General features: G+C 48.5%; 2 protein-coding genes across 2 annotated transcripts; one reads left to right on the top strand and one right to left on the bottom strand.

Annotated features, from left to right (window-relative positions):
• Positions 1-33,052: 33,052 nt before the first annotated feature.
• TOP3A (DNA topoisomerase III alpha) lies at positions 33,053-120,806 on the bottom strand. The gene is made up of 21 exons (XM_063934946.1): positions 120,682-120,806; positions 113,639-113,792; positions 111,698-111,996; positions 111,466-111,525; positions 110,363-110,436; positions 109,809-109,884; positions 103,285-103,393; positions 103,061-103,204; positions 102,612-102,782; positions 101,826-101,926; positions 101,035-101,109; positions 93,208-93,290; positions 92,347-92,554; positions 92,002-92,187; positions 75,947-76,076; positions 63,547-63,660; positions 62,263-62,428; positions 62,034-62,177; positions 59,053-59,175; positions 38,859-39,565; positions 33,053-34,409 (listed from the first exon to the last, which is right to left on the bottom strand). Exons 3-21 carry the CDS (start codon positions 111,887-111,889, stop codon positions 34,222-34,224), a joined length of 3,051 nt encoding a protein of 1,016 aa, XP_063791016.1. The 5' UTR covers positions 111,890-111,996; positions 113,639-113,792; positions 120,682-120,806; the 3' UTR covers positions 33,053-34,221.
• A 96-nt stretch (positions 120,807-120,902) lies between these two features.
• SMCR8 (SMCR8-C9orf72 complex subunit) lies at positions 120,903-135,012 on the top strand. The gene is made up of 2 exons (XM_063934947.1): positions 120,903-123,482; positions 131,069-135,012. Exons 1-2 carry the CDS (start codon positions 121,030-121,032, stop codon positions 131,520-131,522), a joined length of 2,907 nt encoding a protein of 968 aa, XP_063791017.1. The 5' UTR covers positions 120,903-121,029; the 3' UTR covers positions 131,523-135,012.
• Positions 135,013-144,179: the final 9,167 nt, after the last annotated feature.

Here is a 144,179-nt window from a genome sequence, read left to right as displayed (position 1 = left end):
CACACCACCTGATCCTAAAGCTTTACTTTTTGTGCCCTGTCTCCTGCGGAGCCGCTATTCCCCATGGTCCTTTCAGGAACCCCAGCATCCACTAGGACGATAGAGAAATTATGGTGATGGGGCCTAAATCTAAGCACAGAATGCATTTATGTTTCATATACACCTTATACACACAGCCTGAAGGTCATTATAGACAATATTTTTTATAACTTTGTGCATTAAACAAAGTGTGTGTACATTCACACAAATCATTTATGTTTCATATACACCTTATACACACAGCCTGAAGGTCATTTAATACAATATTTTTAATAACTGTGTATTAAACAAAGTTTGTGTACATTGAGCCATCAGAAAACAAAGGTTTCACTATCTCAGTCTCACTCAAAAAAGTCCGTATTTCGGAATATTCCGTATTTCGGAATATTTGGATATGGGATACTCAACCTGTATATACATCAATGAGCTTTGGAACTCAGATAATGTGTGGGTGTATTGTTTTCTCTTATGGGATGCAGTGTTTTGCGATGCATAGCGCACATTCATGGCACATGGTAATAAGATGTGCAGGCGTCTTCAATATATATTAGAGCGGGCATTTTAAATATTTGTTAGAAAGCAATTTGGTATTTACAGATGAGGGCTCGTCCGCGATATAACGGTCTTAATGATGCACTGTACATTACAAATGCGACACTGTGGTCGATCAGCTTATGATGGACGCATCGTGACGCTGAGAAATCATATCCGTGTGTTATCAGTAAGCCGATGATATGAAAATTCAAGCGACAATGTGTTTCTCATAATATTTAAAATACTAAAATTTATTTTTATTGTTGCAAAACAAAGTTCAAATAAGTCATATTGTGTTTGATTCAGATTGGGTTGTTTATCTGTTAAGTAGATTTAAAAGTACATTTAAAAGTTGCTGCATAGCCTTGATAGTTTTTTGTTTGTTTTTTTAAACTCAGGCCTAAAATAACTTCTGGTGCTTGTATAATTTGTGATTTATTTGTGACCAAGGAAGCCGCATGGTCTGTCCTCCATTTTGGACTAACCACATCGCCTGTCCACCATCTTGTATAAACCTCATGGATGTGGAAGGGGGAGGAGCAGTGGACATTTTAGGAAGGTCATTTTCTAAATAGCTGATTCTCAGTGTGCTCAGAACAATCAGTTTCCTTTGTCACATCAAGCACCATTTATGAGTTACCAATGCATTTATTTAACCCATGCCATAGTCAATTACAAATAGTTTCAATTGGGCCTAGTGAGAGTAAATGGTGAGATGTTTTTTTTTTCCTTCTTGTCTGTGCGTAATTACTTTACATAAAGCGGGGGGTTGCACACAGATAGAAAAAGGAAAGAAAGAGTTTTGGTTTTGTTTTTTTTCTTCCAAGACTTGTAGAATCTGCTTACTAGGGAGGATAGCCATTGAAATGCAAATTAACCTGTGTAACTGCTTTTTTTTTTAGCAGTGAAAAGCACATATCGTTAAGGTGTCTCATAGAAGGCCAGTGAATGATACATATATATAATATCATTAAAATTATAGATTATTGCAGTCATTATAGATCTGTGTGAAATGGAATTCATTTGTTGCTATATAGGTAAATTTGAAATAATAAGAATTTACTCACCGGTAATTCTATTTCTCGTAGTCCGTAGTGGATGCTGGGAACTCCGTAAGGACCATGGGGAATAGAGGGCTCTGAAGGAGACTGGGCACTCTAAGACAGAATTAGGACTACCTGGTGTGCACTGGCTCCTCCCTCTATGCCCCTCCTCCAGACCTCAGTTAGGGAAACTGTGCCCGGAAGAGCTGACACAATAAGGAAGGGATTTGGAATCCCAGGTAAAACTCATACCAGCCACACCAATCACACCGTACAACTCGTGATACTATATCCAGTTAACAGTATGAACAACAACTGAGCCTCACGAACAGATGGCTCATAACAATAACCCTTTAGCTAGGCAATAACTATATACAAGTATTGCAGACAATCCGCACTTGGGACGGGCGCCCAGCATCCACTACGGACTACGAGAAATAGAATTACCGGTGAGTAAATTCTTATTTTCTCTGACGTCCTAGTGGATGCTGGGAACTCCGTAAGGACCATGGGGATTATACCAAAGCTCCCAAACGGGCGGGAGAGTGCGGATGACTCTGCAGCACCGAATGAGCAAACTCAAGGTCCTCCTCAGCCAGGGTATCAAACTTGTAGAATTTTGCAAATGTGTTTGAACCCGACCAAGTAGCAGCTCGGCAAAGTTGTAAAGCCGAGACTCCTCGGGCAGCCGCCCAAGAAGAGCCCACTTTCCTTGTGGAATGGGCTTTTACAGATTTAGGATGCGGCAGTCCAGCCGCAGAATGTGCAAGTTGAATCGTGCTACAGATCCAGCGAGCAATAGTCTGCTTAGAAGCAGGAGCACCCAGCTTGTTGGGTGCATACAGGATAAATAGCGAGTCAGTTTTCCTGGCTCCAGCCGTCCTGGAAACCTATATTTTCAGGGCCCTGACTACGTCCATTAACTTGGAATCCTTCAAGTCCCGAGTAGCTGCAGGCACCACAATAGGTTGGTTCACATGAAAAGCTGAAACCACCTTAGGAAGGAATTGGGAACGAGTCCTCAATTCCGCCCTATCCATATGAAAAATCAGATAAGGGCTTTTACATGACAAAGCCGCCAATTCTGATACACGCCTGGCCGACGCCAAGGCCAACAGCATGACCACTTTCCACGTGAGGTATTTTAGCTCCACGGTTTTAAGTGGCTCAAACCAATGCGACTTTAGGAAATCCAACACCACGTTGAGATCCCACGGTGCCACTGGAGGCACAAAGGGGGCTGAATATGCAGCACTCCTTTAACAAAAGTCTGAACTTCAGGCAGTGAAGCCAGTTCTTTTTGGAAGAAAATCGACAGAGCCGAGATCTGGACCTTAATGGAACCCAATTTTAGGCCCATAGTCACTCCTGACTGTAGGAAGTGCAGAAATCGACCGAGCTGAAATTCCTCCGTTGGGGCCTTCCTGGCCTCACACCAAGCAACATATTTTCACCATATGCGGTGATAATGTCTTACGGTCACATCTTTCCTAGCTTTAATCAGCGTAGGAATGACTTCCTCCGGAATGCCCTTTTCTTTTAGGATCCGGTGTTCAACCGCCATGCCGTCAAACGCAGCCACGGTAAGTCTTGGAACAGACAGGGCCCCTGCTGCAGCAGGTCCTGTCTGAGCGGCAGAGGCCATGGGTCCTCTGAGATCATTTCTTGAAGTTCTGGGTACCAAGCTCTTCTTGGCCAATCCGGAACCACAAGTATAGTTCTTACTCCTCTCCTTCTTATTATTCTCAGTACCTTGGGTATGAGAGGCAGAGGAGGGAACACATAAACCGACTGGTACACCCACGGTGTCACTAGAGCGTCCACAGCTATCGCCTGAGGGTCCCTTGACCTGGCGCAATATCTTTTTAGCTTTTTGTTGAGGCGGGACGCCATCATGTCCACCTGTGGCCTTTCCCAACGGTGTACAATCATTTGGAAGACTTCTGGATGAAGTCCCCACTCTCCCGGGTGGAGGTCGTGCCTGCTGAGGAAGTCTGCTTCCCAGTTGTCCACTCCCGGAATGAACACTGCTGACAGTGCTAACACATGATTTTCCGCCCATCGGAGAATCCTTGTGGCTTCTGCCATCGCCATCCTGCTTCTTGTGCCGCCCTGACGGTTTACATGGGCGACCGCCGTGATGTTGTCTGACTGGATCAGCACCGGCTGGTGTTGAAGCAGGGGTCTTGCCTGACTTAGGGCATTGTAAATGGCCCTTAGTTCCAGAATATTTATGTGTAGGGAAGTCTCCTGACTCGTCCATAGTCCTTGGAAGTTTCTTCTCTGTGTGACTGCCCCCCAACCTCGAAGGCTGGCATCCGTGGTCACCAGGACCCAGTCCTGTATGCCGAATCTGCGGCCCTCTAGAAGATGAGCACTCTGCAGCCACCACAACAGCGACACCCTGGTCCTTGGAGACAGGGTTATCAGCCGATGCATCTGAAGATGCGATCCGGACCACTTGTCCAACAGATCCCACTGAAAGATCCTTGCATGGAACCTTCCGAATGGAATTGCTTCGTAAGAAGCTACCATCTTTCCCAGGACTCGCGTGCAGTGGTGCACCGACACCTGTTTTGGTTTTAGGAGGTCTCTGACTAGAGATGACAACTCCTTGGCCTTCTCCTCCGGGAGAAACACCTTTTTCTGTTCTGTGTCCAGAACCATCCCCAGGAACAGTAGACGCGTTGTAGGAACCAGCTGCGACTTTGGAATATTCAGGATCCAGCCGTGCTGTTGTAGCACTTCCCGAGCTAGTGCTACTCCGATCAACAACTGTTCCCTGGACCTCGCCTTTATAAGGAGATCGTCCAAGTACGGGATAATTATAACTCCCTTTTTTCGAAGGAGTATCATCATTTCGGCCATTACCTTGGTAAATACCCTCGGTGCCGTGGACAGACCAAACGGCAACGTCTGGAATTGGTAATGACAGTCCTGTACCACAAATCTGAGTTACTCCTGGTGAGGAGGGTAAATGGGGACATGCATGTAAGCATCCTTGATGTCCAGTGATACCATGTAATCCCCTTCATCCAGGCTTGCAATAACCGCCCTGAGCGATTCCATTTTGAACTTGAACCTTCTTATATAAGTGTTCAAGGATTTCAAATTTAAAATGGGTCTCACCGAACCGTCCGGTTTCGGTACCACAAACATTGTGGAATAGTAACCCCGTCCCTGTTGAAGGAGGGGTACTTTGGTTATCACCTGCTGGGAGTACAGCTTGTGAATCGCCTCCAGCACCGCCTCCCCGTCTGGGGGAGTAGTTGGCAAGGCTGATTTGAGGAAACGGCGAGGGGGAGATGTCTCGAATTCCAGCTTGTAGCCCTGAGATACCACTTGTAGAATCCAGGGATCCACCCGTGAGCGAACCCACTGGTCGCTGAAGTTCCGGAGACGGGCCCCCACCGCACCTGGCTCCACCTGTGGAGCCCCAGCGTCATGCGGTGGACTTAGTGGAAGCAGGGGAGGATTTTTGTTCCTGGGAACTGGCTGACTGGTGAAGCTTTTTCCCCCTACCTCTGCCTCTGGGCAGAAAGGACGCGCCTTTAACCCGCTTGCCTTTCTGGGGCCGAAAGGACTGTACCTGATAATACAGTGCTTTCTTTGGCTGTGAGGGAACATGGGGTAAAAATGTCGACTTCCCAGCCGTCGCTGTGGAAACGAGGTCCGAGAGACCATCCCCAAACAATTCCTCACCCTTGTAAGGCAAAACCTCCATGTGCCTTTTAGAATCCGCATCACCTGTCCACTGCCGAGTCCATAATACTCTCCTGGCAGAAATGGACATTGCATTTATTCTAGATGCCAGTTGGCAAATATCCCTCTGTGCATCTCTCATGTATAAGACTACGTCTTTTATATGCTCTACAGTTAGCAATATAGTGTCCCTGTCAAGGGTATCAATGTTATCAGACAGGGAATCTGACCACGCAGCTGCAGCACTGCACATCCATGCTGAAGCAATAGCCGGTCTCAGTATAATACCTGAGTGTGTATATACAGACTTCAGGATAGCCTCCTGCTTTCTATCCGCAGGCTCCTTTAGGGCGGCCGTATCCGGAGACGGTAGTGCCACCTTCTTTGACAAGCGTGTGAGCGCTTTATCCACCCTAGGGGATGTCTCCCAACGTATCCTATCCTCTGGCGGGAAAGGGTACGCCCTTAGTAACTTTTTCGAAATTACCAGTTTCTTATCGGGGGAAACCCACGCTTCATCACACACTTCATTTAACTCTTCAGAAGGGGGAAAAACCACAGGTTGCTTTTTCTCCCCAAACATAATACCCTTTTTTGTGGTACCAGGGTTAATGTCAGAAATGTGCAACACATTTTTCATTGCCATAATCATGTAACGGAAGGCCCTATTGGAATATACACTAGTCTCATCGTCGTCGACACTGGAGTCAGTATCCGTGTCGACATCTGTGTCTGCCATCTGAGGTAGCGGGCGTTTTTGAGCCCCTGATGGCTTTTGAGACGCCTGGGCAGGCCACGGACTGAGAAGCCGGCTGTCCCACATCTGACGTCATCAAACCTCTTATGTAAAGAGTTGACACTGTCACGTAATTCCTTCCACATATCCATCCACTCAGGTGTCGACCCCGCAGGGGGTGACATCACATTTATCGGCACCTGCTCCGCCTCCACATAAGCCTCCTCATCAAACATGTCGACACAGCCGTACCGACACTCCGCACACACACAGGGAATGCTCTGACTGAGGACAGGACCCCACAAAGTCCTTTGGGGAGACAGAGAGAGAGTATGCCAGCACACACCACAGCGCTATAAATCACAGGGATGTACACTATGAGTGATTTTACCCTATAGCAGCTATATATATATATATATATATATATATATATATATATATAGTATTTGCGCCTAAATTTAGTGCCCCCCCTCTCTTTTTTACCCTATTGAGCCTGGAAACTGCAGGGGAGAGCCTGGGGAGCGTCCTTCCAGCGAAGCTGTGAGAGGAAATGGTGCCAGTGTGCTGAGGGAGATAGCCCCGCCCCCTACACGGCGGACTTCTCCCGCCTTTTTTATGGATATATGGCAGGGGATTTTACACATATATAGTCTTAATGACTATATTATGTGTATTTTTTGCCAATGTAAGGTAATCTTATTGCAGCCCAGGGCGCCCCCCCCCCCCAGCGCCCTGCACCCATCAGTGACCGGAGTGTGAGGTGTGCATGGGGAGCAATGGCGCACAGCTGCAGTGCTGTGCGCTACCTTAATGAAGACCGGAGTCTTCAGCCGCCGATTTCCTGGACGTTCTTCTTGCTTCTGGCTCTGCAAGGGGGACGGCGGCGCGGCTCCGGGACCGGACGACCGAGGCTGGGCCTGTGTTCGATCCCTCTGGAGCTAATGGTGTCCAGTAGCCTAGAAGGCCAAGCTAGCTGCAAGCAGGTAGGTTCGCTTCTCTCCCCTAAGTCCCTCGTAGCAGTGAGTCTGTTGCCAGCAGATCTCACTGAAAATAAAAAACCTAAATATACTTTCTTTTCTAGAAGCTCAGGAGAGACTTCCGGTTCCGGCGCCCATGTGAGGAGAAGCTGATTGCTGCAGCTCTCCTGCACCCTCGGCAACCGGAGCACACAGCGCCTCCAATTTGCGGCTTTTCTCCGCGCCGGTCGCACAATACCAGTGGGAAGGTGTAGAGAACTGGATGGAGAGGTTTCTGTCCTCCCCTATGCCCCCTAAAGTCCAAAGATCGAGGTCTGAAAAACGGCCGGGAGAATCCAAGATGGCCGCCGCATCTAACTCACAATCGAGTCTGCAGGCTGCTGGCAGCACCAAACAGGCTTCTGCAAAACACACTTCTCCCTCAGGTGAGCCTGACTGTACCCCTGTCTCTCCAGTGACTTATGCTGATGTAGTAAGAGCTGTTAGGGATGCCATGGAGCCTATCATGGATGCACATGCTGTTAAAATGCAGCAGGCAGTAAAAGATCTAAAATCCCAAATCAAGCAGCTCACCAAGACTGTTCTTACAAATGAACAAAGGCTGGGGGAGACTTTTCAGGATGTTGGGGATCTTAAGCACAGATATGATGAGCTCCAGAAATCTCACTTTCAACTGCTGAACAAGGTTGATGATCTTGAAAATAGATCGAGGAGATTGAATCTTCGGGTACTGGGGCTCCCTGAATCATTGAAAGGTCCTGATTTGACTCTGTTTTTGCAAACGTCCCTCCTTGATTTACTGCATATCCAAGATGAATGCACCGGCTTAGTTATTGAGAGAGTACACAGACTGGGTCCCCCACATTCTGCACCTAATAGCAGACCACGTGTGGTCATATTTAAATGTCTGAACTTTCTCCATAAGGAGGCAATATGGTCGGCATCCAGGAAGCATAGAAATTTACAATGGGAGGGAGCTCGTTTGGCCATTTTCCAGGACTACTCCGCGGAAGTATCCCGGGCCCGTCGAGAATTTACTCCCCTATGCTCTCGTTTGGTAAAGGCGAATAAAAAATTTGCTCTGCTCTTCCCGGCAAGACTACGTCTGTTTGATGGAAATTCTTTTCGAGACTTTACAAACCTTGCAGATGCAGAGGCTTATGTTTCCGAGGCCTCCCAGGCAGATGACGACTCCTCTCAGGCGGACGACACCCTGGAGAGGGATGGCTGAGTATTGCTCCTGGACTTCTCTGTTTCTGGCGATGCCCGCCAATCTAATATAATTTAATTATTGCGGTAGAAGCTGCTGCAGGTGTTTTTTCCCCACAAAAGAGCATTTGGTCTTATACAACGGGCCGAACCATTTTACTTTGTTTTATGTTTTAGATTTTTCTTATACATCTGCTGTTTTCTCCTGGAAATGCAATCTTTCTAGAATGTTTACATATGTTTAGAGGAGATATTTCCATCCTTTTATTTATGTGACAGGCTGCATTTTTCTTTTTCTGTAACATGCTCTGTGTGCTCCGATATTTTCTGGTTAATTTTCTTAGATATATTTTCATATATGTTGCCGAGGGTGGGTAAGGGCGCCCCCTCCCTCACTTTTTTTTCTCAGGTATCAAATTCTGGCTGGCTCAGTGGTGGTCTATGACGGCCTCTGTGCTTGCTCGAACCGGTTGTTCTTGTTTTCTGAAGTTATGATCGTCCTTAGCAGGACTTTCTTTCACAATTTTAATGTTATATTCTGTGTGTTTTCTATGGTTTTTGTTCTTCTTTTCTTCTCCCCCTCCCCTTCTTTTCCTTATGTGTCCACCCCGGTATGTTTGGTATTTGTTTCTCGACGGCTGTAGATATTATGGTTACTGTGCATGTTTTCAGGTTCTCCCAGGTCATTTGATGCATGGCTAGTCTGAGTGTAGGCACGTGGAATGTGGGAGGGATCAACTCCCCAGCTAAACGCAGAAAGATTTTGCTCTATCTTCGGAAGGTGGGCATGGATGTTGTTTTCATTCAGGAATCTCACCTTATGCCAAATGAGGTGGTAAAACTGAACACTATGGGTTGGTCTGTGGTAGCCTCTTCCTCCTTCTCTTCTAAGGCTAGAGGAGTGATTATATTAGCACGACACACGGTCCCTATCTCTGTCCAAGCTATTATAGATGACACTCAGGGTAGGTATGTATTGGCAGATGTCACTTTGTATGCATCCAGGTTCCTACTTTGTAATATTTATGCCCCTAATCAGTACTCTAGGCAATTCTATACGAACATGGTCACTAAGCTACTAAGTTACTCTGAAATTCCCATAATACTGGGTGGAGATTTTAATATATATATTCTTCTTCAACCATGGATAAATCCCCTCCCCCCCGCACTCCCCCCTCGTTACCGCGTATTGGTATCCCCTATATTTGCTCGCAGCTGTCCTTAGTGGATGTGTGGCGCGCATGCTATCCATTAGAAAGGGAGTTTACATGTCTCTCAGCTGCGCACCACACGTTCTCGAGGATTGATTATCTGCTGTTATCTGAATCCCTTTTCTCAAAAGTGGCTGACTCAAAAATTGAGAATATCTGTATTTCAGATCATGCTCTCTGCTGGATGAAATTGATGCTCCTCTCAGAAAAATCCCCATTCCGCTCCTGGCACTTCCCCTCTCATTTAAGTGGCTCTCTAAAATTCTGCTCCTCATTAGATGCAGCGTGGCTGGATTATCATATGCACAATGGAGAAACTCTGAGCGACGATCCTGCTCTTTTCTGGCAGGCGTCAAAATCAGTTATCCGGGGACACATTATTTCCTATAGTAAAAAAAGGGATTTAGATTTAAATTCACAATATTTGGAAGCCCAGGCGGCTCTCACTCTCGCTTTCCAGGAATTTAAGTCCTCCCCCTCCCCTTCTACTAGAGAACGGTACCTTACACAAAAAACACTGTTCGATACCCTCCTTTCTCAATTGGAAGCGAAATATTCATTTTCAAGAGACTGTAGCATTTACAGATATGGCAACAAGTCTGGCAAACTGTTATCACGTTTATTAAAGGGCAGACACCCTAAAGTGGTCATTCACTCTCTGCTCACCCAAGGTGGAGACAGAGTACGGACCTCGGCCGAGATTGCTGAGATGCTACAGTCTTTTTATTCCACTCTGTATGCACGTCCTATTATCAACCAGACACACAAGTCTAGCTTTTGGTCTTCTACTGATCTGCCTCAAATGTCAGAGTCGCACTGTACCTCTCTTCTTGCACCTATCACCACTGAGGAAGTTTCTCTAGCAATAGGTGGACTGAAGACTGGGAAGACTCCGGGTCCTGACGGTTTCGCCAATGACTACTATAAAATTCTATCTACTAGACTGAGCGAACCTCTTTCTGTCTTATTTAATTCTTTTATGCAGGGTGCTTCCTTGCCCCAATATTTTAATTCAGCCAGCATAAAGGTTATCCCGAAGCCTGGCCGGGATCCTGAGTCTCCCAGCTCTTATCGTCCGATATCCCTTTTAAACACGGATTACAAATTATTCACTAAAATCCTCTCAAATAGACTCAAATTCATAGTCCCTGACATAGTGCATACGGACCAGACTGGATTTGTCTGGGGTCGGCAATCAGTGAGCAATATCCGAAAGGTCTTGACTGTTATGCAGGCCTTTCAGCTTTCCAAACCCACGGATACTAATGTATTATTATCCATTGATGCCGAAAAGGCATTTGACCTGGTCACCTGGGACCATCTGTATGAAACGCTCCATCGCTTTGGTGCACCTGAGGACTTTGTCTCTCTTATTTCCCGTCTATATGAATCTCCCTCCACTCAAGTTTTGGGGAATAGTATTCTCTCTTCCCCTTTCCTTATCCAGAGTGGCACACGACAGGGCTGCCCCTTGTCACCTTTATTATTTGCCTTAGCTTTAGAACCCTTAGCTGTTTCCCTGAGAAACTCTCCCGAATTTGCAGGCATAAAAATCATGGACACCACGGTAAAATTATCACTGTATGCCGACGACATGCTGCTATTTATTTCCCATCCTGATACGTCCATCCCTGCGATTGTCTCCATGATTGAACAATTTGGTTCTTTTGCGGGATACAAGATTAATATATCCAAATCTGAGCTCCTCCTCCTTTCAGGGGACTCCTCCCTCTTTCCATCACACCCGGTCCTGTCCCGATTCCCAGTTACCCGAGATAGTCTTAAATATTTAGGAGTTCAGATCCCTACTTCTCTCCCGGATCTATATGCGATTAATTTTGGTCCTATTTTGTCCAAGGTGTCTAAAATACTTACTGACTGGGCGTCCCTGCCCTTATCTCTTATGGGTCGTGCAGAGGTTATTAAATCTGTGATATTTCCCAAAATTGCTTATTTCCTGCTTATGCTCCCTATTGCCCTCGTTGAGAAAGATGTCCTTTTCCTTAAGCAATGTTTCACTAGATTTCTATGGGCCGGAAAACGACCAAGAGTCCCCTACGCTAGATTGCAGCTATTACGTGAAGAGGGAGGTATGGGAATCCCGGATCCAGTCCTATTTAGTAGAGCAGCAATGTACAGGTATATCACAGACTGGCTTTGGGGCAGATCAGTATTTACGAACCTGACACTTGAACTGGCCGTATTTCACCCTTTCTCCCCTGCTGCACTCTTACACACCCCAAACTCCCGCCTCCCATCTGGGATAAAACAGAATATTTTGTTTTGGCATACATATCGAGCATGGCAGGTCACACACACCAACGCACAGAGAAAACCTGACACCTCTCTTCACACTACGTTCTGGGGTAACCCATGTTTCCTTCCTGGCCTTGATAACACACATTTTTTGAGTTGGAGAGAAAAGGGGATCGCAGCTATTAGAGACATATATGACCCAGGAGGCAACGCAGTGCTCTCTTTCTCTGATATCCAGATAAAGTTTGGTATATCCCACCGGGAATTTTTTATGTACCTACAGGCTAGGCATTTTGCTCAATCCCAGTCTCATCCTATGATTTCTGAGGCTACCACAGACCCGCTGCGCACCCTAATGGTGCTCACTAAAGATTGTCCTTACCATCTCAATTATTTCAGAAACACCTTTAGGATCTCATATAGAGACCGGCTCTGGGAACCCGCGCTGTCCTCATGGTCCAGAGATATCCCCAATATGGGATCGAGCGCTGAATTATTAGATAACATTTTACCCATTTTCAGGTCCTTATATTCTGCCTCTTTGCAAGAGGTACACTTGAAAACGCTCCAAAGGCCATATATAGCACCTAATCAGAGGGCACACATGGTCCCAGACGACACTGGCTGTTGCATCAAATGTACTGCGCAGAATGCCACCTTGTACCACAATATGTGGTCTTGCCGGAAAATATCTAAGTTTTGGTATAAGGTGGTCGCTTATCTCAACACAGTATTTAACTTACAGTTAATAAAACGTCCTAAGGCTTGCTTGTTACTTGATTTTAGGGAATGGTCTCTTGGGCCTGAAGATAGAGATATTGCTCCGGTAATCTCTGTCATTTTTACAATTGCCAAGAAACAAATTCTTAATAATTGGATCAAACCGTCTACCCCTTCTGTGATGGCTGTAAAACACATGACCCTCCGAATTATTTATTTTGAGAGGCGTGCTACTCTTCCTGACATAGAAATGGGGGTCAGGCGGTTTGCCAAGAAGTGGGAGAGGTACATTGATACTCTAGATCCGGACATACAATCTTTCATATATAAATTATTTGAGACCACAAAGTGGTACCTATATAGACAAATCGATAGGGCCTAGTGATAATTTAGGCCTATGTACTGTTCCTTTGAGACCTCCTGTTCTTTTCCTAGGAAATGTAATCATACTAATCTTAATACCCCACGCTGTATGTTTAGTCCGAGGCCAATTAGATACTGAACCTTCTCTTTGGTTAGAATGGCTAACCATGCCGGAAATGCCTTTTTATTATTCTTAACTAAGATGTCTTTGGCCGTTACTCATTCAGGAACTGATCATACTTGTATTGTCTTCCCCATTTGTTCCCCCCCCCCCCACCTCCTCCTGTCTGTCTTCTTCATTGACCTCTCCGGTATATTGATGTTCTGTGAACTCTCATGTAAAACTAGGTGCTTGACCGTGGGTATATGATGATTTCGTATGCTGAGATGCAAACGGGTACTGTTTTCATCATTTCTTAGACCTCAAGTAGATTAAGATTGTTCATCCTTTGCCTTTTACCCAAGCCCACAGCTACCGACCATATAGGTATTTGTTGATTTCACTGATGTGATTTAAAAGCACTTTACGTTGGAACACTGTAACTATACCGGTTTCTCTCCGGTCTTTGGTTTGTCTGTACCATGAAGGTCTTCCCTGTTTTTTGTATTTCTATATAAAAATCTAATAAAAATTGTTGAATTAAAAAAAAGAAGCTCAGGAGAGCCCCTAGTGTGCATCCAGCTCGAGCCGGGCACAGATTCTAACTGAGGTCTGGAGGAGGGGCATAGAGGGAGGAGCCAGTGCACACCAGGTAGTCCTAATTCTTTCTTAGAGTGCCCAGTCTCCTTCGGAGCCCGCTATTCCCCATGGTCCTTACGGAGTTCCCAGCATCCACTAGGACGTCAGAGAAAACAGTGTTTAAGGAAATAAATATAAAGCATAACACGCAGGTCTGGCCCTGTCGTTAAAGGTTACACAGAACAAGCGGTTGTGCTTGTGAGCGAGTATAGTTAGCAGTGCTCACATTTGTTTTATTGCGTACACACATTGGTACAGCGTACAAAAAAAAAGTGCACGTGGCGCAAGGCCGCACACGTGGCATAGAGGTACGCACGGTTGCGTATTTACGAAATTGGAAAGGGGCCACAATAGCTAATCTTAGAGAGTGTGCTATTGAACATCACAAGAATAGTGCTAGGCGCAGAGAACAACAGGTGGAAAGGTTGAGGACGGTAAGTATACTAGCACATACAGGAAAGACCCATCAGTCCAAACCCCAGATCCCTAATGGTCAATAATATGTTACACTTGTAGGAAGGAAGGGCATTTTGCCAGAGATTGTAGGAGTAGTAGGACACATAGTCAATATAGACCCCCCTAGACAGAAAACACAAGCCACATTATTAAACACATAGACGGGACCAAGGGACATATAGTAAGGTATCACAAGCCATATAGAAAACACAGATTCATCTAATGGGAAGAACAAAATAAACGCAACATTACCCTTTGACAAAACTTGCTGGGGTTAAGATGGGGCCTCTAAACTTTTGCTTCTTTTTTTTCCTAGCAGAAATGGTTTGATTAACTTAACAGGAGCTTTGTTAGATATGATATACATATAATGTGCTCCTGCTCAGGAAGTACAAAGTATGTTAGACACCCACGAAGACTAATGTTACATTTCACTGTTCTAGATGCATCTCCATCACAGGTAGAGGAAATCATCTCACAGATACCGGGTTCCCTATGAACTTAGGATGGGCAGGAGACTGGACTGATGGCTGGGATAGTCCCAATAGCGATACGACAAACACATAATTTTTTTAAGGGGAGTAGACCAAGTAGAGAATCACTTCCCCGTAGTGCCCAATCCAGTTGTCAAATTTTTTTAAAATCTTCTCCACCTCTACAAACTCCTCTGTCACCAAACTCTATTCTGTTTCTCTACAGTTTCCTCTTCATCTTTTGCGTTCACACAGGGTGGTACAATACAATTACAGTTCAAACTCCACATGCCTAGGTCCTTCAGTGTTCTGCCCGAACCCAGTATATCTCACCAGCACGATAACACTAGTATTACTGCAGTGTGCCTTGTCATGCACAAAGGGTGGAGGAAGGATGAGAATACTGGTGAAGGGAAATTTTGTATAGACACTGATATATCTGTTGGTGAATGGCAAACCTGACATTTTCTTTTCCTTTCTCTCCTCTAGAGATGTTGGTTTTTTTTTGAGTTATGCTCATGGTACTCTACACTGCAAACACACAATGACTTCGTACAGTTAACACCCTTTAGGAATTATTGTTATGTATTGGTGTGCACTGCTGTTTTCTCAAACTGGGTAGAGGCATTTCCTGCCGCCACGGATGCTGCTGTGTTTACTGCAAAGAAAAAAATTGCACAGAAATTTGTGTGTAGATAATGGTACCCCTAGAAGTAGGAGCAAAGCTTGAAATTGTACTATTGTGATCATAGATACTGCCACTAGTATTATGTAGCATCGGAACCACTCCCATATCTTCACTTAACGAATCACCCTCTTCGAAATTTGTTTTTGTTTTGGTATTTGTCTTTTTTGTTGTTTTTGGAAGACAACCTCATGTCATGATTGATCCGCACAATGATCAGAAATACACCAATGAGGTGACAGTACAGTAATTTATCGAGATGAGCCAGCATTTGAGAACTTGACAAAAGAACTTGAAACTGTTGATTGCTGGTATGCCAAATACTAACTGTCTTGATTGTGAACCAAGAGACTGTGTGATTGTTCTTACGCTCAGGTTGCCTAATAGACAGGTGGGAAGGACCGTACCAAGTTTTGTTGACAGCACTATCCCAGTGAAAGTAGCCGAGAGAGACTTAGGTCCACGATTTCCATTGCAGGAAAGTCGGTAGTTCGGAAGGAACTCGTAAATGGAGTGAGATCGCAAAAGTATCACCAGAGACTCTGTTCCGTGAAGACTGAGAGGCGACACTGTTGAACACTACCTGAGCGTACTAAAGGATTGCAGAAAGACCAGTCATTGTAATTGATTTGTTATGAACAAGAGTTGTTTTGTTCTATTTCTCTCTTTCCCGCTGACAAACATTTTTTTTCAGGACATTCTATTTTTGCGAGGGTTTTTTTTTTTTATGAGGAGTCGAGTGTGGGACTGGAACTGGTTCTGGAGGAAGAAGTAATTTCCATATAGGATCCCAGGATTAGCCGATCAGTTTGTTAAAGCCAGAGAAAAATCAAAGGGCTAGTAGTTATGGAGTTCGGAGGTAATCAGGAACAATCAGACAATGGCTATTCACACATTGCAGATAAAGAGCTCATTAATATATGTGGAAGAAAGGTTTATGAGTGGCTCTCCCCGAACTCCGAAGGTTTATGTTATTTAGGAAGGACACTACTTATAACCCTTGTTCAATTATTAAACAGACCTAGCATACGTTCCAGAAATGGAAACAATGTTCATAAAAAGATAGGAATATGTAGATCATGAAAATTTTATATGTCACTTTCACGATTTGTTTGTGTCTTCTTCATCTACCCAGCAGAACCTCAATCGAATCCAAACATCAGTGTACAAAGACGTAGGTACATGTATGTGTGAAATGTTCGTCGCAAATCAGACATTATAGGCCAAAGCACTGTCCCAGCATACTCTATAGGTTAAATGTTGTCCCACACCCAACCAGTGGTCCCGTGACCGCCGAGTGCATATAGAGGATGTCTCGTCCTCCTCCGTCTTCCCCAAATATAGTCAAGTGTCTGATTTGCAAAACTAATACATACTTGTGTCTAGGTCACCGATTATTGTCTGAAATATTTTTTTATGTTAATAATTGATGGCAGTTATTGTTTAATGCCAAAGGGTGGACTGTCGAAGTCAAAAATATTACATAGAAAGAACATACAGACTCCACACATATGTCGCTATGCTTGCAAATACGCGCAGTGAGCACAGCAATATATGGTAACACACTCATTTACACGGACATGCCACAGAGATGGATTCGACACTTATTTCATACAGCACATAATTATAATAATATCAAGCGCCAGACATCATAATGATTTAAAATTATATAATGGAGTAATGTCATGTATGTGTATTATTGGAACGAAGCAAGATAGACCTGTCATATTTGGTATTAAAGCAAGCAGATTAATGTGTAGATTCATTTGATACTTGTTATTAAGTTGTAGGACATTGCAACAAGGAGTTATGATTAAATGTATGAAAGCTAAAATCACTCTTATTAGGACAATAGACATTTCCAAACAGGTGGTGGACAGGAAACTCAGGCCAGCCCCTTTTGATGTCTTCAAGGCTGAACCTGTTTAGCATACGAACAAACCAGTGACTCATCATGAATGAGAAAGTTCCCTCCCCCCAAACTAGATAACACATTACAGACACACAGGAGAGAGTTGCTGTTTTGTCCCAGACAGTGATGGAGTTGCTGCCAGACCAGTTCCTGTATTTATTTACAGAGAAAGAGTGATATGGAGGGACAAATTTACATGAGAAAGATATGGTAATTGTATCGCTGGCCTGTAACTGTATGTATTAACTGCTTACTGTATAAATTGTAACCATGTAACTATATGTATACCGTACATTGTGATATATTGAATACATATCCTTTTAATAACAAATATATACATCAATGAGCTTTGGAACTCAGATGTGTGGGTGTATTGCTTTCTCTTATGGGATGCAGTGTTTTGCGATGCATAGCGCACATTCATGGCACATGGTAATAAGATCTGCAGGCGTTTACAATATATATTAGAGCGGGCATTTTAAAATAAGATTTTACTTACCGATAAATCTATTTCTCGTAGTCCGTAGTGGATGCTGGGGACTCCGTTAGGACCATGGGGATTAGCGGCTCCGCAGGAGACAGGGCACAAAAATAAAGCTTTAGGATCAGGTGGTGTGCACTGGCTCCTCCCCCTATGACCCTCCTCCAAGCCTCAGTTAGGATACTGTGCCCGGGCGAGCGTACACAATAAGGAAGGATTTTGAATCCCGGGTAAGACTCATACCAGCCACACCAATCACACCGTACAACTTGTGATCTGAACCCAGTTAACAGTATGACAAACGTAGGAGCCTCTGAACAGACGGCTCACAACAATAACAACCCGATTTTTTTGTAACAATAACTATGTACAAGTATTGCAGACAATCCGCACTTGGGATGGGCGCCCAGCATCCACTACGGACTACGAGAAATAGATTTATCGGTAAGTAAAATCTTATTTTCTCTGACGTCCTAGTGGATGCTGGGGACTCCGTCAGGACCATGGGGATTATACCAAAGCTCCCAAACGGGCGGGAGAGTGCGGATGACTCTGCAGCACCGAATGAGAGAACTCCAGGTCCTCTTTAGCCAGGGTATCAAATTTGTAGAATTTTACAAACGTGTTCTCCCCCGACCACGTAGCTGCTCGGCAGAGTTGTAATGCCGAGACCCCTCGGGCAGCCGCCCAGGATGAGCCCACCTTCCTTGTGGAATGGGCCTTGACAGATTTAGGCTGTGGCAGGCCTGCCACAGAATGTGCAAGTTGAAATGTGCTACAAATCCAACGAGCAATCGTCTGCTTAGAAGCAAGAGCACCCAGTTTGTTGGGTGCATACAGGATAACAGCAAGTCAGTTTTCCTGACTCCAGCCGTCCTGGAAACCTATATTTTCAGGGCCCTGACAACATCTAGCAACTTGGAGTCCTCCAAGTCCCTAGTAGCCGCAGGTACCACAATAAGCTGGTTCAGGTGAAACGCTGACACCACCTTAGGAAGAAACTGGGGACGAGTCCGCAGCTCTGCCCTGTCCGAATGGACAATCAGATATGGCTTTTGTGAGACAAAGCCGCCAATTCTGACACTCGCCTGGCCGAGGCCAGGGCCAACAGCATGGTCACTTTTCATGTGAGATATTTAAAATCCACAGATTTGAGCGGTTTAAAATGTGATTTGAGGAATCCCAGAACTACGTTGAGATCCCACAGTGCCACTGGAGGCACAAAAAGGGGGTTGTATATGCAATACTCCCTTGACAAACTTCTGGACTTCAGGAACTGAAGCCAATTCTTTCTGGAAGAAAATCGACAGGGCCGAAATTTGAACCTTAATGGACCCCAATTTGAGGCCCATAGACACTCCTGTTTGCAGGAAATGCAGGAATCGACCGAGTTGAAATTTCTTCGCGGGGCCTTCCTGGCCTCACACCACGCAACATATTTTCGCCACATGTGGTGATAATGTTGTGCGGTCACCTCCTTCCTGGCTTTGACCAGGGTAGGAATGACCTCTTCCGGAATGCCTTTTTCCCTTAGGATCCGGCGTTCCACCGCCATGCCGTCAAACGCAGCCGCGGTAAGTCTTGGAACAGACCTGGTACTTGCTAAAGACAGTCCCTTCTTAGCGGCAGAGGCCATGAGTCCTCTGTGAGCATTTCTTGAAGTTCCGGGTGCCACGTCCTTCTTGGCCAATCCGGAGCCACGAGTATAGTTCTTACTCCTCTACGTCTTATAATTCTCAGTACCTTGGGTATGAGAAGCAGAGGAGGGAACACATACACCGACTGGTACACCCACGGTGTTACCAGAACGTCCACAGCTATTGCTTGAGGGTCTCTTGACCTGGCGCAATACCTGTCCAGTTTTTGTTCAGGCGGGACGCCATCATGTCCACCTTTGGTCTTTCCCAACGGTTCACAATCATGTGGAATACTTCCCGATGAAGTCCCCACTCTCCCGGGTGGAGGTCGTGCCTGCTGAGGAAGTCTGCTTCCCAGTTGTCCACTCCCGGAATGAACACTGCTGACAGTGCTATCACATGATTTTTCGCCCAGCGAAGAATCCTTGCAGTTTCTGCCATTGCCCTCCTGCTTCTTGTGCCGCCCTGTCTGTTTACGTGGGCGACTGCCGTGATGTTGTCCCACTGGATCAATACCGGCTGACCTTGAAGCAGAGGTCTTGCTAAGCTTAGAACATTGTAAATTGCCCTTAGCTCCAGTATATTTATGTGGAGAGAAGTCTCCAGACTTGATCACACTCCCTGGAAATTTTTTCCCTGTGTGACTGCTCCCCAGCCTCTCAGGCTGGCATCCGTGGTCACCAGGACCCAGTCCTGAATGCCGAATCTGCGGCCCTTTAGTAGATGAGCACTCTGCAGCCACCGCAGAAGAAACACCCTTGTCCTTGGAGACAGGGTTATCCGCTGATGCATCTGAAGATGCGATCCGGACCATTTTTCCAGCAGATCCCACTGAAAAGTTCTTGCGTGAAATCTGCCGAATGGAATCGCTTCGTAAGAAGCCATCATTTTTCCCAGGACCCTTGTGCAATGATGCACTGACACTTTTCCTGGTTTTAGGAGGTTCCTGACTAGCTCGGATAATTCCCTGGCTTTCTTCTCCGGGAGAAACACCTTTTTCTGGACTGTGTCCAGAATCATCCCTAGGAACAGCAGACGTGTCGTCGGAAACAGCTGCGGTTTTGGAATATTTAGAATCCACCCGTGCTGTCGTAGAACTACTTGAGATAGTGCTACTCCGACCTCCAACTGTTCTCTGGACCTTGCCCTTATCAGGAGATCGTCCATTTTCTTTGAAGAAGAATCATCATTTCGGCCATTACCTTGGTAAGGACCCGGGGTGCCGTGGACAATCCAACCGGCAGCGTCTGAAACTGATAGTGACAGTTCTGTACCACGAACCTGAGGTACCCTTGGTGAGAAGGGCAAATTGGGACATGGAGGTAAGCATCCCTGATGTCCCGGGACACCATATAGTCCCCTTCTTCCTGGTTCGCTATCACTGCTCTGAGTGACTCCATCTTGATTTGAACCTTTGTATGTAAGTGTTCAAATATTTCAGATTTAGAATAGGTCTCACCGAGCCGTCTGGCTTCAGTACCACAATATAGTGTGGAATAATACCCCTTTCCTTGTTGTAGGAGGGGTACTTTGATTATCACCTGCTGGGAATACAGCTTGTGAATTGTTTCCACTACTGCCTCCCTGTCGGAGGGAGACGTTGGTAAAGCAGACTTCAGGAACCTGCGAGGGGGAGACGTCTCGAATTTCCAATCTGTACCCCTGGGATACTACTTGTAGGATCCAGGGGTCCACTTGCGAGTGAGCCCACTGCGTGCTGAAACTCTTGAGACGACCCCCCACCGCACCTGAGTCCGCTTGTACGGCCCCAGCGTCATGCTGAGGACTTGGCAGAAGCGGTGGAGGGCTTCTGTTCCTGGGAATGGGCTGCCTGCTGCAGTCTTCTTCCCTTTCCTCTATCCCATGGCAGATATGACTGGCCTTTTGCCCGCTTGCCCTTATGGGGACGAAAGGACTGAGGCTGAAAAGACGTTGTCTTTTTCTCCTTTATACGGCAATACTTCCATGTGCCGTTTGGAATCTGCATCACCTGACCACTGTCGTGTCCATAAACAACTTCTGGCAGATATGGACATCGCACTTACTCTTGATGCCAGAGTGCAAATATCCCTCTGTGCATCTCGCATATATAGAAATGCATCCTTTAAATGCTCTATAGTCAATAAAATACTGTCCCTGTCAAGGGTATCAATATTTTCAGTCAGGGAATCCGACCAAGCCACCCCAGCGCTGCACATCCAGGCTGAGACGATCGCTGGTCGCAGTATAACACCAGTATGTGTGTATATACTTTTTAGGATATTTTCCAGCCTCCTATCAGCTGGCTCCTTGAGGGCGGCCCTATCTGGAGACGGTACCGCCACTTGTTTTGATAAGCGTGTGAGCGCCTTATCCACCCTAAGGGGTGTTTCTCAACGCGCCCTAACTTCTGGCGGGAAAGGGTATACCGCCAATAATTTTCTATCGGGGGAAACCCACGCATCATCACACACTTCATTTAATTTATCTGATTCAGGAAAAACTACAGGTAGTTTTTTCACACTCCACATAATACCCTTTTTTGTGGTACTTGTAGTATCAGAAATATGTAACACCTCCTTCATTGCCCTTAACAACAAGTAATGTGTGGCCCTAAAGGAAAATACGTTTGTTTCTTCACCGTCGACACTGGAGTCAGTGTCCGTGTCTGTGTCGACCGACTGAGGTAAAAGGACGTTTTAACGCCCCTGACGGTGTTTGAGACGCCTGGACAGGTACTAATTGGTTTGCCGGCCGTCTCATGTCGTCAACCGACCTTGCAGCGTGTTGACATTATCACGTAATTCCTTAAATAAGCCATCCATTCCGGTGTCGACTCCCTAGAGAGTGACATCACCATTACAGGCAATTGCTCCGCCTCCTCACCAACATCGTCCTCATACATGTCGACACACACGTACCGACACACAGCACACACACAGGGAATGCTCTGATAGAGGACAGGACCCCACTAGCCCTTTGGAGAGACAGAGGGAGAGTTTGCCAGCACACACCAAAACGCTATAATTATACAGGGACAACCTTTATATAAGTGTTTTTCCCTTATAGCATCTTAATATATATAATCATATCGCCAAATAAGTGCCCCCCCTCTCTGTTTTAACCCTGTTTCTGTAGTGCAGTGCAGGGGAGAGCCTGGGAGCCTTCCCACCAGCATTTCTGTGAGGGAAAATGGCGCTGTGTGCTGAGGAGAATAGGCCCCGCCCCCTTTTCGGCGGGCTTCTTCTCCCGTTTTTCTGACAGGGGTTAAATACATCCATATAGCCCCAGGGGCTATATGTGATGTATTTTTTAGCCAGAACAAGGTATTCTCATTGCTGCCCAGGGCGCCCCCTGCAGCGCCCTGCACCCTCCGTGACCGCTGGTGTGAAGTGTGTGACAACAATGGCGCACAGCTGCAGTGCTGTGCGCTACCTCATGAAGACTGAAAAGTCTTCTGCCGCCGGTTTCTGGACCTCTTCACTTTTCGGCATCTGCAAGGGGGTCGGCGGCGCGGCTCCGGGACCGGACTCCATGGCTGGGCCTGTGTTCGATCCCTCTGGAGCTAATGGTGTCCAGTAGCCTAAGAAGCCAATCCATCCTGCACGCAGGTGAGTTCACTTCTTCTCCCCTAAGTCCCTCGTTGCAGTGAGCCTGTTGCCAGCAGGACTCACTGTAAAATAAAAAACCTAAAAACTTTTTCTAAGCAGCTCTTTAGGAGAGCCACCTAGATTGCACCCTGCTCGGACGGGCACAAAAACCTAACTGAGGCTTGGAGGAGGGTCATAGGGGGAGGAGCCAGTGCACACCACCTGATCCTAAAGCTTTATTTTTGTGCCCTGTCTCCTGCGGAGCCGCTAATCCCCATGGTCCTGACGGAGTCCCCAGCATCCACTAGGACGTCAGAGAAATATTTGTTAGAAAGCAATTTGGTATTTACAATTGGACAGCTTGTCACCACGTTTTTAGTTATGTGGTAATAGGAGTTCCTCCTCAAGTACCCCCATACATCTGTGTGATGGCCACTTCTGTCAGATGTGTGTAGTTTGTATGTTCTCACTGGGCTGCTGAAGGGGTAATTTCATCATAAGCCAAATCACCTTTGTGTTTACCGAGGTGATAAGTAATATACAGGGTTATTCAAGTTTGTTAGCAAACAAAGTTAGAGGTTGGGCAAAACCATGCTGCACTGCAGGGTAAATACTGGCTGCTTTATTCTTACACTGCAATTTAGATTTCAGTTTGAACTCACCCCACGCAAATCTAACTCTGCACATGTTACATCTGCCCCACCTGCAGTGCAACATGGTTTTGCCCAATTGCTAACTTCGGTTTGCTAACAAACCTGAATAAGGCCCAGTGTGTAAGCTTTACTGGTTCAGACACTGATAAAATATTCTCTATAAAGCTGTGTGTGATATGTAGGTGCAAGTGGGCGGTACGGCGTACTCTTAAGAATTTAGCCGTACCCACCACCGACGGGCCAACGCTCCCTCCTCCCTCCCTCTGCTGCCCATCGCCGCTGCTGCGAGGGGAGGAGAGCGAAGCGTGCGCCTCTCCTGCCCCTTAGTGTCTACCTTCAATTTAGCGCCGGCCCGTGAGCCAATCAGAGCTCGTAGACCGGCAGCTAAGGCTCCTGATTGGCTGTCGGACCACGAGCTTTGATTGGCTCACAGATCGGTGCTGAATTGAAGGTAAACACCCGCACCGCCGCCGGAGACTGAGGGGCAGGAGAGGCCAACGCTGCGCTCTCCTCCCCTCACACACAGGATCAAGACAGCGGGGAGGGGTGGCATGTGTATCTGGCACTGGGGGCATATCTTGCACTGGGGCATTTGTGTATCTGGCACTGTGGGGCAACGTGCATCTGGCACTATTGGGGTCATATGTGTATCTGCCCCTCACCCCCATATGTGTGTTATGCCCCCATTTTCATTGGCCACGCCCCATGTGGCATTTGGCGACATCCATTTTTTGGCGCGCGCACACAGTACCTATAAGACATTTTTTCTACTTGAACCACTGGTAGGTGCCCTATAATCTTTGTTATAATAATTCTCAAGCATACATACAGTAGGGTCACTTTACCAATATAAACACATGGTGTCCCAATCTACCGTACTGCTGTACGTATAACAGATGATTAGATGCACAATTCTGTCTGTATCAGGGATGTGGACACTTTGGGGGATATTCCATTGTTTGAAAAGTCAGTTGGTTGTCTGTTTTTTTCCTATCTAATAGACAGGAAAAAACAGACACCCAACCGACTTTTCTAACATTTGAATTCCCCCCTTTGTATCCTAATATACATAGTCGTACGGATGCTGTAATGGTTAGCATTACTGCCTCACAGCACTGAGGTCATGGGTTCAATTCCCACCATGACCCTGTGTGGAGTTTATATATTCTCCCCGTACTTGCGTGGGTTTCCTCTGGGTACTCCGGTTTCGTCCCACAATCCAAAAATATACAGGTAGGTGAATTGGCTCCCAACAAAAACGAGATTTATGGTAAGAACTTACCGTTGTTAAATCTCTTTCTGCGAGGTACACTAGGATCCACAAGGAATAACATTGGGGTGTAGAGTAGAATCTTGATCCGAGGCACCAACAGGCTCAAAGCTTTGACTGTTCCCAAGATGCACAGCCCCGCCGCCTCCTCTATAACCCCGCCTCCGTGCACAGGAGCTCAGTTTCGTTAACCAGCCCAATGCAGTAGCAGGTACCAGAGACGACAATCGCTCGTAGCAAATTACACCACACACTCACCACAGGAGAGGGTGTCAGCGGCTATGCCATACCAACCCAAAGAAGCTAAGTGCGTCAGGGTGGGCGCCTTGTGGAGCCCAGTGTACCTCGCAGAAAGAGATTTCACAACGGTAAGTTCTTACCATAAATCTAATTTTCTGCTGCGGGGTACACTGGGCTCCACAAGGAATAACATCGGGGATGTCCTAAAGCAGTTCCTTATGGGAGGGGACGCACTGTAGCGGGCACAAGAACCCGGTGTCCAAAGGAAGTATCTTGGGAGGCGGAAGTATCAAAGGCATAGAACCTTATAAACGTGTTCCCTGAGGACCACGTAACCGCCCTGCACAATTGTTCAAGGGTCGCACCACGGTGGCCCACCCAAGAAGGTCCAACCGACCGAGTAGAATGGGCTTTGATGGTAGCAGGAGCTGGACGACCAGCCTGTACATAAGCATATGCAATCACCATTCTAATCCATCTGGCCGGGGTCTGCTTGGAAGCAGGCCAGCCACGTTTGTGAAAACCAAACAGTACAAACAGAGAATCAGATTTCCTAATGGAGGATGTTCTCTTCACATAGATGCGGAGAGCCCGTTCCACATCCACAGACCGCTCTTTGGAAGACAACTCAGGAGAATTAAAGGCTGGAACCACAATATCCTGGTTAAGGTGGAAGGAAGATACCACCTTGGGTAAATAACCCGGTCGCGTTCTAAGAACCGCCAAGTCACGATGAAAAATAAAATGGGGGGATTTACAGAATAAGGCACCCAAGTCCAATATCCTTCTAGCTGAAGCAATAGCCAGCAAATATAGCACCTTAAGGGAAAGCCACTTAAGGTCAGCAGAGGCTCAAATGGAGGCTCTTGCAAGGCCTCCAGCACCACCGACAGATCCCAAGGGGCCACAGGAGGTATATAAGGAGGCTGAATCCGCAACACACCCTGAGTGAATGTATGAACATCAGGTAGGGCAGCAATCTTTCTCTGAAACCAAACCGACAAGGCAGAAATGTGAACCTTGAGGGAGGCCAGACGAAGGCCTAAGTCCAGGCCCTGTTGTAGGAAGGCCAACAGTTTGGCCGTGCTAAACTTGAAAACGTCATGATTGTGAGACGAACACCAAGTAAAGTAAGCGTTCCAGACCCTATGGTAAATCCAAGCAGAAGCCGGCTTACGGGTCTTCAACATAGTTTGAACGACCATCTCAGAAAAACCCTTGGCCCTCGGGACGGAAGCTTCAAGAGCCATGCCGTCAAAGCCAGCCGGATCAAGTCCTGGTAAATACAAGGGCCCTGAACGAGGAGGTCTGGTCATTGTGGAAGTAGAAGGGGACGATCTAGCGAGAGGCCCTGTAGATTGGAGAACTAGTGCCGTCTGGGCCACGCTGGAGCGATCAGAAGTAGGTTTCCTCCTTCTTGCTTGAACTTCCGTATTACTCTGGGCAGGAGTGACACCGGAGGGAACACATATGGCAGCCGAAAGTTCCATGGGACTGACAGAGCATCCACGAACGCTGCTTGAGGATCCCTTGTTCTTGCTCCAAAGACCGGAACCTCGTGATTGTGTCGAGACGCCATCAGGTGCACATCTGGAAGGCCCCACTTGTCCACGAGAAGTTGAAACACCTCTGGATGGAGGCTCCATTCTCCGGCGTGTACGTCCTGACGACTGAGAAAGTCCGCTTACCAGTTTAGGACCACCGAAATGAACACTGCGGATATGGCCGGCAGATGGCATTCTGCCCACTAAAGAATCCGTGATACTTCCCTCATTGCCATGCGGCTTCCAGTGCCGCCTTGATGATTTATGTACGCCACCGTGGTGGCGTTGTCCGATTGTAGTTGAACAGGTCTGTTCTGTATTAGATGCTGGGCCATTGTCAATGCATTGAACACTGCCCGCAGTTCCAGAATATTTATCGGGATTAGAGACTCCTTGGTCCACCGACCCTGAAGAAAGTGTTGTTCCAGCAACCCCAACCTCTCAGACTGGCATCCATCGTCAGCAGGACCCAGTTGGATATCCAGAAGGGACGGCCCCTGCGCAATCGTTGGTCCTGAAGCCACCAGCTCAGTGACAGGCGGACCTCCGGAGACAAGGAGATCATGTGAGATCTGATCCGGTGAGGCAGGCCGTCCCACTTAGTCAGAATTAACTTCTGCAGAGGGCGAGAATGGAATTGAGCGTACTCTACTATGTCGAAAGCCGACACCATGAGACCTAGCACTTGCATTGCCGAATGTTTCGACACTTGCGGATGAGATAGGAAGCATCGAATCCTGTCCTGAAGCTTCAGGACTTTCTCCTGAGACAAGAACAACCGTTGCTTGGGAGTGTCCAATAACGCTCCCAGGTGTAATATGGTCCGAGCAGGAACCAGGGAGGATTTCTTCCAGTTGATCAGCCACCCGTGGGCTGTCATGAACTGGACCGTCAGATCTAGATGACACAGGAGAAGTTCTGGGGAATTTGTGAGGATCAACAGATCGTCCAAGTACTGTAGGATCCTGACCCCTTGACGGCGGAGTGTAGCCGTCATGACCGCCATTACTTTGGTGAAAACTCGGGGAGCCGTTGTCAAACCAAAGGGTAATGCCCGAAATTGGTAATGAAGATTGCCCACCACAAACCCGAGGTACTGCTGATGAGACACTGCAATAGGAATATGCAGGTAGGCATCCTGTATGTCCAGGGAGATCATATAGTCCCCAGGCTCCAAGGCCAGAACAATAGAGCGCGGAGTTTCCATACGAAACTTGGAGACCCACACATACTTGTTCAAGGACTTCCGATTGAGAATGGGCCGCGAGGACCCGTTCAGCTTCGGGACTTGAAACAGCAGTGAATAGTACCCCTTGCCTCTCTGAGCCAGAGGCACCTGTACTACCACTCCTGTGGTCAGGAGGGAATGTACCGTTGAATGCAGAGTGTTTGCCTTTGTCGGGTCCAGAGGAATATCTGTCAGGCAAAATTGATGAGGGGGACGGTTCTTGAAGGGTACGGCGTAACCTTGAGTGACGAATTCCCTTACCCAGGCATCGGAAGTGGTCTTCAACCATTCCTGGGCAAAACCTAGACGTCGGCCCCCCCACCCTGAGATCCCCCAGAGGGAGGCCCGCCCCGTCATGCTTGTCAGTTTTGGAAGCAGGCTGACGGGCAGCCCAGGCTCGCTTCGGTCTGGGCTTTGCAGGTCTGGAAGCATGAGTTTGCTTTGGGTACGCCTGACCTTTTGCTTTACCTGGAGGACGAAAGGGCCGAAGGAAAGTACTTTTAGCCTTCTGTGCGGAAGGAGCCGTACTAGGTAGGCAAGCTGTTTTAGCAGTAGCCAGATCAGCCACAATCTTATTGAGGTCTTCTCCAAAGAGAATGTCTCCCTTGAAAGGGAGCACCTCCAGGGTTTTCTTGGAATCCATATCCGACCACGATCTCAAACAAAGGATACGTCTGGCCAAGACGGACGTAGTAGCAGCCTTGGCCGCCAGCGCCCCGGCATCGGAGGCCGCCTCCTTAAGGTATAGAGAAGCCGTGGTAATATATGAGAGACATTGTTGAGCATGCTCAGAAGCATTGGAAGCCAGCTCCACCTCTAGCTCCTGAGCCCACGCCTCAACAGCTTCAGCAGCCCATGTTGCTGCAATGGTTGGCCTATGCACAGCCTCTGTTATGGTGTAAATCGCTTTCAAACAACCCTCCACACATCTATCCGTCGGTTCCTTCAAAGAGGTAACGGTAGTTACTGGCAGAGAAGAGGAAACTACCATGCGCGCCACATGAGAATCTACAGGCGGAGGGGTTTCCTAATTTTTACATAGCTCCGCAGAGAGAGGATAGCGAGCCAACAGCCTCTTGTTTGGTGTGAATTTTGTCCCCGGATTTTCACAGGATTCCTGACGAATGTAAGCCAGGTGTTGAGAATGAGGTAAAACTTGTTTAACCACCTTCTTGCGTTTAAATCTGTCCGGCTTTTTAGAGACAGCCTCAGGCTCAGGATCATCAGAAACCTGAACAATGAGCCTAATTGCCTCAATCAAATCAGGGACATCCACCATTGACTTCCCTTCCCCATCAGAAGCATCTGAGTCAGTGTCTGTGGGATCAGTATATGCACCATCCTCCTCAGAGGACGTGTCTGGGATAGCAGTGGATTGTGAGGAGGTAATAGTCCGTTTAAAAGACGGCTTAGTCTTAGGTGGGCGAGAGTGACACTTGGATTTAGTCAGTGACCGGTTCAATTGCTGTAACTGAGTGGAGATTTAATCTGCCCATGGCGGATTAATAGTAGGGACCATAAACTGCTGCATTGGCACAGGTGGTCCCACAGGAGGCGCCAATTTAGTTACCAGCGTGTTTAACAGCGTGGAAAAGGTAGCCCAAGGTGGGTCATTTGTTGCCCCCGGTGCTACAGACCCACTGGGGGGTAAGGAACCCCTGAACCTGAACTCTCTGCTGCCAAATTTTCCTCCAAAATGTCTGCAGCATCACCACCACACAATGTGGGAGAAGCCCCAGTTCCGTTGCCTCGTGTAGCCGACATAACAGTGAGAACAATATTGGGCAACCTGGTACAATTCTTAGCAGCGATATACCTAGCAAGAACTGCCAGTGAAATGTGACTGTGTCAGCACAAACCGGGAATCCAAGAGATATATAGGGACTATAAATCACAAGAAAAAATACACAGCAAGTATAACTTGTGAAAAAAAGCCTATATTATACAGAAAACCTGATACACTTAGCCCCCCTCAAGTTATGGAATATAGGAGTAGCACGCTGAGTGAAATACCCAACAAGGCAGCCATGCAGCAGCTACATGCACACACACTATATAGTCACAAGCGTACCATGCAGAAATGATGCACCATAAAACTGCACTGGACTAGCAATGCAAAGTAATACTCAGTATAGCTATCTATGTTAACAATAGATATAACAAAGCACAGTAAATACTGGATGTATATCACAGGGTGTTTGTACCACACAGCCCTGAATGTATGCACTCTTTCTTAACTAACACTGTCCCAGTGACAGGAAGAATACTCAAGTGTCCTGTAAAATGCACAGCGCTGGCGAGCAGGCGGCTTTACAGAGGAGGATTTGCCCCAGCAATCCCAGGAACAGCGTAGCACTGTCTGTGATGGCTGCTGACAGGGAGTGAGGGAGAGATATGCAGCTCCAGGGCAGGAACATTCACTGAAATGGCGCCCTGGGGCTGGGGGAGGGGCTACAGGTTAGGCCTTCTCCCCCTGCTGGCTTCCCCACCGGGCGCTACGGGCTATTAAAAACGGGGTTTTAGGAGAGGAAATCCCCCCCTACATGTGCCCAGTGTCCCGGCGGCTAGTGGAGCGGCTACCCAGTAACAGTGTCCACGCCAGCACGCGCAGCCCGCCTCCCACAGCCGCGCCGGATTGCGGTTAACAGCGGCCAAAGAGACACCTTACCTCCCCTTGTATCTGTGGCCACGCAATCCTGGAGGACAACGGCGTGTGTGTGTGACTAACGAGAAGGACACAGGAGCCTCCGCTGTAGTGACCCGGCAACCAGGGCGCGGGAGTATACAGCGCTGCTGGGGGTGATGGAGCTGCAGCAAAGTATGTCTAATGACATTAAAAGCTGCAGTCCTTGAAGTCTTGAAAGTTTTCTCTTCTTCTTTCTTCAATTTAAGATAAAACATGGGCTGCAAAGGCAGCCCCCCCTGTTGATTGCCTGCTTACTGCATGGCACCAACTTACAAACTGAGCTCCTGTGCACAGAGGCGGGGTTATAGAGGAGGCGGCGCTGTGCATCTTGGGAACAGTCAAAGCTTTGAGCCTGTTGGTGCCTCGGATCAAGATCCTACTCTACACCCCGATGTTATTCCTTGTGGAGCCCAGTGTACCCCGTAGCAGAAAGTAACTCTAACATGAATGTGTGTGTGTGTACATGTGGTAGGGAATATAGATTGTAAGCTCCACTGGCGCAGGGACTGATGTGAATAGCCAAATATTCTCTGTAAAGCACTGCGGAATATGTGTGCGCTATATAAATAACTTATAATAATAATACAAAACAGGGAGAGCATGATGGGACTTCACCACGGCAGGTTTCCAAACTTCTAGTCATTTTAGCCACTGGCAGAGACCGGAATGTCCCATAGTTCTACAAACTGCACTCAGTCTGCTGCAGGAGAAATATTTTAGTAGTCTGTGAAGGTCCAATGCACAATCTCATCACAAACTTACCAACATAGGTGACTGAGATGCCTCACTGCCGGGTACGTCAATCAAAGAGACATTTGTGTTTAGAGAATGCACAAAACCGGCGATTAAAAAAAACAAAATCATGTTTGCATGAAAACAAATGCCTGATTCCGATTTACATGATGTTCGCATCACTGTTGCGTCCTTGCACCCAGCAGCGATGCTAACATACGTTATTGCAGCAGGAGGCGCCTGTAGACAGACACAGCATCAGATCACTCTGCAGAGGACGCAGCATCAGATCACTCTGCAGCGGACGCAGCATCAGATCACTCTGCAGCGGACGCAGCATCAGACCACTCTGCAGCGGACGCAGCATCAGATCACTCTGCAGAGGATGCAGCATCAGATCACTCTGCAGAGGATGCAGCATCAGATCATCACTCTGCAGAGGATGCAGCATCAGATCATCACTCTGCAGAGGATGCAGCATCAGATCACTCTGCAGAGGATGCAGCATCAGATCACTCTGCAGAGGATGCAGCATCAGATCACTCTGCAGCGGATGCAGCATCAGACCACTCTGCAGAGGATGCAGCATCAGATCATCCCTCTGCAGAGGATGCAGCATCAGATCACTCTGCAGAGGATGCAGCATCAGATCACTCTGCAGAGGATGCAGCATCAGATCACTCTGCAGCGGATGCAGCATCAGACCACTCTGCAGCGGATGCAGCATCAGATCACTCTGCAGAGGATGCAGCATCAGATGACTCTGCAGCGGATAAAGCATCAGATCACTCTGCAGAAGATGCAGCATCAGATTACTCTGCAGCGGATGCAGCATCAGATCACTCTGCAGAGGATGCAGCATCAGATCACTCTGCAGAGCCTTCAGGTTATGCAGACTGGCCGCTGCAGCTCTGTAAATCGGCAGATGCAGACCCTGACTTTAGAACTCCCCAAAACCGGGGGGACATGCAGTTTTCAGAAACGTTGGCTGGCTCCACCCCCTCTGCGACTGTCACGCTGCGGCGGTCCGGGCACTGCGATCGCAGAACGGGTCCTGGTCATGTACAGATTGCCCACCATTGGATTAGCATGTAAACCTTCAAATTTCTGTCATAAAAGAGTCACAGTTCTAAGTAGCAATAGAAACAGGATTGGGTATACCAAATCTTATCTGGAATCAAAAGTGAAGAACAAGGGGAAGGGGGGTCACAAGGAATAGAACACTATGACAGATCCAACAAAGACATGCCCCCACTCTTAAATGAATTGCTAGCCCCAGCGTTACATGTGGGTTATCCCTGTCATGTGGAGCAGCCGCTGAAACCTGGGCCTTCCAAAGACTTGCAGCCAATCCAGCCATGTTCTGGGGCTTTTCCTGACACCATGGAGCAAGTGGGTGCCAGGTACTGGTAATACAAAATCATGTGCAACTACAAGTCACAGAAAACCCTGGCAGCCCCAGAATGCAATGCAAAAATACAGATCCCATTGTTATTCAAATAAACAAAACCTCAAATTTGTTTTATCATGCTCCTATACCCAGACAGTCACAGCTGGCTCATAGTGGAGATACGACCATGAATGAGTGGTCAGTACGTTTTAATATTTCTAATACCCTGGCACTCAAGGTGTTAAAAAGAGCCTCCGTGCTAGGTGGCACAAGGCTGGTCCGCCATAGAAGGGGGTCTGCTATTTGTCCGAATTCCCCTAGGGCCTTCATCAGATCATTGCACTGATCGCTCACACCGCCTCTGGGTTACCAAGACAATGGTCTGTCACAGGTTGGAGACCCACTGTCATGGGCAACTTTCTATTGTGACTATCACAGACTGGGAGAAGGAGCCGAGGCCCTGCGTTACAGGAGGCAGAACTGGGAATCATCTGGCACTTGGTGAGATAAAGTCTTGTTTGGTTGGACATGGGTTAATTGCTTCCTCCCATCAAACTCACAAAATCATTGTTCCTTTTAACAAAGTTTTATTTTGCTAATAAAAAATATATGCAGAGGTGTCAACAGACGATAGACAAGAGCCGCACAAAAAGCGGGTCATAATAATGAACAATGTCTGCACCATCTGTAAGAGGCATTATTATTATGTCAGGACTGCAGGATTCAAAAGATAAGATATAAATATTATAGCTAGTGTCCTCTGGTACCAGTCAGTGTAGATCCAGCCGTGTTCCAGACACTGGGGGGGATTTCATTTGTGGTCAAACTGCCATTGAAGCAACCTTTAAACTTCAGCAATGGCAGTTCAATTCGCACCCGGCCCGATTTGCACCTCTTTCGCTTAAAAGTGCTTGCTACCCTCTGCCATAAAGTGCGGCAGATGGCGTGGAAATTCAGGCAGGCAGACAAGTCATCAGCAATTGAATCCCCCCCCCTCCCTGTCTCTAAATGGGTAAAAGACAGGGGACTGTTCCCCTCACATTCAGAGCATTATCTCACGTGTCTCCAGTTCTGATAAACCACTGCAGACATTACTAGTAGCCGTTCCACGGTAACGACCTGAGCGAATGTTCTTTAAAAACAGAGGTGCAGATAAATGGGACACGAGATTTATAAAACTACAGTGAATGTTTTGTTTCCTCATGGAAACACTTAAAATATCTCTTCGTTTCAAAGTTTGATAACATTTAAACAGACTGGGGCTCACTTAGTAACGAATGTGCTGTAGCCCACGGCAACTAATCAGTATTTCATTATATTATCAAACCTGTGCTAGAAACAAAGTTGGAATCTGATAAGTTGCTGTGACTTACAAAGGTGCTGGGTGCACTGGAGCACTGCATCATAGAAAGCCCAGTGCAACTATATCCACAGGCAACAGTGATTCTGATCAAACACTTCTGTCCCTGCAAAACTACAAAGGAAAAAAAATAATTCAAAACACAAATGCAACTGATGGGCGGCTGTGGAACTACAAGTCCCAGCATATATGCCAGATTATGGGGTAAGCAGCACTGTTTTCTGTCCCTGGACTAGGAAGGGACATACTACAGTAGTACTAAGTAAGGAATTGATTAAAAAATAAAACAAAGAAAAAATAAAATCCAAAAACAACCAGGAAAGGCTTTGGGTAGAGTGAGATGGTTGCAGGAAATGGAGGAAAGCTAGTGCGCTTCTCATCTGTTCTGGGGGCAGCTGGTCCTGTTGTGCCCCGGCTGGTGGCAGATACCACAAGTCCGTTGTTTCTTTGCTGTCGGACCTCTGTCTGATGAGCTGTAATCAGAACGTTTGTTTTTTGTGCCGAATCCTCGCTGCTCTCCGGAGCCCCCTCCAAAGGTGCTGGGATAGTCGCCGCCAGAGCCCCCTAAGGGAAGAGAAAAAAAGAGGATTTTAATTACCTACCGGTAAATCCTTTTCTCGTAGTCCATAAGGGATACTGGGAACACTGATTACGATGGGGTATAGATGGGGTCCAAAGGAGCTGGTGCACTTTAAATTTCTTCAACAGGGTGTGCTGGTTCCTCCCCTCTATGCCCCCTCCCACAGCTCAGTCTAGGAAAACTGTGCAAGCGGGATCCCCGGTTATCACTCACCACTCAGACGACCTTCAGGCTCTGTACTGGGGGTGTGCGGCGTGCTGCGGGTGTGTGCGCGAGAGTGCAATGCCTGCGGTACACGAACCCTCAGGACCGTTGTCCTGTCAGCGGGATCCGACTCAGCACCTCCAGGAGGCCGGTGTCGGTTCCCCTTCCCAGTGTCCCTCGGTGCAGGTAAGATGTTGCCCAACAACTTACCTGAAAATAACAAAAAGAAAATAAACTGAAGAAAAACTCTCTCTCTGGAGCTCCAGGGTGTGCATCCTCTCCAGAGGGCACATTTTTCTAAACTGAGCTGTGAGGGAGGGCATAGAGGGGAGGAGCCAGAACACCCTGTTGAAGAAATTTAAAGTGCACCGGCTCCTTTGGACCTCATCTGTACCCCATCTTACTAAGTGACCCCAGTATCCCATATGGATGACAGAGAAACAGAGTTAATGTACTATCCAGAAAAGGCTGGGAAAGGAAAGCCAGCCTGAAACATGACTGCAGGACATAAATATCATCGGAATCTTGTAACCATCCCGGTGGTAAGCAAACCAACGCCGGGATCCCATCTGCCTGAATGTCGGCAGGGGGCCGAGGACTATTTCCACTCATGGGTGTCCACGACACACAGAGTGGTAACAGAACCTGTAGCAAGCGCAGCAAGCCACCAAGCCTGCAAGGGGCTTTGCCGCTCGCCCCCCTGCCGGCATTGGTATGCTGACCGCCGGGATCCCGGCCACCCATACCCAACGCATGTCATCTAATGTCAGGAAATAGCATCATGGGAGACACAGGTAAACTGAAATGAAGACGCTTGTCGCTCTGTTAGAGGCAGAGAGAGAGAGAGCTCGTACCCAATTCTAACTCTTACCTGCAAGACTTCTCCTGTGGAACTACCTACATATGGCATACCCTATCATGCTTACATAGGCTCCCATAGCCCCAAATTCTAAATGCTCTCCCACCTATACTACTCCCACTAATACCCCCTCACACCTACCCTACTCCCACTAATACCCCCTCACACCTACCCTACTCCCACTAATACCCCCTCATACCTACCCTACTCCCACTAATACCCCCTCACACCTACCCTACTCCCACTAATACCCCCTCACACCTACCCTACTCCCACTAATACCCCCTCACACCTACCCTACTTCCATTAATTCTATTCCAACTAATACCCCCTCACCTCTACCCTACTCCCACTAATACTCCCTCATATCTACCCAACTCCCACCTATACTACACCCACTAATACCCCCTCACACCTACCCTACTCCCACCAATACCCCCTCATACCTACCCTACTCCCACTAATACCACCTCACACCTATCCTACTCCCACTAATACCCCCTCACATCTACCCTACTCCCACTAATACTCCCTCATTTCTACCCTACTCCCACCTATACTATGCCCACTAATACCCCCTCACACCTAGCCTACTCCCACTAATACCACCTCACACCTACCCTACTCCCACTAATACCCCCTCACACCTATCCTACTCCCACTAATACTACTCCAACTAATACCCCCTCACATCTACCCTACTCCCACTAATACTCCCTCATATCTACCCTACTCCCACTAATACTCCCTCATATCTACCCTACTCCCACTAATACTCCCTCATATCTACCCTACTCTCACTAATACTACTGCCACTAATACTCCCTCATATCTACCCTACTCCCACAAATACTCCCTCATATCTACCCTACTCTCACTAATATTACTACCACATATCTACCTTACTCCCACTAATACTCCCTCATATCTACCCTACTCCCACTAATACTCCCTCATATCTACCCTACTCCCACTAATACTCCCTCATATCTACCCTACTCTCACTAATATTACTACCACATATCTACCCTACTCTCACTAATACCCCCTCACATCTACCCTACTCCCACTAATACTCGCTCATATCTACCCTACGCCCACTAATACACCCTCACACCTACCCTACTCCCGCTAATACCCGCTCACACCTACCCTGCTCCTGCTAATATCCGCTCACACCTACCCTACTCCCACTATTACCCCCTCACACCTATCCTGCTCCCACTAATACTACTCCAACTAATAACCCCTCACATCTACCCTACTCCCACTAATACTACGCCCACTAATACCCCCTCACACCTACCCTACTCCCACTAATACCCCCTCACACCTACCCTACACCCACTAATAATCCCATACATCTACCCTACTCCCACTAATACCTCCTCACACCTATCCTACACCCAGTAATACTACTCCAACTAATACCCCCTCACATCTACCCTACTCCCACTAATACTCCCTCATATCTACCCTACTCCCACCTATACTACGCCCACTAATACTCCCTCACACCTACCCTACTCCCACCTATACTACGCACGCTAATGCACCCTCACACCTTCCCTACTCCCACCTATACTACCCACAATACCCCCTCACACCTACCCTACCCACGCTAATGCACCATCACACCGACCCTACTTCCATCACACCCACACTACGCCCACTAATACCCCATCACACCTACCTTACTCCCACCTATACTACCCACACTAATACCCCCTCACACCTACCCTACTCCCACTAATACCTCCTCACATCTACCCTACTCCCACTAATACTCCCTCATATCAACCCTACTCTCACTAATACTACTCACACTAACACACACTTACATCTACCCTACTCCCACTAATACTCCCTTTCACTAATACTCCCTCATATCTACCCTACTCTCACTAATACTACTCCCACTAATACCCCCTCACATCTACCGTACTCCCACTAATATCCTCACATCTACCTTACTCCCACTAATACTCCCTCATATCTACCCTACTCTCACTAACACTACTCTTAATACCCACTCACATTTACCCTGCTTCCACTAATACTACTCCCACTAATAACCTCATATCTACCCTACTCCCAGTAATACTCCCTTATATCTACCATACTCTCACTAATTCTACTCTTACTAACATACCCTCCCATCTACCCTACTCCTACTAATAACCCATCACATCTATCCTACTCCGACTAATACTACCCCCCTCACATCTACCCTACTCCCACTAATACGCCCTCATATCTACCCTACTCCCACCAATACTCCCTCATATCTACCATACTCTCACTACTACCTCCTCATATCTACCCTACTCCCACTAATACTCCCTCATATCTACCCTACTCTCACTAATACTACCTCATATCTACCCTACTCCCACTAATACTCCCTCATATCTACCCTACTCTCACTAATATTACTACCACATATCTACCCTACTCCCACTAATACTCCCTCATATCTACCCTACTCCCACTAATACTCCATTATATCTACCCCACTCTCACTAATATTACTACCACATATCTACCCTACTCCCACTAATACTCCCTCATATCTACCCTACTCCCACTAATACTCCCTCATATCTACCCTACTCTCACTAATACTACTGCCACTAATACTCCCACAAATACTCCCTCATATCTACCCTACTCTCACTAATATTACTACCACATATCTACCTTACTCCCACTAATACTCCCTCATATCTACCCTACTCCCACTAATACTCCCTCATATCTACCCTACTCCCACTAATACTCCCTCATATCTACCCTACTCTCACTAATATTACTACCACATATCTACCCTACTCCCACTAATACTCCCTCATATCTACCCTACTCCCACTAATACTCCCCCATATCTATCCTACTCCCATTAATACTACTCCCACTAATACTCCCTCATAGCTATCCTACTCCCACTAATACTACTCCCACTTATACTCCCTCACATCTACCCTTCACCCACTAATACCACTCACAATCCCCTACTCCCACCTATACTACCCACACTAACACCCCGTCACACCTACCCTACTCTCACTATTACTCCAACCTCTAATACTCACACTAATACACCCTCACTCCTACCCTGCACCCACTAATACCGCCTCACAACTTCCCTACAACCAAATCAACAACAATAACTACTGAAGAGGACAATAGCTTAACACATTATTTCCGCCCCCTTTAACCCACACATCTATCCTGGTGCTGCCTGTAACTTCCATTAAATCAGGGCAGCAAATCACAATTTTAACAGTAAGTTTAATTATGTCATTGTCCCACACAGGTCGCCAGGAAATGTGGCCACATGACCCACAGCGCCCTTTCCCCAAAGTCTCACCTGGAGGAACATTCTCGTCCGCCCACTGGAAGAATCCGCACTGCTGCTCTCTGGGTTTAGCACACGTGTGGAACTGTCGGCCCTTGTTGGCCCCGTCCTTCTGCACAGTACGCGTGACAGCTGGCTGGTTGCACATACAAGTGGCCTGCCCCCCAGATTCCATGTTCCAGGATTCTCCTCCTGCCCTGAACCCTCCTGATACCCGTGGACTATTGAATGCATTCGAGGGCCGCCCTCCAGGTGGCTGAAATTCCGAATTGCTACTGCCAGACCCACTGTCCTGATCTGCCCACAGGAAGAAGCTGCAGTTTCCTCCATTACACTTATAGAATGGGCGTCCTTGGTTGGGCCCCTCCTTGCGCACAGTCAGCTGCACGGCGCTAACCCCACAGTTACAGACCACCTCATTGCCCTCAGTGCTGGCTGTGGATGGTGGCACACTTCTCGGGACAGCTGGAGTCACCAGCTTGGGATTCCTCTCCTTCCTGGCAGTTGGCTGACGGCTGTGCCCGCCTCTGGCGTTTCCCGTATGGGTATTTGCCCGGTTTTCCTGCACGTGATTCCTCTCCTGTGCGCCTCTGTTGCCGCCCTGAAGGTATTTGAGGTCTAAGACTTCTCTAAGTGTTTCATCACAGCCACCAATACACCCCACAAACTCCAGTGGCATCAGTGGGGGCACACTACCCCGCTTAAACTTCAGCTTCAGCCTGCGGGAGGAGGAGTAGACAGGATGAGTCACAGCAACAGGAATTAAATGTCTATGAGGCTCATTCAGTTGCGGGGAGTGGCCGGGTAATGTCATGGCCGTTCAGATGGCGTTTTCTTGGCGTGCATAAATTAGCAGTTGCGATCTTACTTGCTGCTGGAGAGCCCTCTGCATCCCGGGAGAGCAGCTCAGCCTGCGCGTCTTCAGAGGCACTCCGACTCTGCGACATTACCCGATTTGCAGCGACGGTACCGAGGTATCAGCAATTATACACTGTCGGACGGGAATTAGGAGATAGCATTGGCTTCCCTATGCCCAGGTTAGCTTCTGCCCATATTAGCATATATTTGTAATTGCATACGGCAACAGATAGCAACAGCAGCAGCAAGTTCTTGCTGTTGCTATCTGTTGCCGTATGCAATTACAAATATATGCTAATATGGGCAGAAGCTAACCTGGGCATAGGGAAGCCAATGCTATCTCCTAATTCCCGTCCGACAGTGTATAATTGCTGATACCTCGGTACCGTCGCTGCAAATCGGGTAATGTCGCAGAGTCGGAGTGCCTCTGAAGACGCGCAGGCTGAGCTGCTCTCCCGGGATGCAGAGGGCTCTCCAGCAGCAAGTAAGATCGCAACTGCTAATTTATGCACGCCAAGAAAACGCCATCTGAACGGCCATGACATTACCCGGCCACTCCCCGTTCCCACACCCAAATGCTGTCTTCCTGTCACTCTGCGTCTAATTTCTCGGTGCGACCGCAATCACATTTCACTCGCTGTGCATGCGCACTGTGGCTGAGACGCATGCGCAGTATAATAGCCGCTCTGTATGTAATGTGTATGCAATATCAGTCACAGACAGCGGTGGCGGGAGGGCAGAATGGGAAGCAGAAAGTAAACGAAAGAGCCAGGTTAAGTCGGGAAAAGCAGGATTATAGCCTATAATGCAATTGTATCATGGAAAATGCTAAACTGTAATAGATGAAAAAAATAATAAGAATTTACTTACCGATAATTCTATTTCTCGTAGTCCGTAGTGGATGCTGGGGACTCCGTCAGGACCATGGGGAATAGCGGCTCCGCAGGAGACAGGGCACAAAATTAAAAGTTTGACCACTAGGTGGTGTGCACTGGCTCCTCCCCCTATGACCCTCCTCCAAGCCTCAGTTAGGATACTGTACCCGGACGAGCGTACACAATAAGGAAGGATTTTGAATCCCGGGTAAGACTCATACCAGCCACACCAATCACACTGTACAACTTGAGATCTGAACCCAGCTAACAGCATGATAACAGAGGAGCCTCTGAAAAGATGGCTTCCAACAATAATAACCCGATTTTTGTAACAATAACTATGTACAAGTATTGCAGACAATCCGCACTTGGGATGGGCGCCCAGCATCCACTACGGACTACGAGAAATAGAATTATCGGTAAGTAAATTCTTATTTTCTCTGACGTCCTAAGTGGATGCTGGGGACTCCGTCAGGACCATGGGGATTATACCAAAGCTCCCAAACGGGCGGGAGAGTGCGGATGACTCTGCAGCACCGAATGAGAGAACTCCAGGTCCTCCTTAGCCAGGGTATCAAATTTGTAGAATTTTACAAACGTGTTCTCCCCTGACCACGTAACTGCTCGGCAGCGTTGTAATGCCGAGACCCCTCGGGCAGCCGCCCAAGGTGAGCCCACCTTCCTTGTGGAGTGGGCATTTACAGATTTTGGCTGTGGCAGGCCCTGCCACAGAATGCGCAAGTTGAATTGTGCTACAAATCCAACGAGCAATCGTCTGCTTAGACGCAGGAACACCCAGCTTGTTGGGTGCATATAGTATAAACAGCGAGTCAGACTTTCTGACTCCAGCCGTCCTTGAAATATATATATATATATATATATATATATATATATATATATATATTTTTTTTTTTTTATTTTTTTTTTTAAGGCTCTGACAACGTCGAACAACTTGAAGTCCTCCAAGTCGCTAGAAGCCGCAGGCACTACAATAGGTTGGTTCAGGTGAAACGCTGATACCACCTTAGGGAGAAACTGAGGACGCGTCCGCAGTTCTGCCCTGTCCCAATGGAAAATCAGATATGGCTTTTGTACGAAAAAGCCGCCAATTCTGACACTCTCCTGGCCGAAGCCAGGGCCAGTAGCACGGTCACTTTCCATGTAAGATATTTCAAATCCACCGATTTGAGTGGCTCAACCAATGGGATTTGAGGAATCCCAAAACTACATTGAGATCCCACGGTGCCACTGGAGGCACAACCGGGGCTGTATATGTAGTACTCCTTTGACAAAAGCTTGGACTTCAGGAACTGAAGCCAATTCTTTCTGGAAGAAAATCGACAGGGCCGAAATTTGAACCTTAATGGACCCCAATTTGAGGCCCATAGACAATCCTGTTTGCAGGAAATGTAGGAATCGACCCAGTTGAACTTCCTCCGTCGGAGCCCTCTCCTTCAGGATCCGGCGTTCAACCGCCATGCCGTCAAACGCAGCCGCGGTAAGTCTAGAGGTAGAGTGCACGGATCCTCCGTGCGCATCTCTTGAAGTTCCGGGTACCAAGTCTTTCTTGGCAATCCGGAACCACGAGTATCGTTCTTACTCCCCTTCGCCTTATAATTCTCAGTACCTTGGGTATGAGAGGCAGAGGGGGGAACACATACATTGACTGGTACACCCATGGTGTTACCAACGCGTCCACAGCTATTGCCTGAGGGTCTCTTGACCTGGCGCAATACCTGTCCAGTTTTTTGTTGAGGCGGGACGCCATCCTGTCCACCTTTGGTTTTTCCCAACGGTTCACAATCATGTGGAAGACTTCTGGATGAAGTCCCCACTCTCCCGGGTGGTGATCGTGTCTGCTGAGGAAGTCTGCTTCCCAGTTTTCCACTCCCGGAATGAACACTGCTGACAGTGCTATCACATGATTTTCTGCCCAGTGAAAAATCCTTGCAGCTTCTGCCATTGCCCTCCTGCTTCTTGTGTCGCCCTGTCTGTTTACGTGGGCGACTGCCGTGGTGTTGCCCTACTGGTTCAACACCGGCTGACCCTGAAGCAGAGGTCTTGCCAGGCTTAGAGCATTGTAAATTGCCCTTAGCTCCAGTATATTTATGTGAAGTGAAGTCTCCAGGCTTGACCACACTCCCTGGAAATTTCTTCCCTGTGTGACTGCTCCCCAGCCTCTCAGGCTGGCATTCGTGGTCACCAGGACCCAGTCCTGAATGCCGAATCTGCGGCCCTCCAAAAAGGTGAGCACTCTGCAACCACCATAGAAGAGACCCCCTTGTCCATGGAGACGGGGCTATCCGCTGATGCATCTGAAGATGCGATCCGGACCATTTGTCCAGCAGATCCCACTGAAAGGTTCTTGCGTGGAATCTGCCGAATGGAATCGCTTCGTAAGAAGCCATCATTTACCCAGGACTCTTGTGCATTGATGCACTGACACTTTTCCTGGTTTTAGGAGGTTCCTGACTAGCTCGGATAACTCCCTGGCTTTCTCCTCCGGGAGAAAAACCTTTTTCTGAACTGTGTCCAGAATCATCCCTAGGAACAGCAGACGTGTCGTCGGGCTCAGCTGGGATTTTGGAAAATTTAGAATCCACCCGTGCTGTTGTAGCACTACTTGGGTTAGTGCTACACCGGCCTCTAACTGTTCTCTGGATCTTGCCCTTATCAGGATATCGTCCAAGTAAGGGATAATTAATACGCCTTTTCTTCGAAGAAGAATCATCATTTCGGCCATTACCTTGGTAAAGACCCGGGGTGCCGTGGACAATCCAAACGGCAACGTCTGAAACTGATAGTGACAGTTTTGTACCACGAACCTGAGGTACCCTTGGTTTGAAGGGCAAATTGGGACATGGAGGTAAGCATCCTTGATGTCCAAGGACACCATAAAGTCCCCTTCTTCCAGATTCGCTATCACTGCTCTGAGTGATTTCATCTTGAACTTGAACCTTTGTATGTAAGTGTTCAAAAGATTTCAGACTTAGAATAGTTCTCACCGAGCCGTCCGGCTTCGGTACCACAAACAGCGTGGAATAATACCCCTTTCCTTGTTGTAGTAGGGGTACCTTGACTATTACTTGCTGGGAATACAGCTTGTGAATAGCTTCCAACACCGTCTCCCTGTCGGAGGGAGATGTTGGTAAAGCAGACTTCAGGAATCTGCGAGGAAGAGACGTCTCGAATTCCAATCTGTACCCCTGTGATACTACCTGCAGGATCCAGGGGTCGACTTGCGAGTGAGCCCACTGCGCGCTGAAATTCTTGAGACGACCCCCCCACCGGACCTGAGTCCGCTTGTAAGGCCCCAGCGACATGCTGAGGACTTTTCAGAAGCGGGGGAGTGCTTCTGCTCCTGGGAAGGAGCTGCTTGCTGAGGTCTCTTACCCTTTCCTTTGCCTCGGGCAGATATGAATGGCCTTTTGCCCGCTTGTTCTTATGAGAACGAAAGGACTGAGGCTGAAAAGACGGTGTCTTTTTCTGTTGGGAGGTGACCTGAGGTAAAAAAGGTGGATTTTCCGGCTGTTGCCGTGGCCACCAAGTCCGATAGACCGACCACAAATAATTCCTCCCCTTTATACGGCAAACTTCCATATGCCGCTTGGAATCCGCATCACCTGACCACTGTCGCGTCCATAAACTTCTTCTGGCAGAAATGGACAGCGCACTTACCCTTGATGCCAGAGTGCAAATATCCCTCTGTGCATCTCGCATATAAAGAAAATGCATCCTTTAAATGCTCTATAGTCAATAAAATATTGTCGCTATTCAGGGTATCAATATTTCCAGTCAGAGATTCCGACCAAACCCCCCCAGCACTGCACATCCATGCTGGGGCGATTGCTGGTCGCAGTATAACATCAGTATGTGTGTATATACTTTTTAGAGTATTTTCCAGCCTCCTATCAGCTGGATCTTTGAGGGCGGCCGTATCAGGAGACGGTAACGCCACTTGTTTTGATAAGCGTGTGAGCGCTTTATCTACCCTAGAGGGTGTTTCCCAGCGCGCCCTAACCTCTGGCGGGAAAGGGTATAATGCCAATAACTTCTCTGAAATTAGCAACTTCCTATCGGGGGTAACCCACGCTTCATCACACACTTCAATCAATTCATCTGATTCAGGAAAAACTACAGGTAGTTTTTTCACACCCCACATAATACCCATTTTTGTGGTACTTGTAGTATCAGAAATATGTAACGCCTCCTTCATTGCCGTGATCATGTAACGTGTGGCCCTACTGGAAAATACGTTTGTTTCTTCACCGTCGACACTGGAGTCAGTGTCCGTGTCTGTGTCTGTCGACCGACTGAGGTAATGGGCGTTTTAAAGCCCCTGACGGTGTTTGAGACGCCTGGACAGGTACTAATTGGTTTGCCGGCCGTCTCATATCGTCAACCGACCTTGTAGCGTGTTGACACTATCACGTAATTCCATAAATAAAGCCATCCATTCCGGTGTCGACTCCCTAGGGGGTGACATCCCATTACAGGCAATTGCTCCGCCTCCACACCAACATCGTCCTCATACCTGTCGACACACACGTACCGACACACAGCACACACACAGGGAATGCTCTGATAGAGGACAGGACCCCACTAGCCCTTTGGGGAGACAGAGGGAGAGTTTGCCAGCACACACCAAAGCGCTATAATTATACAGGGACAACCTTATAGTAAGTGTTTTCCCTTATAGCAGCTTAATATATATTAATATCGCCAAAATATGCCCCCCCTCTCTGTTTTAACCCTGTTTCTGTAGTGCAGTGCAGGGGAGAGCCTGGGAGCCTTCCCACCAGCGGATCTGTGTGGGAAAAATGGCGCTGTGTGCTGAGGAGATAGGCCCCGCCCCCTTCACGGCGGGCTCTTCTCCCGGTTTTTTCTGTAATCCTGGCAGGGGTTAAATACATCCATATAGCCCAGGGGCTATATGTGATGTATTTTTAGCCAGTAAAGGTAATTACATTGCTGCCCAGGGCGCCCCCCCCCAGCGCCCTGCACCCTCAGTGACCGCGGTGTGAAGTGTGCTGAGAGCAATGGCGCACAGCTGCAGTGCTGTGCGCTACCTTAAGAAGACTGGGAAGTCTTCAGCCGCCGATTTCTGGACCTCTTCTCTCTTCAGCATCTGTAAGGGGGCCGGCGGCGCGGCTCCGGTGACCCATCCAGGCTGTACCTGTGATCGTCCCTCTGGAGCTAGTGTCCAGTAGCCTAAGAAGCCAATCCATCCTGCACGCAGGTGAGTTCGCTTCTTCTCCCCTTAGTCCCGCGTTGCAGTGAGCCTGTTGCCAGCAGGACTCACTGAAAATAAAAAACCTAACAAACTTTTATTCTAAGCAGCTCTTTAGGAGAGCCACCTAGATTGCACCCTTCTCGGCCGGGCACAAAAACCTAACTGAGGCTTGGAGGAGGGTCATAGGGGGAGGAGCCAGTGCACACCACCTAGTGGTCAAACTTTTAATTTTGTGCCCTGTCTCCTGCGGAGCCGCTATACCCCATGGTCCTGACGGAGTCCCCAGCATCCACTTAGGACGTCAGAGAAAAGAATTTACTCACCGGTAATTCTATTTCTCGTAGTCCGTAGTGGATGCTGGGAACTCCGTAAGGACCATGGGGAATAGCGGGCTCCGAAGGAGGCTGGGCACTCTAGAAAGATTTATGACTACCTGGTGTGCACTGGCTCCTCCCACTATGACCCTCCTCCAAGCCTCAGTTAGGACACTGTGCCCGGACGAGCAGACATAATAAGGAAGGATTTAGAATCCCGGGTAAGACTCTTACCAGCCACACCAATCACACCGTACAACTCGTGATACTATATCCAGTTTGACAGTATGAAAACAACTGAGCCTCTCAACAGATGGCTCAACAATAACCCTTTAGTTAACAATAACTATTTACAAGTATTGCAGACAATCCGCACTTGGGATGGGCGCCCAGCATCCACTACGGACTACGAGAAATAGAATTACCGGTGAGTAAATTCTTATTTTCTCTAACGTCCTAGTGGATGCTGGGAACTCCGTAAGGACCATGGGGATTATACCAAAGCTCCCAAACGGGCGGGAGAGTGCGGATGACTCTGCAGCACCGAATGAGAGAACTCCAGGTCCTCCTCAGCCAGGGTATCAAATTTGTAGAATTTTGCAAACGTGTTTGCCCCTGACCAAGTAGCTGCTCGGCAAAGTTGTAAAGCCGAGACCCCTCGGGCAGCCGCCCAAGATGAGCCCACCTTCCTTGTGGAATGGGCATTTACAGATTTTGGCTGTGGTATGCCTGCCACAGAATGTGCAAGCTGAATTGTACTACAAATCCAGCGAGCAATAGACTGCTTAGAAGCAGGAGCACCCAGCTTGTTGGGTGCATACAGGATAAACAGCGAGTCAGAGTTTCTGACTCCAGCCGTCCTGGAAACATATATTTTCAGGGCCCTGACAACGTCTAGCAACTTGGAGTCCTCCAATTCACTAGTAGCCGTCGGCACCACAATAGGCTGGTTCAGGTGAAACGCTAACACCACCTTAGGAAGAAATTGGGGACGAGTCCTCAATTCTGCCCTATCCATATGGAAAATCAGATAAGGGCTTTTACTTGATAAAGCCGCCAATTCTGACACTCGCCTGGCTGAAGCCAAGGCCAATAACATGACCACTTTCCACGTGAGATATTTTAGATCCACGGTTTTTAGTGGCTCAAACCAATGTGATTTTAAGAAAACTCAACACCACGTTGAGATCCCAAGGTGCCACAGGGGGCACAAACGGGGGCTGAATATGCAGCACTCCTTTCACAATGCCTGAACTTCAGGTACTGAAGCTAATTCTTTTTGAAAGAAAATCGACAGAGCCGAGATCTGTACTTTAATGGAGCCTAGACTTAGGCCCATATTCACTCCTGCTTGCAGGAAATGTAGAAATCGACCTAGTGGAAATTCCTCTGTTGGGGCCTTTTTGGCCTCGCACCATGCAACATATTCCCACCACATGCGGTGATAATGCTTTGCCGTAACATCTTTCCTGGCTTTAATAAGCGCAGGAATGACTTCTTCCGGAATACCCTTTTCCTTCAGGATCCGGCGCTCAATCGCCATGCCGTCAAACGCAGCCGCGGTAAGTCTTGGAACAGACAGGGCCCCTGCTGAAGCAGGTCCTGTCTGAGCGGCAGAGGCCATGGGTCCTCTGATATCATTTCCTGAAGTTCCGGGTACCAAGCCCTTCTTGGCCAATCCGGAACCACGAGTATCGTTCTTACTCCTCGCCATCTTATTATTCTCAGTACCCTTGGTATGAGAGGCAGAGTAGGGAACACATAAACCGACTGGTACACCCACGGTGTCACTAGAGCGTCCACAGCTATCGCCTAAGGGTCCCTTGACCTGGCGCAATATCTCTTTAGCTTTTTGTTGAGGCGGGACGCCATCATGTCCACCTGTGGCCTTTCCCAACGGTTTACCAACAGCAGGAAGACTTCTGGATGAAGTCCCCACTCTCCCGGGTGTAGGTCGTGTCTGCTGAGGAAGTCTGCTTCCCAGTTGTCCACTCCCGGAATGAACACTGCTGACAGTGCTAGTACGTGATTTTCCGCCCATCGGAGAATCCTTGTGGCTTCTGCCATTGCCATCCTGCTTCTTGTGCCGCCCTGTCGGATCACATGGGCGACTGCCGTGATGTTGTCTGACTGTATCAGTACCGGCTGGTTTTGAAGCAGGGGTCTTGACTTAGGGCATTGTAAATGGCCCTCAGTTCCAGAATTTATATGTAGGGAAGTCTCCTGACTTGACCATAGGCCCTGGAAGTTTCTTCCCTGTGTGACTGCTCCCCAGCCTTGAAGGCTGGCATCCGTGGTCACCAGGACCCAGTCCTGTATGCCGAAACTGCGGCCCTCTAGAAGATGAGCACCCTGCATCCACCACAGTAGAGACACCCTGGTCCTTGGAGACAGGGTTATCATTTGATGCATTTGAAGATGCGATCCCGACCACTTATCTAAGAGGTCTCACGGGAAGGTCCTCGCATGGAACCTGCCGAATGGAATTGCTTCGTATGAAGCCACCATTTTTCCCAGGACTCGTGTGCAACGATGCACCGATACCCTTTTTGGTTTTAGGAGGTCTCTGACTAGAGATGATAGCTCCTTGGCTTTCTCCTGCGGGAGAAACACTTTTTTCTGTTCTGTGTCCAAAATCATCCCCAGGAACAGTAAGCGAGTGGAAGGAACCAGCTGTGACTTTGGAATGTTCAGAATCCAGCCATGCTGTTGTAGCACCTCCTGAGATAGTGCTACTCCGACCAGTAACTGCTCCCTGGACCTTGCCTTTATAAGGAGATCATCCAAGTATGGGATAAATAAAAACTCCCTTTTTTGAAGGAGTATCATCATTTCTGCCATTACCTTGGTAAACACCCTCGGTGCCGTGGACAGTCCAAACGGTAGTGTCTGGAATTGGTAATGGCAATCCTGTACCACAATCTGAGGTACTCCTGGTGAGGAAGGTAAATAGGGACATGCAGGTAAGCATCCTTGATGTCCAGGGATACCATGTAATCCCCCTCGTCCAGGCTTGCAATAACCGCCCTGAGCGATTCCATCTTGAACTTTGTTATGTAAGTGTTCAAGGATTTCCATTTTAAAATGGGTCTCACCGAACCGGCTGGTTTCGGTACCACAAACAGTGTGGAATAGTAACCCCGTCCTTGTTGAAGTAGGGGCACCTTGACTATCACCTGCTGGGAATACAGCTTGTGAATTGCCTCTAGCACAGCCTCCCTGCCTGAGGGAGTTGTCGGCAAGGCAGATTTGAGTAAACGGCGGGGGGGAGACGCCTCGACTTCCAGCTTGTACCCCTGAGATACTACTTGAAGGATCCAGGGATCCACCTGTGAGCGAGCCCACTGATCGCTGAAATTTTTGAGGCGGCCCCCCACCATACCTAGCTACGCCTGTGGAGCCCCCGCGTCATGCGGTGGACTCAGAGGAAGCAGGGGAAGAATTTTGATTCTGGGGACTGGCTGCTGGTGCAGCTTTTTCCCTCTTCCCTCGTTTGACCCGCCTGCTTTTTTGAAGCCGAAAGGACTGTACCTGATAATACAGTGCGTTTCTTAGGCTGTGAGGAAACCTGAGGTAAAATATTTTCATCCCAGCTGTTGCTGTGGATACGAGGTCCCAGAGACCATCCCCAACCAATTCCTCACCCTTATAAGGCTCTATGTGCCTTTTAAAGTCAGCATCACCTGTCCAGTGTCGGGTCTCCAATACCCTCCTGACAGAATGGACATTGCAATAATTCAGGATGCCAGCCGGCAAAATATTCCTCTGTGCATCCCTCATATATAAGACGACGTCTTATGTTCGCAAAATAGTATCCCTGTTTGAAAGGGGTACAGACCACGCTGCAGCAGTCTGCAGGTCTCAGTCTAGTACCTGAGTGTGTAATTACAGACTTCAGGATAGCCTCCTGCTATTTATCAGCAGGTACCTTCAAAGTGGCCGTATCCTAAGACGGCAGTGCTACCTTGACAAACGTGTGAGCGCCTTATCCACCCTAGGGGATATCTCCCAGCGTAACTTATCCTCTGGCGGGAAAGGGTACGCCATCAGTAACTTGTTAGAAATTACCAGTTTCTTATCGGGGAAACCCACGCTTTTTCACACTTCATTCACTCATTTAATGGGGGAACAAAACACTGCCTGCTTTTTCTCCCCACACATAAAACCCTTTGTTTTTAGTGGTACTTGGGTTAATGTCAGAAATGTGTAACACATTTTATATTGCCGGGATCATGTAACGGATGTTCCTAGTGGATTGTGTATATGTCTCAACCTCGTCGACACTGGAGTCAGACTCCGTGTCGACATCTGTGTCTGCCATCTGAGGGAGCGTTGATGGCCTTTGAGACGTCTGGGCAGGCGCGGGCTGAGAAGCCGGCTGTCCCATAGCTGTTACGTCATCCAGCCTTTTATGTAAGGAGTTGACACTGTCGGTTAATACCTTCCACCTATCCATCCACTCTGGTGTCGGCCCACAGGGGCGACATCTCATTTATCGGCATCTGCTCCGCCTCCACATAAGTCTCCTCATCAAACATGTCGACACAGCCGTACCGACACACCGCACACACACAAGGAATGCTCCAATGAGGACAGGACCCACAAAAGCCCTTTGGGGGGACAGAGTGAGAGTATGCCAGCACACACCAGAGCGCTATATAATGCAGGGACTAACTGAGTTATGTCCCCTATAGCTGCTTTTATATGATTTATACTGCGCCTAAATTTAGTGCCCCCCCTCTCTGTTTTAACCCTGTTCTGTAGCTGTAGACTGCAGGGGAGAGCCAGGGAGCTTCCCTCCAACGGAGCTGTGAGGGAAAAATGGCGCCAGTGTGCTGAGGAGATAGGCTCCGCCCCTTTTTCGCTGACTTTTCTCCCGCATTTTTATGGAATCTGGCAGGGGTTAATATACATCCATATAGCCCTGGGGGTTATATGTGATGTATTTTTGCCAGCCAAGGTGTTTATATTGCTGCTCAGGGCGCCCCCCCCCAGCGCCCTGCACCCATCAGTGACCGGAGTGTGTGGTGTGCATGAGGAGCAATGGCGCACAGCTGCAGTGCTGTGCGCTACCTTGGTGAAGACTGATGTCTTCTGCCGCCGTTTTCCCGGACCTCTTCTTGCTTCTGGCTCTGTAAGGGGGGCGGCGGCGCGGCTCCGGGACCGAACACCAAGGACTGGGCCTGCGGTCGATCCCTCTGGAGCTAATGGTGTCCAGTAGCCTAAGAAGCCCAATCCGGCTGCAAGCAGGCGAGTTCGCTTCTTCTCCCCTTAGTCCCTCGCTGCAGTGAGCCTGTTGCCAGCAGGTCTCACTGAAAATAAAAAACCTAAATCTATACTTTCTTTCTAAGGGCTCAGGAGAGCCCCTAGTGTGCATCCAACCTCGGCCGGGCACAAGATCTAACTGAGGCTTGGAGGAGGGTCATAGTGGGAGGAGCCAGTGCACACCAGGTAGTCATAAATCTTTCTAGAGTGCCCAGCCTCCTTCGGAGCCCGCTATTCCCCATGGTCCTTACGGAGTTCCCAGCATCCACTAGGACGTTAGAGAAATAAGATTTTAAACCTACCGGTAAATCTTTTTCTCCTAGTCCGTAGAGGATGCTGGGGACTCCGTAAGGACCATGGGGATAGACGGGCTCCGCAGGAGACATGGGCACTAAGAAAGAACTTTAGGAATGGGTGTGCACTGGCTCCTCCCTCTATGCCCCTCCTCCAGAGCTCTGTTAGAGAAACTGTGCTCAGAGGAGACGGACAGTACGAGGAAAGGATTTTAGTTAATCTAAGGGCAAGATTCATACCAGCCCACACCATCCACACCGAATAACATGGAATATACGAACCAGTTAACAGTATGAAACAACACAGCATCAGTCTGAGACTGAGGAAAACTGTAACATAACCCTTATGTAAGCAAAAACTATATACAAGACTTGCAGAAGTAGTCCGCACTTGGGACGGGGCGCCCAGCATCCTCTACGGACTAGGAGAAAAAGATTTACCGGTAGGTTTAAAATCTTATTTTCTCTTACGTCCTAGAGGATGCTGGGGACTCTGTAAGGACCATGGGGATTATACCAAAGCTCCCAAACGGGCGGGAGAGTGCGGATAACTCTGCAGCACCGATTGAGCAAACATGAGGTCCTCCTCAGCCAGGGTATCAAACTTGTAGAATTTTGCAAAAGTGTTTGAACCCGATCAAGTAGCAGCTCGGCACAGCTGTAGTGCCGAGACCCCTCGGGCAGCCGCCCAAGAAGAGCCCACTTTCCTGGTGGAATGGGCCTTTATTGATTTTGGTAACGGCAATCCAGCCGTAGAATGAGCCTGCTGAATCGTGTTACAGATCCAGCGACATTATCGTCTGCTTGGAAGCAGGAGCGCCAACCTTGTCGGCTGCATACAGGATAAACAGTGCTTCTGTTTTCCTGACCCTAGCCGTTCTGGCCACGTAAATTTTCAAAGCCCTGACCACATCAAGAGACTCGGAATCCTCCAAGTCTCGTGTAGCCACAGGCAGCACAATAGGTTGGTTCATATGAAAAGACAAAACCACCTTTGGCAAGAATTGAGGACGGGTCTGCAATTCCGCTCTATCCATATGGAAAACTAAATAGGGGCTTTTATGAGACAAAGCCGCCAACTCCGACACTCGCCTGGCCGAAGCCAAGGCTAACAACATGACCACTTTCCAAGTGAGATATTTTAACTCCACCGTTTTAAGTGGCTCAAACCAGTGTGACTTAAGGAAACTCAACACCATGTTCAGGTCCCAAGGTGCCACTGGAGGTACAAAAGGAGGCTGAATATGCAGCACTCCCTTCACAAAAGTCTGTACTTCTGGGAGAGAAGTCAATTCCTTCTGAAAGAAAATAGATAGGGCCGAAATCTGAACCTTAATGGATCCTAATTTTAGGCCCAAATTCACTCCAGTCTGTAGGAAGTGAAGAAAACGGCCCAGATGGAATTCTTCCGTAGGAGCATTCCTGGCCTCACACCAAGAAACATACTTCCGCCATATATGGTGATAATGTTTAGCTGTCACGTCCTTCCTAGCCTTTATCAGAGTAGGAATGACCTCATCCGGAATGCCCTTTTCCGTTAGGATCCGGCGTTCAACCGCCATGCTGTCAAACGCAGCCGCGGTAAGTCTTGGAACAGACAGGGCCCCTGTTGTAACAGGTCCTGTCTTAGAGGAAGAGGCCACGGATCTTCTGTGAGCATTTCCTGCAGTCCGGATACCAGGTCCTTCGTGGCCAATCTGGAACAATGAGAATTGTTTGTACTCCTCTTTTTCTTATTATTCTCAACACCTTGGGTATGAGAGGAAGAGGAGGAAACACATAGACCGACTGGAACACCCACGGTGTCACGAGGGCGTCCACTGCCACCGCCTGAGGGTCTCTTGACCTGGCGCAATACCTCTGTAGTTTTTTGTTGAGGCGGGACGCCATCATGTCTATCTGGGGCAGTCCCCACTGACTTGCAATCTGTGCGAAGACTTCCTGATGAAGTCCCCACTCTCCTGGATGTAGATCGTGTCTGCTGAGGAAGTCTGCTTCCCAGTTGTCCACTCCCGGAATGAACACTGCTGACAGTGCGCTTACATGATTCTCCGCCCAGCGAAGAATCCTGGTGGCTTCCGCCATTGCTACTCTGCTCCTTGTGCCGGCTTGGCGGTTTACAGGAGCCACTGCGGTGATGTTGTCTGACTGAATCAGAACCGGTAGGTCGCGAAGCAAAGTCCCCGCTTGACGAAGGGCGTTGTATATGGCCCTCAGCTCCAGGACATTGATGTGAAGATAAGTCTCCTGGCTTGACCAAAGACCTTGGAAATTTCTTCCCTGTGTGACTGCTCCCCAACCTCGGAGGCTCGCGTCCGTTGTTACCAGAAGGTGAGAACTCTGCAGCCACCAAAGGAGAGACACCCTTGCCCTGGGGGACAGGGTGATCAACTGATGAATCTGAAGATGTGACCCGGACCACTTGTCCAGTAGATCCCATTGGAAGGGCCTCGCATGGAACCTGCCGAAGGGAATGGTCACGTAAGATGCCACCATCTTTCCCAGGACTCGAGTTTTGGCTTCAATAGGTCCCTGACTAGAGTCATGAGTTCCTGGGCCTTTTCTATCGGAAGATAAACCCTTTTCTGGTCCGTATCCAGAATCATGCCTAAGAAGGTCAAACGAGTCGTAGGAACCAACTGTGACTTCGGGATATTGAGAATCCAGCCGTGTTGTTGTAACACCTTCAGTGAAAGTGACACGCTGTTCAACAACTGCTCTCGCGATCTCGCTTTTATGAGATCGTCCAATTACGGGATAATTGTGACACCCTGCTTGCGCAGGAGCACCATCATTTCCGCCATTACCTTGGTGAAAATCCTCGGGGCCGTGGAAAGCCCAAACGGCAACGTCTGAAATTGGTAATGACAATCCTGTACTGCAAATCTCAGGTACGCCTGATGAGGTGGATATATGGGAACATGAAGGTATGCATCCTTTATGTCCAGGGATACCATAAAATCCCCCCCCTTACAGGCTGGCGATGACCGCTCTGAGCGATTCCATCTTGCACTTGAACCTTTTCAAGTATAGGTTCAAGGATTTTAAATTTAAAATGGGTCTGACCGAACCGTCCGGTTTCGGGACTACAAATAGAGTTGAGTAATACCCACTCCCTTGTTGAAGCAGGGGAACTTTGACCACCACCTGTTGAAGACACAATTTGTGAATTGCATTTAAAACTATCTTACTTTCTGGGGGAGAAGCTGGTAGGGCCGATTTGAAAAACCGGCGAGGAGGCACCTCTTCGAATTCCAGCTTGTAACCCTGGGAAACAATTTCTATTGGCCAGGGATCCACCTGTGAGTGAACCCAGATGTGGCTGAAAAGTCGAAGACGTGCCCCCACTGGGGCGGACTCCCTCAGCGGATCCCCAGAGGCCGGGGAGGACTTCTGCTCCTGGGAACTTGCTGTGGTTGGCAGCTTTTTCCCTCTGCCCTTACCTCTGGCAAGAAAGGACGATCCTCGTACTCTCTGGTTTTTATTTGACCGAAAGGACTGCATTTGATAATGTGGCGCTTTCTTAGGCTGTGAGGGAATATAAGGCAAAAAATTTGATTTACCTGCCGTAGCTGTGGAGACCAGGTTCGAGAGACCTTCCCCAAACAATTCCTCACCCTTGTAAGGTAAAACCTCTATATGCCTCTTTGAGTCGGCATCACCTGTCCATTGCCGGGTCCATAGGACTCGTCTAGCATCGACATAGCGTTAACTCTAGAACCCAGTAGGCCAATGTCTCTTTGAGCATCCCTCATATATAAGACAGCATCTTTAATATGACCAAGGGTCAATAAAATGGTATCCTTATCCAGGGTATCCAATTCTGCCGATAAGGTACCTGTCCACGCTGCTACAGCGCTACAAACCCAAGCCGACGCTATCGCCGGTCTGAGTAAGGTACCAGAGTGTGTGTAAATGTACTTTAAGGTAGCCTCCTGCTTGCGATCAGCAGGATCCCTGAGGGTAGCCGTATCTTGGGATGGCAGTGCTACCTTTTTGGATAAGCGTGTCAACGCTTTGTCCACCCTTGGGGAGGATTCCCACCGTATCCTGTCCTTAGCCGGGAAAGGATACGCCATAAGAATCCTTTTGGGAATCTGCAGTTTCTTGTCTGGAGATTCCCACGCCTTTTCAAATAACTCGTTCAGCTCATGAGAGGGGGTAAAAGTTACCTCAGGCTTCTTTTCCTTATACATGTGTACCCTCGTGTCAGGGACAGGGGGTTCCTCTGTGATATGCAAAACATCCTTTATTGCAATAATCATATATTGAATACTTTTAGACAATTTTGTCTGTAACTTTGCATCATCGTAGTCGACACTGGAGTCAGAATCCGTGTCGGTATTAGTGTCTACTATTTGGGATAGTGGGCGCTTTTGAGACCCCGAGGGTCCCTGCGACATAGGGGCAGGCAGGGCCTGACTGTGCATAATTCCTGGACTCAGCTTTGTCCAGCCTTTTGTGCAATAAATTCACATTAGCACTTAAAACATTCCACATATCCACCCAGTCAGGTGTCGGTGTTGCCGACGGAGACACCACATTCATTTGCTCCACCTCCTCGCTAGGAAAGCCTTCTACCTCAGACATGCCGACACACGCGTACCGACACACCACACACCACACACCCAGGGAAACCTCTTATCTGAAGACAGTTCCCCCACAAGGCCCTTTGGAGAGACAGAGAGAGTATGCCAGCACACACCCAGCACCAATGACCGAGGAAAAAACACACACTATATGTTTACTCCAGGTAGCGCTGTAATTATCTATTTGCGCCAAATTATGTGCCCCCGCCCCCCGTTTTTAAAACCCTCTTTCACCATGGTAAGCAGGGGAGAGTCCGGGGAGCTTCCTCTCAGCGGTGTGCTGTGGAGAAAATGGCGCTGGTGAGTGCTGAGGAACAAGCTCCGCCCCCTCAGCGGCGGGCTTCGGTCCCCCTGAAAAATTCAAAAACTGGCGGGGGATCTCTTTTATATACAGTGCCCAGCCTGTATATATGCTTGTTGCCAGATTTGGAGGTCCTTATTGCTGCCCATGGCGCCCCCCCCTGCGCCCTGCGCCCTTACAGTGACTGCTGTGTGTGTGAGGTGTATCGGAGCAATGGCGCACACCGCTGTGCGTTACCTCTATGAAGATCTGAAGTCTTCTGCCGCCTCTGTAGTCTTCCTTCTTCACATACTCACCAGGCTTCTATCTTCCGGCTCTGCGAGGAGGACGGCGGCGCGGCTCTGGGACGAACGGCGAGGGTGAGACCTGCGTTCCATTCCCTCTGGAGCGAACGGTGTCCAGTAGCCTAAGAAACAGAGCCTATCACTTAAGTAGGGCTGCTTCTCTCCCCTCAGTCCCACGATGCAGGGAGTCTGTTGCCAGCAGAGCTCCCTGAAAATAAAAAACCTAACAAAATACTTTCTTACAGCAAGCTCAGGAGAGCTCACTGAACAGCACCCAGCTCGCCCGGGCACAGATTCAAACTGAGGTCTGGAGGAGGGACATAGAGGGAGGAGCCAGTGCACACCCATTCCTAAAGTTCTTTTTTTAGTGCCCATGTCTCCTGCGGAGCCCATCTATCCCCATGGTCCTTACGGAGTCCCCAGCATCCTCTAGGACGTAAGAGAAATTACATCAGGCAAAGTAAATCTTGCATAGTTCTTTGGGTTAGAGAGAAGATATCAGGGCAGATGAAACACACTAGTGGGCTAATTCAGACCTGATCGCTGCTGTGCGTGTTCGCACAGCAGCGATCATGGCCTGAACTTCGCATGCGCCGGCGCATGCCAGACAGCCGAGGACTGTCTTAGCCCTGCGATCTCCTCTGCCTGATTGAAAGGCAGAGGTGGTCGCTGGGCGGGCCAGCGGCGTTTGGCCGCCGTTTAGGGGGGCGGGCCGCGGCAGCTGCGTGACGCACACGCAGTCGCTGCGACCCGAGCAGCGACGAGTAGATCCCTGCCAGCACGCAGGAGCTGCACTGGTAGGGAGCTACTCTACCAGCACAAAAGCTTTTGTACTTGTGCAGCGAGGCAGGGCCTGACAAGCGGGTGGACTAGCCCTGTGCTGGGCGTCGCCCCGCACGTCAGGGAAGCTGATCGTAGATGTGCTAAATGGTGCACATCTACGATCAGGTCTGAATTACCCCCTATGAGAACTGTAAGGGCTAGGAGTAATAGCACTAGGGAAATAGTGTCACATATTGCCCCCTGTATAATGGAGGGAAGGTTCCTTCTCACCGGACTGTTCTATAAATGGACAGAAGTTGTTTTGTTCACAGAACGTGATCAGTTACCACGAGCAACAGCACATACACTGATTACACACAGAGCATCATATAATCACCCACAGACTCTAGTGGGCACATGATAGAGGGCTGATACAGAGATGGATGCAAACCCAATGTTTCGCAGCTGAGCAATTAATCATACCTCGCACTGTGCCCCGACTGTCTTGCAATGGCGGTCGCAGGGAGAAATTATTTGCAAAGTGATTTGACAGTCAGGGGCAGTTATGCAGAGTGGAGGCAAAAACGCAGGCAGGTGGCAACCATCGTCTCAGCCTGCATCTACGATCCCATACGCCCTAACAGTGGCTCCGGCGTCTAACTTTCCCGTGGCTGTACTGCATAGGGGTAACCAGAAGTTTAATAACCAACTGATCCGTGACCAACACTACAGATATGTCCTCTTACATCTTTGCTCCGTGTGTTACACAATGCGTGAGTGCTGTGTGACTCGGTAGCGCTGAACGTCTTTTTAGGCGTTTTTTTTATTCTTCTTCTGTTGATTAAAATGATATGCGGCATGCATATAGTCTCTGTGTGATTGCGACTGTATTTGCATACAAAATGCTATGCTACAACGTGGCATTTGTAACGTGGCATTTCGGATGCAGATAGAGCCGCAATTATGTAGAGAATATAGGCATGCCGCATATAATTTTAATCAGCAGAAGCTGCTTGTACGTCTTAGTACATTACTGTGCGTCTAAGTCGCATTTTCGTGGAAAAGAAACACACAAAAAGACACTCGGCGCTATAGAGTCCCACCACGGTATAGCGCAACTTCAAGGACTGTTTAGCGGGACTGCAGCAGGGATGTGAGAGGACACATCCGTAGGTCTTTGTACGCAGCCGCCGGGAATCGCAAAGCTGCCGCTGGGCGTCTCAATACAGATCCGGGGGGCTGCGGCATTTGTATATTTTCGCACAGCTGCGGCAGCATTAGCGCTCATGTCTGAATCAGGCCCAGAGTATGGAAGAACTCTTGTTTAATATTGCAATACCGCATCTCCCAGACACAGGAATATCACTGTGTTCATCAGTAATAAGCAGCGCAGCTCTCTTGTACACGTCACGCGATTCCAGCCTACGCTCACCTGTGCACTGGATGAGGTCGGCACACCTCGCAGACGCTGTCGTCACGTGACGCCTCCAACACGGAGCTGGGGAACCAGATTGACGTTTTACAGCCCGGGTATCCCAAGCATGAAATGTAGAACCTGCAGCGAGAGGAGAAACGGACTGTGTGGGTCGACTGCTTTTAAAGCCACCGTTCACGCATAAAGCTATCCGCAAACTTACCCAACAGTGGTGGTCATTCCGAGTTGTTCGCTCGTTGCCGATATTCGCTATGCTGCGATTTGTTGCTAAATGCGCATGCGCATGGTACGCAGCGCGCATGCGCCAAGTTATTTTACACAAAACTTAGCAGTTTTGCTGTTGTTCGTGCGGCGCTTTTCAGTCGCACTGCTGATCGGTGAATGATTGACAGGAAAGGGGCGTTTCTGGGTGGTAACTGAGCGTTTTCAGGGAGTGTGCTAAAAAACGCTGGCGTGTCAGGGAAAAACGCAGGAGTGGCTGGCCGAACGCAGGGCGTGTTTGTGACGTCAAACCAGGAACTGAACGGACTGAGCTGATCACAATCTAGGAGTAGGTCTGGAGCTACTCAGAAACTGCAAGGAAATATTTAGTAGCAATTCTGCTAATCTTTCTTTCGCTGTTCTGCTATGCTAAGATACACTCCCAGAGGGCGGCGGCTTAGCATGTGCACTGCTGCTAAAAGCAGCTAGCGAGCAAACAACTCGGAATGACCACCAGTGAACAGCAACAGGCATCAAACAAGCTCACACTGTGGAACACATTTTATGTTCACTGATATAATCTGAGACTCGTTAAGCAATCAAATATTATGTAAGAAAACGTTCAGCACAACAGCAGAAGGCAAGCTCTGGTTTCAGGTTGTATTATTGTACAGAAGAGTCCTCACTGACTGGGTATCCTACGCCACATGGAGCGAGACGCCAGGCGGTATTGTGAAGTACTTTGGACGCAGCTCCTTCTAGTACCTAACACTAACGGCACCTAACCCTGTCGGCATCCTCAGGCTGCCGACTTTTCCCATGGCGGCATTTCAGTATGACATTGTGAACCTGTTGACAGTTTGAGGATGTCGACTTGGTGTCTGTTGACAGTTTGAACCACGTTGACGGTCTGACGTCAACATGGTGATGTCGACATTGTAATTGTCGACGTGGTTACTGTTGACCATTTGACTGGATGTACAGTGTATCAGATGATGAGCTGCGGCACGAACACAGTCACACACAGGAAAAGGTATATAAACTGAATGCAGCCCTGCGCTACTAAGATAAGCTTCTGGTTTTTAACAGGCGGGATTCACCCTTCAGAATTCCAAATACATAAACTGATACAAAGTGACAAATAGTTTAAAAAACTAGCGCTGCTTAAAAGTATTAAAATTTAAAAGATAAAAACATCAAAAAAGAAAACTTGAAAACATGAAACTTCATCCAAATCGGCAGTCAGGTGGTTCCACGTAATTGAAAAGACACTCACATCAAAATTCTATCTCGCTTTCCCGTAAAGGTATCTTTAAACCAGTGGAAACCAGATGATCGCTCATCAGAAGAGGTGAACCATAGGAATGACACTTCCATTAGTGTTCTGTCCCAAATGCACTAAAAGGTTTCTTTCTAATTCCCCAAACGCTGCAGACAGGAGGCAGGCAGACCGATGTACATAAAAACACACAATGGTTTATTCATCCAACACAGGCCCTCATTCCGAGTTGATCGCTCGCTAGCTGCTTTTAGCAGCATTGCACACGCTAGGCCGCCGCCCTCTGGGAGTGTATCTTAGCTTAGCAGAAGTGCGAACGAAAGGTTAGCAGAACTGCTCGTAAAATTTTTCCTGCAGTTTCTGAGTAGCTCCAGACTTACTCCTAGCTTGCGATCACCTCAGTCCGTTTAGTTCCTGGTTTGACCTCACAAACACGCCCTGCGTTCGGTAAGCCACTTCCCCGTTTTCCCAGGTACGCCTGCGTTTTTACCTGGCACGCCTGCATTTTTTAGCACACTCCCTGAAAACGGCCAGTTACCACCCAGAAACACCCACTTCCTGTCAATCACTCACCGATCAACAGAGCGACAGAAAAGCGTTGCTCGACCTTGTGTAAAACTGCATAGTTTTGTGTGAAAGTACTTCGCGCGTGCGTACTGCGGCCCATACGCATGCGCAGTTTAGCCATTTTTTTTACCTGATCGCTGCGCTGTGAAAATCGGCAGCGAGCGATCAACTCGGAATGAGGGCCATAGTACACATGAATGCTGCAACAAACGTCCTGCAGTCGGTGGGTGGTCCGTCACAGCAATAACTTCAACGCGTTTCAGGGATTCCCTCCCCTTTGTCAAGAAGTGATCACTTCTTGACAAAGGGGAGGGAATCCCTGAAATGATCACTTCTTGACAAAGGGGAGGGAATCCCTGAAACGTGTCTGCAGCGTTTGGGGAATTAGAAAGAAACCTTTTAGTGCATTCGGGACAGAACATGAGCGATCATCTGGTTTCCACTGGTTTAAAGATACCTTTACGGGAAAGCGAGATAGAATTTTGATGTGAGTGTCTTTTCAATTACGTGGAACCACCTAACCGCCGAATTGGATGAAGTTTCAAGTTTTCTTTTTTGATGTTATTTATCTTTGAAATTTTAATACTTTTAAGCAGTGTTAGTTTTTAAACTATTTGTCACTTTGCAACAGTCACACACAGATGCACAGATTTCGGACACCAAGGTGGTTAAGGCACGCTAGCAAAGCAGTCTTGTCGCTACTGTGTGCTTTAATTATGTGCATAAGACGCACATTTTAAACAAATGCAGGTTTTATTGCAGCATGGATTAGACACAACATGGCCTACAGCATAATACATAATAAAAAGCAAGTAAATACAATGGCTGAAATCATATCAATCTAGCTGAGGCATTCACAAACATTTTACTTTGCTGAGCTCTGTCTCGGAGTATAATTACGAACGTTAACACTCCTGAAGGCTTCACTCACCCTCCGTCTCTCTTGCTCTTCAGAACCATATCCCTACTGCACTGCGGACACTTGCGTATGGGCAGAGGTGTTTCTGCATAGATCTCGTGCTGTTCCACATTTTGCACGGCCTGTCCAAAATACTGGGACAAAGCCTCATCCAGCCTGTTAAGGGAAGAAAATCGTGGTCGTAGCGAGATATAAAACTATTTTCTGAATTAGAGATAAAGAGGAGCATAGCACCACTTACTTGGTGGCTTTGGCTACAGCTTCTATGAAGACCTGCTTGTATTTCTGCACCTGCTGCCTTAGGACGGTGAACTTGTCCTTCTTGCCTTCGCAGATCAGCTTCAAGTCAGCCTCCAGCTCTGCTCGTAGGTCGGGCTTGGACATCTCGAAGCCCATGGAATCGTAACCTAGAGAAACGGCAAATACATTGAGGATCACGGATGACCGTGGAAATCCGCAGTGCAAATGCTCTTTTGTGATGTCGTGTGCACTCAAGTTTATGTATCTCTGCATGGAATGATGGCATCCGCAGAAAGACAAAAGTTGGCAATTGCCAAAGGGAGGAGATGAATGGATGTGGAAAAAGAGGAAGATGCGAGAGGAGCAAGTAATAAGGAAGAGAAAAGGAACGACTGGTGTCTGAGATCTTATCAGGTAGTAGGGATTAGAGGGGGTTTCATAACTAGTGCTTGCTCCTTGCCATCCCCACTAAACTAGAGTCTACCAGTGTTCCCTAGATTGCCATCCCCACTAAACCAGAGTCTACCAGTGTCCCCTAGATTGCCATCCCCACTAAATCAGAGTCTACCAGTGTCCCCTAGATTGGATGGTAGAAGAAAATTGTTTAGGAAAACACTGGTTCAATTCTATCGCACATGGGGGGTCATTCCGAGTTGATCGTAGCTGTGCTAAATTTAGCACAGCTATGATCAGGTACTCAGACATACGGGGGGATGCCCAGCACAGGGCTAGTCCGCCCCACATGTCAGTGCCGCCCCCCCCCCCCCGCAGAAATGCAAAAGCATCGCACAGCGGCGATGCTTTTGCATTTGAGGAGTAACTCCCGGCCAGCGCAGCTCCTGCGGCTGGCCGGGAGAACCTCTTTGCTGCCCGGGTTGCAGCGGCTGCGTGTGACGTCACGCAGCCGCCGCGGCCCACCCCCCCAACGGTCCGGCCACGCCTGCGTTGGCCGGACTGCGCCCCCCTAAATGGCGGCTTAACTTTGCCGTCCAAGCCCCCTCCCGCCCAGCGACCGCCTCTGCCTGTCAATCAGGCAGAGGCGATCGCTAGGCAAAGACGGCCTTCGGCCATCTGGCATGCGCTGGCGCACTGCTGCACGCGCAGTTCCGACCCAATCGCTGCGCTGCGATAAACTGCAGCGAGCGGGTCAGAATTACCCCCATGGAGTCCAGCCCCCAACATGCGCCCTTAACGCAGGCCTCGCAGACATGAAAACTCATGATGCAGGTGTTTTTGGACAACCAAAGGATATGCAAACAGCTCTAAGCTCAGATGGGTTCCTCACCTTCCACCAGCCCCATCCCAAGCTCTCCAGGCAGGAACCTTTGCTCAGGTGTGAGACCCACGTACATACGTGACTTAATAGTCTCAATGTGCTCAGCGTGGGTTGCGTCAGTCCCTGCACGAGAAAAACACACGAGTGTACCAGATATGCAGCACCACAATAACGTTATGGAGACAATACTTATTTTGAATTCCACAGGAATAAATTACTGTCTATGCTGTTTGATAGCTTGGGGCCTTGTACATTCCACAAGAAGCCCCTGGGGAATGATGACAAAGGGCGTTTATTAGGTCGTCGTCTACCGAAGATGCGAGGAAGAGGATTCTCTACAAATTCTTAAAAGGTGCCAAAACATTGCCCCAGTGACCTTAACAGTCACAAATAGCCATGAAGAGACAGGGCACAATTAGCGCAGTCGATGAGTGAATACAAATTCAGATGCCAACCGGATTTTCTTTTCCTTGATTAAATGAATGGTATTTTGGGGACTACAACCCATTTGCAACCAATCAGGTGCAAAGCAGCCTAATTGGTGGTAAGGAATCACAGCATGTATGGGCACCTTCAGGAACGTTTTATTTTTTTTTATTAACAAATTAACTTTACACCCCCGATGTTTCCCTGTGGAAACCTATGTACCCTGCTGCAGAAAAATAAGAATTTACTCACCGGTAATTCTATTTCTCGTAGTCCGTAGTGGATGCTGGGAACTCCGTAAGGACCATGGGGAATAGCGGGCTCCGAAGGAGGCTGGGCACTCTAGAAAGAATTATGACTACCTGGTGTGCACTGGCTCCTCCCACTATGACCCTCCTCCAAGCCTCAGTTAGGACACTGTGCCCGGACGAGCTGACATAATAAAGAAGGATTTTGAATCCCGGGTAAGACTCATACCAGCCACACCCATCACACCGTACAACTCGTGATACTATATCCAGTTTTACAGCATGAAAACAACAGAGCCTCTCAACAGATGGGTCAACAATAACCCTTTAGTTAACAATAACTATTTACAAGTATTGCAGACAATCCGCACTTGGGATGGGCGCCCAGCATCCACTACGGACTACGAGAAATAGAATTACCGGTGAGTAAATTCTTATTTTCTCTGACGTCCTAGTGGATGCTGGGAACTCCGTAAGGACCATGGGGATTATACCAAAGCTCCCAAACGGGCGGGAGAGTGCGGGTGACTCTGCAGCACCGAATGAGAGAACTCCAGGTCCTCCTCAGCCAGGGTATCAAATTTGTAAAATTTTGCAAACGTGTTTGCCCCTGACCAAGTAGCAGCTCGGCAAAGTTGTAAAGCCGAGACCCCTCGGGCAGCCGCCCAAGATGAGCCCACCTTCCTTGTGGAATGGGCATTTACAGATTTTGGCTGTGGCAGGCTTGCCACAGAATGTGCAAGCTGAATTGTACTACAAATCCAACGAGCAATCGTCTGCTTAGAAGCAGGAGCACCCAGCTTGTTGGGTGCATACAGGATAAACAGCGAGTCAGATTTTCTGACTCCAGCCGTCCTGGAAACATATATTTTCAAGGCCCTGACAACGTCTAGCAACTTGGAGTCCTCCAAATCCCTAGTAGCCGCAGGCACCACAATAGGCTGGTTCAGGTGAAACGCTGACACCACCTTAGGGAGAAACTGGGGACGAGTCCTCAATTCTGCCCTATCCATATGGAAAATCAGATAAGGGCTTTTACATGATAAAGCCGCCAATTCTGACACTCGCCTGGCTGAAGCCAAGGCCAATAACATGACCACTTTCCACGTGAGATATTTCAGATCCACGGTTTTTAGTGGCTCAAACCAATGTGATTTTAAGAAACTCAACACCACGTTGAGATCCCAAGGTGCCATATGAGGCACAAACGGGGGCTGAATATGCAGCACTCCTTTCACAAACGTCTGAACTTCAGGTACTGAAGCTAGTTCTTTTTGAAAGAAAATCGACAGAGCCGAGATCTGTACTTTAATGGAGCCTAGTTTTAGGCCCATATTCACTCCTGCTTGCAGGAAATGCAGAAATCGACCTAGTTGAAATTCCTCTGTTGGGGCCTTTTCGGCCTCGCACCATGCAACATATTTCCGCCATATGCGGTGATAATGATTTGCCGTAACATCTTTCCTGACTTTAATAAGCGTAGGAATGACTTCTTCCGGAATACCTTTTTCCTTCAGGATCCGGCGTTCAACCGCCATGCCGTCAAACGCAGCCGCGGTAAGTCTTGGAACAGACAGGGCCCCTGCTGAAGCAGGTCTTGTCTGAGCGGCAGAGGCCACGGGTCCTCTGAGATCATCTCTTGAAGTTCCGGGTACCACGCTCGTCTTGGCCAATCCGGAACCACGAGAATTGTGTTTACTCCTCGCTTTCTTATTATTCTCAATACCTTCGGTATGAGAGGCAGAGGAGGGAACACATAAACCGACTGGTACACCCACGGTGTCACTAGAGCGTCCACAGCTATCGCCTGAGGGTCCCTTGACCTGGCGCAATATCTTTTTAACTTTTTGTTGAGGCGGGACGCCATCATGTCCACCTGTGGTTTTTCCCAACGGTTTACCAGCATCTGGAAGACTTCTGGATGAAGTCCCCACTCTCCCGGGTGGAGGTCGTGTCTGCTGAGGAAGTCTGCTTCCCAGTTGTCCACTCCCGGAATGAACACTGCTGACAGTGCTAGTACATGATTCTCCGCCCATCGGAGAATTCTTGTGGCTTCTACCATTGCCATCCTGCTTCTTGTGCCGCCCTGTCGATTTACATGGGCGACTGCCGTGATGTTGTCTGACTGGATCAGCACCGGCTGGTGTAGGAGCAGGGATTTTGCTTGACTTAGGGCATTGTAAATGGCCCTTAGTTCCAGAATATTTATGTGAAGGGAAGTCTCCTGACTCGACCATAGTCCTTGGAAGTTTCTTCCCCGTGTGACTGCCCCCCAGCCTCGAAGGCTGGCATCCGTGGTCACCAGGACCCAGTCCTGTATGCCGAACCTGCGGCCCTCTAGAAGATGGGCACTCTGCAGCCACCACAGTAGAGACACCCTGGTTCTTGGAGACAGGGTTATTAAGCGATGCATCTGAAGATGCGATCCGGACCATTTGTCCAACAGGTCCCACTGAAAGATTCTGGCATGGAACCTGCCGAAGGGAATTGCTTCGTAAGAAGCTACCATCTTTCCCAGAACCCTCGTGCAGTGATGCACCGATACCGGTTTTGGTTTCAGGAGGTCTCTGACTAGAGATGACAACTCCCTGGATTTCTCCTCCGGGAGAAATACTTTTTTCTGGACTGTATCCAGAATCATACCCAGGAACAGTAGACGTGTCGTCGGAACCAGCTGTGACTTTGGGATATTCAGAATCCAGCCGTGCTGGTGCAGCACTTCCTGAGATAGTGCTACTCCCACCAACAACTGTTCCTTGGACCTCGCCTTTATTAGGAGATCGTCCAAGTATGGGATAATTAAAACTCCCTTTTTTCGAAGGAGTATCATCATTTCCGCCATAACCTTGGTAAATACCCTCGGTGCCGTGGACAGTCCAAACGGCAGCGTCTGGAATTGGTAATGGCAATCCTGTACCACAAATCTGAGGTACTCCTGGTGAGGATGGTAAATGGGGACATGCAAGTAAGCATCCTTGATGTCCAGGGATACCATGTAATCCCCCTCCTCCAGGCTTGCAATAACCGCCCTGAGCGATTCCATCTTGAACTTGAATTTTTTTATGTATGTTTTCAAGGATTTCAAATTTAGAATGGGTCTCACCGAACCGTCCGGTTTCGGCACCACAAATAGTGTGGAATAGTAACCCCGGCCTTGTTGAAGTAGGGGTACCTTGATTATCACCTGCTGGGAATACAGCTTGTGAATTGCCGCTAGCACCGCCTCCCTGTCCGAGGGAGCAATCGGCAAGGCAGATTTTAGGAACCGGTGGGGTGGAGACGCCTCGAATTCCAGTTTGTACTTTTGAGATACTATTTGAAGGATCCAGGGATCCACCTGTGAGTGAGCCCACTGATCGCTGAAATTCTTGAGGCGGCCCCCCACCGTACCTGGCTCCGCCTGTGGAGCCCCACCGTCATGCGGCGGACTTGGAAGAAGAAGCGGGGGAGGACTTTTGCTCCTGGGAACCTGCTGTTTGTTGCAGCCTTTTTCCCCTACCTCTGGACAGAAAAGACCCGCCTTTTCCACGCTTGTTTTTCTGGGTCCGAAAGGACTGAACCTGATAAAACGGCGCCTTCTTAGGCTGTGAGGGGACATGGGGTAAAAATGCTGACTTCCCAGACGTTGCTGTGGAAACTAGGTCCGAGAGACCATCCCCAAATAATTCCTCACCCTTATAAGGCAAAACTTCCATGTGCCTTTTAGAATCTGCATCTCCTGTCCACTGGCGAGTCCATAAGCCTCTCCTAGCAGAAATGGACAATGCACTTACTTTTGATGCCAGCCGGCAGATTTCCCTCTGTGCATCTCTCATATATAAGACTGAGTCTTTGATATGGTCTATGGTTAACAGGATCGTGTCTCTGTCTAGTGTGTCAATATTCTGACAGTTTATCTGACCACGCAGCGGCAGCACTGCACATCCATGCTGACGCAATAGCTGGCCTAAGTATAATGCCTGAGTGTGTATATACAGACTTCAGGATCGCCTCCTGCTTTCTATCAGCAGGTTCCTTGAGGGCGGCCGTATCCGGAGACGGTAGTGCCACCTTTTTAGACAAACGTGTGAGCGCTTTATCCACCCTAGGGGGTGTTTCCCAACGTGACCTATCCTCTGGCGGGAAAGGGAACGCCATTAGTACCTTCTTAGGAATTACCAATTTTTTATCAGGGAAAGCCCACGCTTCTTCACACACTTCATTTAATTCATCTGATGGGGGAAAAACTACGGGTAGTTTTTTCTCCCCAAACATAATACCCTTTTTAGTGGTACCTGTATTTATATCAGAAATGTGTAACACCTCTTTCATTGCCTCAATCATGCAGTGAATGGCCTTAGTGGGCATCAGGTTAGACCATGGGTCTTCAACCTGTGGCCCTCCAGCTGCTGTGGAACTACACATACCAGCATGCCCTGCCTCAGTTTTAGCATACATTAATAGCAAAACTGTGGCAGGGCATGCTGGGATGTGTAGTTTCACAGCAGCTGGAGGGCCACAGGTTGAAGACCCATGGGTTAGACTCATCGTCATCGACACTGGTGTCAGTATCAGTGTCGACATCTGCGTCTGCGGTCTGATGTAGCGGGCGTTTCAGAGCCCCTGATGACCTTTGAGACGCCTGGACAGGCACAAGCTGAGAAGTCGGCTGTCCCACATTTGGCATGTCGTCAAATTTCTTATGTAAAGAGTCTATACGTGCACTCATTTCTTTCCATAAGCACATCCACTCAGGTGTCTGCCCCGCAGGGGGTGACATCCCTCCTAAAGGCATCTGCTCCGTCTCCACCTCATTATCCTCATCAAACATGTCGACACAGCCGTACCGACACACCGCACACACACAGGGAATGCTCTAACAGAGGACAGGACCCACAAAATAAGAATTTACTTACCGATAATTCTATTTCTCATAGTCCGTAGTGGATGCTGGGGACTCCGAAAGGACCATGGGGAATAGCGGCTCCGCAGGAGACTGGGCACAAAGTAAAAGCTTTAGGACTAGCTGGTGTGCACTGGCTCCTCCCCCTATGACCCTCCTCCAAGCCTCAGTTAGGATACTGTGCCCGGACGAGCGTACACAATAAGGAAGGATTTTGAATCCCGGGTAAGACTCATTACCAGCCACACCAATCACACCGTACAACTTGTGATCTGAACCCAGTCAACAGCATGATAACAGAAGGAGCCTCTGAAAAGATGGCTCACAACAACAATAACCCGATTTTTGTAACAATAACTATGTACAAGTAATGCAGACAATCCGCACTTGGGATGGGCGCCCAGCATCCACTACGGACTATGAGAAATAGAATTATCGGTAAGTAAATTCTTATTTTCTCTAACGTCCTAGTGGATGCTGGGGACTCCGAAAGGACCATGGGGATTATACCAAAGCTCCCAAACGGGCGGGAGAGTGCGGATGACTCTGCAGCACCGAATGAGAGAACTCCAGGTCCTCCTCAGCCAGGGTATCAAATTTGTAGAATTTAGCAAACGTGTTTGCCCCTGACCAAGTAGCTGCTCGGCAAAGTTGTAAAGCCGAGACCCCTCGGGCAGCCGCCCAAGATGAGCCCACCTTCCGTGTGGAATGGGCTTTTATAGATTTTGGCTGTGGCAGGCCTGCCACAGAATGTGCAAGCTGAATTGTACTACAAATCCAACGAGCAATCGTCTGCTTAGAAGCAGGAGCACCCAGCTTGTTGGGTGCATACAGGATAAACAGCGAGTCAGATTTTCTGACTCCAGCCGTCCTGGAAACATATATTTTCAGGGCCCTGACTACGTCCAGCAACTTGGAATCCTCCAAGTCCCTAGTAGCCGCAGGCACCACGATAGGTTGGTTTAAGTGAAATGCTGAAACCACCTTAGGGAGAAATTGAGGACGAGTCCTCAATTCTGCCCTGTCCGTATGAAAAATTAGGTAAGGGCTTTTATAGGATAAAGCCGCCAATTCTGATACACGCCTGGCTGAAGCCAGGGCTAACAGCATTACCACTTTCCAAGTGAGATACTTCAAGTCCACAGTGGTGAGTGGTTCAAACCAATGTGATTTTAGGAATCCCAACACTACATTGAGATCCCAAGGTGCCACTGGAGGCACAAAAGGAGGCTGTATATGCAGTACTCCCTTGACAAACGTCTGAACTTCAGGTACAGAAGCTAGTTCTTTTTGGAAGAATATCGACAGGGCCGAAATTTGAACCTTAATGGACCCTAATTTGAGGCCCATAGACAGTCCTGTTTGCAGGAAATGCAGGAATCGACCCAGTTGAAATTCCTCCGTAGGGGCCTTCCTGGCCTCGCACCACGCAACATATTTACGCCAAATACGGTGATAATGTTGTACGGTTACATCCTTCCTGGCTTTGATCAGGGTAGGGATGACTTCATCCGGAATGCCTTTTTCCTTCAGGATCCGGCGTTCAACCGCCATGCCGTCAAACGCAGCCGCGGTAAGTCTTGGAACAGACATGGTCCCTGCTGGAGCAGGTCCTGTCTTAGAGGTAGAGGCCACGGGTCTTCCGTGAGCATCTCTTGAATTTCCGGGTACCAAGTCCTTCTTGGCCAATCCGGAGCCACGAGTATAGTCTTTACTCCTCTCCTTCTTATGATTCTCAGTACTTTTGGTATGAGAGGAAGAGGAGGGAACACATACACTGACCGGTACACCCACGGTGTTACCAGAGCGTCCACAGCTATTGCTGAGGGTCCCTTGACCTGGAACAATATCTGTCCAGTTTTTTGTTGAGGCGAGACGCCATCATGTCCACCTTTGGTTTTTCCCAACGGTTTACAATCATGTGGAAGACTTCCGGGTGAAGTCCCCACTCCCCCGGGTGAAGATCGTGTCTGCTGAGGAAGTCTGCTTCCCAGTTGTCCACTCCCGGAATGAACACTGCTGACAGTGCTATCACATGATTTTCCGCCCAGCGAAGAATCCTTGCCACTTCCGTCATTGCCCTCCTGCTTCTTGTGCCGCCCTGTCTGTTTACGTGGGCGACTGCCGTGATGTTGTCCGACTGGATCAATACTGGCTGACCCTGAAGCAGAGGCCTTGCCTGACTTAGGGCATTGTAAATGGCCCTTAGTTCCATGATATTTATGTGAAGTGACGTTTCCATGCTTGACCACAAGCCCTGGAAATTTTTTCCCTGTGTGACTGCTCCCCAGCCTCTCAGGCTGGCATCCGTGGTCACCAGGACCCAATCCTGAATGCCGAATCTGCGGCCCTCTAGGAGATGAGCACTCTGTAACCACCACAGGAGAGACACCCTTGTCCTTGGAGATAGGGTTATCCGCTGATGCATTTGAAGATGCGATCCGGACCATTTGTCTAGCAGATCCAACTGAAAAGTTCTTGCGTGGAATCTGCCGAATGGAATCGCTTCGTAAGAAGCCACCATCTTTCCCAGGACCCTTGTGCACTGATGCACTGACACCTGGCCTGGTCTTAGGAGTTTCCTGACTAGGTCGGATAACTCCCTGGCTTTCTCTTCCGGGAGAAACACCTTTTTCTGTACTGTGTCCAGAATCATCCCTAGGAACAGCAGACGTGTCGTCGGAATCAGCTGCGATTTTGGAATATTTAGAATCCATCCGTGCTGTCTTAGTACTATTTGCGATAGTGCTACTCCGACCTCTAACTGTTCTCTGGACCGTGCCCTTATCAGGAGATCGTCCAAGTAAGGGATAATTAAGACGCCTTTTCTTCGAAGAAGAATCATCATTTCGGCCATTACCTTGGTAAAGACCCGGGGTGCCGTGGACAATCCAAACGGCAGCGTCTGAAACTGATAGTGACAGTTCTGTACCACAAACCCGAGGTACCCTTGGTGAGAAGGGCAAATTGGGACATGGAGGTAAGCATCCTTGATGTCCAGAGACACCATGTAGTCCCCTTCTTCCAGGTTCGCTATCACAGCTCTGAGTGACTCCATCTTGAACTTGAACCTTTTTATGTAAGTGTTCAAGGTTTTCAGATTTAAAATGGGTCTCACCGAGCCGTCCGGCTTCGGTACCACAAACAGCGTGGAGTAATACCCCTTTCCCTGTTGTAGGAGGGGTACCTTGATTATCACTTGCTGGGAATACAGCTTGTGAATGGCTTCCAATACCGCCTCCCTGTCGGGGGGAGACGTTGGTAAAGCAGACTTCAAGAACCGGCGAGGGGGAGACGTCTCGAATTCCAATTTGTACCCCTGAGATACTACCTGCAGGATCCAGGGGTCCACTTGCGAGTGAGCCCACTGCGCGCTGAAATTCTTGAGACGGGCCCCCACCGTGCCTGAGTCCGCTTGTAAGGCCCCAGCGTCATGCTGAGGACTTGGCAGAAGCGGGGGAGGGCTTCTGGTCGTGGGAAGAAGCTGTCTGTTGTAGTCTTTTTCCCCTTCCTCTGCCCCGGGGCAGATATGAGTGGCCTTTTGCCCGCTTGCCCTTATGGGGACGAAAGGACTGAGCCTGAAAAGGCGGTATCTTTTTCTGCTGCGAGGTGACTTGGGGTAAAAAGGTGGATTTCCCAGCCGTTGCCGTGGCCACCAGGTCCGATAGACCGCCCCCAAATAACTCCTCCCCTTTATACGGCAATACTTCCATATGCCGTTTGGAATCCGCATCCCCTGACCACTGTCGCGTCCATAATCCTCTTCTGGCAGAAATGGACATCGCATTTACTCTTGATGCCAGAGTGCAAATGTCTCTCTGTGCATCTCGCATATATAGGAATGCATCCTTTAAATGCTCTATAGTCAATAATATATTGTCCCTGTCCAGGGTATCAATATTTTCAGTCAGGGAATCCGACCAAGCCACCCCAGCACTGCACATCCAGGCTGAGGCGATTGCTGGTCGCAGTATAACACCAGTATGTGTGTATATACTTTTAAGGATATTTTCCAGCCTCCTATCTGCTGGCTCCTTAAGGGCGGCCGTTTCTGGAGACGGTAACGCCACTTGTTTTGATAAGCATGTGAGCGCCTTATCCACCCTAGGGGGTGTTTCCCAACGAGCCCTAACCTCTGGTGGGAAGGGATATAGTGCCAATAATTTTTTAGAAATTAGCAGTTTTCTGTCGGGGGTAACCCACGCTTCATCACACACTTCATTCAATTCATCTGATTCAGGAAAAACTACGGGTAGTTTTTTCACACCCCACATAATACCCCTTTTTGTGGTACTTGCAGTATCAGAGATGTGCAAAACCTCCTTCATTGCCGTGATCATGTAACGTGTGGCCCTACAGGAAAATACGTTTGTTTCTTCACCGTCGACACTGGAGTCAGTGTTTGTGTCTGGGTCCGTGTCGACCCACTGAGGTAATGGGCGTTTAATAGCCCCTGACGGTGTTTGAGACGCCTGGACAGGCACTAACTGAGCTGCCGGCTGTCTCATGTCGTCAACAGTTTTCTGTAACGTGCCGACACTGTCACGTAATTCCTTAATTACGGCCATCCATTCAGGTGTCGACTCCCTAGGGGGTGACATCACCATTATAGGCAATTGCTCCGCCTCCACATCATTTTCCTCCTCATACATGTCGACACACACGTACCGACACCCAGCACACACACAGGGAATGCTCTGATAGAGGACAGGACCCACTTAGCCCTTTGGGGAGACAGAGGGAGAGTTTGCCAGCACACACCAGAGCGCTATATATGTATAGGGACAACCTTACAATAAGTGTCTATCCCTTATAGCTGCTTATATCTGTTATTTTGCCAAATAAGTGCCCCCCTCTCTTTTTTACCCTGTTTCTGTAGTTGCAGGATGCAGGGGAGATTCTGGGAGCCTTCCTACCAGCGGAGCTGTGTGGGAAAAATGGCGCTGTGTGCTGAGGAGATAGGCCCCGCCCCCTTCACGGCGGGCTCTTCTCCCGCTTTTTTCTGGAAAACTGGCAGGGGTTAAATACATCCATATAGCCCAGGAGCTATATGTGATGTATTTTTCGCCAACTAAGGTAAATTCATTGCTTCCCAGGACGCCCCCCCCCAGCGTCCTGCACCCTCAGTGACCGGAGTGTGAAGTGTACTGAGAGCAATGGCGCACAGCTGCAGTGCTGTGCGCTACCTTATGAAGACAGGAAAGTCTTCTGCCGCCGATTTATGGACCTCTTCTTGCTTCAGCATCTGTAAGGGGGCCGGCGGCGCGGCTCCGGGACCCATCCATGGCTGGGCCTGTGATCGTCCCTCTGGAGCTAATGTCCAGTAGCCTAAGAAACCCAATCCACTCTGCACGCAGGTGAGTTCGTTTCTCTCCCCTAAGACCCTCGATGCAGTGAGCCTGTTGCCAGCAGGTCTCACTGAAAATAAAAAACCTATTTAAACTTTTACTCTAAGCAGCTTAGGAGAGCCACCTAGATTGCACCCTTCTCGTTCGGGCACAAAATCTTAACTGAGGCTTGGAGGAGGGTCATAGGGGGAGGAGCCAGTGCACACCAGCTAGTCCTAAAGCTTTTACTTTGTGCCCAGTCTCCTGCGGAGCTGCTATTCCCCATGGTCCTTTCGGAGTCCCCAGCATCCACTAGGACGTTAGAGAAAAGCCCTTTGGAGGGACAGAGTGAGAGTATGCCAGCACACACCAGAGCGCTATATAATGCAGGGACTAACTGAGTTATGTCCCCTATAGCTGCTTTTTCTATATAACTGTATAATGCGCCTACATTTAGTGCCCCCCCTCTCTTTTATACCCTTTTCTGTAGTGTAGACTGCAGGGGAGAGCCAGGGAGCTTCCTTCCAGCGGAGCTGTGAGGGAGAAATGGCGCCAGTGTGCTGAGGGAGATAGCTCCGCCCCTTTTCCGCGGCCTATTCTCCCGCTTTTTCCTGGATTCTGGCAGGGGTATTTACCACATATATAGCCTCTGGGGCTATATATTGTGGTATTTTTGCCAGCCGAGGTGTATTTATTGCTTCTCAGGGCGCCCCCCCAGCGCCCTGCACCCTCAGTGACCGGAGTGTGAAGTGTGTGTGAGGAGCAATGGCGCACAGCTGCAGTGCTGTGCGCTACCTTGGTGAAGACTGATGTCTTCTGCCGCCGCTTTTCCGGACCTCTTCTTGCTTCTGGCTCTGTAAGGGGGACGGCGGCGCGGCTCCGGGACCGAACACCAAGGACTGGGCCTGCGGTCGATCCCTCTGGAGCTAATGGTGTCCAGTAGCCTAAGAAGCCCAAGCTGGCTGCAAGCAGGTAGGTTCGCTTCTTCTCCCCTTAGTCCCTCGCTGCAGTGATCCTGTTGCCAGCAGGTCTCACTGAAAATAAAAAACCTAATTTCTATACTTTCTCTCTAAAGGCTCAGGAGAGCCCCTAGTGTGCATCTAACCTCGGCCGGGCACAAAATCTAACTGAGGCTTGGAGGAGGTTCATAGTGGGAGGAGCCAGTGCACACCAGGTAGTCATAATTCTTTCTAGAGTGCCCAGCCTCCTTCGGAGCCCGCTATTCCCCATGGTCCTTACGGAGTTCCCAGCATCCACTAGGACGTCAGAGAAATAACATTTCCTTGTTCTCAGCTTGTGGTATTTAACATCGGTTACTCCAGCTGCTGTGGAACTACACACCCCAAAATGCCCTGCCTCAGTCTTAGCATGCTGTAATAGCACACCTGTGGTTGGGCATGCTGGGAGGAGTCGTTCCACAGCAGCACGTTGAATACTACTGCTCTAAAAAGTGTTCTACACCATCAGGGAGACGGTTATAGCAGGTCCCACACAACAAATGGCTGATCCGGCAGATGCAGACTTACCGATCCCATGCTTGTCCATCAGAGCGATAAGATCTGCCTCTGTAAGGAGCTGTGGGGCAGTGGTCTCTCCATCCACCATCTCCACCGTGGTGGGCTGGAATCTGGCGCCCATCTCATACACCGGGATGATCTACATTAATAAAATATATGTGTGCATCAAACAATGTGCTAATGTGTCCATGACAAATAGAAATCAACCATCTAAAACTGTACTATGGACGAACAAGAGAGTTCATTACTGTAATTATTCAATCGCTTTTTGTGCTTTTTTTTTAATCCCTGAATGTTCGATTTGTATTCTTTGCTGAAGTTACTTTGTCTTTACATAAATTTAAATCATCCACCAACAAATTTACTGTGATTATATATAGAGACCTAGGCCCAGATTTATCAAGCCAGAGAGTAATACATTGCACTGTGATAAAGTACCAACCAATCAGCTCCTGTCATGTTTCAAACCCAGTCTGTAACATGGCAGTTAGGAGCTGGTTGGTTGGTACTTTATCACGTTCAATTTATCACTCTCCAAGACGTGATAATCTGGGCCCTCATTTATCATTCTGACATTATAAATGTGCAATGCAGGAACCTTTTATCAGAAATAAGAGCCCGTACCACAGCTGGGTAGAATGTAGTGGGCATCCTGACGCTTGGAATACCAGCAGCCAGAAGACCGGCGCCGGAATCCTGACACCCGTGAGAATCTCGACAGTCAACAACCTGAACGTAAGTATGCCGGGAAGAGTTAGGGTTAGGCTGCGGCAAAGGAGGGTTAGGATAATGAGTGTCGGGATGCCACTGTTGGTCTTGTGACCACCTGCACCCTAAACGCTGGTATCCCGTACCCAACCCAGCTGGGTCACAGGCTACAGATCTGCAAGAAGATCAAAAAATTTTCTTCATATTCTTTTAAAACCTAACGTTGAAAAAGGACTCCTGTTGTTAATAAATCAGCCTTCACACTTTTAAATTCTTAAATTGCCCAGCTCCCTGTAGCCACCGCCTATACCCCAGTATAATGTCTCTCCAGTGTCCCCTAGTGGATGAAAAAGAACAAGGAGATTTATGGTAAGAACTTACCCTTGTTAAATCTCTTTCTGCGAGGTACACTGGATTCCACAGGGAATAACATCGGGTGTAGAGTAGAATCTTGATCCGAGGCACCAACAGGCTAAAAGCTTTGACTGTTCCTAAGATGCATAGCGCCGCCTGCTCTATAACCCCGCCTCCGTGCACAGGAGCTCAGTTTTGTTAACCAGTCCAATGCAGCAGCAGGTAGAAAAGAGACGACAACAGTTAGTAGCCACACAGAACCACATTCTCACGACAGGAGAAGGTACCAGCGGCTAATGCCATACAAACCCAAAGAAGCTAAGTGCGTCAGGGTGGGCGCCCTGTGGAACCCAGTGTACCTCGCAGAAAGAGATTTAAAAAGGGTAAGTTCTTACCATAAATCTCCTTTTATGCAGCGGGGTACACTGTATTACACAGGGAATAACATTGGGGATGTCCTAAAGCAGTTCCTCATGGGAGGGGACGCACTGTAGCGGGCACAAGAACCTGGCGTCCAAAGGAAGCATCCTGGGAAGTATCGAAGGCATAGAACCTTATGGACGTGTTCACTGAGGACCACGTAGCCGCCTTGCACAACTGTTCAAGGGTCGCACCACGGCGGGCCGCCCGAGAAGGTCCAACAGACCGAGTAGAATGGGCTTTAATGGTATCAGGAGCCGGAAGGACAGTCTGTACATAAGCATGTGCAATCCCCATTCTAATCCATCTGGTCAAGGTCTGCTTATTAGCAGGTCAGCCACCTTTGTGAAAACCAAAAAGAACAAACAGAGAGTCAGATTTCCGAACTGACTCCGTTCTTTTCACATAAATACAGAGAGCCCGTACCTCATCCAAAGACTTCTCTTTGGATGACAAACCAGGAGATGTAAATGCCGGAACCACAATTTCTTGGTTAAGGTGGATAGAAGACACCACCTTAGGCAGATAACCAGGGCAGGTCCTAAGAACCACCCGGTCACGGTGAAAAATCAGGTAAGGTGAACGACAGGATAAGGCACCCAAATCTGAAACCCGTCTAGCAGAGGCAATAGCCAGCAAAAAACAGGATTTTAATACCTACCGGTAAATCCTTTTCTCCTAGTCCGTAGAGGATGCTGGAGTCCACTTATTGACCATGGGGTATAGACGGTTCCGCAGGAGCCATGGGCACTCTTAAGACTTTTCAATGGGTGTGAACTGGCTCCTCCCTCTAGGCCCCTCCTCCAGACCTCAGTTATAGGAACTGTGCCCAGGGAGACGGACATTTAGAGGAAAGGATTTACTTTAATACTAATGGTGAGATACCTACCAGCTCACACGTCAACCATGCCGCACAAACGGCAATTAACATTACACACGCCAACAAGCATGAATCAAATGCAGCAACAAGCTAAAACTAACATAACACAACTTGTGTATAACTAAACTGCAGGTAAAGTACGCACTGGGACGGGTGCCCAGCATCCTCTATGGACTAGGTGAAAAGGATTTACCGGTAGGTATTAAAATCCTGTTTTCTCATACGTCCTAGAGGATGCTGGGGTCCACTTATTGACCATGGGGTTTAAACCAAAGCTCCAGTACAGGCGGGAGAGTGCGGATGGCCCTGCAGCACCGATTGACCGAACTTGAGGTCTTCATCGGCCAAGGTATCAAACTTATAGAATTTTGCAAACGTGTTTGACCCCGACCAAGTAGCTCCTCGGCAAAGCTGTAATGCCGAGACCCCCCCGGGCAGCCGCCCAGGATGAGCCCACCTTCGTAGTGGAATGGGCCTTCACCGACTTCGGCAACGGCAATCCTGCCGTAGTATGAGCTTGCTGAATCGTATCTCTGATCCAACGCGCAATAGTCTGCTTGGAAGCAGGACACCCAATCTTATTGGGAGCATTCAGGACAAACAAAAACTCTGTTTTCCGAATTCGAGCTGTTCTAGCGACATACATTTTCAAAGCTCTAACCACATCTAGAGACTTTGACTCAGTGAACGTGTCAGTAACCACTGGCACCACAATAGGTTGGTTAATGTGGAAAGAAGAAACCACCTTTGGAAGAAAATGTTTGCGAGTTCGCAACTCTGCCCTATCTTCATGGAAGATCAGGTAAGGGCTCTTGTGAGACAAGGCCCCTAATTCAGACACCCGCCGTGCGGATGCCAATGCCAAAAGCATCACCACCTTCCAAGTGAGAAACTTCAACTCTATCTCTCGTAGAGGCTCAAACCAATCCGATTGAAGGAACTGCAACACCACATTAAGGTCCCATGGTGCCACCGGAGGCACAAATGGAGGCTGAATGTGCAGAACGCCTTTCACGAAGGTCTGAACCTCTGGAAGAGAGGCCAATTGTTTTTGGAAAAACACTGACAAGGCCGAAATCTGGACCTTGATTGACCCCAATCTGAGGCCCGCCTCCACACCAGCCTGCAGAAAATGGAGAAAACGTCCCAAGTGAAACTCTTCCGTAGGAGCCTTCTTGGATTCACACCAAGACACATATTTTCTCCAAATACGGTGGTAATGTTTAGACGTTACTCCTTTCCTGGCCTGAATAAGGGTGGGAATTACTTCTTTCGGAATACCCTTACGGGCTAGGATCCGGCGCTCAACAGCCATGCCGTCAAACGCAGCAGCGGTAAGTCCTGATACACGCACGGCCCCTGCTGCAGCAGGTCCTCACGAAGAGGAAGAGGCCGAGGATCTTCTATGAGCAACTCCTGAAGATCCGGGCCAAGCCCTCCTTGGCCAGTCTGGGGCAATGAAGATTGCTCGAACCCTTGTTCTTCTTATGATCCTGAGAACTTTTGGGATCAGTGGAAGTGGAGGGAAGACATACACTGACCGGAATACCCACTGGGTTACTAGAGCATCCACTGCTATTGCTTGAGGGTCTCTCGACCTGGAACAATATTTCTGAAGCTTCTTGTTGAGACGAGATGCCATCATGTCTACTTGAGGAACTCCCCAAAGACTTGTCACCTCTGCGAAGACTTCTTGGTGGAGGCCCCACTCTCCTGGATGGAGATCATGTCTGCTGAGGAAGTCTGCTTCCCAGTTGTCCACTCCTGGAATGAAAATTGCTGACAGAGCTTTTGCATGCCTTTCTGCCCAGAGAAGGATCTTTGTCGCCTCTGCCATTGCTGCTCTGCTTTTCGTTCCGCCCTGCCTGTTTATGTAAGCAACTGTTGTTACATTGTCCGACTGGATCTGCACGGGATGATCTTGAAGAAGATGTACCGCTTGTCGAAGGCCGTTGTAAATGGCTCTCAATTCCAGCACGTTTATGTGAAGGCAGGCTTCCTGACTTGACCATTTTCCTTTCAAGCTTTCCCCCTGAGTGACAGCTCCCCAGCCTCGGAGACTTGCATCCGTGGTTACCAGGACCCAGTCCTGAATCCCGAATCTGCGTCCCTCTAGTAGGTGCGGACTGTGTAGCCACCACAGGAGTGAAATCCTGGCTCTTGACGACAGGACAATTTATCGGTGCATGTGAAGGTGGGATCCCAACCACTTGTCCAACAGGTCCCAATGGAATACTCTGGCATGGAACCTGCCAAACTGTATGGCCTCGTAGGCCGCCACCATCTTCCCCAACAACCGAATGCACTGATGGATCGACACACTGGATGGTTAAAAGAACTGTTTTACCATTTTCTGGATTTCCAGAGCCTTTTCCACCGGGAGAAATACTCTCTGAACTTCCGTGTCCAGAATCATCCCGAGAAAAGACAATCTTGTTGTCGGTTCCAATTGTGACTTTGGATAATTTATGATCCAACCGTGTTGTTGGAGTATCGAGAGGGTGAGCGTGATGTTTTTTAACAACTGCTCCCTGGATCTCGCCTTTATCAGGAGATCGTCCAGATAAGGAATTATATTGACTCCCTTTTGACGAAGGAGTATCATCATCTCCGCCATCGCCTTGGTGAATACCCTCGGCGCCGTGGAGAGACCGAAAGGTAACGTCTGAAACTGGTAATGGCAATCCTGAACCGCAAATCTCAGATAAGCCTGGTGAGGAGGATAAATGGGAACATGCAGGTAAGCATCCTTGATGTCTACCGACACCATGTAATCCCCCTCCTCTAGACTGGAAATCACTGCCCGGAGTGATTCCATCTTGAACTTGAACCGCTTCAAGTAGAGGTTCAAACTTTTTAGGTTCAGGATCGGTCTGACCGAGCCGCCCGGCTTCGGAACTACAAAGAGGCTTGAATAAAACCCCTCCCCTTGTTGTGACAAAGGTACCAGGACTACGACCTGATCCTGACATAATTTTTGGATTGCCACTGTTACTGCTTCTCTTTCTTGAAGAGAAACTGGCAAGGCTGATATGAAAAATCAGCATGGGGGAACGTCTTGAAACTCCAGCTTGTATCCCTGGGATACTATTTGCAATACCCAGGGATCCAAGCCAGACAGAATCCAACCTTGGCTGAACAGTTTGAGACGTGCCCCCACCCGAGCGGCCTCCCGCAAGGGAGTTCCAGCGTCATGTTGAAGATTTGGCAGAAGTAGGGGTAGACTTCTGCTCCTGGGAACCTGGAGCCGCTGTGGGCTTCTTTCCCCTTCCTCTTCCCCTTCCTGCAAAGAAGGGGGAACCTCTCGCTCTATATAATAAATCAGCGCAGAAGCCGGTTTACGGGCCTTCAACATAGTTTGAATGACCGCCTCAGAAAAACCTTTGGCCCTTAGGACGGAAGCTTCAAGAGCCACGCCATCAAAGCCAGTCGGGCCAAATCCTGGTCGACACAGGGGCCCTGAACTAGAAGGTCTGGGCGTTGTGGAAGTAGAAGAGGACGCTCTAGAGAGACCCTGTAGGTCTGAGAACCAATGCCGTCTGGGCCACGCTGGAGCGAGCAGAAGTAGGATTCCTCTTTCTTGCTTGAACTTCCTTATTACCCTGGGCAGGAGTGACACCGGAGGGAACACATACGGCAGCCGAAAGTTCCATGGAATAGCCAGTGCGTCCACAAACGCTGCTTGAGCATCCCTTGTTCTTGCTCCGAAGACCGGAACCTTGTGATTGTGTCGAGATGCCATCAGGTCTACATCTGTTAGGCCCCACTTGTCCACTAGGAGTTGAAATACTTCTGGATGAAGGCTCCACTCTCTGGTGTGTACGTCCTGAAAACTGAGGACGTCCGCTTCCCAGGTGAGGATTCCCGGAATGAACACTGCCACTGAAGTATCCTTGACACTTCCCTCATTGCCATGTGGCTTCGAGTGCCGCCTTGATGATTTATGTACGCCACCATGGTGGTGTTGTCTGACTGTACTTGAACAGGCTTGTTCTGTATCCAAAGCAGGGCTAGTTTCAATGCATTGAACACTACCCGCAGTTCCAGAATGTTTATCGGGAGGAGAGACTCTTCCCTGGTCCACCGACCCTGAAGAGTGTGTTGCTCCAATACTGCGCCCCAACCCCTCAGACTGGCATCCGTCGTCAGCAGGACCCAGTTGGAGATCCAGAAGGGACGACCCCTGTCCAATCGCTGATCCTGGAGCCACCAAGACAGAGACAGGCGAACCTCCGGAGTTAGGGAGATCATGCGAGTCCTGATCCGGTGGGGTAAGCCGTCCCTTTTGGAGAGAATCAACTTCTGGAAAGGGCGGGAGTGAAATTTAGCGTACTCTACCATGTCGAAAGTCGACATCATGAGGCCCAGTACTTGCATCGCTGAGTGTATCGACACACGTGGGCGAGATAGAAAGTGTCTTATTTTGTCCTGAAGTTTCAGGACCTTGTCCGGAGACAAAAGCAACCGCTGCTTGTGTGTGTCCAACAACGCTCCCCGGTGCAGCATGCTCTGAGCAGGAACCATGGAGGATTTCTTCCAGTTGATGAGCCACCCGTGGGTTTGTAGGAACTGGACTGTTATTTCCAGATGACGTAGGAGAACCTCTGGTGAGGTTGCCAGGATCAACAGATCGTCCAGATACGGTAGGATCCTGATGCCCCGAGAGCCGTCATAACCGCCATGACCTTGGTGAAATTTAGTGGAGCCGTGGTCAAACCAAAAGGTAAGGCCTGAAATTGGTAATGTAGGTTGCCAATAGCAAACCGCAGGTATTGTTGTTGCGAAATGGCAATAGGGATATGTAGGTATGCATCCTGTATGTCCAGGGATACCATATAATCCATGGGCTCCAAGGCCAGAACAATAGAACAAAGGGTTCCATACGGAACTTGGAAACCTTCACAAATTTGTTCAAAGACTTGAGGTTGAGAATGGGCTGGGAGGACCCATTCGGTTTCGGGACCAGAAACAACGTTGAATAGTACCCCCTGCCCCTCTGAGCCAGAGGCACCGGCACTATCACTCCTGTATCCAGGAGAGATTGCACCACCAGATGGAACATTTTTGCTTTCACCTGATCCGAAGGTTGGTTGAGCAAAACCGAGGAGGGGGACGTTTCTTGAAAGAGATCGCGTAACCGTGAGCAACAACTTCCCTTACCCAGGAATCCGAAGTGGTCTCTAACCACACCTGAGCAAACTGTAGAAGTCGGCCTCACACCCTGGGATCACCCAGAGGGAGGCCTGCCCCGTCAAGCGGACGGTTTTTACGTTTTAGAAGCAGGCTGACGGGCAGCCCAGGCACGTTTTGGTTTGGCCTTGGTAGATTTGGAAGAGCGTATCTTGTTTGGGTACGCCTGACCCTTTGCTTTACCTGGAGGCCGAAAGGAACGAAAGGAAGTACTCAGCCTTCAGAGCCGAAGGAGTAGTACTGGGTAGACAAGCAGTCTTAGCTGACGCTAAATCAGCAACAATCTTGTTGAGGTCTTCCCCAAAAAGTATGTTCCCCTTAAAGGGTATCACCTCCAAGGTCTTTTTAGAGTCCAGGTCAACAGACCAGGAACGAAACCAGAGAATCCTGCGAGCCAGAATGCACGTAGTAGACGCCTTGGCCGCCAGGACACCAGCATCAAAAGCCGCCTTCTGAATGTAATGAGAGGCCGTAATTATATAGGAGAGACACTGTCTAGCATTAACAGAAAAAATAAGAATTTACTTACCGATAATTCTATTTCTCATAGTCCGTAGTGGATACTGGGACTCCGTCAGGACCATGGGGAATAGCGGGCTCCGCAGGAGACAGGGCACATCTAAAAAAGCTTTTAGGTCACATGGTGCGTACTGGCTCCTCCCCCTATGACCCTCCTCCAAGCCTCAGTTAGGTACTGTGCCCGGACGAGCGTACACAATAAGGAAGGATCTTGAATCCCGGGTAAGACTCATACCAGCCACACCAATCACACCGTACAACTTGTGATCTGAACCCAGTTAACAGTATGATAACACAAACGAAGTAGCCTCTGAACAGATGGCTCACAACAACAGTAATAACCCGATTTTTGTAACAATAACTATGTACAAGCATTGCAGACAATCCGCACTTGGGATGGGCGCCCAGCATCCACTACGGACTATGAGAAATAGAATTATCGGTAAGTAAATTCTTATTTTCTCTAACGTCCTAGTGGATGCTGGGACTCCGTCAGGACCATGGGGATTATACCAAAGCTCCCAAACGGGCGGGAGAGTGCGGATGACTCTGCAGCACCGAATGAGAGAACTCCAGGTCCTCTTTAGCCAGAGTATCAAATTTGTAAAATTTTACAAACGTGTTCTCCCCTGACCACGTAGCTGCTCGGCAAAGTTGTAATGCCGAGACTCCTCGGGCAGCCGCCCAGGATGAGCCCACTTTCCTTGTGGAATGGGCCTTTACAGATTTAGGCTGTGGCAGGCCTGCCACAGAATGTGCAAGTTGGATTGTACTACATATCCAACGTGCAATCGTCTGTTTAGACGCAGGAGCACCCAACTTGTTGGGTGCATACAATGTAAACAACGAGTCAGATTTTCTGACTCCAGCTGTCCTTGAAATATATATTTTTAATGCTCTGACAACGTCCAGTAACTTGGAGTCCTCCAAGTCGCTAGTAGCCGCAGGCACCACAATAGGCTGGTTCAAGTGAAATGCCGAAACCACCTTAGGGAGAAATTGAGGACGTGTCCTCAATTCTGCCCTGTCCGAATGGAATATCAGATATGGGCTTTTGTATGACAAAGCTGCCAACTCCGAAACTCTCCTGGCTGAAGCCAGGGCCAACAGCATGGTTACCTTCCATGTAAGGTATTTTAAATCTACCGATTTTAAAGGCTCAAACCAATGAGATTTGAGAAAATTTAGAACCACGTTCAAATCCCACGGTGCCACTGGAGGCACTATTGGGGGTTGTATATGTAGTACACCTTTGACAAAAGTTTGTACTTCAGGCACTGACGCCAATTCCTTCTGGAAGAAAATTGATAAGGCCGAAATTTGAACTTTAATGGACCCCAATTTGAGGCCCATAGACAATCCTGCTTGCAGGAAATGTAAGAATCGACCCAATTGAAATTCTTCCGTTGGAGCCTTCTTGGCCTCACACCACGCAACATATTTTCTCCAAATGCGGTGATAATGTTGTGCGGTCACTTCTTTCCTGGCTTTAATTAAAGTAGGAATAACTTCCTCAGGAATGCCCTTCTCTTTTAGAATCCGGCGTTCAACCGCCATGCCGTCAAACGCAGCCGCGGTAAGTCTTGGAACATACAAGGTCCCTGCTGAAGCAGATCCCTTCTTAGAGGTAGAGGCCACGGATCCTCCGTGAGCATCTCTTGAAGTTCCGGATACCAAGTTCTTCTTGGCCAGTCCGGAGCTACCAGTATTGTTCTTACTCCTCTTTTCCGTATAATTCTCAGTACCTTTGGTATGAGAGGCAGAGGAGGGAACACATACACTGACTGGTACACCCACGGTGTTACCAGAGCGTCCACAGCTATTGCCTGAGGGTCTCTTGACCTGGCGCAATACCTGTCCAATTTTTTGTTGAGGCGAGACGCCATCATGTCCACCTTTGGTTTTTCCCAACGGTTCACAATCATGTGGAAAACTTCTGGATGAAGTCCCCACTCTCCCGGGTGAAGGTCGTGTCTGCTGAGGAAATCTGCTTCCCAGTTGTCCACTCCCGGGATGAACACTGCTGACAGTGCTACGACATGATTCTCCGCCCAGCGCAGAATCCTTGCAGCTTCTGCCATTGCACTCCTGCTTCTCGTGCCGCCTTGTCGGTTTACGTGGGCGACTGCCGTGATGTTGTCGGACTGGATCAACACCGGCTGACCGTGAAGCAGCGATTTTGCCAGGCTTAGAGCATTGTAGATCGCTCTTAGCTCCAGTATATTTATGTGAAGAGACGTCTCCAGGTTTGACCACACGCCCTGGAAGTTTCTTCCCTTTGTGACTGCTCCCCAACCTCGTAGGCTGGCATCCGTAGTCACCAGGACCCAGTCCTGTATGCCGAATCTGCGGCCCACTAACAGATGGGCAGTCTGCAACCACCACAGGAGAGACAACCTTGTTCTCGGTGACAGTGTTATCCGCTGATGCATGTGCAGATGCGATCCGGACCATTTGTCCAGCAGATCCCACTGAAATGTTCGTGCATGGAATCTGCCGAATGGAATCGCTTCGTACGAAGCCACCATCTTTCCCAGGACTCTTGTGCATTGATGTACTGACACAGTTCCTGGTTTTAGGAGGTTCTTGACAAGTTCGGATAACTCCCTTGCTTTCTCTTCCGGGAGAAATACCTTTTTCTGAACCGTGTCCAGAATCATGCCCAGGAACAGCAGATGTGTTGTCGGGGTCAATTGAGATTTTGGAAGATTTAGAATCCACCCGTGTTGCTGAAGCACTACTTGTGTTAGCGCTACACCGACTTCCAGCTGTTCTCTGGACTTTGCCCTTATCAGGAGATCGTCCAAGTAAGGGATAATTAATACGCCTTTTCTTCGTAGAAGAACCATCATTTCGGTCATTACCTTGGTAAAGACCCGAGGGGCCGTGGACAACCCAAACGGCAGCGTTTGAAACTGATAATGACAGTCTTGTATCACGAACCTGAGATACCCTTGGTGTGAGGGGTAAATCGGGACATGTAGATAAGCATCTTTTATGTCCAAGGACACCATGAAGTCTCCTTCTTCCAGATTCGCTATCACTGCTCTGAGTGACTCCATCTTGAACTTGAATTTCTTTATGTACAGGTTCAAGGATTTCAGATTTAGACTAGGCCTTACCGAACCGTCCGGTTTCGGTACCACAAATAGTGTGGAATAATACCCCTTTCCCTGTTGTAGGAGGGGTACCTTGACTATCACCTGCTGAGAATACAGCTTGTGAATGGCTTCCAAACCCGACGTCCTTTCTGAGGGAGACGTTGGTAAAGCAGACTTTAGGAACCGGCGAGGGGGAGACCTTTCGAACTCCAGCATGTAACCCTGAGATACTATCTGCAGGACCCACGGGTCCACTTGTGAGTGAACCCATTGATTGCTGAAAATCTTGAGTCGACCCCCCACCGTTCCTGAGTCCGCTTGTAAAGCCCCAGCGTCATGCTGATGGCTTTGTAGAAGCCGGGGCGGGCTTCTGTTCCTGGGCAGGGGCTGCTTGCTGCCCTTTCTTACCCTTTCCTCTGCCTCGCGGCAGATAAGACTGTCCTTTTGGTCGCTTTTTATAGGAGCGAAAGGACTGCGGCTGAAAAGACGGTGTCTTTTTCTGTTGGGAGGGGGTCTGAGGTAAAAAAGTGGATTTGCCGGCAGTTGCCGTGGCCACCAGGTCCGAAAGACCGACCCCAAACAATTCCTCTCCTTTATATGGCAATACTTCCATATGCCTCTTGGAATCCGCATCACCTGACCACTGTCGCGTCCATAAACTTCTTCTGGCAGATATGGACATCGCGCTTACTCTTGATGCTAGAGTACAAACATCCCTCTGAGCATCTCGCATATAAAGGAAAGCATCCTTTAATTGCTCTAGAGTCAATAAAATACTGTCCCTATCCAGGGTATCAATATTTTCAGTCAGAGAATCCAACCACACTACCCCAGCACTGCACATCCAGGCTGAGGCTATTGCCGGTCGCAGTATAACACCAGTATGTGTGTATATACTCTTCAGTGTAGTTTCCAGCCTCCTATCTGCTGGATCCTTGAGGGCGGCCGTATCAGGAGACGGCAACGCCACTTGCTTTGATAAACGTGTGAGCGCCTTATCCACCCTAGGGGGTGTTTCCCAGCGCGCCCTAACCTCTGGTGGGAAAGGGTATAATGCCAATAACTTCTTGGAAATTAGCAGTTTTCTATCGGGGTTAACCCACGCTTCATCACACACGTCATTCAATTCCTCTGATTCTGGAAAAAATACAGGTAGTTTTTTCACCCCCCACATAATACCCCTTTTTGAGGTACCAGCAGTATCAGAGATCTGCAAAGCCTCCTTCATTGCCGTGATCATATAACGTGTGGCCCTATTGGAAAATACGTTTGTTTCTTCACCGTCGACACTAGATTCATCTGTGTCGGTACCCGTGTCGACTGACTGAGGTAAAGGACGTTTTACAGCCCCTGACGGTGTCTGAGACGCCTGAACCGGTACTAACTGGTTTGCCGGGCGTCTTATTTCGTCAACTGACTTTTGTAATGTGCTGACATTATCACGTAATTCCATAACTAAAGCCATCCATTCCGGTGTCGACTCCCTAGGGGGTGACATTACCATCATCGGCAATTGCTCTGCCTCCACACCAACATCGTCCTCATACATGTCGACACACACGTACCGACCCACAGCAGCCACACAGGGAATGCTCTAATCGAAGACAGGACCCCCTAGCCCTTTGGGGAGACAGAGGGAGAGTTTGCCAGCACACACCAAAAGCGCTATAAATGTATATAAACAACCCTAGAAGGTGTTGTTTACTATATATGCGCTCTTAATATATAAATATCGCCAATTTATGCCCCCCTTCTCTTTGTTACCCTGTTTCTGTAGTGCAGTGCAGGGGAGAGACCTGGGAGCCTTCCTCACCAGCGGAGCTGAGCAGGAAAATGGCGCTGAGTGCTGAGGAGAATAAGCTCCGCCCCTTTTTCGGCGGGCTTTTCCCCGGTTTTTAAGAAACTGGCCTGGGTTAAAATACATACATATAGCCTTAATGGCTATATGTGATGTATTTATTTTGCCACTAAAGGTAATTATATTGCTGCCCAGGGCGCCCCCAGCAGCGCCCTGCACCCTCCGTGACTGAGTCAGTGAGCCGTGTGACAACAATGGCGCACAGCTGCCGTGCTGTGCGCTACCTTCAAGAAGACTGAGGAGTCTTCTGCCGCCTGCTTTCCGGACCTCCGTTCTGCCGTCTCTTCAGCGTCTGTAAGGGGGATCGGCGGCGCGGCTCCGGGACGAACCCCAGGCTGACCTGTGTTCCGACTCCCTCTGGAGCTAAGTGTCCAGTAGCCTAAGACTCCAATCCATCCTGCACGCAGGTGAGTTGGAAATCTCTCCCCTAAGTCCCTCGATGCAGTGATCCTGTTGCCAGCAGGAATCACTGAGATTGAAACCTAAAAAAAAAAACTTTTCTAAACAGCTCTTTAGGAGAGCCACCTAGATTGCACCCTCTCGGACGGGCACAAAAACCTAACTGAGGCTTGGAGGAGGGTCATAGGGGGAGGAGCCAGTACGCACCATGTGACCTAAAAGCTTTTTTAGATGTGCCCTGTCTCCTGCGGAGCCCGCTATTCCCCATGGTCCTGACGGAGTCCCAGCATCCACTAGGACGTTAGAGAAATTAGAAGGTAGTTCTGCTTCAACTTCCTAAACCCAGGCTTCAATAGCTTTCGCCGCCCAGGCAGCCGCTATAGTGGATCTATGCACAGCCCCTGAAAGAGTGTAAATGGACTTCAAGCAACCCTCCACACGCATATCCGTCGGTTCTTTCAGGGAGGTGACAGTAGTGACAGGCAGAGCTGAGGACACCACCAGGCGTGCAACCTGCGAGTCCACCGGAGGTGGGGTTTCCCAATTTTTACTGATCTCTGCCGCGAGGGGATAACAAGCATCTTTTTAGAGTGAAAATTTCGTACCTGGAGATTCCCAGGATTCCTGACGTATGTCCACCAGGTGGTTAGAATGGGGTAGAAGCTATTTAGTCACCTTCGGACGTTTAAACTTATCTGGTTTCTTAGAGGTAGTAGGAGGCTCCTCGTCATCCTCAATTTGAAGAATGAGCCTGATGGCCTCCAAGAGGTCAGGAACATCCACTTGTGTCAGAGTTTCCCCATCTGAAGTATCTGGATCAGTGTCAGCGGAAGAAGTATCCGGGACATGCGTGGATTGAGAGGAAGTAATGGCCCGTTTAGAGGACCCCTTGGTCTTAGGCGGGCGAGGGTTAGCTTTTTGTTTAACCAGAGACTGGTTTAATTGCTGTAACTGAGAAGACAGAGTATCAGCCCATGGCGGATTAACTGCATTGACAATATGTGGCTGTAATGGTACAGAAGGTCCTATAGGGGGCGTATGTCTAGTTACCAGCGTAGTCAGTAAATTAGCAAAGGTAGCCCACGGCGGCACTTGATCTGCCCCTGGTGCTGCCGCCTGACCGTGGAGTGCAGAGACCCCCGTACCTGAACCCTCTGCTGCTATATTTTCCTCATGACCATCCATGGCGTCAGCACTGCCTGGTGCAGGATCAGCCGCGGAGTCCTCACCCTGTCTAGCAGACATTACTTGTAAGCGTTCCCTTAGAGTGACCAAAAGCACAAGATAAGCAGACAGAATACCTGGCAAAAAAACACTTGCAGTGTGGCTGCAAGTAGAACACAAAATAGGGAATTTAAGAGGTATACAATGACTGTAACTTTCACAGAGAAAATACCAAAATGTATATCCTGTGAAACACTATATCTATAGGACCCTGACGCACATAGCCACCCTCAGGGTATAGAATATAGGGATAGCAAAACCTGTGGGATACACGGAATAGAAATCACATGGCAGCTACTGGCACACACAATCAGTCACATGTACAATGCAGGAATTATTACAAACAACAATAAAACTGCACTGGACTAGCAATACCAAGTTAACTGGACTACAGAGTAATGCTATATAATAATATAGTGAACTGGATGTATATCACAGGGTACTTGTACTAAATATCCCTGTAGTTATGCACTCTTTCTTAACTAACGCTGTCTAAAGACATGTAGAATACTTAAGTGTCCTGTAACTGCACAGCGCTGGATGCAGGCGGCTTTACAGAGGAGATATTGCCGAGCAGTCCCAGAATCAGCGCAGCATGTGTGTAATGGCGCCCAAACGCTGACAGGAAGTGAGGGAGGAAGAGATATGCAGCTCCAGGGCGGGAACATTAGCAGTAAATGGCCCCTGGGGCTGGGGGAGGGGCTACAGGTCAAAGCCTTATCCCCTTGCTGGACTTCACCACCGGGTACTGCGGGCCTTGTTAAAACGGATTTTTAGTGAAATCCGACCTGTGCCCTTGCCCTTGTGGTCTAGTGGGGTCCCTGTACAGCTACAGTGTCCACGCCAGCGCGTGCGGCCCGTCTCCCAAAGACAGCGCCGGATTGCGATTTCAGCTGGTCCCGCCTGGGGGACCCTCTTACCTCCTCCCTTGGTGCGGCCACGCAATCCTGGGGAGCCGCGGTGAGTGTGTGTGCCCTGATGGAGACCGGAGACCTCCGCTGTAAGTACCCGGCAACCAGGGCGCGGGAGTATACAACGCCGCTGGGGGAGGTGATGGAGCTGCAGCATGAGACGTCAGACTGACATCTAGTACTCAATACCTATGCTGCAGCCCTTGAAGTCTTCTATTTTTCAATTTAAGAGCTCTTTTCAGGGCTGGAGCAGCCCTCCCTGTTAGTGACCTGCTTGCAGGCACCAACTTACAAACTGAGCTCCTGTGCACGGAGGCCGGGTTATAGAGGAGGCGGCGCTATGCATCTTGGGAACAGTCAAAGCTTTTAGCCTGTTGGTGCCTCGTATCAAGATCCTACTCTACACCCCAATGTTATTCCCTGTGGAATACAGTGTACCCCGCTGCAAAAAAAAAATATATATATAAAAAAAAAAAAAAAAGAATTCGTTCCTTATTCACCTTCGTGGTCCACTTGTCATATGGGTAGACCTCCAGATAGTTCCTGGCAATGATCATCAGGCCATGAGCCGCAAACCGCTCAGCAGAGATGTCAATCTCCACCGTGGTCTCCTGCCCCTGAGCATCTTGGGAGCAGCAGGCCAGGAAGTGACGCACAATGAACTCGTAGATGCGCTGCTCATTTCCCTGTGTACACAGCGAAAAAGCAGAAAATTACGTAGCAATAAAGAGGATTCAAGTTTATTCACTTAATGTAATGAGTAAAGACATAATACATAAGCAACCACTAGGGCTGCGTTACACGTGTATCCAGGGAATTGCACAAACGACCGTACACACGCTCACCTGCAGGCTGCTGGCGTACTTAGTGGGGTGGATAGGGGGGTGGGCTTGATCAGTCTTGCTTCCATTTCTTGGAGTAGGCCCACCCCTCTCTAGGATGCGCTGTGCGAACGTGCCCCACTGGGGGTCCTGTGTCTGCTGCTCAACCAACGTTGTGAGGTTCAGATCCTTGGGAAAAATGTTGGTCTCAGTGCGGGGGTAACTGATATAACTGGAAATACAAAACACAGCATGTAAGACATCTGTCATTAGCGGGGGACCTTTTCTTATTTTTATCAACTGGTGCACAGGACACATGGTGGCGTTTCCCATAGCAACCAGATTTTAATTTTTGTGCCATTCAGAAAATTAAAAAATTTGGTCATTATAAGTATTACACCAGGGGGTAAATTTACTAAGATTGGAGTTCTATTTAAGATGTGATGTTGCCCATAGCAACGAATCAGATTCTACTTCTCATTTATGTAGCACCTTCTAGAAGATAATACCTGGAATCTGATTGGTTGCTATGGGCAACATCTAATCTTAAATAGAACTCCCATCTTAGTAAATTTACCCCCAGGGCATCATAAATGTCCCACAGTGAATCCCTCCTACCACACCAAGGTTAGCAGAATTCTTTATGGACGTGATTGCTAGAATGTTGTAATCGCTAATGCGAGTGTTTATACAAGTCACATAAACCTCTTCTGCCGGGTTCTAAATATCTCAGAATATTCAACTTCCATTGACGTATAAGTGCCGGTTGCTTCTCTTTCTACGGTATATTTAGTGTGCTTGGCTGCAACGGTTTTGCCTTAGCTTTAATACATTAACACTGTTAGTATTTAAATTCCATATGAAACTGTGGCAGGTTGGAATTACCCCTGTGTGTAAAGTTTCTCTGCAATTTTCATGGTTTCCTTGGCTGCGATCTTCAGTTTTCGAGAAACCAGTTTTTCCAGCTCCTGCGCAGAGATGAGAGACGGGCAAATATCAGCGCAGCAAGCAATGAAAACTATCTGGATAACTAGGTAGGGAAGCTGTCACCAATAGAATACTGGCACATGGAGCAAGTCATTTCACTGGTTCCTACACAGAGGCATCGATTCTGCGGGCGGAACACAATGGCTGCCTACTGCGCCAAGAGGAAGAAAATCAGTGAAGCATTAGTAGGGTGAGCTCATGAAAGCTTATTAAAACCACCACTCAAAGTATGTGATGTATCCTTTTTTTCCACTCAATTCATACAAATATATCACACAACGTTGTCCCCGTTCATACAAATACCACACGACGGTGTCCCCGTTCATACAAATACCCCACGACGGTGTCCCCGTTCTTACAAATACCACACGATGGTGTCCCCGTTCTTACAAATACCACACGACGGTGTCCCCGTTCATACAAATACCCCACGACGGTGTCCCCGTTCATGCTAAAACCCCACGACGGTGTCCCCGTTCATGCTAAAACCCCACAACGGTGTCCCCGTTCATGCTAATACCCCACGACGGTGTCCCTGTTCATACAAATACCACACGACGGTGTCCCCGTTCTTACAAATACCACACAATGGTGTCCCCGTTCTTACAAATACCACACGACGGTGTCCCCGTTCATACAAATACCCCACGACGGTGTCCCCGTTCATGCAAATACCCCACGACGGTGTCCCCGTTCTTACAAATACCACACAATGGTGTCCCCGTTCATACAAATACCCCACGACGGTGTCATTAGATGAGTTATCTATTCCGTGTACACCCAAATCAGCTGTCACCATGAACTAGGCAGTTTTTTTGTAAATGAATGAAGGGGAACCTATCACAGGAATGGATCTTGTACACAATGCCGACATGCAGCAGAATTTTGACATGTGACACGTCAGCATGGATGATTTCGACATAACATTTTTTTACTAGTAGAGCCCAAAACCCTGTAACGTCCCCATTGACATTTCCACCATGATGACACTGAGACCATGTCGCCATTGTGAAAGTCGACATAATGGCTACTTATCTAACAGGAATGAGGAATCTCAGAAGTGAGATGAATAACTACATCCCAAAAGCACAGCTTCTCTCCAATGAGACAAACTGCGCAGAAGTCTGTGTTTTCCATCAGTGCCTCCTCCAGCAACAGGGCCCTCCACACCCCCAGGGCAGCAGTCTGCCCCACAATGGAGGATTCAGACAACTTGTCTACAAACTGGAGTGCAGAATCGCCCATTCTCATATTATCTTGAATAATAAACCGAAAAATGTACCACAATTTGCGGATTATATTTTAACAGGAGTGGACAAAAATATGAATCATAAAAAAAAAAAGAAAAAAATTCTTACTATTTGTCCAAATCCAGGATTTAGTACATAACTGCATAAAGGATCACCAATAACACAGGAGTGTGTATATATTTGCCTGTGATCAAATAGATGTCTCAGAGGTGGGGAAAATAAGATTTTACTCACCGGTAAATCTATTTCTCGTAGTCCGTAGTGGATGCTGGGTACTCCGTAAGGACCATGGGGAATAGACGGGCTCCGCAGGAGACTGGGCACTCTAAAGAAAAGATTAGGTACTACATCTGGTGTGCACTGGCTCCTCCCTCTATGCCCCTCCTCCAGACCTCAGTTAGGGAAACTGTGCCCGGAAGAGCTGACATTACTAGGAAAGGATTTGTAATCCAGGGTAAGACTCATACCAGCCACACCAATCACACCGTACAACTTGTGATAATTATACCCAGTTAACAGTATGAACAACAACTGAGCCTCATTAAACTGATGGCTCAGAACAAAAAACCCTATAGTTAAGCAATAACTATACACAAGTATTGCAGAATTCCGCACTTGGGCCCTCATTCCGAGTCGTTCGCTCGGTATTTTTCATCGCATCGCAGTGAAATTCCGCTTAGTGCGCATGCGCAATATTCGCACTGCGACTGCGCCAAGTATCTTTGCTATGAAGATAGTATTTTTACTCACGGCTTTTTCATCGCTCCGGCGATCGTAATGTGATTGACAGGAAATGGGTGTTACTGGGCGGAAACAGGCCGTTTTATGGGAGTGTGGCTGAAAACGCTACCGTTTCCGGAAAAAACGCAGGAGTGGCCGGAGAAACGGGGGAGTGGTTGGGCGAACGCTGGGTGTGTTTGTGACGTCAAACCAGGAACGACAAGCACTGAACTGATCGCACAGGCAGAGTAAGTCTGGAGCTACTCTAAAACTGCTAAGTAGTTTGTGAGAGCAATATTGCGAATACATCGGTCGCAATTTTAAGATGCTAAGATACACTCCCAGTAGGCGGCGGCTTAGCGTGTGTAACTCTGCTAAATTCGCCTTGCGACCGATCAACTCGGAATGAGGGCCTTGGGACGGGCTCCCAGCATCCACTACGGACTACGAGAAATAGATTTACCGGTGAGTAAAATCTTATTTTCTCTGACGTCCTAGTGGATGCTGGGTACTCCGTAAGGACCATGGGGATTATACCAAAGCTCCCAAACGGGCGGGAGAGTGCGGATGACTCTGCAGCACCGAATGAACAAAATCAAGGTCCTCCTCAGCCAGGGTATCAAACTTGTAGAATTTTGCAAACGTGTTTGATCCCGACCAGGTAGCAGCTCGGCAAAGTTGTAAAGCCGAGACCCCTCGGGCAGCCGCCCAAGAAGAGCCCACCTTCCTCGTGGAATGGGCTTTGACTGATTTAGGATGCGGCAGTCCAGCCGCAGAATGTGCAAGTTGAATCGTGCAACAGATCCAGCGAGCAATAGTCTGCTTTGAAGCAGGAGCACTCAGCTTGTTGGGTGCATGCAGGATAAACAGCGAGTCAGTTTTTCTGACTCTAGCCGTCCTGGAAACATAGATTTTCAGGGCCCGGACTACATCCAGCAACTTGGAAGCCTCCAAGTCCCGAGTAGCCGCAGGCACCACAATAGGTTGGTTCAAATGGAACGCTGATACCACCTTAGGGAGAAATTGGGGACGAGTCCTCAATTCTGCCCTGTCCATATGGAAGATCAGATAGGGGCTTTTACATGACAAAGCCGCCAATTCTGACACACGCCTAGCCGAAGCCAAGGCCAAAAGCATGACCACTTTCCACGTGAGATATTTCAACTCCACGGTCTGAAGTGGCTCAAACCAATGTGATTTTAGGAAATCCAACACAACGTTGAGATCCCAAGGTGCCACTGGGGGCACAAAAGGGGGCTGAATATGCAGCACTCCCTTAACAAACGTCTGAACTTCAGGCAGTGAAGCCAGTTCTTTTTGAAAGAAAATAGACAGGGCTGAAATCTGGACTTTAATGGATCCCAATTTTAGGCCCATAGTCACTCCTGACTGTAGGAAGTGCAGAAATCGACCCAGCTGAAATTCTTCTGTTGGGGCCTTCATAGCCTCACACCAAGCAACATATTTTCGCCATATGCGGTGATAATGTTTTGCTGTCACATCCTTTCTAGCTTTTATCAGCGTATGAATGACTTCATCTGGAATGCCCTTTTCCATCAGGATCCGGCGTTCAACCGCCATGCCGTCAAACGCAGCCGCGGTAAGTCTTGGAACAGACAGGGCCCCTGCTGTAGCAGGTCCTGTCTGAGAGGCAGAGGCCAAGGGTCCTCTGAGATCATTTCTTGTAGTTCCGGGTACCAAGTCCTTCTTGGCCAATCCGGAACGATGAGTATAGTTCTTACTCCTCTCTTTCTTATTATCCTCAGTACCTTTGGTATGAGAGGAAGAGGAGGGAACACATAAACCGACTGGTACACCCACGGTGTCACTAGAGCGTCCACAGCTATCGCCTGAGGGTCCCTTGACCTGGCGCAATATCTTTTTAGCTTTTTGTTGAGGCGGGACGCCATCATGTCCACCTGTGGCCTTTCCCAACGATTTACAATCAGCTGGAAGACTTCTGGATGAAGTCCCCACTCTCCCGGGTGGAGGTCGTGCCTGCTGAGGAAGTCTGCTTCCCAGTTGTCCACTCCCGGAATGAACACTGCTGACAGTGCTATCACGTGATTTTCCGCCCATCGGAGAATCCTTGTGGCTTCTGCCATCGCCATCCTGCTTCTTGTGCCGCCCTGTCGGTTTACATGGGCGACCGCCGTGATGTTGTCTGACTGAATCAGCGCCGGCTGGTTTTGAAGCAGGGGTCTTGCCTGACTTAGGGCATTGTAAATGGCCCTTAGTTCCAGAATATTTATGTGTAGGGAAGCTTCCTGACTCGACCATTGTCCTTGGAAGTTTCTTCCCTGAGTGACTGCCCCCCAACCTCGGAGGCTTGCATCCGTGGTCACCAGGATCCAGTCCTGTATGCCAAATCTGCGGCCCTCGAGAAGATGAGCACTATGCAGCCACCACAGCAGACACACCCTGGCCCTCGGGGACAGGGTGATCAGCCGATGCATCTGAAGATGCGATCCGGACCACTTGTCTAACAGATCCCACTGAAAGATCCGTGCATGGAACCTGCCGAATGGAATTGCCTCGTAAGAAGCTACCATCTTTCCCAGGACTCGCGTGCAGTGATGCACCGACACCTGTTTTGGTTTTAGGAGGTCTCTGACCAGAGATGACAACTCCTTGGCCTTCTCCTCCGGGAGAAACACCTTCTTCTGTTCTGTGTCCAGAATCATACCCAGGAACAGCAGACGCGTCGTAGGAACCAGCTGCGACTTCGGGATATTCAGAATCCAGCCGTGCTGTTGTAGCACTTCCTGAGATAGTGCTACTCCGACCAACAACTGCTCCCTGGACCTCGCCTTTATAAGGAGATCGTCCAAGTACGGGATAATTATAACTCCCTTCTTTCGAAGGAGTATCATCATTTCGGCCATTACTTTGGTAAATACCCTCAGTGCCGTGGACAGACCAAACGGCAACGTCTGGAATTGGTAATGGCAGTCCTGTACCACAAAACGGAGGTACACCTGGTGAGGTGGGTAAATGGGGACATGTAGGTAAGCATCCTTGATGTCCAGTGATACCATGTAATCCCCCTCTTCCAGGCTTGCAATAACCGCCCTGAGCGATTCCATTTTGAACTTGAACTTCCTTATATAAGTGTTCAAGGATTTCAAATTTAGAATGGGTCTCACCGAACCGTCTGGTTTCGGTACCACAAACATTGTGGAATAGTAACCCCGTCCCTGTTGAAGGAGGGGAACTTTGATTATCACCTGCTGGAGGTACAGCTTGTGAATTGCCGCCAGTACTACCTCCCTGTCGTGGGGAGTAGCTGGCAAGGCTGATTTGAGGTAACGGCGAGGGGGAGACGTCTCGAATTCCAGCTTGTATCCCTGAGATACCACTTGTAGAACCCAGAGATCCACCTGTGAGCGAACCCACTGGTTGCTGAAGTTCCGGAGACGGGCCCCCCCCGCACCTGGCTCCACATGTGGAGCCCCAGCGTCATGCGGTGGACTTAATGGAAGCAGGGGAGGATTTTTGTTCTTGGGAACTGGCTGTATGGTGCAGCTTTTTCCCTCTACCCCTGCCTCTGGGCAGAAAGGACGCGCCTCTAACTCGCTTGCCTTTCTGAGGCCGAAAGGACTGTACTTGATAATACGGTGCTTTCTTAGGCTGTGAGGGAACCTGAGGTAAAAAAGTCGACTTCCCAGCTGTTGCTGTGGATACGAGGTCTGAAAGACCGTCCCCAAACAATTCCTCACCCTTATAAGGCAAAATTTCCATGTGCCTTTTAGAATCAGCATCACCTGTCCACTGCCGAGTCCATAATACTCTCCTGGCAGAAATGGACATTGCATTAATTCTAGATGCCAGCCGGCAAATGTCCCTCTGTGCATCTCTCATATATAAGACTACGTCTTTAATATGTTCTATGGTTAGCAATATAGTGTCCCTGTCCAGGGAATCAATGTCATCAGACAGGGAATCAGACCACGCTGCTGCAGCACTACACATCCATGCTGAAGCAATAGCAGGTCTCAGTATAGTACCTGAGTGTGTATACACAGACTTCAGGATAGCCTCCTGATTTCTATCTGCAGGCTCCTTTAAGGCGGCCGTATCCTGAGAAGGCAGTGCCACCTTTTTTGATAAGCGTGTGAGCGCCTTGTCCACCTTAGGGGATGTCTCCCAGCGTAACCTATCCGTTGGCGGGAAAGGGTACGCCATTAGTAACCGCTTAGAAATTACTAGTTTCTTATCTGGGGAACCCCACGCTTCTTCACACAATTCATTTAACTCATCAGATGGGGGAAAAGTCACTGGCTGCTTTTTCTCCCCAAACATAATACCCTTTTTTGTGGTAACCGGGTTAATGTCAGAAATGTGCAACACATTTTTCATTGCCGTAATCGTGCATCGGATGGCCCTAGTGGATTGTATATTTGTCTCATCCTCGTCGACACTGGAGTCAGACTCCGTGTCGACATCTGTGTCTGCCATCTGAGGTAGCGGGCGTTTTTGAGCCCCTGACGGCCTCTGAGATGCCTGGGCAGGCGCGGGCTGAGATGCCGGCTGTCCCAAAGCTGCGTCATCGAACCTTTTATGCAAGGAGTTGACACTGTCGGTTAATACCTTCCACATATCCATCCACTCAGGTGTCGGCCCCGCAGGGGGCGACATCACACTTATCGGCACCTGCTCTGCCTCCACGTAAGCGTCCTCATCAAACATGTCGACACAGCCGTACCGACACACCGCACACACACACAGGGAATGCTCTGACTGAGGACAGGACCCCACAAAGTCCTTTGGGGAGACAGAGAGAGAGTATGCCAGCACACACCAGAGCGCTATATAACAGAGATATATACACTATACACAAAGTGAATTTTCCCCCTATAGCTGCTTATATCACAATTTGCGCCTAAATTTATGTGCCCCCCCTCTCTTTTTTACCCTTTCTGTAGTGTATACTGCAGGGGAGAGCCTGCGGAGCGTCCTTCCAGCGGATCTGTGAAGAGAAAATGGCGCTGGCTGTGCTGAGGGAGATAGCCCCGCCTCTTCAACGGCGGGCTTCTCCCGCTTTTTATATCGTTAATGGCGGGGGTTTCTGCACATATACAGTGTTAAACACTGTATTATGTGCTTTTTATTGCCAAAAGGTATATTAATTGCAGCCCAGGGCGCCCCCCCCCAGCGCTCTGCACCCACCAGTGACCGGAGCGTGTGGTGTGCTGTGGGAGCAATGGCGCACAGCTGCAGTGCTGTGCACTACCTTATTGAAGACCGAAGTCTTCAGCCGCCGATTTCCTCCGGTTTCTTCCGTCTTCTGGCTCTGCAAGGGGAACGGCGGCGCGGCTCCGGGAACGGACGATCGAGGTCGGGCCCTGTGTTCGATCCCTCTGGAGCTAATGGTGTCCAGTAGCCTAGAAGCACAAGCTAGCTGCAAGCAGGTAGGTTTGCTTCTCTCCCCTAAGTCCCACGTAGCAGTGAGTCTGTTGCCAGCAGATCTCACTGAAAATAAAAAACCTAACAAATACTTTTCTTTTTAGTGAACTCAGGAGAGCCCACTAAGTGCATCCAGCTCAGGCCGGGCACAGATTCTAACTGAGGTCTGGAGGAGGGGCATAGAGGGAGGAGCCAGTGCACACCAGATGTAGTACCTAATCTTTTCTTTAGAGTGCCCACTCTCCTGCGGAGCCCATCTATTCCCCATGGTCCTTACGGAGTACCCAGCATCCACTAGGACGTCAGAGAAAACCAGCATGTAAGTAGTATTTGTTTCTGCTGAACTTACCACAGTGTCCAGGGCTACAGGTCTCCACTTGCTTTTTGGCTTACTCCCAACCTGAACGACGGTAGCTGTGGGGTCCTAGAAAACACACCAAGATTCCCATATGTATAGACGGATAGAGGTTAGAGTCTGGCTTCATTTCACAAACTGTATTTACTATTCATTATTCCCATCTCTCAACCAGCCAGAGTCCATTCATTTATAGTGGTTGCCGGGGAACATTTACATATGACCGTAAAAAACGAAGACTTTGTTCTCCTACGTAGTCTTAGGGGGTGATTCAGACCTGATCGCACGCAGGCGGTTATTTGCAGTGCTGCGATCAGGTAGTCGCCGCCTACAGGGGGAGGGGGTAGTCGCTGTGCAGGGGTGCGATCACTTGTGCAGAGAGCTGCACAAACACACGTTTGTGCAATCTCTGCACAGCTCAGGACTTACTCAGCCGCTGCGATGATCCGGCCAGGAGCTGACGTCAGGAAGCCTCCCTTCCAACGGCTGGACGCGCCTGCGTTTTTCCGGACACTCCCTAGAAACGGTCAGTTGACACCCACAAACGGCCTCTTCCTGTTACTTTTCTTGCGATAGCCAGTGCAATCGCTTTCTTCGTAAAAAACGTCACTGTCTGGCGATGCCCGTCGCCGGCGGCCGACGCGCCTGTGCACTGCGGTGCATGCGCAGTTCAGACCCGATCGCACCGCTGCAAAAAAAAGCTAGCGTGCGATCGGGTCTGAATGACCCCCTTAGTCTTTGGAATTACAATGACATAACCTAGTTGTATGGTGTCAGTCCCGTACCTCCATGCAGATTTGGTAGAGAACCAGGCAGGCTGTGTGGTTAAAAAGTCGGTTCCTCTTCCAGTTAAATTCCACAGTTCCGTCTTCATGTTCGTGAGTTACTGAACAACACAATTATTGTAGCGTAAGTGTGTAGCAAGTAATACAGCATGGCTAAGAGAACACAGAACTGGGAAAGTAAGAATCTGCTGATAAGAATCTTATATGTCCTGCAACTTTGTAACAGTATCACACTGCAACGTGTAAGACGGCTTTATAACTTGGCACTGGGGGCTTCAAATTATTCAATTATTTTTATATTTCACGGTCATGGTGGTAGAATACAACATCCACCTCGTTTGGCAATGACTCAAAGGCTCTGCATCGAATCATTAGATAAAAGAGTGTTGATATAGGATAAAAAAAGGTCAAATGGCAAAGCATAGCATGCCACATGATTTAAGATTTGCCTTACCTCCACTAAAGTCTCTCCTGAAGGACACAAGCTGTCATTACAAAAGGCCAAGTGGCAAACTTTTTCCGACCTTGTTCGCCCCACTCATTTCTACAACAATATGCTCTTTCAAAAACCTGTCACTTTTCGGCAAGGTGATGAAGCAGATTTAACTACATATAAATACTTTTATTAAAATCTTCATAATGTAGTGCAGAAGCTCTTGTACATTAATATGAAAGTCTAATAGTGGCAACTTGCTTTGTGCATAGGGAAACATTAAGCCCTCTCACACATATCAGTTAAAGTGTCTCATTAAAATTACATTTCCAGTTTGCCAAAGACACACACACCTTTGATCTTGTAGAAGGTCTCAGGAATAAAGGCCTGGATGGCTTTGAATCTCTCCACTACAAACCCCAGTGTGGGGAACTGACAACTTCCATAGCTGATCAGCTGGCTGGACAACACGGAAGGAAAGATCTTTTGAAGGCGGAGAGTCTGGAACCTGGTAAAAGCAGCTCCTGGGGGTAAAGAACCAGCTATTTAGTGATCAGTGTCGCAGATCAGGTACCCCTGGATGACACCCAAATTATAATTTGTATCTAGTGCATATCATTTTACACAGCATTGCACACATGGTTTCTTATTTTTAAGAGAGGAGCAACCCTGAACTACGCCAGCGCCACCATCACCGAGATTAGAACCTCAATAACTCATTATTTGTGTCATTGTTTAGGGTGGACAGTGCACTTAACCCGTTGTCTACTCCTATTCCTACCAGAGCTTTACAGACGCCTACCTATCCGAAGATCCAGCTCCATTCTCACATCCACGGCGTCACTGATGTTCTGGTCAGGAGGTGTCAGGTTCTCGCAGGCTGTGCGGACGGACCGAGAGGTGATTTCGGAGAACCGAGCTCGGAACACCTGAAGATTTGGTTTCACTGCAAGATAACAAGGTGGACATCAATATGTAGAATGTCCCAACAGCACACAACAAGGCAAACATACAGACGCACAATACCTGCTTTACAGACGTGGATAACCTCAAAACCAATATTCTCTCCCTCTCGGTCACAATCCGTCCATATGATGAGAGCCTGGCACTGCCGTACCTCTCGTTCTAGTGTCCTCTGGAATTACAGAAATAGCAGTCTCATCTTTATAGTACAGATATTAAGAGAAACTATCAGAAAATAAGAATTTACTCACCGGTAATTCTATTTCTCGTAGTCCGTAGTGGATGCTGGGGACTCCGTAAGGACCATGGGGAATAGACGGGCTCCGCAGGAGACTGGGCACTCTAAAAGAAAGATTAGGTACTATCTGGTGTGCACTGGCTCCTCCCTCTATGCCCCTCCTCCAGACCTCAGTTAGGGAAACTGTGCCCGGAAGAGCTGACACTACAAGGAAAGGATTTGGAATCCAGGGTAAGACTCATACCAGCCACACCAATCACACCGTATAACTTGTGATAACCATACCCAGTTAACAGTATGAACAACAACTAAGCCTCAATCAACGGATGGCTCATAACAATAACCCTTTAGTAAGCAATAACTATATACACGTATTGCAGAAGAAGTCCGCACTTGGGACGGGCGCCCAGCATCCACTACGGACTACGAGAAATAGAATTACCGGTGAGTAAATTCTTATTTTCTCTGACGTCCTAGTGGATGCTGGGGACTCCGTAAGGACCATGGGGATTATACCAAAGCTCCCAAACGGGCGGGAGAGTGCGGACGACTCTGCAGCACCGAATGAGCAAACTCAAGGTCCTCCTCAGCCAGGGTATCAAACTTGTAGAACTTAGCAAATGTGTTTGAACCCGACCAAGTAGCAGCTCGGCAAAGTTGTAAAGCCGAGACCCCTCGGGCAGCCGCCCAAGAAGAGCCCACCTTCCTTGTGGAATGGGCTTTTACTGATTTTGGATGCGGCAATCCAGCCGCAGAGTGAGCCAGCTGAATCGTACTACAGATCCGGCGAGCAATAGTCTGCTTCGAAGCAGGAGCGCCAACCTTGTTGGCTGCATACAGAATAAACAGCGAGTCAGACTTTCTGACTCCCGCCGTTCTGGAAACATAAATTTTCAAAGCCCGGACTACGTCCAGCAACTTGGAATCCTCCAAGTCCCTAGTAGCCGCAGGCACCACAATAGGTTGGTTCAAATGAAACGATGATACCACCTTAGGGAGAAATTGGGGACGAGTCCTCAATTCTGCCCTGTCCATATGGAAGATCAGATAGGGGCTTTTACATGACAAAGTCGCCAATTCTGACACACGCCTAGCCGAAGCTAAGGCCAATAGCATGACCACTTTCCACGTGAGATATTTTAGCTCCACGGTCTTAAGTGGCTCAAACCAGTGGGATTTCAGGAAATCCAACACAACGTTAAGATCCCAAGGTGCCACAAAAGGAGGCTGAATATGCAGCACTCCCTTTACAAACGTCTAAACCTCAGGCAGTGAAGCCAGTTCTTTTTGAAAGAAAATGGATAGGGTCGAGATCTGAACCTTTATGGACCCTAATTTGAGGCCCATAGTCACACCTGACTGTAGGAAATGCAGAAAACGACCCAACTGGAAGTCCTCTGTAGGGGCCTTCCTGGCCTCACACCAAGCAACATATTTCCGCCATATGCGGTGATAAAGCTTTGCTGTCACATCCTTCCTAGCTCTTATCAGCGTAGAAATTACTTCATCCGGTATACCCTTTTCCGATAGGATCCGGCGTTCAACCGCCATGCCGTCAAACGCAGCCGCGGTAAGTCTTGGAACAGACAGGGCCCCTGCTGCAACAGGTCCTGTCTGAGAGGCAGAGGCCATGGGTCCTCTGTGACCATCTCTTGAAGTTCTGGGTACCAAGTCCTTCTTGGCCAATCCGGAACAATGAGTATTGTTCTCACTCCTCTTTTTCTTACTATTCTCAGTACCTTGCGTATGAGAGGAAGAGGAGGAAACACATATACCGACTGGAACACCCACGGAGTTACCAGTGCGTCCACAGCTATCGCCGGAGGGTCCCTTGACCTGGCGCAATATTTTTTTAGCTTTTTGTTTAGGCAGGACGCCATCATGTCCACCTGTGGCCGTTCCCACCGATTTTCCATCTGCTCGAAGACTTCTTGATGAAGTCCCCACTCTCCCGGGTGGAGGTCGTGCCTGCTGAGGAAGTCTGCTTCCCAGTTGTCCACTCCCGGAATGAACACTGCTGACAGTGCTTGTACGTGATTCTCCGCCCAACGAAGAATCCTTGTGGCTTCCGCCATCGCCACCCTGCTTCTTGTGCCGCCCTGTCGGTTTACATGGGCGACTGCCGTGATGTTGTCTGACTGAATCAGCACTGGTTGGTCTCGAAGCAGGGGCTTCGCTTGACTCAGGGCGTTGTAAATGGCCCTTAATTCCAGTATGTTTATGTGCAGACGAGTCTCCTGACTTGACCACAGCCCCTGGAAGTTTCTTCCCTGAGTGACTGCCCCCCATCCGCGGAGGCTTGCATCCGTGGTCACCAGGACCCAGTCCTGTATGCCGAACCTGCGGCCCTCGAGAAGATGAGCACTCTGCAGCCACCACAGAAGAGACACCCTGGCCCTCGGGGACAGGGCGATCAGCCGATGCATCTGAAGATGCGATCCGGACCACTTGTCCAACAGATCCCACTGAAAGATCCTGGCATGGAACCTGCCGAAAGGAATGGCTTCGTATGACGCTACTATCTTTCCCAGGACTTGCGTGCAGTGATGCACCGACACCTGCTTTGGTTTCAGGAGATCCCTGACCATGGTCACTAACTCCTGAGCCTTCTCCTCCGGGAGAAATACCTTCTTCTGTTCTGTGTCCAGAATCATGCCCAGGAAGGGCAGACGCGTCGTAGGAATCAGCTGCGACTTTGGAATATTCAGAATCCAGCCGTGCCGTAGCAACACTTCCTGAGAGTGCGCTACGCTGACCAACAACTGCTCTCTGGACCTCGCCTTTATGAGGAGATCGTCCAAGTACGGGATAACTGTAACTCCTTGCTTCCGGAGAAGTACCATCATCTCCGCCATTACCTTGGTAAAGACTCTCGGTGCCGTGGATAGACCAAACGGCAACGTCTGGAATTGGGAATGACAGTCCTGTACCACAAACCTGAGGTACTCCTGGTGAGGCGGATAAATGGGGACATGCAAGTACGCATCCTTCATGTCCAGAGATACCATAAAATCCCCCTCTTCCAGGCTGGCAATGACCGCTCTGAGCGATTCCATTTTGAACCTGAACTTTTTCATGTAAATGTTCAAGGATTTTAAATTTAGAATGGGTCTTACCGAACCGTCCGGTTTCGGTACCACAAACAGTGTGGAATAGTAACCCCTTCCCTGCTGAAGGGGGGGTACCATTATTATCACTTGGAGGTACAGCTTGTGAATAGCCGTCAGGACTATCTCCCTCCCCGTGGGAGAAGCTGGCAAGGCGGATTTTAGGTAACGGTGAGGGGGCGTCACTTCGAATTCCAGCTTGTATCCCTGAGATACAATTTGTATAGCCCAAGGATCCACTTGTGAGCGAACCCACTGGTTGCAGAAATTTCGAAGACGCGCCCCCACCGCTCCTGGCTCCGCCTGTGGAGCCCCAGCGTCATGCGGTGGACTTAGTGGAAGCAGGGGAGAACTTTTGTTCCTGAGAACTGGCTGCATGGTGCAGCTTCTTTCCTCTACCCCTGCCTCTGGCAAGAAAGGATGCTCCTCTGACTCTCTTGCTTTTTTGAGAACGAAAGGACTGCATTTGGTAATACGGTGCTTTCTTAGGCTGTGAGGAAACCTGTGGCAAGAAAGTCGACTTTCCAGCTGTTGCTGTGGATACGAGGTCCGAGAGACCGTCCCCAAACAATTCCTCACCCTTATAAGGCAAAACCTCCATGTGTTTTTTAGAGTCGGCATCCCCTGTCCATTGCCGAGTCCATAAGACCCTCCTGGCAGAAATGGACATTGCATTTATTCGAGAGCCCAGCAGGCAAATGTCCCTCTGGGCATCCCGCATATATAAGACGACGTCTTTAATATGGCTAAGTGTTAGCAATACGGTATCCCTGTCCAGGGTATCCAACCCCTCTGACAGAGTATCTGTCCATGCTGCAACAGCACTGCACATCCAAGCTGAAGCAATAGCCGGTCTCAGTAGAGTACCAGAATGTGTATACACAGACTTCAAGATACCTTCCTGCTTCCTACCCGCAGGTTCCTTTAGGGCGGCCGTATCCTGAGACGGCAGGGCCACTCTTTTAGATAAGCGCGTCAGGGCCTTGTCACCTCTAGGGGAGGATTCCCAGCGTAACCTATCCGTTGGCGGGAAAGGGTACGCCATTAGTATTCTCTTGGGAATCACCACTTTCTTATCAGGGGAAGACCACGCTTCTTCACATAACTCATTTAATTCATGTGACGGGGGAAAAGTCACTGGCTGCTTTTTCTCCCCAAACATATTTACCCTCTTGTCAGGGACAGGGTCAGCCTCTGAAATGTGTAATACATTTTTCATTGCAATAATCATGTATCGGATGGCCTTAGTCATTTTGGGCTGTAATAGTGCCTCATCCTCGTCGACGCTGGAGTCGGACTCCGTGTCGACATCTGTGTCAACCAACTGAGATAGTGGGCGTTTTTGAGACGCCGACGGCCTCTGAGGCGCCTGGGCAGGCCCGGGTTGAGAGCCCGGCTGTCCCCCGGCAGCAACATAATCAAATCTCTTATGTAATGAGTTTACATTGTCATTTAAGACCTTCCACATATCCATCCAATCAGGTGTCGGCACCGACGGGGGCGACACCACATTTATCTGCACTTGCTCCGCCTCCACGTAACCCTCCTCATCAAACATGTCGACACAGCCGTACCGACACACAGCACACACACAGGGAATGCTCTGACTGAGGACAGGACCCCACAAGGTCTTTGGGGAGACAGAGAAAGAGTATGCCAGCACACACCACAGCGCTATATACACAGGGATACACACTACCAGAAGTGAATTTTTCCCAATAGCTGCTGTATCAATACACCTTTTGCCTAAATTTATGTGCCCCCCCTCTCTTTTTACCCTCTTAGTGCCAGGAGACTGCAGGGGAGAGCCTGGGGAGCGTCCTTCCAGCGGAGTTGTGAAGAGAAATGGCGCTGGTGTGCTGAGGAAGAAGGCCCCGCCCCCTCAGCGGCGGGCTTCTGTCCCGCTGTTTCTGACTAAAAAATGGCGGTGGTCTTACACATATACAGTCACAGACTGTATTGTGTCTTTTTTATGCCAAAGGTATTCTTATTGCTGCCCAGGGCGCCCCCCCAGCGCCCTGCACCCTACAGTGACTGGAGTGTGTGGTGTGCAGTGGGAGCAATGGCGCACAGCTGCGGTGCTGTGCGCTACCTTAATGAAGACAGGAGTCTTCAGCCGCCGATTTCATCACCAACTTCTGAACTTCTGGCTCTGCGAGGGGGACGGCGGCGCGGCTCCGGGAACGGACGACCGAGGACCTTTGCCTATGTTCGAACCCTCTGGAGCTAATGGTGTCCAGTAGCCTAAGAAGCGCAACCTAGCTGTGAACAGGTACGTTTGCTTCTCTCCCCTCGGTCCCACGTAGCAGTGAGTCTGTTGCCAGCAGATCTCACTGAAAATAAAAAACCTAACATTACTTTCTTTACTAGCAGGCTCAGGAGAGCCCACTAGGTGCATCCAGCTCTGGCCGGGCACAGATTCTAACTGAGGTCTGGAGGAGGGGCATAGAGGGAGGAGTCAGTGCACACCAGATAGTACCTAATCTTTCTTTTAGAGTGCCCAGTCTCCTGCGGAGCCCGTCTATTCCCCATGGTCCTTACAGAGTCCCCAGCATCCACTAGGACGTCAGAGAAATTTCTTAAAGTTAGTTTCCTCCTTTGTTGTACACCAGAAAAGAGCCCGCAGATGATCTATAAATGTATTTATTAACAGTTCTTATATTACGCAGCAAATTCCGTTGCACTTAGCGGTAGCAGATGATAAATGCTGTTCCGTCATATCCCCCATGCAGCAGTCTCATTTCCTCTGGCTTACTGAAGCTCCCTCTCAGTAGCCATGACTACTGTCATAGAACCCAACATGAAGCCTGTGATTGGTTAGCAATCTGGGCTGATTACTGCTGGCTACTATATCAGCAGCTATGGACAGATCAGTAGAGGGAGCTTCAGTAATTTGGAAGTGACAAACTGTCTGCTTCATGTACATAAATGTCATTACAAAATGGTGCAATGGGTCTAACAAATATATAGTTATGCCTCTATCTATACCCCTGCGTCTAGCGGTTACAGATCAACAAAGTGAATACACAAAATCTCGTATTTCTGTACTCTCCATATTATTTGTCCCTGTAACTTGATGCAATTAAGCCAGAGGAGAACCGATAAAACAATATGCTCCTGCCACAACACTTAACCAAAACTAGTAAAGGAGATATAATAATAGTAATAAAAAAAATAAAAAGACACCCATGCAATCCGATCTGGCAAACGCATGTCTAATATTAAAGCAATACAGGTCTTACCTTGATGTTTACAAAATCATCAGGACAGATCTTCTCAACTTCCGCATCAAATAGGGAGACTGGGTTACAGCTGTGCCTGGATATAAAATATGTATTTATAAAGGTGAACAAAGGGTGTTTGCTTTTATTTTTCCTTTTGTTGAACCTTTGTATGATTTTCAATATGACTTATGTTTTTTTCAAACCATTTTCAGGAAGCTGCAATAAACACCAATGGGTGTAACCAACTGCTAGCTCCAATGTAAGAATTGGCTGGCCAGCCACCGCTAGAATTAGTTTGCCTTACCGCAGTCTCCATTACCTTTCCCCAGCCTAACACTGACGGGTATCTTAGTTTTTGGTGAATTTGTAAAAAACAATCCAAAAAATCCACAATTCCACGGCCAGCAATTATCTGTTGCCAGCATCCCAAAATTCCCACAGTTGTTGTTTATCAGGCTGCAAATTATCACGAGGATGTTTATTCACAAACAGCAGTGAGGGTCACCAGATTACTACACCCCCCCCCGTTCCCCCCGGGCGATGGACACAATATTCCAGATTTATATACCAACCAAGACTTTAGATGACTCTGGAAGTCCATTGACAGCAAATGCCCAGACACTGAGGTCATGATGACAGTTACATCCTGCAGAAATCGGAACAAAGATCAACAGTATAATATACATATATATATCAGATTCACACTGCGACAGGTCTAGAGAACATCAGAGAATCACCTGCAGTGCTGAATGGTCATTGACAGACTCTGGAATTTTGACATGAGTTTGACAGTCAGAATAATTACTGATGTGTAAAATCATTGGTACAATTTGGTAGAATGCTATAACCATCCAGGCCAGGGGTAGACAACTACTGTGGAACTACACTGAGGCCATGGGTTCGATTCTCACTATGGCCCTGTGTGGAGTTTGTATATTCTCCCCGTACCTGCGTTTGTTTCCTCCCACAATCCAAAAACATACTGGTAGGTTAATTGGCTTCCAACAAACATTGACCCTAGGGGATCAGTATGATTTGACGTCATACAGGTTGCCGGCGGTCGCAATACCGACGCCGGGATCCCAATATTTGAGAAGCCGACAAGGGCGAGTAAGGGGTGTTCCCTCCTCTCCCCAATCTTAACCCCCCCCCCCCCCCCCCGTAGCCTAACCCTAACCTCCCCCCTTGTTGCTAAACAACCTAACCCCCTGTCCCCGCTGCCTAAGCCTACCCCCCCCCCCCCCCCCCCCCCGCAACCTAACCTTCCTATCGGGGGTGCTTAACCCTAACCCCCCCTCCCCACAGCCTAACCCTAACTCTCAGAGATGCACCCATGCGGCTTACCTGCCTTGCGGCACGGCGTGTCCTCATTCAGGATCCCGGCTGTTGGTATTCCAGCTCCGGGATGGTGTACCCATTCTGGAAGCCGGTGTCGGCATTCAGAATAGGGTCGGTATTCCGGCGTCGATATTCTGACTGCCGGGATACCAACAGCCGGGATCCTGACTGCATCCCAACCCTAGTGTGTAAGTGTATACGTGTCCACTAGATTGGCCAAGTGGTTCTTATATGCCGTCAAAATTATATGGTGCCAGGAGCTGGCACCATCATTTGTACTCCTGGCTCTAGGTACATTCTAATGTCAGCATTACTCTCAGTATGAATCATTAGTTACCTTTCCAAACAAGTGATATTCATATTCATAAATCTTGTTAAACTTGGAAAATCCTTCTCTCTGTAAATCGCAAACACAGAAAAATTACAATTGGGTATTGCAGAAAATGTAGCACAATGACTACTAACGTTCTAGGTCTTAGAAATAGTCTGCATGTATTTTGCCTCCATTGGAAGGAGCCGGCGGCAGGGTGGGGGCGTCATGAAACAAAATAGTACAGGCATAGTCTCACCCTCCTCATCCGGCTATTGGACAAAAGATCTGAAATCCCCTTGGCAGCATCGTTTTTCTCAGCAACGCACAACACCTTCTGGACGGGAATCCTCAGGGCCATATTTGCATATTCCTGAGCGCAATGACGAACGGACAGTTGAATGGGCAGCTTAAGCCTGCTGACTGCTATAAGACTGCTCCGGAAAATCATTACAGGAGAACAGGAAGGTTCTTGGAGTATGTGACAGTCATGTCGGCCTCTGTGTACTCAGTGCCCAGATATAACAGAAAGGAACCAAATAAGGATTCAAGGTGCACCTGTTTAACGAATGAGAAAGAGCTTTCAACAAATGGAAGCACAACAACAAGCAAACACTAAATATACCAACTATAATAAATGTTCTGTGGGCCTAATTCAGGCCTGATCGCAGCAGCAAACATTTTCCCTAATAGGCAAAACCATGGGTCTAATTCAGACCTGATCGCAACAGCAAACATTTTCTCTAATAGGCAAAACCATGGGTCTAATTCAGACCTGATCGATTAGGTCTGAACTGCGCATGCGCTGACGCAGCAGTGAGCCGACGCATGCCAGACAGCCGATGGCCGTCTCAGCCCAGCGATCGCCTCTGCCTGATTGGCAGGCAGAGGCGATCGCTGGGAATGCCGGCAACGTTTGGACGTTTTGGGGGTGCAGTCTTGGCAACGCAGGCGTGTCCGGACCGTGCGAGGGGCAGGGCGGCTGCGTGACGTCACCGCAGCCACTGTGACCCAGACAGCGACGGGTAGCTGCGCAGGTAAGGAGCTACTCATCAAGTACAAATGCATCACCGCTGTGTGATGCTTTTGTACTTGTGTGGGGGTGGGTAGGGCAAGACATGCGGGGCAGACTAGCCCTGTGCTGGGCGTCCCCCCGCATGTCTGAGTAACTGATCAGGTCTGAATTAGGCCCCATGTGCAGTGCAGGTGGGTCGGATGTAACATGTGCAGAGAGAGTTAGATTTGGGTGGAAAGTGTTCAAACTGAAATCTAAATTGCAGTGTAAAAATAAAGCAGCCAGTATTTACCCTGCACAGAAACAATATAACCCACCCAAATTTAACTCTCTCTGCACATTTTACATCTGCCCCACCTGCAGTGCACATGGATTTGCCCATTAGAGAAAGATTTAGCTGCTGCGATCAGGTCTGAATTAGGCCCTGTATCTTCTATCTTCCATTATTGGCTCCAAAATAGGGTTGCGACACAATCAACAACTCCTGAAAGTGTACCCACCGCATTTACACAGAGGAACCAGTAATGTATATAAATCTCTTTGTCAGTGATGACACCTTGACTGCTATGGCCCTGTCAATGCAATTAAAGTTACATTTAAAAAAAAATATATATACAGGTTGAGTATCCCATATCCAAATATTCCGAAATACGGAATATTTCGAAATACGGACTTTTATGAGTGAGATTGAGATAGTGAAACCTTTGTTTTCTGATGGCTCAATGTACACAAACTTTGTTTAATACACAAAGTTATTAAAAATATTGTATTAAGTGACCTTCAGGCTGTGTGTATAAGGTGTATATGAAACATAAATGAATTGTGTGAATGCAGACACACTTTGTTTAATGCACAAAGTTATAAAAAATAATTGGCTAAAATTACCTTCAGGCTGTGTGTATAAGGTGTATATGTAACATAAATGCATTCTGTGCTTAGATTAAGGTCCCATCACCATGATATCTCATTATGGTATGCAATTATTCCAAAATACGGAAAAATCCCATATCCAAAATACTTCTGGTCCCAAGCATTTTGGATAAGGGAGACTCAACCTGTATATATATATATATATACACACTGTTGCAAAGAAGCCCTGCCATGAAGACAGGAGCGTGCCCTACAGCCAGCAGCAAGGCATCTTCACCACATGCAAATATCAGCAATTACATATATATTACTTACGCAGAATTCTACTGTGCTGTCATTAGTCGGCTGCCTTGTAAACAGTAAGTAATTACCGCGGCTATTAACCTTTCATACAATACAGCGATCCAACAGTTTGTGTAGAAAGAATAGGTGGCCTGTCACCACAGTAACCAAATACTGTATGAGAAATCTGAAAAGAATGATTGGAAATGATTTAAACATCCCAGTTACTACAGATCAAATGCCTCAAATAGCAGCTACAAATAAGGAATCACAGTATATGGTAGAGGTGAGGCATCTGTGACTGGAAAATCCTTTGGCACCACTGATGTCCTATACTGAGATGAACCCCCAAGTAAATGTTTACGCTATGGTTATGTCTTGTACCGTGTAGGATCTATATCAGTTTAACTTCAATTTTCAATATATATATATATATATATATATATATATATATTATATATATATATATAGGCCAGATGTACTAAGCCTGAAAAGTGATAAATATCACAGTGATAAAGCACCAGCCAATCGGCTCCTAAAGGGGGGTACACACGGAGAGATCCGTGCTTAAAATCTAAGCAATCTTGCTAGATTGCTTAGATTTTAAGCACGGATCTGCCGTGTGTATGCCCTCCAGCGATAGCGATGCGCGACCTCGCGCATCACCGATGCTAGATTGAGCCTGTATGCAGGCTCAATCTAGCGGGTCGCTCACTTCACCGTTGTGTGAAGTGAGCGGCCCCCCGTCGGCTTTCCCCCTCACTTAGCACATCGCGCTGTGCTGAGCGGGGTGAGAGATGTGTGCTGAGCGGTCTGTGTTAAGATCGCTCAGCACACATCTCTCCCGTGAGTACCCCCCTTAACTGTCATTTTTCAAACACAGCCTGTAACATGGCAGTTAGGAGCCGATTGGCTGGTGCTTTATCACTGTGATATTTATCACTTTTCAGGCTTAGTACATCTCCCATATATATATATATATATATAATAAGAATTTACTTACCGATAATTCTATTTCTCGGAGTCCGTAGTGGATGCTGGGGTTCCTGAAAGGACCATGGGGAATAGCGGCTCCGCAGGAGATAGCGGCTCCGCAGGAGACAGGGCACAAAAGTAAAGCTTTTACAGGTCAGGTGGTGTGTACTGGCTCCTCCCCCTATGACCCTCCTCCAGACTCCAGTTAGGTACTGTGCCCGGACGAGCGTACACAATAAGGGAGGATTTTGAATCCCGGGTAAGACTCATACCAGCCACACCAATCACACCGTACAACTTGTGATCTAAACCCAGTTAACAGTATGATAACAGAGGAGCCTCTGAAAGATGGCTTCCTAAACAATAACCCGAATTAGTTAACAATAACTATGTACAAGTATTGCAGATAATCCGCACTTGGGATGGGCGCCCAGCATCCACTACGGACTCCGAGAAATAGAATTATCGGTAAGTAAATTCTTATTTTCTCTATCGTCCTAAGTGGATGCTGGGGTTCCTGAAAGGACCATGGGGATTATACCAAAGCTCCCAAACGGGCGGGAGAGTGCGGATGACTCTGCAGCACCGAATGAGAGAACTCCAGGTCCTCCTTTGCCAGGGTATCAAATTTGTAAAAATTTACAAACGTGTTCTCCCCTGACCACGTAGCTGCTCGGCAGAGTTGTAATGCCGAGACCCCTCGGGCAGCCGCCCAAGATGAGCCCACCTTCCTTGCGGAATGGGCCTTAACAGATTTAGGCTGTGGCAGGCCTGCCACAGAATGTACAAGTTGAATTTTGTTACAAATCCAACGAGCAATCGACTGCTTAGAAGCAGGTGCACCCAACTTGTTGGGTGCATACAGTATAAACAGCGAGTCAGATTTTCTGACTCCAGCCGTCCTTTAAATGTATATTTTTAAGGCTCTGACAACGTCCAACAACTTGGAGTCCTTCAAGTCGTCTGTAGCCGCAGGCACTACAATAGGCTGGTTCAGGTGAAACGCTGATACCACCTTAGGGAGAAAATGCGGACGCGTCCGCAGCTCTGCCCTATGTCGAATGGAAAATTAAATAAGGGCTTTTATAAAACAAAGCCGCCAGTTCAGATACTCTCCCGGCCGAAGCCAGGGCCAGTAACATAGTCACTTTCCATGTGAGATATTTCAAATCCACATTCTTTAGTGGTTCAAACCAATTGGATTTGAGGAAATCTAAAACTACATTTAGATCCCACGGTGCCACCTTAGGCACCACAGGAGGCTGTATATGCAGTACTCCTTTGATAAAAATCTGGACCTCAGGGACTGAGGCCAATTCTTTTTGGAAGAATATTGATAGGGCCGAAATTTGAACCTTAATAGATCCCAATTTGAGACCCATAGACAATCCTGATTGCAGGAAATGTAGGAAAACGACCCAGTTGAAATTCCTCCATCGGAGCACTCCGCTGCTCGCACCACGCAACATATTTTCGCCAAATACGGCGATAATGCTTCGCGGTGACTTCCTTCCTTGCCTTTATCAAGGTAGGAATGACTTCTTCTGGAATGCCTTTTCCTTTTAGGATCTGGCATTCAAACGCCATGCCGTCAAACGCAGCCGCGGTAAGTCTTGAAAAAGACAAGGACCCTGCTGAAGCAGGTCCCTTCTCAGAAGTAGAGGCCACGGATCGTCCGTGACCATCTCTTGAAGTTCCGGGTACCAAGTCCTTCTTGGCCAATCCGGAGCCACTAGTCTTACTCCTCTTTGCCGTATAATCCTCAATACCTTTGGTATGAGAGGCAGAGGAGGAAACACATATACGGACTGGTACACCCAAGGTGTTACCAACGCGTCCACAGCTATTGCCTGCGGATCTCTTGACCTGGCGCAATAACTGTCCAGTGTCTTGTTGAGGCGAGACGCCATCATGTCCACCATTGGTTTTACCCAACGGTTTAATAGCATGTGGAAAACTTCTGGATGAAGTACCCACTCTCCCGGGTGAAGGTCGTGTCTGCTGAGGAAGTCTGCTTCCCAGTTGTCCACGCCCGGGATGAATACTGCTGACAATGCTATCACGTGATTCTCCGCCCAGCGAAGGATCCTGGCAGCTTCTGCCATTCTGTTTCTTGTGCCGCCCTGTCTGTTTACATGGGCGACTGCCGTGATGTTGTCCGACTGGATCAACACCGGTCTTCCTTGAAGCAGAGGTTCCGCCTGGCTTAGAGCATTGTAGATTGCTCTTAGTTCCAGAATGCTTATGTGAAGAGACTTTTTCAGGCTCGACCACACTCCCTGGAAATTTCTTCCCTGTGTGACTGCTCCCCAGCCTCTCAGGCTGGCATCCGTGGTCACCAGGATCCAATCCTGCTTGCCGAATCTGCGGCCCTCCAATAGATGAGCCTCCTGCAACCACCACAGAAGGGATACCCTTGTCCTCGGCGACAGGGTTATCCGCAGGTGCATCTGAAGATGCGACCCTGACCATTTGTCCAACAGATCCCTTTGCATGGAATCTGCCGAAAGGGATTGCTTCGTAAGAAGCTACCATTTTTTCCCAGGACTCTTGTGCATTGATGTACAGACACCTTTCCTGGTTTTAGGAGGTTCCTGACCAGGTCAGATAACTCCTTGGCTTTTTCTTCGGGAAGAAAAACCTTTTTCTGAACTGTGTCCAGAATCATCCCCAGGAACAGCAGACGAGTTGTCGGCATTAATTGGGATTTTGGAATATTCAGAATCCATCCGTGCTGCTTTAGCACCTCTTGAGATAGTGCTAAACCCATCTCTAGCTGTTCTCTGGACCTTGTCCTTATTAGGAGATCGTCCAAGTATGGGATAATTAATACGCCTTTTCTTCGAAGAAGAAATATTATCTCGGCCATTACCTTTGTAAAGACCCGAGGTGCCGTGGACAAACCAAACGGCAGCGTCTGAAACTGATAGTGACAGTTTTGTACAACGAACCTGAGGTACCCCTGGTGTGAGGGGTAATTGGAACGTGGAGATACGCATCCTTGATGTCCAAGGATACCATAAAGTCCCCTTCTTCCAGGTTCGCTATCACTGCTCTGAGTGACTCCATCTTGAACTTGAACTTCTTTATGTACAGGTTCAAGGACTTCAGATTTAGAATAGGCCTTACCGAGCCATCCGGCTTCGGTACCACAAAAAGAGTGGAATAATACCCCTTCCCTTGTTGTAGAAGAGGTACCTTGACTATCACCTGCTGAGAATACAGCTTGTGAATGGCTTCCAAAACCGTCTCCCTTTCTGAGGGGGACGTTGGTAAAGCCGACTTCAGGAAACGGCGAGGTGGCTCTGTCTCTAATTTCAACCTGTACCCCTGAGATATTATCTGCAGGATCCAGGGATTTACCTGCGAGTGAGCCCACTGCGCGCTGTAATTTTTGAGACGACCGCCTACCGCCCCCAAGTCCGCTTGCGAAGCCCCAGCGTCATGCTGAGGCTTTTGTAGAAGCCGGGGAGGGCTTCTGTTCCTGGGAAGGAGCTGCCTGTTGCTGTCTCTTCCCTCGTCCTCTGCCTCGTGGCAGATATGAATAGCCCTTTGCTCTCTTATTTTTAAAGGAACGAAAAGGCTGCGGTTGAAAAGTCGGTGCCTTTTTCTGTTGGGGAGTGACTTGAGGTAGAAAGGTGGATTTCCCGGCCGTAGCCGTGGCCACCAAATCCGATAGACCGACCCCAAATAACTCCTCTACGCATCGCCTGTCCACTGTCGTGTCCATAAAGCTCTTCTGGCCGAAATGGACATAGCACTTACCCGTGATGCCAGTGTGCAGATATCTCTCTGTGCATCACGCATATAAAGAAATGCATCCTTTATTTGTTCTAACGACAGTAAAATATTGTCCCCGTCCAGGGTATCAATATTTTCGATCAGGGACTCTGACCAAACTACCCCCAGCACTGCACATCCAGGCAGTCGCAATAGCTGGTCGTAGTATAACACCTGCATGTGTGTATATACCTTTTTGGATATTTTCCATCCTCCTATCTGATGGATCTTTAAGTGCGGCCGTCTCAGGAGAGGGTAACGCCACTTGTTTTGATAAGCGTGTTAGCGCTTTGTCCACCCTAGGAGGTGTTTCCCAGCGCTCCCTAACCTCTGGCGGGAAAGGGTATAAAGCCAATAACTTCTTTGAAATTAGCAGTTTTTTATCGGGGCACCCCACGCTTCATCACACACGTCATTTAATTCTTCTGATTCGGTAAAAACTACTGGTAGTTTTTTCACACCCCACATAATACCCTGTTTAGTGGTACCTGTAGTATCAGCTAAATGTAACATCTCCTTTATTGCCAAAATCATATAACGTGTGGCCCTACTGGAAAATACGGTTGATTCGTCACCTTCACCACCGGAATCAGTGCCTGTGTCTGGGTCTGTGTCGACCGACTGAGGCAAGGGGCGTTTTACAGCCCCTGACGGTGTTTGAGGCGCCTGGACAGGCACTAATTGAGTGTCCGGCCGCCTCATGTCGGCAAACGACTGCTTAAGCGAGTTGACGCTATCCCGTAATTCCACAAATAAAGGCATCCATTCTGGTGTCGACCCCCTAGGAGGTGACATCCTCATATTTGGCAATTGCTCCGCCTCCACACCAATAACGTCCTCATACATGTCGACACACACGTACCGACACACAGCAGACACACAGGGAATGCTCTATACGAAGACAGGACCCACTAGCCCTTTGGGGAGACAGAGGGAGAGTCTGCCAGCACACACCAAAAAGCGCTATATATGACAGGGATAGCCTTATGATTAAGTGCTCCCTTATAGCTGCTTTTATATTGATATATTGCCATTTATTTTGCCCCCCCTCTCTGTTATACCCTGTTTCTGTAGTGCAGTGCAGGGGAGAGACCTGGGAGCCTTCCTGACCAGCGGAGCTGTGACAGAAAATGGCGCCGTGTGCTGAGGAGATAGGCCCCGCCCCTTTTCCGGCGGGCTCGTCTCCCGCTATTTAGTACATTTAGGCAGGGGTAAATATCTCCATATAGCCTCTGGGGCTATATGTGAGGTATTTTTAGCCTTTTTAAAGGTTTTCATTTGCCTCCCAGGGCGCCCCCCTCCCAGCGCCCTGCACCCTCAGTGACTGCCGTGTGAAGTGTGCTGAGAGGAAAATGGCGCACAGCTGCAGTGCTGTGCGCTACCTTAAGAAGACTGCAGGAGTCTTCAGCCGCCGATTCTGGACCTCTTCTTGCTTCAGCATCTGTGAGGGGGCCGGCGGCGTGGCTCCGGTGACCATCCAGGCTGTACCTGTGATCGTCCCTCTGGAGCTTCATGTCCAGTAGCCAAGAAGCCAATCCATCCTGCACGCAGGTGAGTTCACTTCTTCTCCCCTCTGTCCCTCGTTGCAGTGATCCTGTTGCCAGCAGGAATCACTGTAAAATAAAAAACCTAAGCTAAACTCTCTAAGCAGCTCTTTATGAGAGCCACCTAGAATTGCACCCTTCTCGGCCGGGCACAAAAATCTAACTGGAGTCTGGAGGAGGGTCATAGGGGGAGGAGCCAGTACACACCACCTGACCTGTAAAAGCTTTACTTTTGTGCCCTGTCTCCTGCGGAGCCGCTATTCCCCATGGTCCTTTCAGGAACCCCAGCATCCACTAGGACGATAGAGAAATATATATATACACACACACACACACATAAAACATTTGATGAAAACGCACTAGTTGCAGATTGGGTGCTGACTGGAGCATGGCGGAACAGATTCAGTGGAGGGGACAGGTGCATGTACATTATACAGAGGCGGCAGGGAATCGGGAGCTCTCCAGCTGTCGTCGGACTACATGTCGCAGCATGTCTAGAGTGCAGCTGTAGAGTCACTTGCCCCCCTGTGGATGTAATGTATGATATATATATATATATATATATACTGTAGTATGTATACTTAGATCAGTGATGCATATCTGGGTGGTATACATGGCATTTGGAGTTATGCCACTAAGCACAGGGACAGGAGCTGAGACTTCCAGCATGGGACCCATGATACTATCACACATACCAGGGAAATGTCCCACAGACGTAATATGTGCCTAAGGGACGAATCTCTCTTGGATACATGACACGATATAGCGATAACTTACGTGATTATTATTTATGATGTTTCCCGCGTCGTTTGTCGTTGCTGCCGCAGCTGCTGCGGAATGACCCTTCTCTCTTCCCGTACACAGTCACATACCCCCCCCCCCTATCCTCACCCACTGACCCACTCTATTCCCCGGAGAACTACCCCGTCTCACGTGACCAGCGCCGGACTACATATCCCGGCGTGCACCGCGCAACCGTTCTCTGACTCCCGGCCGCTGCGGCGAGTGGCTCGGGCCGGTGACGGCCGGCGGTGGCTCCCCCGAATCGGCCCCTGGTCTTCCCGGGCGCCGGCGGGGCACCGTTCGCCGGCTTTGTCCGAGGCGACGTGACGTCACGGGGTGGTCATGTGGTTCGTCCTCCAAGATGGCTACCCCCCTGGCTGCTGTGAGGCGGCTGTGAGAGACAGGGGAGGACGGAGAGTGGCGCTGGCTGCTGTCAGGAGGTTTCCGGGAGAGACGATGATTGGATCCCCGGATCTGGTGGCCTTCACCCGGGAGGAAGAGTATGATCACCCCAGGGGCTCCCCCGGGTTGCCGGAGGAGTACTCGGTGCCGCTCTTCCCCTACTCGGAGGTGGAAAGCAGCCCTTGGTCACGGCTGTCCGGAGCTAAGTTCTCCCGGGACTTCATCCTCATCTCCGAGTTCTCCGAGCAGGTTGGGCCGCAGCCGCTTCTCACCATCCCGGACGACCCCCAGGTCCGTGGGGTCTTCGACCTGAACTACTTCTCCCTGCGCATCATGTCGGTGGACTACCAGGCCTCTTTTGTGGGCCACCCTCCTGGCTCTTCCTACCCCAAGCTCAACTTCGTGGAAGACTCCAAGGTGGTGCTAGGAGACTCCAAGGAGGGCGCCTTCGCCTATGTCCACCACCTCACCCTGTACGACCTGGAGGCCCGGGGCTTCGTCCGGCCCTTCTGCATGGCCTACATCTCCACCGATGAGGACAAGATCATGCAGCAGTTCCTGGCGCTCTCCGGCGACTTCTCCAAGGCCTCAGACTGCCTGAAGACCGGCAACCGAAAGGCGTTCGCCAACGAGCTGGAGAAGAAGCTGAAAGACCTGGACTACACCCGCACGGTGCTGCTGACCGAGATGGAGGACCAGCAGAAGACAGATGACAAGGGCTTCTACACCACGCAGGCCATCGATAAAGCCAACGAGCTGGCCAACGTGGAGAAATCCATCATCGAGCATCAGGATCTACTGAAACAGATACAGTCCTACCCTTACAGGCATTTAAAAGGCGATGACTACCAGCCATATGTTCCAGAAAGCTCCCCGGACGAGACCACTCCACAGGAGTCAGATCAGGCCGCAGCCTCTGACCATGAAAGGAACAATGAGGCCGACCTGTACATCCCTAGGGCCTCTTACACTCCCAAGTTTATCAAAGCCAAATCTTCAAAATGTTTTGATAAAAAACTGAAAACGTTGGAGGAGCTGGTTGATATTTACTTCTTCACGCAAACCATCAACCTGCTGACAGGTATTGAAAAACGATATAGAGGTGATGTCAGCTACTTGCTGATGAGTAATCTTGACAAGGCCCTCTTGGGTCAACAAGCCATTGCAAACTTCTTATTTGAGGATGTGTCAACATGGGATTCGAGGTTGATGGACCGGCAGTACTCTGATAACTTGGGGATTCCCCAACCTATGCAAAGCTCCACATTTGTAGAAGAGCCCGAAAGCTTGAAGCCTTTGGCAAACGCAGCATCGTACAAGTCAAGCGTGGAGTCTGTTCCTATAAAAATTGAGCAGGAGATATTTAATGGTGAACGTGATGGAGAGGAGTCTGGTCCGTGTACCTGTGATAACCAGGGAAATGTTGAATTTCTTGATGTTGAAGCCAAAGGGAGTTTTAGCAGCGGCGAGAGTATCGAGGTCTTAAGGACTGAGAAGTCTACCTCACCCATTCACTCGGAAAGTCAGCCTTGTCTTAGGCTGCATCCCAGTCCACAGCCTTTGAGGAGCAAGGCAGGTAGTAGAAGAACCATTAGCGAGGACAGCATTGAGGTTCTTAGCACCTGCACTTCTGACACTGTGATCCCCGAGGATTTTAGGGGAACCTACCAAATAGCCATTGATGAAGAAGATCCCTGTGTAGAGGAGTTGATTAGAGAGCAGCATGACTGTCAGAGTGTCAATAAAGTGGATGCCATGAAGGGTAATTCCTCCTCTGGGGATGATTTGTTGGTTGACCCTGCCTGCTGTATAAGGGCAGATACGTCAAGTCCAGAAGAGCTAACTGGAGATCTTGTGCCAGAAAGTTGCGTTGATGGCCCTGTTGTTAGCGTCCCACCACAGCCAGGCAAACACATGGGACAGACATCTAGTCAGGTGACATTCCTGGTAGAACAGGTGGACAATGCTTCTAGAGAAGTGGTACCTACACCCGAATTGGGCTACTTACTAAGCAGCAGGGATGCAGAAAGAAATACTCTTGATGAGTATTCTGATTCCACAAGCTATAGAAGCAGTGCATCTACGTGTTCTGATAGGACCCCTTCCCCGCCCCCCATCACCACGGTCACCGACCGTCAAAAAAGAAAAGCTGGCCAAAATGCCCTGATGTTCATCAGACAGTACCCCTTCTCCCACCCTGCCATTTACTCTCTCTTGAGCGGGAGAACTCTAGTAGTGCTGGGCGAGGAGGAAGCATTTGTGAAGAGACTCGTGACTGCTTTGTCTGTGTTTGTCCCCAACTGCGGACATGTTGCCAAGCCAGTAAAGCTGTGGGTGACTTCTCCACTGCACATAACGGATTTCCAGAAGTGGAAATTGATTGGTCTTCAGAGGTAAAGTATTTAATGTATTGGGAGTATGGTGGGTTGTTACCCAAAAGCTAATGTCTAATTGTCTTTCTCTGGTGAGTCATTATTGTAGCTTAGAAGAAAAGAGAACTGAAATTATGCTGTGATCACATGTGGTGCCGCAAGTTTGGGATTTAATATTTTAATTTGGACCAGAGTTTCCACCAGTCCAGGTTTTAAGCATATCCATTCTTGGGCACAGGTGACTTAATCAGTATCTCAGTTTGATTTAACCTTCTCAACACAAGCATGGATATTCTTAAAAGCTGGACTGTATTAGCAGAGGTGGGAAACTCTGATTTAGGCCGCTGTCTTGGCAGTGAGAACAGGCATTGTTGATGTGTAGCTACACAGATGTGAAGCAACTCCATGGTTTGTAATTTTCTTATAGCACCCCAGCTAATTTATCTGCATTGAAGTAATGCTCGTTTCCTATTTCTGAATAGTGGTTCTCAAACTGAGTCCTCAGGACCTCAAGCAGGTCATAGTTTCCAGGTCTCCCAGCAGGTGTACAGGTGTAGGCATTACTCAGAGACTCGCATTACAAGATCCACAGGTGGAGCCAATTGTTTCACTTATTATTCTGTGAGTAGACCTAGAAATAATGAACTGTTTGGGGTCCTCATGACAGAGTTTGAGAACCTACTGTAGAGTTTCCTAAACTCCACCATTATAGTCCAGGTTTTAAGGATATTCGTGCTAGAGCACGTGACTTAATTGGTGCCTCGGACAATTTTATTAACCATCTGGACTCAAGCATGGATATCCTTAAAACCTGGACTGCAATGGTGAAGCTTGGTAAACTCTAACCTATGGAATAGAACAGTGGTTCCCAAACGCAGTCCTTAAGGCACCCAGTCCAGGTTTTAATGATATACATGGCTGAGCAAAGATGTTAAATTAAATTGACTGAGGTACTAATTAAGACACCTATGCCTAAGCATGGTTAAACCTGGACCATTAGGGTGACTTGAGGACTGCGTTGGGGAACCTCTGGAATAGAACATAGGTTCTCAAGCTCAGTCCTCAGAACCTCAACAGTTCATATTTTCTAGGTCTCCTCGCAGAATCACAAGTGAAATAATTAGCTCCGCGTTTTACAAATGTGTCCGTGCGTAATGAATACACCTGTGCACCTGCTAGGTGACCTGATTGGGGTACTGGGGACTGAGTTTGAGGAGCACTGTAAAACACCAATAGCCGGGATATCTCATGGCAATTATAAGGCAAACAAAACATAGAAAAATTATGCTAAAAAATGAGTTACACAGTTGGATAGAACCAATGCTATAAAGGCGTCGTATCCTGTGATTTACTTGAATTTTAATTTTGTGTTTTTCTCATGTTTGTGTGAGGATGTGAATTTTATTTATTTTCTTCAATTTATTCTTGGTATTTGTACTGCCTTTTATGCGGCTTCTATAAGTTCTTAGTAAGATTGCATAATAAAGGCCTGATTCGGTAAGGATTGCAAATTCTGCTCATTAGCAGAATTTGCAAACCTTTGGATCGAATGCTGGGGGGCCAGCCCATCGCAGGGCAAGGGCGCCCATCGCAGGGCAAGGGCGCCCAGCATGCTGACCGGCGCCTCCCCCAGTTCAACAAGCCGAAATTGCGAAGGCATCGCAATTTCTGCTTGTTAGCAGAAACTGAGGAAGCCTCCTGCCGGCGCAATTTAGCTGCTCCCGTAGGAGGCCCGACACCGTGTCCTCGATGGCGGCAGCTGCGTGTGACGTCACGCAGGTATTGTGATCACGACTCCGATTGGCCGCCTCCGCCCCCCCCCCCCCCCCCATTTGCGCCGCATTGCCCCCATAACGCTCCGTCTCCGCCCTGGCGTTGCTTCCAGCGAAGCCTAGTACAATGTAAGCATGTGATAAGATGCCGGTGTGTAAATGGCACATCCGGAACGTCTGAAAATACCATAGAAACTAAAGAATTTCTGGGTATAAAAAAGTGGCGCGTTAGTTACTTGCGTTTGGCGCTCACTGTAGGCTTCCATGACGAGTTTACAGTGTGGCTCCAGCACTGGAACATTACTGCAATGCCAGGAGACACCACTTACAGCAGTACTTACTATTTTAACACCAGGAACTGTAATTGTTAGTGTCTTACTCGTTTACATACATTTCACCAGAAATAACGACTCTAGTACAGTACATGTCATTAATGTCAGGGGGTTCTAGGACTTTTGTCTGGAGTTGGGAGCATTCTGCAGGAGGAAGTGAGAGGAAGCCGCTGTCAATGAGTTGTATAACTGCTATAGCCAGAGGCTCTGTCAATTGGCAGAACATGCTGGGCCTTGTAGTTTCTCAACACCTGGGGAGCAACATGTTGTCCAGATCCAGACTATGGGCTGTGTGAAATATCAGTTGACAAGATTTATTGGGTGGGGAGGGGGCAGGTCAGGTCCTGGCAATGTGCCGCCACAATGTTTCCTGTGTATGTGCACTTCCCTGAAAATCAGGGTAACCCAACAGCACTGACTTCCCCATGCACTTCAAGGGAACTCGGGAGATGTTGGTAGCAGTGCAAGAGTTCCCTCTCCCCTAATACTCCCGTATTGGGGACGGGGAAGAGGGGGGCCCTTCCCCCGTCCCCAATACCACCACCCCACCCTCCCCAGAAACCATGTGGCAACATAATATATTAAATTTTACAACACAGGGTGTTTCTCAAGTTCTCGTTATATAGTTAATGATCTACAACTGGTTCCAGGCTCTTGGACATAATAGTACAACCGTGTTACTTGGTTTTCTAGTGTAGCTGTACACATGGGTATACCCAAATGTTATAGCTAGAGATTGGTGTTGAAATGTGACCACTTCGCCTCCTATGCATAACCATGCACAATCCCTCTGCAACCAGTCATACAGGTGCCTTTCTGTTTCTATAACTGCAGCAATCAGTAGTAAGGGGGTCATTTATTCAATTCAATTTGTTAGCAGTTGGGCAAAACCATGTGCACTGCAAGGAGGGGGGGGGGGGGGCAGATGCAACATGTGCAGAGAGAGTTAGATTTTGGTGGGTTATATTGTTTCTGTGCAGGGTAAATACTGGCAGCTTTATTTTTACACTGCAATTTGGATTTCTATTTGAACATTCCCCCCCCCCCCCTCTTTTTAGCTTCAAATTGGACCAACTATTTAATTATTTCTGCTAGCTTCTAGTGGAAAATGTTTTCAGGATGTTTATAACCTATGTACTTATGAGTTGAAGGTTTTTACTGCCATATATTAAGTAAGCGTGAACAGTTTGTAGTTTGGCTATGCTCTGCCTGCCCTTCCCTAGTCACTACAATGTGCCGTGACTCTTATTATAGAAGACAATACAGGTAATCACGGCAGGCTCCTGCACTAGATTCCCCCCCAGCCGTCACTGGTGGTTATTCTGAGTTGTTCGCTCGTTGCCGTTTTTTGCAACGCAGCGATTAGGTGGAAAATGCGCTTAGTAGATTTGCTGGTGTTCGTGCGGCGCTTTTCAGTTGCACTGCTGATCGGTGAGTGATTGACGGGAAAGGGACGTTTCTGGGAGGTAACTGAGTGTTTTCCGCGAGTGTGCTAAAAAACGCAGGCGTGCCAGGGAAAAACGCAGGAGTGAAAATAAAATATCTCCCAGCGCTTATAATTCTCAAGTGTATCAATAAAAAAACGCAGGAGTGGCTGGAGAAACGGGGGAGTGGCTGCCCGAACGCAGGGCGTGTTTGTGACGTCAAACCAGGAACTAAACTGACTGCGGTGATCGCAATCTAAGAGTAGGTCTGGAGCTACTCAGAAACTGCAGGGAAATATTTAGTGGCAATTCTGCTAAGCTAAGATACACTCCCAGAGGGCGGCGGCCCAGCGTGTGCAATGCTGCTAAAAGCAGCTAGCGAGCGAACAACTCGGAATGAGGGCCACTGTGAGGCCAGCTGGATGCTGTACCTTTAAACACATTGCAGCTACTCCACAGTAGTGTAACTAGTTAGATCAGGTAATTATCCTTGCTAATTAAATGTGTCCAATTGTGGAATATGTCTCATTTTTAATAACCATGTCTGGCAAAAGCTTGGTAATGGGATTAACCCATTCCATTCCATCAATACCAGGGTAGTAATGGAAGGGAGTGGAGATATTGTGGTGACCCATGCCCGTATTTGGGGTGTTGCAAGAGGTCATGGCCTTATTGATCTACATATCGGATGTCCTGCTTGGACGTTTGTATGTAAAGCATTTGGTAAGAAGCAATGGCAGCATAGCCTTCAGGGCCCGTTTGCCCACCACTATGTCAGTACCACATACTGTATATCGGACGTGGCATCCATCAGGCTTACACTGAGGCAGGTTAGAAGGGGCAGTAGAGTCAACAACTATAGTCAGTGTATCTCTGGGAGTTGCTATATAACAGGATGTAGTCGGGTAACCAGAAAAACAAATGAGAGATATAGATTTTGGGCTCTATTTATGAAGCAGTGGAGAAGTGAGCTAGTGGAGAAGTTGCCCATGGCAACCAATCGGCATTGAAGTAGCATTTATAATTTGCATACTATACAATTGTACGGAGCAGCTGATTGCTTGCCATGGGCAACGTCTCCACAGGCTCACTTCTCCACTCTTTTCACTGCTGTCTAATGCTGGCAGTTGTAGTTGCATGATATCTACAAAGTGATGGGGCTGTCTAATCCTTCTCTAAATATTTTTCCCCTTCACCCCCACCCCACACACACTCACACACACACACACTCACACACACACTCTACATTTGTAATCCAATAAATATAAACCTGTCCAGCATCCTGTTATCAACTTGTTTCTGGAGTCCTACAGTGCAGGTACCAGATGCTGTGATCTGGCTGATTATATTCATGTCTCTTGTTTCTTACAGGCTGCTCTGTTTTGCCTCAGAAATGACGACTGGCAGATGCCTGGTACAGTGCTTGGGGCCTGCAGCCACTTTCCTCTAATGTAGCAGGAGGGCACCTGTCATATCTCCGCAGCACAGATATGATTGGGGGGGGGGGGGGGGGGGGGGAAGCGGCATAAATAGACAAAATGGTATACACCAGCACTAGTTGTATAGAAAAATTGTGACTATATTAAATATAGGTAGATGAATCTAGGACGGTAGGTTATAGAATAAAAATATTACATATAATATATAAATTCACTTTTAAAACACAGATATCCTAAAAAAACAGAAGCAGTTAGCAAAATGCGTTCATATATCACGACACAATCATTTATCTCCTCAGTAAAGACTGGATCATACCCCGGCTGGGACTTCCTCTGGAGAAATGTCCACAGTAGATGGTCGGAGGTGATAAATGTAAAGCACTGGAGTCCTATTAAGTCCCGGTTAAGCACAATAGTGCAAGCGTTTCTGGGGCCTGCAGCCACTTTCCTCTATTGTAGCAGGAGGGCACCTGTCATATCTCCTCAGCACAGGCATGATATGGGGGGGGGGGGATATACAGTGCACGGGGCCTGCAGCCACTTTCCTCTATTGTAGCAGGAGGGCACCTGTCATATCTCCGCAGCACAGGCATGGTGGGGGGGGGGGGATATACAGTGCTCGGGGCCTGCAGCCACTTTCCTCTATTGTAGCAGGAGGGCACCTGTCATATCTCCTCAGCACAGGCATGATGTGGGGGGGGGGGGGATATACAGTGCTCGGGGCCTGCAGCCACTTTCCTCTATTGTAGCAGGAGGGCACCTGTCATATCTCCGCAGCACAGGCATGGTGGGGGGGGGGGGATATACAGTGCTCGGGGCCTGCAGCCACTTTCCTCTATTGTAGCAGGAGGGCACCTGTCATATCTCCTCAGCACAGGCATGATGTGGGGGGGGGGGGATATACAGTGCTCGGGGCCTGCAGCCACTTTCCTCTATTGTAGCAGGAGGGCACCTGTCATATCTCCGCAGCACAGGCATGGTGGGGGGGGGGGGATATACAGTGCTCGGGGCCTGCAGCCACTTTCCTCTATTGTAGCAGGAGGGCACCTGTCATATCTCCTCAGCACAGGCATGATGTGGGGGGGGGGGGTGGGGGGAGGGGATATACAGTGCTCGGGGCCTGCAGCCACTTTCCTCTATTGTAGCAGGAGGGCACCCGTCATATCTCCGCAGCACAGACATGATGGGGAGGGGGGGGGGGGGGTTACAGTGCTCGGGGCCTGCAGCCACTTTCCTCTATTGTAGCAGGAGGGCACCCGTCATATCTCCGCAGCACAGACATGATGGGGAGGGGGGGGGGGGGTTACAGTGCTCGGGGCCTGCAGCCACTTTCCTCTATTGTAGCAGGAGGGCACCTGTCATGTCTCCGCAGCACAGACATGATGTGGGGGTGAGGGGGGGGGGGGGGGATATACAGTGCTCGGGGCCTGCAGCCACTTTCCTCTATTGTAGCAGGAGGGCACCTGTCATGTCTCCGCAGCACAGACATGATGGGGAGGGGGGGGGGGGGGGGTTGCAGTGCTCGGGGCCTGCAGCCACTTTCCTCTATTGTAGCAGGAGGGCACCTGTCATATCTCCTCAGCACAGGCATGATGTGGGGGGGGGGGAATATACAGTGCTCGGGGCCTGCAGCCACTTTCCTCTATAGTAGCAGGAGGGCACCTGTCATATCTCCGCAGCACAGACATGATGGGGAGGGGGGGGGGGGTTACAGTGCTCGGGGCCTGCAGCCACTTTCCTCTATTGTAGCAGGAGGGCACCTGTCATATCTCCGCAGCACAGACATGAGGGGGGGGGGGGGGGGGGGGGATACAGTGCTCTGGGCCTGCAGCCACTTTCCTCTGATGTAGCAGGAGGTCACCTGTCATATCTCCGCAGCACAGACATGATTGGGCGGGGGGGGGGATATACAGTGCCCGGGGCCTGCAGCCACTTTCCTCTATTGTAGCAGGAGGGCACCTGTCATATCACCGCAGCACAGACATGATGGGGGGGGGGGGGTACAGTGCCCGGGACCTGCAGCCACTTTCCTCTAATGTAGCAGGAGGGCACCTGTCATATCTCCGCAGTACAGACATGATGAGTAGCTTTTACACGGCTATACTTGACACTAGTGGGCGTGATGAACATCATCAATTGAATATCGCCCCTGAGATCTTTGCTTTAGATGTTAGATCATGCGGCTATATCAGTCGAATTCCCCCCATATAGTGTTGGGTCCAAATTAATCGGGGTACACCATAATGAAGTAAATAAACTGTTACTTGCCATAAGTGTTTGTTCTAACTACGCCTCTCTTGCTTAATACTATAAAATATAGAATATGTACGCCGCACACTCATCTGTTTTTTGCCAACTGTTAGGTGCCCTTAATGCCTTATATTAGAATGTAATTCTGAATAGGAATGACCATCGTCTTCTCTGCAGATACATTTGTATATCCTCCAGTACTCTGATCACAGCGCCATCAAGTGGACAAATAATTAAAAATGGTAGCCCGCTTCCTGGCTAGTAATCCCTCACTAGGGTTTAGCCTTATCTCATTTCAGACTGGTACTGATTTGGACAGAAAGTCATATTATTATAATGTGCGATCACTTAAATCTTAATTATTTTTTTTTATTGTTTCTTTTGCTGCAGAGGGGTCTCTCCGTCCGGCTCCAACACCCTCCACTCCCTGAACCGTTACAGTCGATACACCAGCGTCTTGGATGCGGACAACAAAACCCTGCGCTGCCCAGTGTACAGGGGGACCCTCTTGCAGAGGCTGGCGGACCACCGCACACAGATCAGAAAGGGCAGCACATACTACATGCATGTCCAGAGCATGCTGACCCAGCTTAGCGCCAAGGCGTTCCTCTTTACCTTCTGCCCCCACGTGCACCTCCCGATCCGGGAGAAGGAGAGCGAGGAGTCCATCGCGCAGCGCAGGGCGGCTTTCTTACAGCAGCTGCTGGGGCTCACTCAGGAGGACGGCAAGATCGTAGAATACCTCTCGGAGCTTCTCAAAATGCATTACCTGAGGGAAACGGGGACGCAGCTCCTTCCTGTCCTCAGATTTGACTATATCCCCAGCGTTTTATACAAAATCTGAAATCTGGAATGCAATGTGAAACCGTTTTTCCCGTAGGGAGCTGTGGATGTACAAAAGTCTTCGGAGCTTGGCAGTTTTTTGCACCTCGGGCCATAAAGGAACTTTGAGAGAATATTTTTTATTTTATTTTAAAGCCTTGTTTGTTCGTTACATGTCGGTAATACTTTGGAGAACGTTTTCGCTCTATATATTATGCTACTGAGATACCAGGCCAGGAGGCAGCCGTCGGTGTGGAAGGAGGACCAGTAACTAGATTCAGGGTCATCTGAATGTGGGGTGTTATGGTTATTAGTACACGGTGCTACTGTGTACTGTGGATTGGATCCATGAAAGTATGAAGGCCCTCATTCCGAGTTGATCGCTCGCTAGCTACTTTTTGCAGCCGTGCAAATGCATAGTCGCCACCCACGGGGAGTGTATTTTTGCTTTGCAAGTGTGCGATCGCATGTGCAGCCACGCGGGACAAAGTTTTTTGCAGTTTGAGTAGCTCAGAACTTACTCAGCCGCTGCAATCACTTCAGCCTGTCCGGTCCCCAGAATTGACGTCAGACACCCGCCCTGGACACGCCTGCGTTTTCCCTACCACTCCCAGAAAATGGTCAGTTGACACCCATAAACGCCCTCTTCCTGTCAATCTCCATGCAATTGGTTGTGTGAATGGATTCTTCGCTAGAAGCATTGCACAGCAACGATGCTGTTTGTACCCGTACGACGCGCGTGCCGTGTGCAGTTTTGCCATTTTTCTTAACTGATCGCTGCGCTGCAAAAATCGGCATGTGAGTGATCAGCTCGGAATGACCCCCGAAGTCTCCCTCACTTGCACACAGTGGAATCGGGCGTTTTGTGTGCTGAACCAATATTCAGCATGTCCAATTGCTTTGAGCCACTGTCCTCCCTGACTCACGAGGAGCCTGTTCCTTGTTACTAGTAAATAGATGAGCAGCATTCTCGTATCAGTTCAGCTCATGGTACGTCTGCCTCCGCTGTGTGCGTGGCTGTTGAATGATCACTCTGAGGGGGAGGTGTATCAAACCTTGGAGAGAAATAAATTAGAGGGAGAAAGTACCGACCAATCGGCTCCTGTCATTTTTCGAACACAGCCCGTAACATGGCAGTTAGGAGCCAATTGGTTCGTAAGTTCTCTCTCCAAGATCTGATTCGTCTCCCCCTTCGAACCTTGGGATCGTGATAGAATTATGGAAGGTGTAGTTTTATCTAACGGAGCACCAACCAAAGGGTAAACTATCCTTGCGGGTGTTTGATTCTACAGGCCTGTAATAAGTGTCAGGTCAGTGACAAATAGTCTATTTAGTAATTGGCAGTAAAGATAGGGCTGGGAATGTGTAGGGATCTTGGTATGTTTATGCTCCAGGTTACATATTGGCCCACAGACCCTCTATATTAAGGGTAAAATCATGTTTAAGATCAGATTCAAGGAAGTACGTGTGAGGAGAAGGTTTCACAGACCCTGAATATTTAAATAGCCGCGCGCTCATTTCACCTCTCCATATCCCAACGCCTTCATCCACGTGTCCCACTGACCCAGAGGGAGCGGCGTTTGTAGTAGACAACCTGCCATGACGCGTATCATTCTTGGGACAAATAACCCAAGTTATCATGGCTAAACTAACCAGCGGTCAGACGTACAGTGGCACATAGTCTGCATGTAACCCTCCGCCACAGTTCACCGTTGCTTATATATTTACATGAGTGCTTTGTAAATGGAGGCGTCAGGTCTCCCAGTATCCATTGTATGAGCCTCTCGGCCTAGATCTTTATAGATTGTGCACTGAGAATAACACCTGTTGCCCACCCAGGACATCGTCATGGGACGAGCGACAGGAACACTGTCCTGCCAGGCTTGTCTTGTTATGTGCTGCTTTTTTTTTTAACCATATACTGGCTTAGAGCAAGACCCTTTGATTTGTTTGTCACTTCAAGGCGGCTGGATGTCTTATGTGGCAGCACAGATGCTGACTGGCCAGTAGTTGTTTCCGGCCCAGGTTCTCCTGAGATTGTTTCCAGGTATACGTCACAGTGTAACCCAGCCTGCGGGGACGTCTGACGTGCTGCTTTATGATTCTGGTGCTTTCAGGCTAATTCAGTGATCCTCTGCTACCGTACGTTGATTGGCGGGAGCTATTACAGGTGCCAAATGTTTAAACTGTGACTTTGAAGATGTGCAATAGAAAGGAACACTTTCACAATCCTATTGATTTTATGCTTTTGCAATTGTTTTATTTTTTTTGCCGTATGTGTTCCGTCAGGCAGCTCACACCTATTATTATAGTATTATAGTGTACCCCTCCCAACCGAGTCCGTTCACTAGAAGACACTTTAGTGATAGAAGGAACACCACTTTGTGTATAGTGGTTCACTGTCCGATCACAGAATATTATCCAGGCACATCCGTCCCTGCCGCCGTAGAGCTTACAGTCTAATTTCGGACATACGAAAACATTAGAACTAATTTAGCCTGACACGTCTTCCACCGTATTCTAATTGATATAAAAGTGGCTGTAGGTTAGTTAATGCCAAAACTTGAATATCACGTTATAAAATGTTTTGGGTTTAAATAGGATCTATTTATTTTTGACGGGACGCTTTCAGTGATTTAGGATTTCCAGTAGGATGAAAACACCATCAAGGCCTGGAAAAATGAAAGACAAATACTGATAAGAACGAGTGTAATAGAATATAATGTTACATTCTATTGTCCCATCATGACCGTTTTAGGAGCGTTTTCAGAGCCCGCCACCTTTTGTGAGCCTCTACCTGGCGGCACAGTGAATTACTGTGTGTCTAATCTGTTCTCATAACATATCCGTATTCAGGAAAAGGGCCGAGTATGCTGTGCTGGGAGTGAGAGGGTTACAAGATGCTGCCTTCTTACGCTTGGCAGGAGTTACAGGTACTGCCTCCCAAGTATAAGATTCAGACCCACGAGTCCAGGGACCGTACAAGCTGTGGTGCCTAGCAATGCACTTCTGGCTCCTACTACAACTCCCAGCAGGCAGGGGTGCTTCTCCTTTAAGGCCGTTAAAGCTGCAGCTAGCCTAGTGTTATACTATCTGGTCCTGACATATCTTGTCCACCGTTACACTGATCTATTTATTTTAGTTGCTGCTGTACATGCGTATGTCCTGCATGCCCAGTTTACAATGAGTGTAGTCGGTTGGGGGCTCGTCCGGTGCTCCTGGATCTCAGTGCCTGCGATTGGTTATTATGTTGCCATTTTATTTTGTTTTGTTACTGTATATGCACTGATTAGAGATATATATAGATATATAATTTTTTTTTTTGTTCCTGTATTCTTTCCATGTCATTATTTGCACTAATTGAGAAAATGTGTGAGCATCGTGTGTCTGTCTTGTGACGCTGTGCGAATATAGGACTCCTGCGACGCTACCAAGCGTACTGCCAAACTTCCACGTGTCTGCCATGGTGCGATCACATTAAACCCGTTTACTGGCTGTCTGTGTTTCCCATATATGTATGGAGTGTGTCTTGTCTTCATTTACACAACAAGCCAGTGACATCAGGGTGTGTACATTTTCTTACACTATGCGACGTTTTGTGTAGCCTATATTATTTTCAGTTAAGGTGCCCTACGTTATCAGTGCAAAGATCTCGTGTCTGTAACCCTCACCTAAGGCTTCACTCTATAGGCAAATGTCCTAGAACTGCTTCAGTATTCTGAGTCATGCTCCGTCCCCGGCTGGTGGGCTATGCTGGAAGAGAGAGCCACCAGGAGAGAGGCTTGGAATATTATTATTCAACATATTGCATGTTCCCATATCATACAATAGTATGTTATACTCAGACCTGACTGGTACGCTCTAGAAAAGAATAAAGAAATCTGGTTATCTGACTTTACATCCCCGTTTCCAATTCACTACAGTAGAACGTGGCAGGTTGCAACACACTACGGTTATGCTACATCACATAGCGGAATTGCCTTTCAGCATATCTTATGTTTAAATAATAAATCTATAGCAGTGGTAATAAGCCATGGTCAGTCTCGGGCTGCATGGCTGGATTACAGTTGTGGGGTCCCTACCAATACAATTGCCGCTATGATAAGGTGGCAGTGCAATGAAGAAGTATAATGTGTAATCACTCTCAGCTCCACAGATGACCTCTCAGTTCACATACCCACACAAGCTATGTATGGGGCCCCTTGGGTTCCGGACTATGGATAGACAGTCAATGAGTTGACAGGTTCAACAAGTCAACATAACAATGTTCAACACAAGTTGTTTTTTGGTGGGGGTCACATTTTTTCCAAAGCGGGGCAAGCGTCTACGTTACCACTAATTTGGGTTACAGGTGATGAAACATACTAGTTTCAATGTCGACAGTTTGTACTGTCTATCTTTTTACCTGTCGCCCTAATGCGTATCAACCTATTGCCTGTCTTCCTAATAACTGTAGCTCTTTTATACCCACTCAATGTTAATGCAGCACTGTCACTCTGGGCTGTCTGTCTCTAGAGCGCTAAGCACTAATCTGTCCCATCTTCCTCTTCCTGTCACCTATAGCGCAGACTGTCTCTAGAACGCTACCCACTGATCTGTATGTAACATCTTCCTCCCCCTCTCACCTATAATTCAGATTGTCTCTAGAATGCTAATCACTGATCTGTGTCCCATCTGCCTCCTTTCACCTATAGTGCAGACTGGCTCTAGAACGCTACCCACTGATCTGTGTGTCCCATCATCCTCCTCTCACCTATAGCGCAGACTGTCTCTAGAACGCTAATCTCTAAACTGTGTGTCCCATCATCCTCCTCTCACCTATAGTGCAGACTGGCTCTAGATCGCTAATCTCTGATGTGTGTCCCATCTTCTTCCTCCTCTCACCTATAGTGCAGACTGTCTCTAGAACGCTACCCATTGATCTGTGTGTCCCATCTTCCTCCTCTCACCTATAGTGCAGACTGTCTCAAGAACGCTAATCGCTGATGTGTGTCCCATCTTCTTCCTCCTCTCACCTATAGTGCAGACTGTCTCTAGAACGCTACCCATTGATCTGTGTGTCCCATCTTCCTCCTCTCACCTATAGTGCAGACTGTCTCAAGAACGCTAATCGCTGATGTGTGTCCCATCTTCCTGCTCCTCTAGCCTATAGTGCAGACTGCCTCTAGAACACTACCCACTCATCAGTGTGTCCCATCTTTCACCTACAGTATAGCGCAGACTGTCTCTAGAACGCTACCCACTGATCTGTGTGTCCCATCTTCCTCCTCCTCTCACCTATAGTGCAGACTGGCTCTAGATCGCTAATCTCTGATCTGTGTCCCATCTTCCACCCCCTCTCACCTATAGCGCAGACTCTCTAGAACGCTACCCACTGATCTGTGTGACCCATCTTCCTCCTTTTGCCTATAGCACAGACTGTCTCTAGAACGCTAATCACTGATCTATGTGTCCCATCTTCTTCCTCCTCTCACCTATAGCGCAGACTGTCTCTAGAACGCTAATCACTGATCTGTGTCCCATCTTCCTCCTCCTCTCACCTATAGCGCAGACTGTCTCTAGAACGCTACCCACTGATCTGTGTGTCCCATCTTCCTCCTCTCACCTATAGCGCAGACTGTCTCTAGAACGCTAATCTCTAAACTGTGTGTCCCATCATCCTCCTCTCACCTATAGTGCAGACTGGCTCTAGATCGCTAATCTCTGATGTGTGTCCCATCTTCTTCCTCCTCTCACCTATAGTGCAGACTGTCTCTAGAACGCTACCCATTGATCTGTGTGTCCCATCTTCCTCCTCTCACCTATAGTGCAGACTGTCTCAAGAACGCTAATCGCTGATGTGTGTCCCATCTTCTTCCTCCTCTCACCTATAGTGCAGACTGTCTCTAGAACGCTACCCATTGATCTGTGTGTCCCATCTTCCTCCTCTCACCTATAGTGCAGACTGTCTCAAGAACGCTAATCGCTGATGTGTGTCCCATCTTCCTGCTCCTCTAGCCTATAGTGCAGACTGCCTCTAGAACACTACCCACTCATCAGTGTGTCCCATCTTTCACCTACAGTATAGCGCAGACTGTCTCTAGAACGCTACCCACTGATCTGTGTGTCCCATCTTCCTCCTCCTCTCACCTATAGTGCAGACTGGCTCTAGATCGCTAATCTCTGATCTGTGTCCCATCTTCCACCCCCTCTCACCTATAGCGCAGACTCTCTAGAACGCTACCCACTGATCTGTGTGACCCATCTTCCTCCTTTTGCCTATAGCACAGACTGTCTCTAGAACGCTAATCACTGATCTATGTGTCCCATCTTCCTCCTCCTCTCACCTATAGCGCAGACTGTCTCTAGAACGCTACCCACTGATCTGTGTGTCCCATCTTCCTCCTCTCACCTATAGCGCAGACTGTCTCTAGAACGCTACCCACTGATCTATGTGTCCCATCTTCATCCTCTCATATAACGCAGACTGGCTCTAGAATGCTAATCACTGATCTGTATGTCCCATCCTCTTCCTCCTCTCACCTATAGCGCAGACTGGCTCTAGAACGCTACCCACTGATCTGTGTGTCCCATCTGCCTCCTCCTCTCACATATAGCACAGACTGGCTTTAGAACGCTAATCTCTGATCTATGTGTTCCATCTTCCTCCTCTCACCTATAGCGCAGACTGTCTCTAGAACGCTACCCACTGATCTATGTGTCCCATCTTCCTCCTCTCATATAGTGCAGACTGGCTCTAGAATGATAATCACTGATCTGTATGTCCCATCTGCCTCCTCCTCTCACATATAGCGCAGACTGGCTCTAGAACGCTACCCACTGATCTGTGTGTCCCATCTGCCTCCTCCTCTCACATATAGCACAGACTGGCTCTAGAACGCTACCCACTGATCTATGTGTTCCATCTTCCTCCTCTCACCTATAGCGCAGACTGTCTCTAGAACGCTAACCACTGATCTATGTGTCCCATCTTCCTCCTCTCATATAGCGCAGACTGGCTCTAGAATGATAATCACTGATCTGTATGTCCCATCTTCTTCCTCCTCTCACATATAGCGCAGACTGTCTCTAGAACGCTACCCACTGATCTGTGTGTCCCATCTGCCTCCTCCTCTCACATATAGCGCAGACTGTCTCTAGAACGCTACCCACTGATCTGTGTGTCCATTCTGCCTCCTCCTCTTACTTTGGGTCTTCTTCACAGGTGCGCGTGGTGGAGATGTCAGATGCAAGCAGCCAATGTTTTGTGTCTGCACATAGGTTGGACTTGTACTGAGATGCAGAGAGAGTGAACCTCAGTGGGTGTTCCTGGGAGATAACAGGGGTGGCTAGACAGGCACGTGTGCGTCACTGACACAGGATGCCATGTAAAGGAGAAGGTGCACCTGCCATAGGGTTGCTGCGTCTAAAGACAGAGCCAGATTATCACCGCAGTCAGTGATGTCTCGCGTCCGAATCACCTCTTTGGTGTTCTGCAATTGTGCCGTAAAATATGGAAAAAACAGTGTCTTAGAATGTTTGCTAAAACTGCAAACCAGTACTAAGAAGTCATTCTGAGGCCAGAACGTCTTTTATAATATGAGTGTAATTTGGAGAATTCCTGCTAGTTCCCTCTGTCCATATGTACGTGTCATGTGAGCCGTGGCCAGTCCATTACCCGTACAATGCACAGGCCTTTCCTAGTTGCTGGAGTAGCTCGGAGGCATCTGTCCGCCCTCTCTCATTCTGGACTTTCAGAGGACTGGCAGCAGATTTCAGGGGGGTGGGGGGTGCTCCCACGATTGGAAACCGCAGACTCAAAAGTTTCATCCTGGATGGAGGGAGAAATATCTGGGATTCATGAGAAAACATCAGCAAGAACATTGATATGCAATAATGAATATATGCATCCCTACAAAGCGGTGTGATCAGTCTAGGTCAGGGCAACAACACTGGCTGAACGCCGGCCAGGTCTTATTAAAAAACTAGAATGGGATGGGATCTGCATACACTATAACTACAGAACAGGTCACATATGCCCCTAGTTTTCTGGAGGTGCGTTATTCTGGGCGATCTTTTACACGGTATGGTTTTTCCTTGTAAATGATTTCCATTTTAAAAAAAACGTCCAAAATCGTCTGGCATCCCGCACCCTACTACATATGCCCCATGTGCCCTGACTAATTCAGACCTGATCGCTGTGCTGCAAATTACAGTGAACATTCGCCCCATGCAAGTATGTGATCGCATGTGCACTCTGTGCGAAAATTCCCCTCCGATAGTAAACAGCTGCAAAACCGCTCGCATCACACTCGCCATCGAATGTTTTTCCCATTCTGTGCAGTGTGTGCGTAGCCTAATACTTACCCCTCCAGTGTGATGAAAACAGGCTGATCGGGGTTGGAGGTGATGTCACACACCAGCCCTGACTACGCTTGGGAACGTATTCCAGACACTCCCAGAAAATGGCCAGTTACCACCCACAAACGTCCTCTTCCTATCAATCATCTTGCTTGCAAACGCCCGTGTGAACAAAATTTTTGCACCATCCTGACGGATTGGCAACACGCCTGCGCATTGCGGTGCATACGCAGTCGTTTTGATCATCGCCCGCTGTGATAAATCGCAGAGCAGCGATCGGCTCTGAATTAGACCCCGAATCAGCCTGTCACCTGCAGACAATTTGGGGACATTTCGTGCCCTGAATAAATCACGAGGCTGCACTAGAAACCAGTGAACATTGGCTGTGAAATACCCCAGTAATAATAAGGGGTGTAGTATGAGTGGCCGGCGATCGGGCTCCCGGCACCCAGCTTACCGGCGCCGGGATCCCGGCAGCAGGGCACGGTGATGCACTACGCACGCCGGGTGGGGGGGGGGGGGGGCGTGGAACCCCAAGAGGGATAATAGTTGTCGGTATGCCGGGTGTCAGGATTCCGGCGCCAGTATACTGAGCGCCGGGATCCCAACAGCCGGCATACTGAATACCACCCATAATAGGTTCCAAGTGATTCTGGCTGCCTCCACTCTGTACAGTACCTCTGTGGCAGAAACCTAATGAAATTCTAAATGACAAACTCTGAAAGAGGCTTGTCTGCTTTAGACCCTCGATGTAAAAGGTGTGGACCTCCCAGTGCTGCTGTTGAACCTCACTCAAGGATTGTCCAATCAACATGTGACAGCCACACACAGCTCCTGTCTATAGCAGCACCGCAGCTGCTTTCTGCCAAACTGGAGTCCCAGCATTATTACCAGTTATTTATATAGCGCACACATATTCCGCAGCGCTTTACAGAGAATATTTAGCCATTTACATCAGTCCCTGCCCCAGTGGAGCTTACACTCTATGGGGCAGATGTATTAACCTGTAGAAGGCATAAGGAAGTGATAAAGCAGTGTTAAGTGCAAGGTGATAATGCACCAGCCAATCAGCTCCTAACTGTTAATTTACATATGGGAGCTGATTGGCTGGTGCATTTATCACCTTGAACTTATCACTAGTTTATCACTTCCTTATGCCTTCTCCAGGTTAATACATCTGCCCCCATATTCCCTATCACATGTACACACATTCATGCTAGGGTTAATTTTGTTGGGAGCCAATTAACCTACCAGGATATTGTTTTGGGGGGAATTGTGGGAGGAAACTGGAGCACGGCGAGAATATACAAACTCCACACAGTTAGGGCCATGTTGGGAACAAACCCATGACCTCAGTGCTGTGAGGCAGTAATGCTAACCACTACACAGTCTGTGCTGCCTTCGCTGCAAAGTGTGGAAAAGAGGTGTCTGGGATTTATCAAATGGGCGGGGTGCGCAATAAATGTAACCCAATTGTTACCTAAGGTGAGCACTAAAATACATTGAGGATTTAAAATAAAAATTTATAATTATGACAAAATCCATTATTTCACACAATATGATATTCTCAAATGGCTTATTCTCAAATATCATTGTATCTGGGAATATTGCTAAGAGAAGTTACATTATTAAGATGGGCATACACTGTACAATTATCTGGTAGATCAGCTGGTTGGAATTAAAATCTGGTAATGGATGAGAGCAAACGACAATCGACCGTTTTCTCCAAAACACTGGAAAATGGACAAAACCTGTAATTCAGACAAATTGGTTAAATAACAAATGTGTATGTCTGTTTTCCAGTGTTTGGGAGCAAATGGTCGATTGTTATTTGCTCTCACCCATTACCAGAGACCATAAGATCAGTAACGGGTGATGACGCTTTTCAGGAAATGTTAAATCCACTTGATAAAGCAGCCGGGTTGTAATTCCAATATATATGTTCTTGGTGAGTGATCTAGTTATCTAGTGAATTCATATAAAGGGAATACATACATATTCCCGGCAGATGGGATACTGGCTGTCAAGATCCCGAAAGCGGGAGCCCGCCCACCAGAATGCTGGCAGCAGGGCAAGCACATAGAGCCCCCTTGCTCGCAACAGGTTTTATTCCCACTCTATGGGTGCCGTGGACACCCACGAGTGGGGATAGCCCCTGTGCGCCGGGATTCCGGTGTTGGTATCCTGACCGTTGGGATCCCAACAGCCGGCAAATTAACTGCATCCCATACAAAGCTAAGGGATACAGAGTAAGATGAGGTACAGGGGATATCCACTGTGGGCCCTGCTGCTGGAGGGCCCACCTATTCTAGGGTTGAGGTTCTAGAGTGTGCACTTGAATTATACATTATAAATATGCTGTATTACACTGACCAGGACTACAGTGAGGTGTGGTTCATTAGGTTGACATACATTAGGTCAGAGGTCCTCAAACTCGGTCCTCGGGGGCCCACACAGTGCATGTTTTGCAGGTCTCCTCACAGAATCGCAAGTGAAATAATTAGCTCCACCTGTGGACCTTTTAAAATGTGTCAGTGAGTAATTAATACACCTGTGCACCTGCTGCGTTACCTGCAAAACATGCACTGTGTGGGCCCCCGAGGACCGAGTTTGAGGACCTCTGCATTAGGTCAACCACTGAAGGTCGACATGCATTAGGTTGACATGGAAAAAGGTTGACATTAGTTTCTTTTAGTGTTTTTGGTGTCGTTGTCTTTGAAAAGTGATGGGGAACCCCAATTAGTGCACCGCGTGCTTGTTTCGCTCACCATGCTTCGGGCGAGGTGTCTCGCTCAACTACCGCTGCGCTCGGCACAGGTTACCACTCCCAATTCTAGTCCACGTGGATCGTTAAGTATGAAAAAGGTCAAAAAATGAAAAAAATTGTGAAAAACTCATGTCGACCTTTTTGCATGTCAACCTAGTACATATCGACCTAATGACCATGTCAACCTTCAGTGGTCGACCTTATGTATGACCTAATGCTTGTCTACCCTATCTATGTATGACCTAATGCTTATCGACCTAACGACCGCCATCCCTACAGTGTATTTTCTTCAGTGCATTGCTGTAATCTGGTACATTATTATGCATGGAGTAGCAGTATTTCCTATATACATTTACCAAGGAGTCCAGACCATGCACTCTCCGATAGTTAGCCAAGCCTCTATAGCAGCTGGTCACACACCTAAGAATGGGCCCCGGCCACTGCATTTCCCCGGTGGGCCCTCCGTGCACAAGTCTGGCACCGATGGGATGCAACAGGTCTTTAAAACATCACTTCTTGGACTCTTCTCAGAAAATCTTGGGTCTGTCAGTGATGAGCAAGGCGAGTGTTTCCATCAGTAGATTTCTACGATGGAAAAGAGATAAAATATACGTTATGGTAAGAACTTACCATTGATAACGGTATTTCTCCTATGTCCACAGGTTTCCACAGGATAACAATGGGATATAATGGAGCAACAGCGGATTTGCACCAAATGATCACAAGCTTTCAGTCCTCCCAGGATGCAACGGGCTCGTCCATATATCCCCGCCCACTGGCTCAGGCAAATCAGTTGTATTCCAAAGCATTTAGGCAGGACCATTATGTAGAACCCTATTCAGGCGAGAAGAACACACATGCACACCCTTCCATGCAAGAGGGAAGAGGTTAGTGAGTATTAAGATTCTCAAATCAGGTGTGTCAGGGTGGGATCCCAGTGGAAACCTGTGGACATAGGAGAAATACCGTTATCAACAGTAAGTTCTTACCATAACGTATATTTCTCAGGCAGGGTCCACAGGTTATCTACAGGATAACAATGGGACTTCCCAAAGCAATTTTTAGTGGTGGGGATGCTCCTGATTAGACAGGAGAACCTTACGCCCAAATTCAGCATCATGCGAGGCAAAAGTATCCAAGCATAATGTCTAATGAATGTGTTAATGGAAGACCATGTGGCTGCCTTACATATCTGTTCTGCTGAAGCACCATGTTGTGCTGCCCATGAAGGACCTACCTTACATGTAGAGTGAGCAGAGACATTAGCCGGAACAGGGAGATCAGCTTGAGAATAAGCTTCTGAAATCGTCATTCGAAGCCATCTTGCTAGCGTTTGTTTAGTAGCAGGCCATCCCCTCTCGTGAAATCCGTAGAGAAAGAAGAGAGAATCTGTCTTTCTGATGGCACTGGTACGATCCACAAAGATTATTAATACACGGACTACGTCCAGCGACACTTCTCCCGCAGAAAGTCCCGATACCTGAAAAGCCGGGACTACAATTTCTTTGTTAAGGTGAAACTTAGAGACCACCTTAGGAAGATAACCAGACCTAGTTCTGAGAACTGCTTTAT

Source organism: Pseudophryne corroboree, chromosome 7 (genome assembly GCF_028390025.1).
Source record: "Pseudophryne corroboree isolate aPseCor3 chromosome 7, aPseCor3.hap2, whole genome shotgun sequence".
NCBI lineage: Eukaryota > Metazoa > Chordata > Amphibia > Anura > Myobatrachidae > Pseudophryne > Pseudophryne corroboree.
Note: the sequence above shows the minus strand (reverse complement) of the source record. Positions and strands in the feature narration are given on the sequence as shown.

What these genes read in the sequence shown, in the direction of transcription:
- SMCR8 (XM_063934947.1), top strand. Translation starts at nt 121,030, where the DNA reads ATGTGGTTCGTCCTCCAAGATGGCTACCCCCCTGGCTGCTGTGAGGCG. An exon ending in AAATTGATTGGTCTTCAGAG is followed by an intron (nt 123,483 to 131,068) that starts GTAAAGTATTTA and finishes CTTTTGCTGCAG; the next exon opens with AGGGGTCTCTCCGTCCGGCT.
- TOP3A (XM_063934946.1), bottom strand. Translation starts at nt 111,889, where the DNA reads ATGATTTTCCGGAGCAGTCTTATAGCAGTCAGCAGGCTTAAGCTGCCC. An exon ending in TATCCACGTCTGTAAAGCAG is followed by an intron (nt 103,205 to 103,284) that starts GTATTGTGCGTC and finishes GTTATCTTGCAG; the next exon opens with TGAAACCAAATCTTCAGGTG. An exon ending in GCTGTAGCCAAAGCCACCAA is followed by an intron (nt 62,178 to 62,262) that starts GTAAGTGGTGCT and finishes TTCCCTTAACAG; the next exon opens with GCTGGATGAGGCTTTGTCCC.